Source organism: Melitaea cinxia, chromosome 18, assembly GCF_905220565.1.
Source record: "Melitaea cinxia chromosome 18, ilMelCinx1.1, whole genome shotgun sequence".
In the NCBI taxonomy this organism is placed as follows: Eukaryota; Metazoa; Arthropoda; class Insecta; order Lepidoptera; family Nymphalidae; genus Melitaea; species Melitaea cinxia.
In genome coordinates, this window is record NC_059411.1 from 15,584,705 (window position 1) to 15,728,883 (window position 144,179).

At 35.6% G+C, this 144,179-nt stretch overlaps 4 protein-coding genes across 4 annotated transcripts; 2 read left to right on the forward strand and 2 right to left on the reverse strand.

Moving 5' to 3' along the window:
- Positions 1-45,823: 45,823 nt before the first annotated feature.
- Positions 45,824-69,885, forward strand: LOC123662155. The gene is made up of 4 exons (XM_045597039.1): positions 45,824-45,937; positions 46,910-47,084; positions 68,064-68,297; positions 69,688-69,885. The coding sequence occupies exons 1-4, from the start codon at positions 45,824-45,826 to the stop codon at positions 69,777-69,779; spliced, it is 615 nt and encodes a 204-aa protein (XP_045452995.1). The 3' UTR covers positions 69,780-69,885.
- Positions 69,886-91,888: 22,003 nt separating this feature from the next.
- Positions 91,889-93,377, reverse strand: LOC123662156. Its single transcript, XM_045597040.1, has 3 exons — positions 93,303-93,377; positions 92,415-92,588; positions 91,889-91,975 (listed from the first exon to the last, which is right to left on the reverse strand). The coding sequence occupies exons 1-3, from the start codon at positions 93,369-93,371 to the stop codon at positions 91,889-91,891; spliced, it is 330 nt and encodes a 109-aa protein (XP_045452996.1). The 5' UTR covers positions 93,372-93,377.
- Positions 93,378-106,565: 13,188 nt separating this feature from the next.
- LOC123662157 lies at positions 106,566-107,693 on the reverse strand. Its single transcript, XM_045597041.1, has 3 exons — positions 107,070-107,693; positions 106,915-106,981; positions 106,566-106,723 (listed from the first exon to the last, which is right to left on the reverse strand). The coding sequence occupies exons 1-3, from the start codon at positions 107,613-107,615 to the stop codon at positions 106,566-106,568; spliced, it is 771 nt and encodes a 256-aa protein (XP_045452997.1). The 5' UTR covers positions 107,616-107,693.
- Positions 107,694-123,065: 15,372 nt separating this feature from the next.
- LOC123662158 (phospholipase A1 4-like) lies at positions 123,066-134,905 on the forward strand. The gene is made up of 4 exons (XM_045597042.1): positions 123,066-123,119; positions 124,190-124,309; positions 124,805-124,883; positions 133,860-134,905. Exons 1-4 carry the CDS (start codon positions 123,066-123,068, stop codon positions 134,756-134,758), a joined length of 1,152 nt encoding a protein of 383 aa, XP_045452998.1. The 3' UTR covers positions 134,759-134,905.
- The last annotated feature ends 9,274 nt before the right edge of the window (positions 134,906-144,179 follow it).

Here is a 144,179-nt window from a genome sequence, read left to right on the forward strand (position 1 = left end):
GATCCCCGTGTCCCTCTGACATGTATGAAGGCAATCTAACTCTTTACGAAATCGATCCACACGAGGTGAGAATATTTTCCTAACTAATCATATGTATCTGGATAAATTTTTATAAGAAATTAAACGTAAATTATACAGAATGTAGTAAAGAAATAATGTGGCGCGGCAGGTGAGCGCGATGAGTACGGACGCGGTGGGCAAGCTGAAGGGCGCGTTCCTGTTCCACGTGCGTGGCGACGTCACGGCCGCGGCGCGAGAGCTGGCCGCGCTGTTCCCGCGCGAGCACGAGCACGCGCTGGCGCGCACCGCGCTGCAGCTGGCGCGGGACATGCTGGACGACGCGCCCGCCGGCGACCCGCGGTGAGCTGCGTGCCGCGTGACGCGTGACGCTAGCCGCGTGACGGACGTGTGTGACCCGTGCTCTGCGCAGGTGGAAGCTGCGCGGCGCGTCGCGCGCGGCGCTGGGCAGCTCGAGCGCGCTGCACGGCGAGGCGCAGCTGCGCGACAAGCAGCGCGCCTTCGAGCTGTTCCTGGACTTCCTGCGCGCGCACCGCCTGTGGCGCCGCCTCGCCGCGCCCGTGGGTCTGTCCCCTGTTGCTAACTCTGTTGTTCAAAATAATATACAAACATGGTGAATTAATCAAATATAGGATTCTTAAAAAAAAATTAAGAAGTCATTCATGGTTTCTTATCGATTTAGATTATTATTAAACTCATTTTTTTCGTTCAGGCTTAAGTTAAATATTCGGGAATCGTTCGGTGCTAACGTAATTTATTGGGACTCACCAGATGGTACAGAAGGGCCAAGCGCGATGTGGGAGCTGTGCGCGCTAGCCGAGCAGCTGGCGGCTGCGCGTGCGCTGCAACGTCTGCATCGCGCCGGCGCACCGCTACTGGATGCCGCGCTCCACCAGGTACCGATATCGACATTATCATAAATGTTATCGAGAGCGCGAAGCAAGTTGAGAATTGTTGATGTAAGTTTCAATAGTGTATCGAGAAAAATATGCAATGTTTTTGTCGATCAAAAGAGCCACCTATAATATAAACGATATTTTAAAATTAAATGCCAAAGAAGTTTCACTTCTGGCATGTGTACTTTGTACGCATGCACTTTTAATAGTTTTTCTATAATAAATATTACTTAGCAACCTCACGCTGTGTTCGATGCCGCCGCAGGTGGTGGCGGGCGCGGAGCAGGGCGCGGACGGCTCGGACGGCGAGGAGGAGGAGGTGCTGGAGGCCGTGCGGCGCGGCGCGCTGGGGCCCGCCGACGTGTGCTGGCGCCGCGTGACGCGCGTGGGCCGCGTGCTGCGCGCGCTGGCCGCGCTGCCGCCGCCCGCGCACGACGCGCGCGCCGCCGCGCACCACGCGCTCACCGTGCTCACCACGCTCACCGTACTGCACTCTACCGCACTCGCTCCCCCCCCAGCCCGCCGCGTGACGCGCGTGGGCCGCGTGCTGCGCGCGCTGGCCGCGCTGCCGCCGCCCGCGCACGACGCGCGCGCCGCCGCGCACCACGCGCTCACCGTGCTCACCACGCTCACCGTACTGCACTCTACCGCACTCGCTCCCCCACCAGCCCGCCGCGTGACGCGCGTGGGCCGCGTGCTGCGCGCGCTGGCCGCGCTGCCGCCGCCCGCGCACGACGCGCGCGCCGCCGCGCACCACGCGCTCACCGTGCTCACCACGCTCACCGTACTGCACTCTACCGCACTCGCTCCCCCCCCAGCCCGCCGCGTGACGCGCGTGGGCCGCGTGCTGCGCGCGCTGGCCGCGCTGCCGCCGCCCGCGCACGACGCGCGCGCCGCCGCGCACCACGCGCTCACCGTGCTCACCACGCTCACCGTACTGCACTCTACCGCACTCGCTCCCCCACCAGCCCGCCGCGTGACGCGCGTGGGCCGCGTGCTGCGCGCGCTGGCCGCGCTGCCGCCGCCCGCGCACGACGCGCGCGCCGCCGCGCACCACGCGCTCACCGTGCTCACCACGCTCACCGTACTGCACTCTACCGCACTCGCTCCCCCACCAGCCCGCCGCGTGACGCGCGTGGGCCGCGTGCTGCGCGCGCTGGCCGCGCTGCCGCCGCCCGCGCACGACGCGCGCGCCGCCGCGCACCACGCGCTCACCGTGCTCACCACGCTCACCGTACTGCACTCTACCGCACTCGCTCCCCCACCAGCCCGCCGCGTGACGCGCGTGGGCCGCGTGCTGCGCGCGCTGGCCGCGCTGCCGCCGCCCGCGCACGACGCGCGCGCCGCCGCGCACCACGCGCTCACCGTGCTCACCACGCTCACCGTACTGCACTCTACCGCACTCGCTCCCCCACCAGCCCGCCGCGTGACGCGCGTGGGCCGCGTGCTGCGCGCGCTGGCCGCGCTGCCGCCGCCCGCGCACGACGCGCGCGCCGCCGCGCACCACGCGCTCACCGTGCTCACCACGCTCACCGTACTGCACTCTACCGCACTCGCTCCCCCACCAGCCCGCCGCGTGACGCGCGTGGGCCGCGTGCTGCGCGCGCTGGCCGCGCTGCCGCCGCCCGCGCACGACGCGCGCGCCGCCGCGCACCACGCGCTCACCGTGCTCACCACGCTCACCGTACTGCACTCTACCGCACTCGCTCCCCCACCAGCCCGCCGCGTGACGCGCGTGGGCCGCGTGCTGCGCGCGCTGGCCGCGCTGCCGCCGCCCGCGCACGACGCGCGCGCCGCCGCGCACCACGCGCTCACCGTGCTCACCACGCTCACCGTACTGCACTCTACCGCACTCGCTCCCCCACCAGCCCGCCGCGTGACGCGCGTGGGCCGCGTGCTGCGCGCGCTGGCCGCGCTGCCGCCGCCCGCGCACGACGCGCGCGCCGCCGCGCACCACGCGCTCACCGTGCTCACCACGCTCACCGTACTGCACTCTACCGCACTCGCTCCCCCCCCAGCCCGCCGCGTGACGCGCGTGGGCCGCGTGCTGCGCGCGCTGGCCGCGCTGCCGCCGCCCGCGCACGACGCGCGCGCCGCCGCGCACCACGCGCTCACCGTGCTCACCACGCTCACCGTACTGCACTCTACCGCACTCGCTCCCCCACCAGCCCGCCGCGTGACGCGCGTGGGCCGCGTGCTGCGCGCGCTGGCCGCGCTGCCGCCGCCCGCGCACGACGCGCGCGCCGCCGCGCACCACGCGCTCACCGTGCTCACCACGCTCACCGTACTGCACTCTACCGCACTCGCTCCCCCACCAGCCCGCCGCGTGACGCGCGTGGGCCGCGTGCTGCGCGCGCTGGCCGCGCTGCCGCCGCCCGCGCACGACGCGCGCGCCGCCGCGCACCACGCGCTCACCGTGCTCACCACGCTCACCGTACTGCACTCTACCGCACTCGCTCCCCCACCAGCCCGCCGACGTGTGCTGGCGCCGCGTGACGCGCGTGGGCCGCGTGCTGCGCGTGCTCGCCCTACCCTCGATCCTCTCCAGGAGATCTGGTCACTTTACTCACCAGAGGGACATGACACTGCTTGAAATTAGTTTTATTTAGTTGTGTAGTCTTCTGTAAGATCGAGGTATTTCTCCACTATTACCACTACACATTTTACCTACCCAGCTATTTTATACTCGTCACTTTGAACTGGTTAAAATAAATATAAATTTTACTTAAAATGTAGATATATGCTTTCATACAAAAAGGTGACGTAACAATTTATATTGATTACAAGCAGTAAAGCGTATGCCCGCCCCGCAGACGGCGCTGGGCGAGATGCACGCGTGCCGCGCGCAGTGGCAGGCCAGCGGGCCGCGGCCGGCGCCGGCGCTGGGCGCGCGCTCCACGCTGGCGGCCGCCGCGCACGCGCACTCGCGGGCCGTGTCGTGAGTGCGCACGCTTACCCTCCCACACCGCTAGCTCACATGTACGTGGTCCCGGTGTACAACTAAGAGGAACCGCCGCGCCCGCAGGCAGACGGCGCGCGCGTGCCCGGACGCGCCGCTGCGCGCGCAGCTGCTGGCGGCGGCGGGCGCGCTGGCCGACCTGCTGCTGGCGGAGGCGGCGCCGCTCGCCGACCACCTCTACGACAAGCTGCGCCGCGACATCGTGCAGCCCTACGGTAGCATCAAAATTAAAAACAGCTTTATTCAAATAGGCTTGTAAGGTTATGTCATCGGAGATATGAAACGACTGGATCTATTCTAATCTGATTTATTACTGAACTATCTCAAACATTACACATTATTATATAAGTACTTATTAAGGCACTCTTACGCTACTACTACATATAACATCTATATAACATCTACTTACACACTACAGGCTCCAAGAACACTTTCGATTCGTCATTTTACAAATTAATACTTTAAAAATAAATTATATTTATAGAAGTAAAGCTACCACCGATTCGGAATGTAGATTACACATTACTCCTCATTTATTTCTTCCCTTTATTTTTGTCGCTTGCTTGTTAGTGATGAATAAGACAAGAAATGTAGATCTGTAGCGGAGCAGCCAGCGTGGCAATTTAAATTACAACCCATAAGTCTATTCATTATCTCAAGAGAAGATACTTTTACACCTACTCAACACGTGTACAGAGAATATATGCGATAGCTGGTTTTAAAATCATAGATCTCTTTGTAGAATAATAAAGTTATAATAGGAATTAAGTTGAATAATCTGTATAATATATATAATCTATATTCTATATAATATATATAAACGCGAAAGGTCACTCATCACGAAATCTCCAAAACTATGACACCTAAAAACTTGAAATTTGGCAGGTAGGCTCCTTATAAAACGTAGGCATCCGCTAAGAACGGATTTTATGAGAAACGACCCCTAAGGGGGTAAAACGGGGGTTGGAAGTTTGTATAAAAGTCTTATGTTTTTGAAGTAAGAGACTTGAAATTTAAAATGTATGCTCTATAGATTGTAGGAAGGTGACCAAATAATGTATCTTTAGAAATCAATTTTTTTTTGGAATTAAAACGGGGGATGGTAGGTTGACTCACTCATCACGAAACCTCCGAAACTATAACAGCTACAAACTTGAATTTGGCAGGTAGGTTCCTTATAGGGCTAAGACATCCGCTAAGAACTGATTTTACGAAAATCGACCCGTAAGGGGATAAAGCGGGGTCGGAAGTTCGTATGAATGTCTTATGTTTTTGAAGTAAGAGACTTGAAATTTAAAATATATGCTCTATAGATGGTGCGGAGGTGTCCAAATAATGCATCGTAATCTATATATATATAAAAGAGAAAGTTCACTAACTCACTCATCACGAGAACTCAAAAACCACTGGATGGTCTATCCATCCAGGTTGGACAAAGATAAAATTTGGCAGGGAGGTAGATTATAGTTAGCAGACGTTTGCTAAGAACGGATTTTACGATATTCCACCTCTAAGGGGGTTTAATTGGGGTTGATAGTTTGTATGAAACATATGCAGCCTAAAAATAAAAATACAGATGTTGTGTATACAGAAGTTTTATAAAAATAACTATTTTTTTTTAATTTAGATTTTAACATCCATAGGCTCTTGAGTGCCCATGCCTTTTTTAATTTAAATTTTAATTTTCAAGCGTTGAGCCGTATTATTTTCAACATTGCATTCGAATTACGAACTAAAGCTTATATTCTCTATTTCGATGGTGAGTCCAAAACTGACCGTGAGAGATATATATAATTATATAATAATAATAATTAGAATAATTATTAGAATTAAATTAAATAATTATAACAAGAATAATCATTTACGACTATGGCTTTTTTTTTTTTTTTTTTCTACATGCTCCATTAATTTTATTTTATAACGCACTACATGCTTTATAATCTACATTGCCTGACTTACATTGTTAATTTATCGCATTGTCGACGGCCACTCTCATTTTTCTAAAACAGCGCCCGCCGCCAGTTTCGCGAGCACATCCTCAATAACATTCGCATCCCTATTATGGATCGCCATTTTGAGGCTGTGCTCGAGAATTTGCCTACGGTTAGCCTCCACCGCCCTTCTGACGAAGTGGCCAATTGCGTCGTCCTTGTCGTCGGTGTAATAGACACAGGTGTTAGTGTGTCTAGTCACCGCGACCACCGCATGCGAGACACTATCATGGATTCGAAGCCTCTCCGCCCTCGTCTGGATAACAATGACGTTTTTACTCGTCTGTCCCTGCGCCTCATGAATGGTCAGGATTCTCGACCCCTCCCCAACTCCTATCCTACCTATCAACCTATCAACGCCTTCTTCTCCTCTTGCGTGAAAGTCAGGTACAGGGTCCGGTCCTGTTCTGCTGGTATTCGTAAGTCGGTGAATCGTTCCATGCGCAACGAGTGGATGATCGGGCTCGAGCTGTAGATCCTGTCGAGGAGCGTGAGGTTTTTTCGTTACGGAATTTCTGGATTCGGTCCCCTCGCTCAAGGTCCGCGATAGAAGCTATGCAATAGCTTAAAAATTGTATAATAAAATTTTTGTTTTTTCAGAGCAATACATTGTATAATTTTCCGATTCCAATTTTAAGTAATCAACTAATGTCATATATGTATTTCAGTGGACGAAGGTCAGATTGAGCGCGCCGCGGTGCTAGCGGAGAAGTTCAAGGATTTCGACCTGCTCATAGAGCTGTGCGTGAAGCGGGGAGACATGGAGCGGCTGTACGGGTACATCGACAAGTACAAGGAGGAGGTCTGTGGACTGATAATTTTGATTCATAGTCTATCTATACATATAATAAAATGGTAGGAAAGTTAAAACTGTACATTGAATATTTTTCTAAAAGAATATTTGGGGGGTGATTTACAATTGATACTAGAGCTAAAAATATAGTTTTTAGAATTTTTGTCTTTATGTATGTCTGGGATAAAATCAAAAAGTGCTGCATGGGTTTACTTGAAATTTGGCACGAATATTATTAAGAAGTCGGGTCAACATATAGGCTAAATATTATCACGCTATCACCTACAGGGAATGAGCAGTGAACCTTTATTCTTCAATACATTCTGTACGCAACGTGTAATCTAACGACGCGTATTTGAATGTTGTTATTATGTTAATAACCATGCCATAAGCTAGCTTCACGCTATAAATTAAGACATCCTGTAGTATATTTACCGGTAACGCTCGGCGGCGCAGGGCATCGCGGAGCGCGCGCTGGCGTGGCTGTGGTCGCGCGACGGCGCGGCGCGCGCGCTGCTGCTGCGCGGCGTGTGCGCGCGCTGCGGGCCGCGCGCCGACGCGTGGCTGGCCGCCGCGCCCGCGCGGGCGCCGGCGCGCGCGCTGCGCCTGCTGGCCGCGCGCCCCGCCGCCGCCGCGCCGCTGCTGGCCGACCTGGCCGCCGCCGCGCCGCAGCTGCAGCGCGCCGAGGTCGCTCTTCAATCATCAATCAGTCATTACAGTCCACTGCTGGACATAGGCCTCCACAAGTTTATGCCAAAAATAACGTGAGCTCATGTGTTTTGCCCATAGTCACCACGCTGGGCAGGCGGGTTGGTGACCACACTACTGGCTTTGTCGCACCGAAGACGCTGCTGCCCGTCTTCGGCCCGTGTATTTTAAAGCCAGCAGTTGGATGGTTATCCCGCCACCGATCGGCTTTTCAAGTTCCAAGGTGGTTGTGGAACTTTGTTATCTCTTAGTCGCCTCTTACGACACCCACGGGAAGAGAGGGGGTAAATTCTTTAGTGCCGTAGCCACACAGCTCTATTACTGTTCCTTATTGCTTGGGCCCATATAACCAGGACTGGCTTTTTTTTAATTACATGTTTTTAGATAAAAAAAAGACATGGGTTCATAAGCCCGTGGATGTATATCCTTGTATATAAAAAAAAAACCACGACTGGTTGATATTAATAATAGTATCTTTATTAATGTTTGTTTACAATATAAGTTACACTAAGTCTTCCCAATAAATTATCGTAGATACTTGTTGTAGGAACGACTCGCAACTTCCCAAGTCTTTAACTAAGATTTCATACAAACGGCAATAATATGACACGATTTTATAAAAAACAGAATTTTGTTAGTAATTAAACTGCGCTTTATAAGTGAGTGAATGTGATCAAGAATGTGTTTGTGAGTGCGTGCGTGCTTGTGTGTGTGTGTGTGTGTGTGTGTGAGTGTGTGTGCGTGTGCGTGTGCGTGTGCTCGTGTGCGTATGTGCGCGTATGTGTGTGGTTGATAGGGCCATGGGTTGGAGGTGGGACTTGTTCTTTATTGCTCTTTAAAGAACAAATCATTTATACGAGGGATGTTCGCAAGGGCGAGCTTGTCTCTAGAACAGATCTCTACCAGTCTACCCACAGTGGTGAGAAATGATGTCCGCGGCCTCATAAGCGCATGAGTGATAGAGTAAAAAAAACTGAACAAAAAGTTTTAAAAAACAAACCAGATACTTATTTTATTGATTGAAAATTATTATTTGGTGTTATCGAAAATATTATTTCACATAAAACTTAAAATAATTAAAAAAAATTAGAGTGAGAGAGGAAGGAACCGCTTGTGTGAGAGAAACGGAAGCCAGACGGATACGGCCAGACGGAACCGCCGTAACTCCTACGTAACGAAACGGTGTCAGTCAAGCATACAGCTCACCTAATTGTAAAAAAATATCATAGCTTATAAAAACAATAGGGTCAAAATATTTCCCCCGTCGGGCTGATACAAATTTTGAGCACAAATGTATCGTTCCTCGCCAATAGAAAATATTTTTATAATATATATATATATATATATATAATGTTAAACATTTTTGAATATCATATCAAAAATTGACCGCTCCAGCGGGGTTCGAACCCGCGTCTCCGACTTACCGTGTCGGCGCTCTAGCCAATTAAGCTATGGAACGATGCACCCGCTTGAGCGAAATTTTCGATATGATAATTTTTAATTTCGGTTTAAGCGAACCGTGGCGCCGTCTATAGTGAGCTCTTTACAGAAACCCGTAACTATTCAAAGTTTCATATTACAATGAAAATCTTTGACAGGAGACGACACCGTGCTATTTTTAATATCTAAGATTTTATTTTTGTGTTACCCACATTAGGAATTCTAAACATTTTTGAATATCATATCAAAAATTGACCGCTCCAGCGGGGTTCGAACCCGCGTCTCCGACTTACCGTGTCGGCGCTCTAGCCAATTAAGCTATGGAACGATGCATCCGCTCGAGCGAAATTTTCGATATGATAATTTTTAATTTCGGTTTAAGCGAACCGTGGCGCCGTCTATAGTGAGCTCTTTATAGAAACCCGTAACTATTCAAAGTTTCATATTACAATGAAAATTTTTGACAGGAGACGACACCGTGCTATTTTTAATATCTAAGATTTTATTTTTGTGTTACCCACATTAGGAATTCTAAACATTTTTGAATATCATATCAAAAATTGTGGGTAATGTGGGTAACACAAAAATAAAATCTTAGATATAAATAATGTTTTTAATCTTTCAGACACTAGCGTCGATAGCCAAGCTGTGCCTGCTGTCCAGTGACGACGACGTGCAGATCACCGAGAGCGCGGTGTGGCGCCGCGTAGAGAGCACGCTGGCGCTGGCGGAGCAGCAGCGCGCCCTGCCGCGCGAGCTGCGCCTGCACCACGGCCTGGACGAGCGCAGCCGCCTGCTGGAGCCCGAGGAGCTCGTGCAGGTGTGTAGCGGCGCGAGCTCTGGACACTACAGCACTGGTGGAGAGCACGCTGGCGCTGGCGGAGCAGCAGCGCGCCCTGCCGCGCGAGCTGCGCCTGCACCACGGCCTGGACGAGCGCAGCCGCCTGCTGGAGCCCGAGGAGCTCGTGCAGGTGTGTAGCGGCGCGAGCTCTGGACACTACAGCACTGGTGGAGAGCACGCTGGCGCTGGCGGAGCAGCAGCGCGCCCTGCCGCGCGAGCTGCGCCTGCACCACGGCCTGGACGAGCGCAGCCGCCTGCTGGAGCCCGAGGAGCTGGTGCAGGTGTGTAGCGGCGCGAGCTCTGGACACTACAGCACTGGTGGAGAGCACGCTGGCGCTGGCGGAGCAGCAGCGCGCCCTGCCGCGCGAGCTGCGCCTGCACCACGGCCTGGACGAGCGCAGCCGCCTGCTGGAGCCCGAGGAGCTCGTGCAGGTGTGTAGCGGCGCGAGCTCTGGACACTACAGCACTGGTGGAGAGCACGCTGGCGCTGGCGGAGCAGCAGCGCGCCCTGCCGCGCGAGCTGCGCCTGCACCACGGCCTGGACGAGCGCAGCCGCCTGCTGGAGCCCGAGGAGCTCGTGCAGGTGTGTAGCGGCGCGAGCTCTGGACACTACAGCACTGGTGGAGAGCACGCTGGCGCTGGCGGAGCAGCAGCGCGCCCTGCCGCGCGAGCTGCGCCTGCACCACGGCCTGGACGAGCGCAGCCGCCTGCTGGAGCCCGAGGAGCTCGTGCAGGTGTGTAGCGGCGCGAGCTCTGGACACTACAGCACTGGTGGAGAGCACGCTGGCGCTGGCGGAGCAGCAGCGCGCCCTGCCGCGCGAGCTGCGCCTGCACCACGGCCTGGACGAGCGCAGCCGCCTGCTGGAGCCCGAGGAGCTCGTGCAGGTGTGTAGCGGCGCGAGCTCTGGACACTACAGCACTGGTGGAGAGCACGCTGGCGCTGGCGGAGCAGCAGCGCGCCCTGCCGCGCGAGCTGCGCCTGCACCACGGCCTGGACGAGCGCAGCCGCCTGCTGGAGCCCGAGGAGCTCGTGCAGGTGTGTAGCGGCGCGAGCTCTGGACACTACAGCACTGGTGGAGAGCACGCTGGCGCTGGCGGAGCAGCAGCGCGCCCTGCCGCGCGAGCTGCGCCTGCACCACGGCCTGGACGAGCGCAGCCGCCTGCTGGAGCCCGAGGAGCTCGTGCAGGTGTGTAGCGGCGCGAGCTCTGGACACTACAGCACTGGTGGAGAGCACGCTGGCGCTGGCGGAGCAGCAGCGCGCCCTGCCGCGCGAGCTGCGCCTGCACCACGGCCTGGACGAGCGCAGCCGCCTGCTGGAGCCCGAGGAGCTGGTGCAGGTGTGTAGCGGCGCGAGCTCTGGACACTACAGCACTGGTGGAGAGCACGCTGGCGCTGGCGGAGCAGCAGCGCGCCCTGCCGCGCGAGCTGCGCCTGCACCACGGCCTGGACGAGCGCAGCCGCCTGCTGGAGCCCGAGGAGCTCGTGCAGGTGTGTAGCGGCGCGAGCTCTGGACACTACAGCACTGGTGGAGAGCACGCTGGCGCTGGCGGAGCAGCAGCGCGCCCTGCCGCGCGAGCTGCGCCTGCACCACGGCCTGGACGAGCGCAGCCGCCTGCTGGAGCCCGAGGAGCTCGTGCAGGTGTGTGCGCGTGTACAGGGGCGCGAGCTCTGGCACTGGACATTACCCAGCACTGGTGTCGCCGCGCTACGCGTGCAGCCGCCGCGCCGTCAGTACGTCCCACCGTCAGCGCTCACAGCTCCGTGTTATTTAGAATTATTTCCTCAAAAAAAAAAAAAAAAAACGTGCATTTCGGCCGTCAAACCGACGGTCAGCGTGCGTTCAGCGCGACTTTACAATCAGCTTTACAGTCCAATCCACAATAACATTACACAATTACATCAAATACAACCCAAAGCTCTTGACATAGTGGATATTTTCAGTCATAGATGCTATTCAAATGTATTTTTCTTGTTGCATATTGTCTTGTTTAACTTTATGATTATAAATATAAACAGATATACATAGACGCGAGCAGCGACTCGCTGACGGAGTACGACTTCAAGAAGGCGCTCGACCTCACCGACTTCGTGCAAGATATGGAGCGTAGGGACGAACTGCGACTTAGAGTGAGTGCTCAGAATAATCAATAAATCTTACACATTTCTGATATTTACCTGCGATAACTATTTCAATTTTATTCTCTAGGGGTGATAATTCCCGTTTTGCCTGTTTTTAATAAAAAAATATATTTATAAACAAGCGTATGACCCATCTGATTGTGAGCGGTAGGCGCATGCTCTAGAAACTGCAACTGCGTTGCTGACACTACCCCAGAGTCCCAGACCCTCCCCATTAGTTCTCGACATCTCACTCACCACAGGAACACAACATTACTTGTGAGCGGTATTAATTAGCTGTGATCTTCTTTACGCACGCTTTACTTGGTGAGTAAGCTGGCGAACGCGGAACGAGAGCGTTACGAAAAGTGTGATCGGGTGAGGCGAACGGAAGCTAATAGGGATATATAAGTTAGATGGAGCTAAAGGAGTTTTATTTCAGTCATGTGATCTAAACTCATTTTTTTCGTCACTTTGAGTTGTTCACGTTATAAAAGTAACGTTCTTTGTAGATCTGGTGCGCCTGTATCCGTCGCGATGACTGGCGAGCGGTCAATACGGACGCGGCCGACGAACTGCAGAGCAAGGTGTTCTTCCGACTGATCGACCTCGTTCACGTTATGGGTTAGTGGTGTCTTTAATAACTAAAATCCATAACATGCTTTATAATACGGCCTCAATTTTTGACATATGATGTTGTTTTAGGCGGTGATTTAGAACTTCTCCTACCTCCGCTAGACGACATCCTCACAGCACCCGAACTAGCCGAGCTGGTCTCCGACCCTCGGATCCAGTACATCATCAAGTACGGCTACGAATGCGTCGAAGGCATGCGCAGTGGAGATACATTGGAATCGTCTTAAACATAACGTGATATACAAATGACTGCTATACAAGAAGCACATTTAATGACAGGAAGAACTTGTAACTTTCTTAAACATATACATGGGTATTACTATAAAAATATTCAAATTTACCGTATGTTTTACATCATGAGATTAACCCGTATAACATTGTCAAATTATTTTCAAATTAAATAAAATACTTGTACAGTCGTAAATGGACTAAACAAGAATTAAAAAGTCAATATTGCTTTTTCATTGCTGTGAACAATTTTACTGCTTTAAATTAATAAAATAAAATAAATTATATAACAACTTAGCAACACTAAAAATGTAAAAACAAAATTTTACTACTTGTAACAGTTCTTAAACATACGAAGTTGTGTATAATGTGTTCGCAAACGCAAGAATTAATAACGCATAAATAATTATAATTTTTCCTTTTTTTATTGTACACCAGAAAAAAATAATATTTCAATTACAAATAACAAAAAAAAAAACGAGTGTGCTTTAGACCATCGTCTGAAGTAAATCTTCTTTAGCTTCATCTAACTTATATCTCCCTCTCAACTTCCGTTCTCCTCGCCCGATTACACTATTCGTAACGCTCTCGTCACGCATTCACCAGCTTACTCCAGAAGTCAATTTTTACTTCAAAAAATTAAATTCAATTACAAAGAACAATCTTGTTAGGAATCTGTCATGGCCTTTCTATATATCTCTTGAGTAGAACGACAGAAAGAGCTCTATGTATAGCGTTATTTGTATGGAACTTAACAAGCGAAGCCCGGTGCGGTCGCTAGTATGAAGTAAGTATAAAATTCTCACCATTCGATGAGTTCAGTCAGACTGATTTAGCTGTAAGTTTCTTTAATTATTGTAACTGTGATCATTGTTACGGTTTAATGAATCTTTGTAAGGTTTTATTACAATATACCTTTGAATCAATCACGCTGTTTTATTTGTCATCTAAAAAAAAATATAAGTTAACTAACTAGCTGACCCTGCAAACGTTGTTTTGCCATATATTTTATTTCACTTCTCCACCTCCCCCCCTTCCCCCTTATAACTTAGAGGAATGAAAAGTACATGTTGGCCGATTCTCAGACCTACCCGATATGCACACAAAATTTCATAATATTTTATTAACCGTCTTAACCCCCCCCCTTTATAACTTTGGGGTATGAAAAATAGATGTTCGATTCTCAGACCTACCCGATATGCAAACAAAATTTAATGAGAATCGGTCAAGCCGTTTCGGAAGAGTTTAACTACAAACACCGCGACACGAGAACTTTATATATTAGATTTAAGATTTTTAAAAACGCTTTTTGAACTTGTATGGTGAAATTTCCTTAGAATCGTTGTGATTTGAAACTCGGTGATACGAAAATGCTTCACTATAAAGAAAGAGACAAATGTATAAGAGAGAATGAGATAGAATACATTTGTGGCGACATCTATCGCGCGAAATACGAACGACTACAAAACTACGTAATTAGAGAAAACTGACGAATGCTACATCGCGCTATCAGAGTTTTCAAAGTGATTAAGTATATATACAAGATCCCGACAACAACCGTTGGGGCGTTAGCCCGCCAGACACAACTTCCGTCTGGTGGAGGATCCTCCCTTTTCGATTGCGGGCGAGGAACTTCACACCCCGTTCTTCTCACCCCCAAACTGGTGACCCCGACGTGATATTGAACACGCAACCTTCCATAACTGGTGACCCCGACGTGATTGTGAAGTTCCTCGTCTGCCGTCGCAAAGGGGAACTTCACAACCTATTCCTCATACTTCCAAACATTATTGTTTCAAACGCGTAAAGCAACGTTTTTCTCGGCGCTTACGACCTCTTTAACGAGACAGTGATCATCGTCTATTGAATAAATCGCAACGCCCTACCTTCCTACGACTCAGAAGTATCACTTCTACCTTGTGTGAGCTCCACAGACACATTTTTGGAACGAAGTTCCTTACAGCAGGCTTGACATTTAGCTGGGCGAGCGAACTGAAAAAAATGTGATACTAAAACCGTAAGAAAAATATATAACGGAAGTGACGTAATATCAGTTACACGACTGTATAATATGACGTTTGTAAAACTAAAATATTACTAGTAAACTTTTTTTTAATTATTTGTTAATTTTATACTGTCGACAAAAATAAATAAAGACACATGTTTTTTTTTTATTTCACTTAATAGTTTGAATTATTATTATTATTTTGTTTGATTTATTTTATTTTACGGTATTTGTTATTTTCTAAAATACTAAATTTCCTAAATACTTTTATGTACTTAATTAAAAACCAATCAATAAAATTTAAAAAAAAAACCAAGAACTAGAAAATATATAGGTACAAAATTCAACATTTTTTTTCAAATGTTGTTACTTCTATACTATCCGAAGGAACTTCGTTCCTACCTGGTGTCCCATGACACCACATAATTTTTTTTTTAAATATGTATAAGCTTACAATAATAAATAGTTGAAAAGAAAGCTGCCACTACCTCAGAACGTACATACACTGAAGAAATAAACTTATTTACCAGTTAAGCATAGGAATATTTGATAAGTATTCTCTCACTAGTTTGATGGTGAAAACGAAAAATAATAAACTTGTATCTGTTCGGAACAGTTATTAGGCCGTTTAGCTCGACCTGATTTATCACAAATTGTTGAAACAGGCTATAACTCAAGATATTTTTTTATGTAATCGTCAACAAAAATACTCTTATTTTCATTATATAGCTAGATTGGTAGGTAACCAAGCGTACGGCTCACCTAATAGTAAGCGATTAACGTAGCCTTTTGACGTCTGCAACACCAAAAGCATCGCAAAAGCGTTGCCGACCCCATCCCCAATTCTCCCCAGGAGCTCTGGTCACGTTACTCACCAACAGGAACACAACACTGCTTGAAAACAGTGTTGTTTAGCTATGATCTTCTGAAAGCTCGAGGTGCTACCCCCGTCGGGCTGCTCTATATATTGAGCAGGAAATTTCCTACCATATTCCTATACCTCAGATAAGTTTAATAAACATCATACACAATTAGAATTGATATCTTTATTATAAATTCTATTAAAAATAATAATGATTCGATCTACAATGACGTAATAATAATAAAATGAAAATTAATTTTCATTCGCGCCATTTTCTCGTAGCGCCATCATAATTGTGCGACAGGAAGCGTCAGTAACCGTCAGTTTGTATCAAGACACCGTCTTATACGCATGCGCGGTTTCCGTGTCTTTTGTTTACGTTCATTCGCGCCTTGACGTCGTCGTATTAAAGTGTATCGATTTGTTGAAATTATGATTTAAGTGAGTTTCGTGAATTATTTCTTACCTAAAAATATTGGACATTAAAATACAAGGATCATTTTTGTAACAAGTAAGTTTTTATATTATGTAGTTTTGAATACAATTGACCGTTAAGACATTAATGTCTCTAGTTTATTTAATAATTTAACAGTTATACAATAATTAAAATGAAACGACCATTACTTCAAAAGCAATAAAGTTTAAAAATTATAAATTGCTTACATTAGAAGAAAATAAAGTTAAGCGCGTTAATAGTTATTTAAATTTTAGGGTTTATAGGTAGGTATGTTATTTAATTTTTAATTGAACTTTTATAAAAAAAAAAAATAGATATCTTACAACAGACAACAGAAAATACTGCATAATTTTTATGGTTCCACTTGCTGTAGATATTTTTGTAAAAAGAATTTGTTGCGATTTCAAAGAATTGTTTTTTTTTTCTTTTTTCAAAGAGTTTTAGCCGATAAGGACTACGCCACTCCATAGGAACATCACACATGTTGCAAACAATTAATGAATTAATGAATGAACCAATGTTTACAATCTTTTACAATAGTTTTGCCGGTTCTGAGAGAGGATAAGCCAAAATTGAATTTAAAGAATAATTTCTAGTCGGTGTATTAAGTAGAAATTTATAATAAATTTTTAGTTACATCTGCAGAACCGCAACTACTAAATTCCATTAACACAAAAAGACAGACAAAAATCCCTGCTGAAAATTCCAAATAACAAACGATGATTTGTATGGAAAGTTATTTTTTATTATTTATTGACAACAGGGATTCCAAAATTTTCATACAATTTTTATTTGTTTTATCTGGGATATCTGGATTCCAGAAAGATCTATCTGGATCCCTGTTTCAAACACGCAATAGCTTACAATAACTTTCTATAAAAAACATCGTTTTTTATTTTGAATTTTCAGCAGAGATAGTTATACCTCAAATATTTCTTACGTACAGACATTAGCCGGTTGAAATTTCAATAATATTCATTTAATTGTTTTACAAATAAAAAATAAGAATACCTCATACAATATTTCTACGCTATACTCTACAAACAGTCCGTATAACGGAAACATCTGGAGCAGTCCGATCGGGGAAGTACCTCAACATTACAGAAGAACAGAGCCAAAAAAATGCAGTTTTAAAGTAGTGTCATGTTTTTGACGTGAGTAAGGTAGCTAGAACTTCCTAGGCTGCGCCGTGTTGACAGCGAAGATATGGTCGGCAACATTGCGATGCTCCTGGGCGTTCTTAGGCTACGATAACCGCTTACGTTTACCATTAGCTAGGTCTACCTAATGGAGGAACATCTCGGTCTAAAATTACTTAATATAATAAACAACGAATGACGTCGCACGTGAAATATGAATTTGTTAGTTATAAAACGTAGGTAATTAATATTTTATTGATGCACGCGCTACACGCTCTACTTAACACAGAGGACAAGACTTAAGAGAGAGAACTTAAGCTTATAAATTACTTCATAAACCATTTCAATAAAATTACGTTAAAAACATATTAAAGTTTTAAGTAAATTATTTAAGACTAGGCTTACTGGACGAGCCTTGCGGTTTTATTCACGTTAAATTTGGTCTTACAGCCTATACAGTCCATTGCTGGACATAGGCCTCCACAAGTTTACGTGAAAAATAACGTGAACTCATTTGTTTTGCCCATAGTCACCACGCTGGGCTGTATTTCAAAGCCAGCATTTGGATGGTTATCCCGCCACCGGTCGGCTTTTTAAGTTCCAAGGTGCTAGCGGAACTGTGTTATTCCTTAGTCACCTCTTACGACACCCACGGGAGGAGAGGGAGTGGCTATATTCTTTAGTACCGTAGCCACACAGTACAAACGTACACGTTAAATTTATTATATGCGTATGTAATCGTTACCGGAATTTACCCCTGAAAACTTAATCAGATTTAATATTTTCCATAAATTTTAGAAATAAGTCATAACAGTAGTGTTAAGCATCGCATATTATTTAAGTTGGCGATTCAAATATTGAAGCAATATTTATCTTGTATGGTCGTTATGTCGGCCATATCAATACATTTTTAATTTACTTAATTTAATGTGTAAAAACTTCCAGTGTTTTAGTATTAGGGTTTTAAAGATTTATTCTTGTAACAACATAATTATAGTCGAGTAGTCTTATAATCGCGCTCTGCTGGCATCATTAGATCGGTTTCGGGACCTTTAAAATTGCGGTTCAAAACTAAAGAAGTTATGACGACAACAACTTCAACTAATGTTGCTTTTTGTTATTTAAAACTGCAATGTCATATAATTAGTATTATAATAAGAACGAAATATAAATTAAATGTTAATATTTTAAAAACGCCGAAAAAACAATAGTATTATATTTCTAAAGATTATTTTAAAAAGCAATTTAAGAAGATTATTGTATATTAGTTTAATTTAGTCAGACTTTCAAGGTCGCTGTCACTAGGCATGATTTACGAGTATATCTCGTGCAAAAATATCGAGGAAAAAAATGACCAATCATAAACGTGGCAAATATTCCGTTCTATACACAAATAATAATTTATTGAGGTTTGAATATAAGTGATTAGGTGGTTAAATAATTGTGTTTGCTCGCAAACGAAAAAAAAACCGACTTCATTTACATCGACGAGTAATACAACGTAGATCGACGAAAAAATAGTCAAGTAACGACGCGTTATCAAAGATTACTCAAAAAGTAGTTATCAGATCTCAATAAAATTTATATGTGACCACGTGACAAACATCAGCTTTCGATTAAATTAAAAATTATTAAAATCGGTACACCCAGTAAAAAGTTATTGCGGATTTTCAAGAAGTTCCCTCGATTTCTCTGGGATCCCATCATCAGATCCTGGTTTCCTTATCATGGTACTAAACTAAGGATATCTTCTTACCAACAAAAAAAGAATTATCAAAATCGGTACACCCAGTAAAAAGTTATTGCGGATTTTCAAGAATTTCCATCAATTTCTCTGGGATCCCATCATCAGATCCTGGTTTCCTTATCATGGTACTAAACGTGGAATATCTCCTTTCCAACAAAAAAAGAATTATCAAAATCGATACATCCAGTAGAAAGTTATGCGGTATAATACAACGTAGGTCGACGAAAAAAGCGTCAAGTAAAAACGCATTATTAGATATAGCTCGAAAAGTAGTTGTTAGATCTCAAATAAATTTAAATCGGACCAATTGGCACACACCACCTTTCGATTAAAACAAAATTTGTCGAAATCGCTCCACCCAGTCAAAAGTTCTGATGTAACATACATAAAAAAAAAAAAAAAAAAATACAGTCGAATTGAGAACCTCCTCCTTTTTTGGAAGTCGGTTAAAAAGTAATATTAGCCCGGGCCTTTAGCCGGCAGGAATGTAGGCTATATTGAGTTCGTACGAAAGTTAAACAAAACAAATCGTGCAGATACGAATCGAAATGATAAAAATTCTATTGCTTTCCTTGTAGTCGTGTATACGTTTAATAATTTTATTCATACAATTTTAGGGTAATGAATAATTGTCTTGTTGAATCTTGCAGCGGAAGGGGGACCTTGCGTGTCTTACTTGCCCATCATATCCAGTTTTCATTAACGGTTGCCAGTTGCCAAATTTAAGAGATTTAAGCCGATTTTTACTATTAGGCGTTACAATGGTAGATCATTGACCAAGTTTATTATGCTTGTTCTCGTCAGGTTTTATATCAACTTGCTGAATCATCCTGTCAATTTGTAACTGCAATTTTCTTCTCCTACTAAAGAATGGTGCGAGATGCTAGATATCCTGACGTTTAATTCAATTATATCATAATACCACCATCCTGGTGCCATTGCCACGATGTTTTACAAATAATACAAAAAAAAACTGACTATCCACTGGCATATTATTGAAATAGCATCATCGCGTCCCAATCTAATTGTCTTAACTTGTAATCAATAACGTATAACACTTACCGCCCAAATACAATGAGAATCTTGTTTTAGAGGTCCTGTAACAGATAGGTACAACGCAAAATTAAAGTTTTTTAGCAACTTTAAATCACGTGTATTTTTTTGTTCAAAGTAAATTGAAATTTTCAGAATATTATATTTAAATACAGATATAATCTGATTAAGTTTTTGAAAATTAAGCATCGCGATAGTAATATCTAAACAGGCATCAAGGTTGCAGGGTCTGTTTTGGTTGCTTTTTTGGTTTAGAATTCAACGATAAATACTCGTGACCTCTCAATATAATCCCCTCGTTGTGATATTTCGTGATGTTTTTCCAAGCCACTTCCCCGCTTTCAAGCCTCACCTTATTATTGACAACCCCTAAGGCATGGTAAACATGTTTAGGTATGATGAATACAAACATGACACTATGGGCGAAAATTGAATATCTGGCAAAACAACCAGTAGTTACGACCACCGTATCGTCGTCACCGTTGCAATACAACCAATAAGTATTCAATAATACCCAGTCTCATAAGCCTGTTATAGGAGTCAAATGTCTCTTGCGTAAAGCGACATCTGACTCTCATAACAACTAAGCCGTAGAGATTTGTATATGTTTTGCGGAATCGTAATAAAGTTACGCGTTAAATCCTATTCAAGCGTGGTGACATTGAATCATTACATAAAAAGTTAGTAACATTTGATCGAACAAGAACTTCGATGATTGAGCAATTTTTAATCTGTCATGATAATCCAAAGCACTCTTAGTTGAAAATAAATTCGAATCGAACTCTGGTATAATTATATTTATTTATTTCACCTAGTTTCTTATATCTTTGAGAAACAGGATATCTAAGAGCAAAATAAATTTTTGACTATTTTGGGAATATGTGTAGCTTGTGGTCTTGCAACGCTTGCAACATCAGAAGCGTCGCAAGCGCGTTGCCGACCTTACCCCCCAATCCCCCCTAGAAGCTCTGTTCACCTTACTGAGCTCACCACAGGACCACAATACTGATTGAAAGCAATATTATTTAGCTGTGATCTTCTGTAAAGTCGAGGTACTTCTCCAGTCGGGCTGCTCCAGATATCATAGAGCACATAAAGTCATAAAGATACGTAAAGCTATCAGTTCCGACAACCTGCCAAAATTATTTAGCTAAATTTTGTCGAGTGCCATTCGGTTGCTGTAATACACCTTCTATTACAGAATAATAACTATGAACAAACATAGATCTAACACTTATCAGCTAAACATTAATATTATAAAATCTAACAATATATTTTATGAACCTTGCTGGTTACCTTTGTGGTAAGTCAAAACACCATATACATAATTGGTACGCAGAACAAAATATCCGTCGAAAATCGTGACATTTTAAAATTTGGTGCTGATATATTAGTATATCGACCTGGCAACCCTATTTCCAACGTTATCACCAGCAGATGATAACATGAAACGGTAAACGTTATTGTTACAATAATTTACCTACCAGGGGCTTCTTATTAGTCTAATTTTTAAACCAAGGTTGGGTTAGATAACAAACGATATTTTTTTGCAAAAAAGTATGCATTAAGTCCTAAACAAGAACAAGGGGTCTGAAAAATACACAACAAAAAACAGAAACGTCCAGATTACGACAAAAATCTACACAAGGAAACCTCTTTCTTATTTTACTTTGCCAAAATAATAAAATCTGGGGATGTTTTTGTAATTAAATCGAAGATGGGGTGATGAGGCGTCACCACTGCCAAGCAACTGAGTCCCATTTCATTTTTATTGAGAAAGGGCTCAGCAGGAGATATGTTGCTTAAAATTCGGATCAGTCTGATTGTGGAAGTACCTACCTCAATCGTACAAAAGATAGCAGCTATATAACGATATATATATATATATATATAGTTCTGCTGTCTAGTAGTGTCGTGTCCCAAAGTAGCTCGCGCTTTGGGGGTGGCCCCCAAGGGTAAGTAGCGTCTTTGTAGAGCTCCTAGTATAGCCAACTTTCACAGGCTACGGTATCCGGTTACCAATTACTACGTGGACTATACGCTTGTGTACCACCTTACGAAGGTAGATTAGAAAAGTGTAAGTCATGACCAATGTCACACTAATGAAATTTGTTGTGCGAAAAACCACATCGTTGTGATGCTGTTTATTATATCAACAATGTAAGTTCGAGGTTATATAGAACAGTATAATTTTTTTATTGTAATGGTTATTTCCTTCAGCAATAAAAGCTAGGATTAAGTACATTAATACTCGTAATTGAGAATAATGAACCTTACGTACTCCTAAGTGGTCGTACCTTGCAATTGTCACAGCAAATGTGGAAAATGATTCTATTCAACAAACAATTGTCGTAGAAACTTTTATGGATAAACGTGACTTACTTGACTTAATTTCGTATGTCCCTAGTGTGGCAGAAGGGCACCACGGTGCTCCGCCATCGTGTTCTGTTCTGGGTAATTCGCTATGCCACTGACCACGTCATCCCAATCGCCTTGGATGGAATCATCCGTTTTTCCCGCATGTTATCCGTCATATTAAAATATTCAGAATAAAATTATGTATAATGTTTTATAATGGATAGCCATCAACGAGTGGTATATGATAGAGTTTAAGCGATCGCTTAAACTCTATCTATAGTTCACTATATTATCAGTCTATCAAATTTAATTGCATTCGTTTCAGTTTTTTGGCGTCAAAGAGTAACAAACATCCAATCCACATTTTCGCATTAATAATATTAGTATAAAAGAAAATAGCCCTTCACAATTATCAATTTTATTGAATTATTATTTATTCATAGATTAACCATTGCATAAGAATCAGAATAATATATTTTTAACTCCAAGTAATCATAAACTCTTAAGTAAGTAAGTAAGTTAGTCTTGAAACACAAATGAGGTAAAACACCAACGTTTCACGATATTCTCGTAAAAAAAAAACTTCCGTCAACGATAACAGTTACTGCTGACATTGTGTAATGCAACTGCAAGCTTACAGCGAAATAACAACCTTACTAAAATAACTAACTTCAAGATTTATTGACTGATTGAAATAAAAAATGATTTTTGCCTAAATCAAATTCGTCAGCTAATTTAATACTTTCCATGTTATCGGAAAACTTATTAAAATGGTTACAACCCTTTCAAGACCTTTTAGGGTTAAGCAGGAAATATCTTGATCAATCTGGAGTTACCTTACAAATAAGTGTTTTTATATTTATGTACGCACGTAAAAAGTTATACTCCATTGGCTAGCTAACTTCAAGTTTCTAACTTCTTCTTCGTTGACTAGCTGACTTCAGGGTGTCGGGTTTTTCGTGACGGTGTGCACGCGCATCGTAAAAATTTACCCTCAGAATTTTTCCCTAACGTGCCAAAAGAAGCATAATTTAAAAAATCTCAGCTAAATAATACTGCTTTCAAGCAGTGTTGTGTTACTGTGGTGAGTATCGTAACTGGAGCTCCTGGGGCTGATTGAGGGTAGGTTGTGCTAGGGCGGCAACGTGATTTTGATTCTTCTGGTGTTACAGGCGATTATAAGCTACGGTAATCGCTTACCATCAAGTGAGCTGTACGATTGTTTGCCGGCCTAGTTTTATATATTAAAAAAAAAAGTGTGTCAGCTCCGACGCACGACTGGAGTCTACTCCTTCAGATCGACTGTCTAAATAGGCGCAAAAAGGCTTACTAGTCTAAGAAAAAGATTAACACTATTGGGTTCCGATAGACGGCGTTAGTAGAAAACGTCATAACGTCACCTCCGATAGATGGCGCAACAAAAACATTCATTCGATCAGTAGATTTTACTCGTCATATTTTTTTCATACCGGGGAGGCCTTACATGAAAATCGATTCTTAAGGAGTAAACTCCAAAAAAAAACAAGAACAACAACATAAAACCTCTTTACAAGAACCATTACCTCATAAAGGGACTCTCACAAGTCTCACAGCGATGAGTAATTCCTTCGCGTGACAACAGCTCCGCAGCTGTCGGTGATCGCAATTAGACAATTTTCAATTACCCGCGCGACCCCCACTTGTCTGCGTTTATTTCGAATTCTTTGCAAATTGAGTCCTTTATTTATGTTTCCTTTAAAAGTTTTATTTTTAACTAGATTTGTCGGTATTTCTTTTTAGTTGTATTTTTGAGCAAATTAAAAAAAATCGGGTTTGTAAAAAGTCTTTAAAATTCGAATGACATTTTGATTCGATTGATTTGCATATTATGGTGCATAGAATCGATGGAAGCTATTGTTTTTAATGTTAAGTCTTTAATGCATTTTAAAGAGCTATTGAATATTTTGATGTTTAGAAGTCTGAACCGAAAACTAGTTAATTCAAAATGTGCTAAGAATGTTGCAAATAGATTTATCAATTTTTAACAACGAAGACTATAATTATTATTTAATCGAAAAAAAACCTACAATATAGCACAAAACAACAGTCACAACGCGATTAATTCGAGAAATGACACGCGACATTGCCTCATTAGCACACAATGCGCGGGAAAACTGACGGTGAGGCAACAGGGCTGCATAGGCGCCGACTTACTAAAAAGCCGCTAACTATCGTATTATCAATTTTAACTTAATTTAAATGGTTTAGCTAATAATTTTTTGTCTTTTATTTTTTATTTAAAAAAAAAAAAAAACTCGATATAATTATGAATTGTTTTTCTTTTTTTTTTTGATATTTACATTTGAATTTCATATGAAGATTGTATTTTTTGTTATTGTGCTAAAATGTATACGAAAAACTGAAATAAATAAAAAAATGATCATAATTATAATTCAAGATAGTTTATATTAGAAAAGTGTACAAAAGTTTTTTTATTTACAGTTTCTTGAAAACGATAATTTGGACTTACCGGCTTTTTACTCTAAGAACGACAGTGTACTGCTTTCTCACGGAACCGTGAGTTTTAACACAATGTATGACTACAAGTACCTACATGCTTATCGAAAAACTTCGCGCAATAATGAATTATAATAAGGGTGTTACTTTGTGTTTAAATTAAAATATTATTAAGCCCCTTTGCTTAAAAAAATCCTTTATCTTTTTAAGAGGCATAATGGCTTTCTAATTGAGATATTTGTGGACTACGAAAAAGACTATATTGAAACCTGAGGGTAGGTACAATTTTTGCATTGTCTGGTGTTATTATACTGAGGTACTAAGGAGAGAGTCCAAATCCATGACCACTAAATAAGACCCATCTACCTACGTCACGGTTATCCGTAATATAGGCACCCTTAAAAGGCAGGATGTAATGTTCGCACCTTATTTAATTCTCACACCATAATTTCGCCGTCGATATCGTCATCTTAGCGAAGACTTTGGGAAAACTTAGCCGAACGTTAGGAGACCTAGATGATTCCTAACGATAGTTCGTACTCGGTATGAATGTGGACAAGACGAAAGTTATATTTATTAAAAAAAACTGATGCTTCTTTCAAAGTTATAAAGATTATGTGTACCAATGCCTTACGATTCAATTAGGCCGAAATTACTTCGATAAAGAAAATGATAGGATGATTTAGTTAGGCTGCGTATTTATCTATATATATGTATATATGTATTGGATTCGCCTTTATTTCAAAATTTCAAGCAACCTTTGAAAATTGTATTTTAAAATATTTTTCAAAGTTATAGATATATATTCTATATTTAAGTATGACTCGTATTAAATAATTAATTTATTCAGTTAACTTTTAATTACAATTTTAACCTTAATGCTTGTGTTAAAACACGTCTCAAGACAAATTACATGCATTATAATTGCAATAAAAAACTAATTACAGTATAATTTAATATTCCTACACCTGTTACGTGCAACAATATTGCCTTGGTTATGTAAAATAACAGATATTTTGACATTGAAAATATAAAATCGACCGTTATCAGCGGAAGTAGGTACTCAATCGTTTTAAATCACTAACTGACGAATGTTCTCCTCAGACTACGAATTCGGGCTTTTTATATATTTTTTAATTAAGACGAATGTCGTATAAATAATTTGAGGTTTTACCCTTTTACTAAATAAAGCATTTCAACTGTAAACCTGGTTTTGGACTTTAATCATTATGACATTAAAAAAGTTTTACAACACAAACCAAAAAGGCTTACAAGCACTGATAGACCTTGGTTTATCAGGAATAGTCATATCACGACTACTTAGCTTAGAGATACGAAAAATAGATGTTGGCCGATTCTCAGACCTACCCGATATGCACACAAAATTTCATAAAAATCGGTCCAGCCGTTTCGGACGAGTATTGTAATATAACTAAGATTGTGACACACTAAAGACATCAACAGCAAATTTTTAGCTCGTTGGGAGTTACTTTTATATTAATTACTAGCTGTGCCCGCGACTTCGTCCGCGTGGAATCTATTTAAAAAATATTGTTCGGTAATATTATAATAAAAATAAATAAATTTATAAAATAAAAGTAGCCTACACACACACACACACACACACTTCAGTGTTTCGCAGTAGGCCTCCACAAGTTCACGCCAAAAACGGCTTGAACTCATGTCTTTTGCCCATAGTCACCACGCTAGGCCGGCGGGTTGGTGACCGTAGGGGTGGGTGGCTTTGTCGTGAAAATGCTGCTGCCCGTCTTCGGCCTGTGTATTTCAAAACCAGCAGTTGGCTGGTTATCCCACCATCGTATCAAAGTAGCCTAAGTTACTTCTTATTACACCAGCTATCTTCCAGTGAAGGACCCGTTAAAATCGGTCCAGCCATTTCAAAGATTTGTCGGGACAAACAGACAGACAGACAAACAAATAAACGCTACACACTCAAAGGTCCCCAGTAGGATTTTCTCCTGTGTCGGAGGTCCGGAAACACACACAATACACAAGCACAAACGCCCAGACCACGACAACCATCTATATGGCCAATACAAATATTGTTTTGTTTGTCTGTCGTGAGCGGGATCGAACCCGCGACCGCCAGCGCAACAGTCAGTACTGTGACCGCTGCGCCAACGCAGTGCGCAAACAGACAGGTAAAAATTGTAAAAAATGTTAATTCGGTATAAGTACCGTGTATATGTATGTAGTTATGTATATGTATGTAGTTATGTTATGTATATGTATGTATTATGTATGTATGTTAGTAGTATGTGTGTAGTATATACATCCATATACATTTAGTAAAAAGCGGTTATTTTATTATTACAAACACACTCTAGTTTTATTTATTTATATAGATGAATAGATAACACCTATTAACTATTTATTTCTATATTAAAAATGCTTATCTCAGGTTTAGTTAATTAGTCTTAGTTAACAAAAAATTTAACAAAACCTAAATATAAAATAAACTAATACATTTTTTTTGTTAAACACATAGCCTGATATTTATCTCTTCATTATATAATATACTTAACGTTAATTATTTATAAAAATAACTGGTTATCCGCTTTGGTGTTAAGCTGTAAGTACTTCAAAAAATAAATACTTCGTGTAAAACTTTACAAATAGTAAGGAAATACCTGAAGGGGAAATTGTAAACATTAACATATCTTTCAGTACAACGTTTAATCTCGGATATCACTACATAGTATAAAACAAAGTCGCTTTCTCTGTGCCTATGTCCCCATGTCCCTATGTCCCAAATCCCAATGTGTATCTATATTAACACTTTCATGCGAACAACGTATATGTACGTCATATATTGGTAGATATGATATGGCACAACGTACTATAACGTTCAGCAAAACCCCGATTTATTGAGCACAACGTAATGGTTCGGTGCCTGGCCATACTAATGTTTAAAAGTTTGGTTGCTGTGCCACAACATATCGAATTCTAAAAATTGTAGTGCTACGCCGCACCGATTTAATTTTGCCTTCTTTGATGGCATTCAGTCCTGATACAGTACCTACTTTTTTGGCGCACAACGTCACTATACGTCGTTTCGCCTAAGAAGTTTTATTACTTCACTCGACTTGTGCGCCTCGCGGGGGTAGTGCGTGCGCCGATTCTGTGTTCGCGTAGAATATTGACGTAAAATATATGTAAAATGAGCTAAAAAAGGAATCTTCTTTGAAAATCTTAGAACTTTCGTTATCACGAGGAATCACCCCACAGACCCTTTTGTTGACGATGGAGAATTTGGATCGGATGCTGATTACGACTTGACGATTGACGACGTCTAGGAACGTCAGCGCAATATATTTAAATACTAATATCATCAGCTATTTGCACAACGTCATTAGACGCCGCTCGAATTTATATGAAAAAATGATGTGCAATATCGCATACAGCTACAATATTGACTTGTTCGCGTGAAAGTGTTAAATCAACAATGTATTTAAGGTATTTAATTAGATAAGGATTAATGCTGTATCCGCCAACCCGCATTGGAGCAGCGTGGTGGATTAAGCTCTGATCCTTCTTCTACATGGGGAAAGAGGCCTATGCCAGTTAGAGGCTGTATATATACGGTCGAATTGAGTAACCTTCTCCTTTTTTGAAGACGGTTAAAAATAAAAAATCGAGATGTTTTCCCAGTCGTCACAAAATGTGTTAATGTCAATCTCATTATCCCTTCAAAAGGATTTCCTCATTCCAGACAAATCAGGGAACGGAACCTGCTCGGAATCGCAAATTGACATAACGTCGACTTAATTTCATTAAGATTGCTCTGAAATGTTACGTTTCCAGGAATTACGTTTTTTTTTTATATCACTAGTTCGGCAAACAAGCGTACGGCTCACCTGACGGTAAGCGATTACCGTAGCTTATAGACACCTGCAACACCAGAAGCATCGCAAGCGAGTTGCCGACCCAATCCCCAATCTCCCCCAGGAGCTCTGGTCACCTTACTCACCAACAGGAACACAATACTGTTTGAAAGCAGTATTATTTACTTAACTTACTACTTACTTATTATTTACTTAACGTACTTAACGATTTCGAAATATTGAGGTGAGTGTGACTTTATGTTATTTTATATGATGACTAGTAGACCTGGCAGTCGTTGCCCTAACCAGAATAGTAGCTATCAAATTTGATTGATGAGATACTGACAGCAACGCCATACACCACCCGGTACTAATTGTGTTTTCAAACCACCCGTGAACCAAATTTTTACCAAACCGGTCCAGTTGTTTAGGAGAAGTTAGGTGACAAAGACACGTCCACACTTGATTTGGGGAGTAAGCTGGTGAATGCGTGACGAGAGCGTTACGTAAAGTGTGAGCGGGCGAGGCGAACGAAAGTTGAGAAGGAGATATAAGTTAGTGAAGATAGAGAGAGTTACGTTTTGTAAGTTTTACTTCAGTCGTGTGGTCTAAAGCACACTCGTTTTTTTATATTATGATAAACACTTAACTTACGAACTATAAAATACTAAATACAAAATAGTTTATTAATAATAATAGGTTTTAACAAACAAGTCGCAAGGGCCCCTGTACTGGGTGATGTCCAGTATTACTGGGTACTCCGCCCATCCACCAAGGCTTACAATATTAATCAATATCAGACAAATAATAATCAAATAAAAAAAAGACTATAATCTGGTATTTAGTCTCAATAGTTTAAAAATGATTCTCCCTACAATTACAGACAATTTCTGAACATATTTAAGCACAAAAAATTCATTAAATTTATAATTAGAATACCGTCGAATACAATGTATTGTGACGAAGATATGCTTTGGGTTTTTGATGTATTACAAAAAATATATATTTAGTAAAATAATTATATTCAAATTATGTTCCATATTAATATTGTAGAGTGGGTCACTCGTGCTCGCTGAGCAGCACATGTACGTTTTAATTGAAAGCTTAATGCTTTCTGCAATTTTTACTATCTTAATATTAAGTGAAATTTAAGTTTATCAGACAAATTATATATATATTTTTAATTGAATTGTAAAATATAACGTATTATGTTAATAATGTTGTGATTTTTCTGCTCTGATAACGATTTTTAATGACTCAATTTTGCTACTAATTATACATTTGCTAGTACATTTAACTCGTCAGTAAAAGAGAAATCCATCTAAACATACGCTTTCGAGTTCTCAATAACGTCTAGAGGTCAAGGAAACTTTTAAAAGCAAGTGATACATTTAAAATACTCTATATCGTAAACTTTTAAAAATTTAAAGTTGTAACTTTAAGTTATCGTGCATTGGCCTTGGTGAAAGTCGTTGACCCGAACACCCTTTGATACGACGGTAGGGGCGAGGCAGGTGGAACCCTTTTACGCGAAATCGGGTCAGCCAGCTGTGACATTACGAATCCGATGTTTTTTAAGAAGGTATGTTTAGTGATCCTTACACAATCCAAAATTATTAATGGCACCTTAAGAATGTTGAGTGCACCCAGTTGCTCAGACGTGGTTGTCAGCTTAACTGTCTGTGAAAAAAATTTTTAACATTGGCGACTGTCATATACTGATAATTTGAAAAATTATATTATTATGGCTAGGACGAAGTATAAATATCTTAAATTATTATACTCTCTTTGTTTTCTAGTAACTTACTAGCTGTGCCCGCGACTTCGTCCACGTGGAATTGAACAAAAAAGTTACTGTTCATTTCGCAGATTTATAAAATAAATAAATTTCTAAAATAAAAGTAGCCTATGTTACTCCTTTTTACATCAGCTATCTGCCAGTGAAATTCCCGTCAAAATCGGTCCAGCCGTTTTAGAGATTTGCCGGAACAAACAGACAGACAGACAGACAAACAAAAATAGAATAAAACGTTATTTTGGTATATGTACTGAGTATACATCCATATACATTTAGTAAAAAGCGGTTATTTTAATATTAGAAACAGACACTTCAATTTTATTTATTTGTATTGAAATGAAAAAAAAGGTTTCAGATAAGCATAGCATAAAAATATTATTATCAAGGTTTGGTATTAAGATTATTTCTCGGGAACAAAGAAATTGTATATTCTCTACACTGACCAATCTATATCATAACAACATTTACGTATATCCAACATTATGAAATGTTATTATTAAATTTCATAAAAATCTCTTTAAGAGTCTTTGAGAATTATGATCATGCTAACCATCAATTTTGAAATGCAATATAACAGCAATAATTGTACATCTTTTGCTACATTGCGGAACATGTACGTAAATAACGTTCCAAAACGGTGACTGAGCCATATTTAAGTAATACAAATGCGTAAGTCCATTTGCGTTTGGAAAATTTGGTCCGAATGAATACGCTTCAGCCTGTAATATCCCACTACCGAGCATAGGCCTCTTTCACCATGTAGTAGAAGGATCAGAGCTTAATCCACCACGCTGCTCCAATGCGGGTTGGCGGATATATTCCTTACTATGAGTAACGATCGCTATCAGGTGTACATGATAACAACCGAGACCGACGGCTTAACGTGCTCTCCGAGGCACGGTGGGGAGACCCACAAGGACTGCACAAACAACCAGACCACGGCAAACACCTGTATGGCCAATACAAATGTTTGTCATGTGCGGGGATCGAACCCGCAACCGCCAGCGCAACAGGTACAATCTATGGCTGTGACCTTGCGCAAACGCGGCGTCCGAATGAATAAAATGTAAATAATTAAGCGATTTTTTCTTTGAATTTAATTTTTTGTAGACCAGACCACTGTTCCACTGACCAGCACATTTATATTAAAATTAATTGTGGTATAATTTTGTTCAAGATAGAAATAAACATTTTTATTTAACTTAAGTAGGACACAGGAGGAAATATCCCATTCAAAATCGATAGCAACCCGACTGCGGAAGTACCTAGACCTTACAGAAGATGACAGCTAAATAATACTGCTTTCAAACAGTATTGTGTCTGTCGTGAATAAGGGCCAGAGCGGGGGGTATTTGGGGGTAGGGACGGTAACGCGCTTGCGATGCTTCTGGTGTTACAGGCGTATGTCAGCTACGGTGATCGCTTACCATCGGGTGAGCTATACGATAGTTTGACATCGCAGATCTATAAAAAATATTTTAATAGTTAATCTTATTAGTTACCCTACGACCACCGCCCAGGTCGTTGAACCGTGATTATACAAACTGTGAATGCATATTCAACGTATGATTACATACAAAACGTTTTCGGTTCATTGGTTTCGATTAAATTGGTGAATACGTCCTAATTGCTTTTATAGAACTAGGCGTTTCTCGTTTCATTCGCGTTGAGTTTTGTAATTTAGCGACATTTGTGAAGCTAGCTAATTAAAGGCGGTAACAGTAAAATATGTAATCTTTGTGCGAAGACAAACTGTTCGATTATTAAATATGGATTGAACAGTCATTTTAGAGGCGCAATAATTTCTAAGCACCTGCAGTAAAATATATAATTCTTATCCAGTATACTGTGACAGTGTATGCTTTTACAATTTCGAAGGAGCCGTGGGATTAATAGAGACTTACAGTATTCAATTATTGTTTTATTAAGGATCAATAACGGAAAATAAACCACACGTTTATGTATGTTTATATTTTTATGGTATATATACATATATATGAATTTATTGCTCATGTATATACTAAGCCACGAACGTTACTTTATATTTCCTCTTTTTTTTTTCTTCTTTATCTGAATTTTACTAATACTCGATTTTGCACACCTACAAACCTCTGCTCTTGTACGTCCTAAGGTTGGCTGGTAGAGAATGCTTTTAGTATTAAGAGCCATTTCACAAAAATCGGTAACAATCCGCGAAATTGTAATATTTTGACGTCGTTAATCTCAGTGTTGGATGCAATAATGTAATTTATATTCTTGAAATATAATAGAGCAACCTTTGTTGTAGTCCATATAGTCATCATCAGTCATCCAGTATATATATATAATAACAAATATTCTTTATTGTACACCAAAGAAAAAAAAATACAATATATTAAGATTAGTCTTAGCTTCGTACAACAGGCGGTCTTATCGCTAAAAAGCGATCTCTACTAGGCAACCGAGTTGCGGTGAATATTATGACCAGTGAACGCACCTCTCTTGCCCCTACAGTAATATACGACACATAACTCTTTCTCTTTCTATTCTCACTAACTTATATCTCCCCCTCAACTTCCGTTCGCCTCGCCCGATTATACTTTTCGTAACGCTCTCGTCACCCATTCACCAGCTTCCTCCCTTTACTTAAGGAAATATTTCAATTACTCTAATTATTATTAGAAGTAATTAAAACTAAGTATTGAGAAAACACGAAATCCACTTAACCAAAAATTATTTACAGACGGCAAAAAAACAATAAGAAAGAACACAATAAGAGAGAATAGAACGGAGTTATTTTACTCTAAAGAGAATTTAATAAAAGTCTACATTCCATAAAGTTGCATCCTAAGCATTTTACAGTAACCTAGTTCCTGATAACTGTGTGTCAACTCAAAGTTGTGTACTGAAGTTATCACTTCGTAACGTTCAGAGCAAACATCATACAACTTTGCCGTTCAAATAGCTTATCTTAGCGAAGTATGTTCGCCGCGTCTTGTTTGTAACAACATCTATTTTATAGAACTATACACTTTATTCCTATGTACATAAGCATGATAATACTATATATATATAAATGATAACTTCAAAAGTTAGTTCTTGTTATTTATTTTATTAATGCATTGCCGCTAGTTTGTTTTCTACAAAGGACCATCAATGGCAGATTGTAATGTTAATCTGTTTACATAGAAACATATACATGCTTGTGTTGCTCACATTTATACGTAATATTTAGTTTAAATACTATTCTGTCATCTGAAATTCACGTTAGAGTTCAACATTCTCAAAGTTGTACCTTTAGCTCTTGCTATCTGCTCATCTAACATCTAAGGAGGCAATAACATTATTCAGATTTACAAGCTTTATTTGATTGTCTTATGAGAATAAGATTATAATGGGACTGACGTTACTTTTGTATAAATGGCGGCCTGTAATATCCCACTGCTGGGCATAGACCTCTTTCCACTTGTAGGAGAAGGATCAGAGGTTAATCCACCACGCTGCTCCAGTGCGGGTTGGCGGATATATTCTCTACTATGAGTAACGATCGCTGTCAGGTGTACATGATAACATCTGGGACCAACGGCTTAACGTGCTCTCTGAGGCACGGTGGGGAGACCCACAAGGATTGCACAAACAATCAAACCATGGCAAATAACTGTACGGTTAATACAAAAGTTTATCATGTGCGGGGATCGAACCCGCAACTGCCAGCTCAACAGCCACAAACCAGTGTTACCGTTACTTTTGTATAAAGTCCCTAAATAAAGTAAAAATACAACCATATTAGTTTAATACTAGCTGTACGCCACGATTTGCTTGCATCACTCGTCATCCGAGGAGAATATCTTGAGCCAACCAAATTTTCTCGATCCTTTACTATTGACGTAAGCAAGTCTGTCGTTATTTATTATATTTTTATTACTGTGAATTGTTTAAAAAGGCATTTTATTACACGATTAGCTAATTGAACGAGAATAGCTTACGCACACGCTTCGTTTACTAGTTAAATCATTAACGCATTTAAAACATTTAATGACCGACCTAATAGTTTAATGTTACAGTGGGTAATATTGAATTAGTATTTTATTACACCATAGGGATTTACGCGGCGCAGAGACTTAGGCCGCTAGGATGACCTCGTCCTGCCCTTTACAGTGGTGAGTGTCGTTACATAATATATGTATGTGCGAAATTTTTGAAGAGCAACTTCGTTAGAATCCTTGTGATTTAAACCTCGATGAATCGAAAATGCGTGATAATAAAAAAACAAACACATGAATGTATAGAATAATATAGAATACATTACACAGTATTTTATATTCTCAGTGAAAAAATTCTCTCGTAGGTTACTTTTCAGAAGTTTCACTAACGTGTGTGAGAAGCTCACACACACGTTTTTTTTAATTCTGAAAAAAAGGACTTTTTTTTAAATTTTATTTTTCACTTTATTTTCCTAAGTTTGAAATTATTAAATTTGATTAGTAATCTTTGATAACGTGTATTTACTTGACTGTTTTTTCGTGTACCCACGTTGTATTCTTTGTCGATGTAATTGAAGTCTGTTTTTTTTCGTTTGCGAGTAAACATAATTATTAATAGAAAAAAAAGATGTCGTCACATTCGTCAGGAATGTACGTTGTAATCTAAACAATAATAAAATTATTACTTAAATTTATTTGACCTTGTAAGCTGTCAATAACTAACACGCCCTTATATCGTCTTGTTATGTAAATTTAGGTCAATAGAATTTTACATAAAAGGTGAAATATAAAAGACTTCAAACAGTAGTAGGGTTACCAACATTATTAAATCAAATACATTCTGGTTGTATTTAAGTAAAAATTCTATAATTTTTTTTTTTAAATTAAATTTGTAAAGATTTATTATATTATTAACATTTATCAAATTTCATAGTACTATGATGAGTACTATAGAACTATAGAACAATTGGCACGTTGTTCAAATTCAACCACGTGATAACCAACAAGAACTTGTTTAAAAATGTTTTTCATTTTGTTTAAAGAAACATAAGCGCCACTCGCAGTTGGTATATTTTATGATAAAAATTTGTTTATATTTTCATGTCTCAACAATTTTTTATATAAGTATATTTTTAGAATGTATCAATTTTTATAGCGTTCTATAAAAACCTTATCCTGTCAATAGCACACACAAATAACTACTCCGCCATCTTCTGCCATGTTAGATAGAAAATGACGTCACATAGCTAACCGTGCATTGTGATACAACCAAACATACAAATACAGATATAAAATTAATATATATTTAATCAATTTGGTACTGACGTTCGGAACTTATGTACGTATATATGTACATTTCGGCAATAATTTTCGAGTAATAGATAAGCGTATTAGATGTACCGCCGCTCATATCCTATGTTCCAACAGCTAAAAATGGCGTTCCTAGTATTGCTAGTGTATTCAACATTATAATATGAATGCAACGCAGACGGAAGCTCCGGTGTCGGGTTTCAAAGCGATGGACCGATAGAAAACCAAGCTCATATAAATGTGTTATATGGTTTTGTGTTAAAATTCATAGTAAATTTATTTTAAACGTTTCTATTGATGTGTTGATCTCTAATATGTAAACTAGATTCTCAATTATGTAATTTTTGTTTTTACTACTTTATTTATGTAAAGTACATTATGGATTTGAAGAAGTATAATATGGTAAAAATTTACTGTGTGGCTACGATACTAAAGAATATAGCCACCCCCTCTCTTTCCCGAGGTGACTAAGGGATAACACAGTTCCGCTACCACCTTGGAACTTAAAAAGCCGACCGGTGGCGGGATAACCATCTAACTGCAAAACACAAATCTTTGCAATTTAAAGGTTTGTAAGAGATTCTTCTTGGCAAACGCTTTTAGTCCTATCAATGATGTTCCACTGTACATAAAAAGATATCTATGTCTCAGAATATCTCTTGATATTTATGTAGATGTTTTCTATACTAATATTATAAAGAGGAAAGATTTGATTGTTTCTTTGTTTGCATTGAATAGACTCCGAAACTACTGAACCGATTTGAAAAATACTTTCACTGTTGGGGTGCTACTCTGTCCGCGGGTGACATAGGCTATATTATATTTCAAAAAAAAAATTTGGAGGAAAAAAATTATTTTCAAATTTTGTTAAATACCCGTTCGAAACCGGGGCGGGTGCTAGTTTTTAATAAAATCAGTTTCAATAAAAATATTTCGGTTAAAAATCCAGTACTGGTTGATCGACATCACTTGTTTTAGTTAGTCATCTCAACTGAATAAAACGCTTGCAGTGAAATTACGTATATTGAAAAATATTTATTTATTTATTTATTTATTTATGCATTAAAAAAAAGATAAAAGATGGACGCCGTCCTAAAATGGACGATTCCTTTTTAATCCCATTAATCTTCTTATGAATATAATAATAATTTTTATTAAAAATGTCGATGAATAATTTATGACTAAATTATGTGTTAAATTGTGGACGTTAAACATATGGAGATAGAAAAGTAGATTTACATTCTTTAAGTGCATTTTTGCTACGAGATTTGTCACAACATATTCAATCAGTCAACTGTAGTTGAAAGATAATTGTGTTTGCTTGCAAACGAAAAAAAACCGACTTCAATTACATCGACGAGTAATACAACGTAGATCGTCGAAAAAATAGTCAAGTAACTACGCGTTATCAAAGATTACTCAAAAAGTAGTTATCAGATCTCAATAAAATTTATGTGTTAAATTTATATGACCACATGACAAACATCAGCTTTCGATTAAATTAAAAATTATTAAAATCGGTACACCCAGTAAAAAGTAATTGCGGATTTTCAAGAGTTTCCCTCGATTTCTCTGGGATCCCATCATCAGATCCTGGTTTCCTTATCATGGTACTAAACTAGGGATATCTCCTTTCTAACAAAAAAAGAATTATCAAAATTGGTACATCCAGTAGAAAGTTATGCGGTATAATACAACGTAGGTCGACGAAAAAAGCGTCAAGTAAAAACGCATTATTAGATATAACTCGAAAAGTAGTTGTTAGATCTCAAATAAATTTAAATGAGACCAATTGGCACATACCACCTTTCGATTAAAACAAAATTTGTCGAAATCGGTCTACCCGGTCAAAAGTTCTGATGTAACATACATTAAAAAAAAATACAGTCGAATTGAGAACCTCCTCCTTTTTTGGAAGTCGGTTAAAAATATAAGATGGACGTCGTCCTAAAATGGACGATTCATTTTAAATCCCGTTAATCTTCTTATGAATATAATAATATTTTTATTAAAAATGTCGATGAATAATTTATGACCAAGTTATGGGTTAATTTATAGATGAAAAATATATGGAGATAAAAAAGTAGATTTATATTCTTTAAGTGCATTTTTGCTTCGAGATTTGTCACAACATATTCAATCAGTAAACTGTAGTTGAAGGAAAACTGGAGCCTTGCTTAACAGATGGCTTTCAATTCGAATTTATTTTATTGAAAATATAGGTAACAAGGTCATTGTTAGTATAAATACAAGCATCTTCACGCTATATTTAGCCTTATGGCGCGCATAATTATAATTTTTAAATTATAAATAAAAGTAATAATTAAAAAGTAAAATAATTTATAATAAATTTGTAATATACAATTTTAATATTTATTTTTGATAACATAATATTTTGTATTATAGTTAAGTTGCCTGTTGCGTTTGTTTGTCACGCGTGTTACGTCCACGTCTTGTAGATTCATTTGTAGATACATACGAGTACTTTTTACACTTTTGTACTTTACGAAGCGATTGTCATCAGTTTTGTAGACTAAAAAATATTTTGAAATATGACATTAAGATACATACACATATATAATTATATTATATTCGAAATTCCCACGGAATCGAAACGTCCACTAGTAAAACCGAAGCTCGTAATGAGTCACTTACATTTTTCAAGTGGAGTAGTTGTTAAAACTTTTTTTTTTCAAATAAACAAAATAAAGTCCTTGAAACTAAATGTATAAAATTATTTTAGTTTTCGAACACTCACAATAAACACGTCGTCAATCATACACATTCAATAAAATCAAGTGCGTAAAATAAAACTCTAGAGCGTGTTAAAAGTTTTATCGACTTTTGTAGCTACAACGTAAATCACAACGGCGTCGATTCTTTCAGGTTACGCAAGCACTTCACGATCTAACACTTCACGATCTCAAAATCTATAACGCATTGAGTGTAATATGAATGCTGGAAAGGATACAGTTTCTAAGTAATACGATAAATTGTTAGATTAGTAAAGACACTTTGTTTTGAGATGCAAAATCGTCAAGTTTTAGTTGGACTCCTACAAAATTATTTATTTAATGCCAACTAACGGTGCGTTCACTTTAATTATAGACATTTCCTGAAAATAAATATTTTTTTTTGTCAAATAATTTAAAATTTTGAAGCCTACTACATGAATAAAGTAATTTTGTTTTGGATTAAGTTAAGATCTTCAAACAAAACTTTACTGGGATGAAGGTTTTATTTAGTTAAGTATACTTTATTTCAATTACTTACTACTAAGCGGTAATCGTAACGTGTGGCAAGCTCTTGCAGTCTTAAGGATATCACTGTGCACGAATGGAGTTCGTTTTAAATCTATTAAATAGATTAAAAATTCTCACACACATACTTATATGACGTTTTTTGCTATAACTGAAAACCACCATCAAGCCTTAATTAGTAATTTATCACTTCAGCGTCTTCAGATATTTTGAAGTCACAAAAATATGTTTACATATAAACATACATAGAAATAAATATCAACATCTTTAATATTTTTGAGGATTGAAGTCTTAAATCAAATCAGTGTTTTAACATAAACAATAGTTCATTAGCAATTCAAGTTTTTAAGTTCGAGAAATTCCTACATGTCCCTTCTAACGGTACTGGGTCGTGTCTGTATGTTGTTGGCCCTTTCGCCGACACGTCATACGCTCAGTGACACAGAACGCCCTCACTACTACTAGAACGCAAAAGGGCTCGTGACTCAAATGGTAATAACTTACGTGACAAAGTACAATAGGAAAATTTATCAAGATTGAACTAAATTTCCATCAAAGATATAATTCTTTGAAGTAGGCTTCAATGTACTCATGAAACGTCCTTTACTTACCTAGTAATTGTGAAGCTACCACTAGATTCGCAGTAAGCGTTACCTACTTACAACGCAACTGTCAAGCGTCAGTTATTTTACACGAATTCAATCACTATATATTTTTTCATACATACACACATACATACATATAATCACGCCTCTTTCCCGTAGGGGTAGGCAGAGACCACTTCTTTCCACTTGCTACGATCCTTACATACTTCTTTCGCTTCGTCCACTTTCATTATTCCCTTTATACATGCTCTTCGGTTTAGGGTACTCTTAGCCTTTTTTCAAGACGTCCCTTATTTGGTCTGGAAACGTCCGCCTAGGTCTACTCCTTCCAACCCTTCCATCCACACTCGCCTTATACACTTTTTTCGTCAATCGTTCTTCACTCATTCTCTCGACATGACCAAACCATCTGAGCATACCTTTCTAAATTTTTTCATACCTCGGCCTCATATCATTTTTAGAGAGTATAGGGAGTTTCTTTATCTAGAAAAAAGAAAACAAAAATAGCCAAGCGTTAGTATCAGTTACCAGACATACTTGATAATAATATTGTAACGATATGAATCTCTTGACCTTGGATGTATTTAAAATTTTAAATCTACAGACCATGTAGTAAAAATATTCTATAATTATTAATAATGTTGTTTTAATTTAGTTTCCTTATGTAATATTATTGATATAGATTACAAAAACCGCAACCAACTCAAGGGCTACACGAACATTATACTTCTTGGGAAGGTCATCGTATGCCAATAGATATAAGTGAAGATAATACAGTAGTGCTTATTTTAATCTCATTAGATTTGTTACTAGTTTTGCCCCGCGGTTTAATTCGCGTTAACTTGAGGAACAAACACTAAAATATTTTACAGCCTACAGTCTTCCTCGATAAATTGACTATCAAACATTTATCAATTCGAATCCGTAGATCCTGAGATTGCCGCGTTCATATAAAAAAAAAAAAACGAGTGTGTTTTACACCACACGACTGAAGTAAAACTTACGAAACGTAACTCTCTCTCTTTCTATCTTCACTAACTTATATCTCCCACCCAACTTCCGTTCGCTCGCCCGATCTCACCTTGTGATCTTAAAGTCGTGTGTTACTATAATACAAAAATTAAGTTGTTTACCTTAGGAACAGACGACCGTGTGTGTATGTTAAAAATATTTATGATATAAAATTGCTATTTTTTACTTAAATACGATTATGATTTAGTCTGTAACATCCACTACTGGGCATCGCCCTCTTTCTCCATGTAGGAGAAGTATCGGGCCTTAATCCATCACGCTGCTCTGCTGGTTGGCGGACAATGGTGTTCCATTTGTCACAGACCAACGACACACGATTTCACTATTATTATATTTAATTCTCAGACAGCGCAATTTAAAAGATTTAAGTTAGTAAGTTAGTAAGAATACGTCCGGTATAAAGTTCTAACTTGGCGAGGGACTTCGCATTATCGGCGAGTTAATGCAGCGCGTGTCCGAGTTACTCATCGTGGATTTAATGTTACGATTGTGGCACACCAAGAACTACGATAAACTTCAGATATAGTAGTAATTATTTCGCTAGTTTGGTATTAGGTTCGCTTAAACCGAATATAAAAATCATCATATCAAAAATTTCGATCCAGCGGGTATATCGTTCCATAGCTTAATTGGCTAGAGCGCCGGGTTCGAACCCCGCTGGAGCGGTCAATTTTTGATATGATATTCAAAAATGTTTAGCAATTATTTTTTAAGATGTTTACTTACATTATTTTTAACAATTAAATAATGTTTTTTTTTGTCTCAAACGAAAAAGCCCAAATAATTTACATTGACAAGTATAGCAAAAACACACAGCGCTAACTTAAAAACTACACGTCAGATCTTGTTCAAATTTAAAACACACAAACAACACGGAAAATAAAACATCACCAGCTTAAAAAAAAAAAAACGACAAAATCGGTATAAAAGATGTAAGGTCGAATTGAGAACCTTCTTTTTTTAAGTTGTGTAAAATACGTATCGGGCAAAGAGATATTAAAATTGTCCATATTTTAAAACGACCGTAACATATCATTGAGCTAATAAATAAATTCAACGCAGTGTAACTCTTGCCTTACTGTCGACACTAAATCGCTGCACGGAACGCATTCGCAGAACCTACTAATGTGACGGCATTGCGTGTGATACATAATTTTGTGTTTGTATTCCATGCGCTATACCCCTGTGATGAAGGTGAAATTATTAGCACCTGTTCATATAACTGGATCCATTTAGGTATTGTTTGACTCATTACATCCTTTTATGTTATATCAATTATATTAAGGCTGAAATTGGTCCCGGTACTGCTCGATTTTGAGTACTTTTTTTAAGTTTATTTCGTTCACAAAGTTCAACGATTTAGCCTGTAATGACCCACTGCTGGGCATATGTGTCTTTTGGCGTTATTAGAAATAATTCAAAACGCACTCATCAAATTTCAATCAAATTTTAAAGGAACCCACAACAAGTACCAGATATTGATTATTAATTATGTTAGTTCGTAAAGGAAAAAATCTGACTTCAAATACACACAAATAATACGACGTAGGTAAACGAAAGAATCAAGTAAACGCGTTATTAAAGATTACTCAAAAAGTAGTCACAGATCTCAATGAGATTATGCGACAAGCATCAGCTATAGATCTCGATTAAATTAATTTAGGGACAAGCGACACGCAGCACCTTTTGATAAAAAAAAAATCGATCAATCCAGTAAAAAGTTCTGAGTGAGGTAACATACATAAAATAAAATACAGTCGAATTGAGAACCTCCTACTTTTTTGGAAGTCGGTTAAAAAGAGGTCTTTTCTCAGCGATGTATTGTGAAAATTTGTGCCACGAAAAATATAATAATACAAATTCAATCCATATTATATCAATTCAATCCATATTATATCAATATTCAATAAACTATTAACAACTCAGTAGACAATGCACATCCTAATTTGGCAGGTCTAGATATGAAAATTTTTTGGGCAGGAGCGAGTCATCTATACATATAATAAAATGGTAGAAAAGTCAAAACTGTACATTGAATATTTTTTTGAAAGAATACTTCGGGTGTGATCTACAATCGATACCAAAGCCAAAAATATACTTTTTAGAATTTTTGTCTGTTTGTCTGTATGTATGTCCGGGATAAACTCAAAAAGTACCGCATGGATTTACTTCAAATTTGGCACGAATATTACTAAAAAGTCGGGTCAACATATACCTACCGGGAACGAGCAGTGAACCTTTATTTTCTCAACGCATGTCCGGGATAAACTGAAAAAGTACCGCATGGATTTACTTCAAATTTGGCACGAATATTATTAAGAAGTCGGGTCAACATATAGGCTACATATTATCATGCTATCATCTACCGGGAACGAGCAGTGAACCTTTATTTCCTCAACGCATTCTGTAACAACGTGTAATCTAACGACGCATATTTGAATGTTGTTGTTATTATGTTAATAACCATGCTATATAAGCTAGCTTCACACTATAAAAATCACGCAATATCAGTAACTAAGCCGATAAACATAATTAAATGAATATAAATAAACAAGACAAATTTAAAGCATCACCGTCTACGAGATTTTTCTGTAGATATGAAATGTAAAGAAAAAACGGGTAAATGAATGTTATTTTAAAAGGTATAATCGTGGGTATTTTTGGTGCTGAATAGCGTTCACGCAGACGACGTCTCGGGCAGCAGCTAGTATAAAATAAACTAAAAATTGTGTGTACTTATGTACGCATGTAAGAAGTTAAGCTTCATTTGCTAGTTAACTTCACGTTGCTAACTTCTTTGTCGTTGACTAGCTAACTTCAGAGAGTCAGTTTTTTTCATGACGGTATGCGCGCGCATCGTAAAAATTTACTCTCATAATTTTTCCCTAACGTGCCAAAAGAAGTATAACTTGAAAAAATGCCTAATATATTTGAACATTATTTATTGTTTTTGAACGCTATTTCGAAGAGGATTTTCTATGATTTTTGAATTACAGAATTAAAACAACATTATCCTATAAATGTCGACTACACATTAAATTAGACCATAGCAATGTTTTGCACCTTAAGTAACAGAGCTAGAAGCCAATGTTACCTCATCTGTTATCTCTGGAGCAGTAAGTGATCACTCAATAATAGTTCACGTGATATGAATTCTTTAAAGAGAAATTAGCAAATAACGTTGTTACTCGTACTTTTAAAAGTGTAATTTTGACCGTAACTATTGATAATATTCGGTGTTAAGAACATTGGAAAAGTACTCAAACGAAACGAAAAAAAAAATTAAAGCTCATTAGAACGAAGTTCCTTACGGCAGGCTTGACATTTGGCTGGGAGACCGAACTGAGGAAATTGTGAGACTAAAACCGTAAGAAAAATATATAACGGAAATGACGTAATATCAGTCACACGACTGTATAATATGACGTTTGTAAAACTTAAATATTACTAGTAAACTTTTTTTTAAATTATTTATGTAATTTTATTCTGTCGACAAAAATAAATAAAGACACATGTTTTTTTATTTCACTTAATTGTTTGAATTATTATTATTATTTTGTTTGATTTATTTTACGGTATTTGTTATTTTCTAAAATACTAAATTTCCTAAATACTTTTATGTACTTAATAAAAACCAATCAACAAAATTTAAAAAAAAATCAAGAACTAGAAAATATATATAAAATTCAAATTTTTTTTTTCAAATTGTGTTGCTTCTATCCGATTCTCTTCTATCCGAAGGAGCTTCATTACTACCTGGTGTCCCATGACACCACATAATTTTTTAAATTTATTATCATCTGTCTAAATATTAAAATACGTTCAATTCTGGCTTAAAACGTAATAACTAAATAAGATATAATTGTTTGCTGGCGAACGAAAAAAAAACCGACTTCAATTACATCGACAAGTAATACAACGTAGGTAGACGAAAAAATAGTCAAGTAAATACGCATTATCAAAGATTACTCTAAAAGTTGTAATCAGATCTCGATGACATTTAAATGTGGCCACATGATAAACATCGGCTTTCGATTAAATTAAAAACCATCAAAATCCCAGTAAAAAGTTATGCAGATTTTCGAGGGTTTACCTCGATTTCTCTGGGATTCCATCATCAGATCCTGGTTTCCTTATCATCGTACCACACTTAGGATATCTCCTTTCCAACAAAAAAGAATTATCAAAATCGGTTCATAAACGACGAAGCTATCCTCGAACATTCTTTTTTGAAGTCGATTAAAAAGCAAAATACTCGTATCTTCTTATTTAGGACGAGGAAAGCGTTTACGCAAGAAATAATAGAATGAATTTAGCAAGAAAGAGTAATGTGGATTGCTTGGAGTCCATGTTACTTTAATGTCAGTCAGACAGTTCAGTCTATTGAAGTCTACTGTTGGACATAGGCCTTCCTAAGCTCACGCCAGACATCCCGGTTTTCCGCATACCTCATCCAGCATACACCGGGAATCTTACTATATTGGCAATATAGATATATTTTTTTCAAATTCAGTTGAAATGTTTAGGTCTTGAATGCAGAGCATATTGATAATGATTTTAAGAATCAGTATCGTATGTTGGTTGCAATATCTGGTTTCAAGGTGCACTGGAAATCAGATATCAATACGATGATACATGTGCAATATGTATATGAATGTGTACATGAACTGAACGCTGTACGAACTACAGTAGAATTAACCTGTTGCTTCATAAAGTAGAAGCAATGTAACTTCCTATTCAAAAATTCTATATGATATCACCTTTGAAATTGAAAGTATTAGTCCTTTCAAAGGTTAATTTTATTGAAGGTCAATTGAAATTAATTTTATGAAAATCGGCTCTATCAGATAAATAAAATATTCCGTCGAAAACGGAACCGGTTTTTCGGAAGTCAAATAAAAACCGGCCATAGGTTGATGTATTTTTTCATTAAATTTTTTAACATTATTATGTTAAGTTAATTATTATGTTAGGTTTTGCATCAGAATAAAATTTTGAAACTTAAGTAATTTACGCAAAAAAAACGAGTGTGCTTTAGACCACACGAATGAAGTAAAATTTCTTTAGCTCTATCTAACTTACATATCTCTATCGATTTCCGTTCGCCTTGCCCAATCACACTTTTCGTAACGCTCTCATGAATTCACCAGCTTACTCCTCAAGAAAAATGTGCGTAAAGAAATTTAAATAAAAAAAAAGCAGCTCTTGAACTGACCGTGTATTTCCAGCGTGTCCGAGCGCGCTGAGCTCGGGAGTGAGATGGGATGCGGCGAGGCCGAGCGGTGCGTCTCGTGTGTATCCTGCTGCTCCCCGCGCTCACTTGCCTGTCGACTGCGTCTGCTAGACCCGATGTCATATTCAGAGTGCCAGAAGTTGTGGTAAGGAACTCTATAGTACATTTAAGCACTATATTGAAAATTACTTGTGATCGTCTTCAAATACCTGGGAGACAGAGCTTTTCTTTTAAGGAGAAGGGTAAGTTTTTATATCAATTTAAACACTTTATGTTAGATTATTAAATAATCTTCTAATATATAAAATTCTCGTGTCGCGGTGTTTGTAGTTAAACTTCTCCGAAACGGCTTGACCGATTGTCATGAAATTTTGTGTGTATATCGGGTAGTTCTGAGAATCGAACATCTATTTTTCATACCCCTAAGTTTAAGGGGGGGGGGGGGGTTAGAGGGATAATAAAATATTATGAAATTTTGTGGGCATATCGGGTAGGTCTGAGAATCGGCCAACATCTATTTGTCATTCCCCTAAGTTATAATGGGCGGGGGGGATTAAGAAGGTTAATAAAATATATGGTAAAACAACGTTTGCGGGGTCAGCTAGTAGATATATGTATGTCTCAGTGTTTATTTCAAAACATGCAGATTCTTCGCTTATAACACTAAAAAACCAAAGATAAAATTGGCACATGAAAAAGCGATGGTGCTATTTCATTCATAGTTATGGTCTCTTTATTAGTCATAGTTCGGCGCTTGCGTACTTGAAACAATTTATTTTTAAGTATTGGTCTCATTTCAACCAATTAATTTTATTTAAGTAACAACAGAAAGAAAACTTCGTATGGATAAGGGCACATCAGTACCCAATGGAGCTGGGCCTTTGTATTTGTGCTCTACGTTTCGGGGCCTCGTTTTATTCTTCTGGAGAAAGTTGTGTGTGAGACGAATATTTATTTTTTAAAAGAAATTCTGGCACTTCTAAGAATCTTTGACAGTAAAAGGGGCGTACAGTGCAGTAAAATAAAATGAGCTTGAATATTTTCTAGTGTAGACCCATTAAAATAGAATAGATAAGGTTTACGATATCCGAAAATATATTCCCATTATTCCACATAGGTGCGTCCGATATCCGGGGCAAAGTCGGTCGGAATAGGACCCAGCAATACCAGCCGGGTCAACGACTCGGACCGATGGGGCGAGGTCGAGGTTCAGTACGAGGAGTACTTCGTGGAGCACGAAGTGTCCACCGCCTCGGCCAGGCTGGCAGCTGCGAGGCTGAATCTTGATGACAGTAAGTATTGACTACAGTAAGAATTAGGTACAGGTTAACGATTTTTTTTAAAGTAGAACTTCTTAACGCTCGTTTGACTTGAATATAGTAAATGTGTGACGAGAGCGTTACGAAAATTTGATCTGATGAGGCGAACGGAGCAAGAGAGAGAGGTGCTAGCAGACATTTTCTTTCTCTCTTTGTGTACACAGTGCAGGCCTATTGCTAAAGTAGTTTTACTTCAGTCGTGTGGCTTAAAGCACACCCGTTTTTTTATGTTTGTTCACTAGTTGAATAAAATACGAACATCGTATATCTAACCATCAACAACCATCTTTAACTTAAGGTCTTTTTAGGAAAATTAACTAACATTTCAATTTACTAATCCACAGTGAAGTAGGAAACAATAAAGGAGATAGAGTACTTGTCTATTTTAGACAAACGGCCACTTCGCTCGACCTTGCCACAATTGCTTTAATTCTTTTAATCTACCGTCCTAATTCCACTCAAGCTCATAAATTACGCCGCTCTTTTTCTTGCAACACATCGCGTTTACGAACCCAGTCAGAAGTTTATGCGCCAAAGATTTTTTTTTTTTTTGGTATATTAAGTGAAATCTTTTTTGTGAAAAATGTATGATAAAACCGAAGGGTTTTGTTTGTTTCAAAGCATTAATTGTAATCTTTCATGTAATCTTGATATGGATAATTATAGACTTTTTAATCTATAATAATCATATGTAAATACTAGCTTTTACCCGTGGCTTCGCTCGCGTTGATTTTTTCGTAATAACAAGTATCCAATGCTACTTCTAATACCTCCAAGAATAATGTGTACAAAGTTCCATGATGACCGGTTAAATAGTTTTCGCGTGAAAGCGTAACAAACAAACTTACATTCATATTTATAATAATACTAGCTGTGCCCGCGGCTTCGCCCGCGTTGAAATTAGTGTGTCACAAAGTTTTCCCAGCAAACTTCCAGTGAAACTCTCATCAAAAGTGGCTTTTCTTGGCGTTCCATAAACCTTCCTCTTGCCAATGGTGGAGCCCTCTCTGCAATGGTGAAACCGCATGAAAATCTGTTCAGTAAATTTTGAGCGAATCAATCACATACACTTTTGGAGACTTTGTTTATAATACACTTACTGTTGCCCGCGACTACGTCCTCGTGGTTATGAAGATATGCATTACTATTAAGAAGTTTAACGCAAATTATTTTTTTATTTCAGTCACTTGAAATGCTTATCACACTGAGTAACTTTTTAAAAGGCACAATTTAGTATAATTTAATAGTTATTTTTATAAAATCTCTCTATACACCACATTTTTGGTTTTATTTTCAGGCTGTATATGTTTCATAAAAAATACCAACCCCAATTAAACCCCCTTAGCGATGGAATATCGTAAAATCCGTTCTTAGCGGACGTCTGCTAACTATAATCTACCTCCCTGCCAAACTTTATCTTTGTCCAACCTGGATGGATAGACCATCCAGCGGTTTTTGAATGCTCGTGATGAGTGAGTCAGTAACCTTTCTCTTTTATAGATTACAATGCATTATTTGGACACCTCCTCATCATCTATAGAGCATACATTTTAAATTTCAAGTCTCTTACTTCAAAAACATAGGTCTTTCATACAAACTTCCAACCCCCGTTTTACCCCCTTAGGGGTCGAATTTCGTAAAATCCGTTCTAAGTGGATATCTACGCTCTATAAGGAGCCTTCCTGCCAAATTTTAAGTTTGTAGGTGTTATAGTTTCGGAGATTTCGTGATGAGTGAGTCAACCTACCATCCCCCGTTTTAACCCCAAAAGGGAGTTGGTTTCTAAAGACACATTATTTAGACACCTTCTCATCATCTATAAATCATACATTTTAAATTTCAAGTCTCTTACTTCAAAAACATAGGAATTTCATACAAACTTCCAACCCCCGTTTTACCCCCTTAGGGGTCGAATTTCGTAAAATCCGTTCTAAGCGGATATGTACGCTCTATAAGGAGCCTTCCTGCCAAATTTTAAGTTTGTAGGTGTTATAGTTTCGGAGATTTCGTGATGAGTGAGTCAACCTACCATCCCCCGTTTTAACCCCAAAAGGGAGTTGGTTTCTAAAGACACATTATTTTGACACCTTCTCATCATCTATAAGTCATACATTTTAAATTTCAAGTCTCTTACTTCAAAAACATGGGACTTTCATACAAACTTTCAACCCCGTTTTACCCTCTTAGGAATCAAGTTTCGTAAAATTCATTCTTAGCGAATGTTGACGCCTTATAAGGAGCCTACCTGCCAAATTTCAAGCTTATAGATGTTATAGTTTCGGAAATTTCGTGATGAGTGAGTCAACCTACTATCCCCCGTTTTAATCCCAAAAGGGAGTTAATTTCTAAAGATACATCATTTGGACACCTTTTCACCATCTATAGAGCATACATTTTAAATTTCAAGTCTCTTGCTTCAAAAACATAGGACTTTCATACAAAATTCCAACCCCCGTTTTACCCCCTTAGGGGTCGAATTTCGTAAAATCCGTTCTAAATAGATTAGTAGGGATATCATATATAAAGCCAAAGATTTTGTTTGTTTGAAAGTACCCTAATTATACCAATTATTATGATTATCTTTTCTTTGCTCAACTGGGAAATACTAAAAAAATAATAATTCTCGAATGAATTCTTGCGTAACGTGTAGCTATAACTAATACTCATAAGCCGTACATTGCAAATTTACATAAGATAGTAACAGCAAAGAAATCAAGAAGGAATACCTACTTTAATGAAAAAATATCGATTACAAAAGTTAAATAAAAAACTTTTCAAGTTTGATAGTTCCCTGAAAGGAGTTTTGACGACGACTCTACATAAATGTAGAGCGTTAAGCGGCAGTGAAGTGAGTCAGCCTTATTGTGAGATGTGAGTTTGTATTAATAGCTCTCGAGTTTTAAGTGTATCTGATTGATGACTGTTGTGTGATGACGATGACTTCAATTGTCTTAACGTTAATCGTGTAAACTCCACTCACTCCACTGTATCACAATATTTAATAAATAAATATCCTACTAAATACATACACGGTCGTCTGTTCCTAAAGTAAGCACTTTAATGCTTGTGTGATAGGTAACAGCCGACTGGTATAGCTACATTTTTTTCCGATAAACATACTTATAAATAACACATATATAAATAAATATATATATTATACCCAAACTCGGGGTGGGGATCGAACCCAGCAGAAATCACTACAAACTGCGCCAACGGGCTAGTGAATATTGAATATATGAATCAGTTCAGGGAAGAAAAAATTATAGAATACTAGCTTTTAACCGCAGCTTTGCTCGCATTGGATTCTTTTAAATAAAAGTATCCTATGTTACTTCTAATACCCCAAGAATATGTGTACAAAGTTTCATGATGATCGATTTAGTAGTTTTCGCATGAAAGCGTAACAAACAAACTTACATTCACATTTATAATATTAGTAGGGGTAACCACTTCGATTTAGAGTTAAAATTTCGTATTATTGTACCGTACATTGTATTTTACAGCGATTGCCATTTTATACCACCGATATTTCGGGGACTCGTGACTAGCGTCTGCGACGACTCCAGAATATCTTTTACTAAAACCATTGATAGAGACCGTAAAAGCTATACTATTACTCTACTTTTGATTTGCAGTAAGAAGTATCAATACTTTTGAAATAAAACTTATTTACGTACGCCTGGCTTGGGGAGTAAGCTGGTGAATGCTGACGAGAGCGTTACTAAAAGTGTGATCATACACATTTTCTTTCTCTCATAGCCAGTTACGTTTCGTATATCTAAGATACAGCATTAGCATAGCATTAGCAGATACAGATTTTGTGCAGAAGTTTGACTTCAGTCATGTGATCTAAAGCACAATCATTTTTTTTTTGTAAATTTCGCGTCTAATCTGAACCACTGAAGATCTACATTGTACGATAAACTTGAATGTTGTGTTATTTTAGATGACTCTATCTATTGCGATCCAGTTTTTATTTAGATTCGTTCAGCAGTTTGGCGTGACTACGTAACCAAAGTCCGTTCGCAAGTAACGTTTATCGTTGAGAATGTGCTTAAAGCTATTAATAAGAAACGGTCATTAGCGAGATGCGAAGGCGACCAATGATAACGAGAACTCTACGTAGAGACATTATTGTACAAGTTTGTTTATTAGGAACAACAATTTCACTTACATTTGGTTCCGTATTAAGGTATTTTTAAATGTATTTTACTTCATAACTTTTGACTGTGGAACGATTTCGATGGTTTTTTTTTTAATCGAAAGGTTGTGTCATGTAGTCCCATTTAAATTTATTTGAGATCTAACAACTACTTTTCGAGTTATATCTAATAATGCGTTTTTACTTGACGCTTTTTTCGTCGACCTACGTTGTATAATACCGAATAACTTTTCACTTCAACTTTGAGGCACTACCCCAGTCGAGCAGCTTCATATTTTGTGCAGGAACTCATACCTTACTTCAAAATAAATAGTACGTGTTCTTTACATGAATTGATTACATGTTAATTTTAGCAGTATCACAGAGAATCACGATAAACTTCGCAGTAATTACATTAATACCATGGTATTATTGTCGCCAGCGCCACCCCGCAATCATCTGTCAATCACGTGAGCCATCCGTTAATTAAGCGTGTTAACTGTCGCCGCCAAGGTTGACCGTGGTCGCACAACGCTCATGCAAACACATTTTGAGATAAAATTAATGTCCGCTGTTTGTTTCTTCCGGTCTCATATCATATTACGAGTATATCCTTTGATTCAATTGAAAGAGATTATCTATAATATAAAAATGAGTCGCTGAATGTGTTGCTAAGCGCAAAACTCGAGAACGGTTGGACCGATTTCGCTAATTCTTTTTTTAAAATATTCCTTGAAGTACGAGGATGGTTCTTACGGAGAGAAAAATTCTAAAAAAAAAATTTAAATTTCCTGAAAAAGTCTAAAAACAACACTTTTCTATACTCCCATACAAAAGATTTGTGATAATACTTAAAAGTCAATTTGAACTTTAATACCATACGATAAAGTTTGTGTTAGGCGATACGAAGTTCGCCGGGTCAGCTAGTACGATATAAATTAAAATGTGTCTCGTCACTTAACAGTCTGTGTTTTTCTTCAATTTTATGTGACTAAATATTTGGATAAATACTTTGGTTTTATGTGCTTTTTAACCGACTTTAAAAAAGGAGGAGGCGAGGAAAAAAAACATATATTTATGTATGTTCGCGGAAAACGTCGTCGTTTATGAACCGATTTTGATGATTCTTTTTTTGTTGGAAAGAAGATATCCCAAGGGTGGTACCATGATAAGAAAACCGGGATCTGATAATGGCGTCCCAAGGAAATCTAGGGGGACTTTCGAAAATCGTAGTACCGACTAGAACGTTCGTTAATTCTTTTCGTTTACCTACGTTGTATTACTTGTAGGTGTAATTGAAGTTGTTTTTTTTTTTTTTCGTTTGCTAGCAAATACAATTATGTATAGTTTATATTTGACGCCGCGTTGGCGCAACGGTCACAACCATGGATTGTACCTGTTGCGCTGGCGGTTGCGGGTTCGATCCCCGCACATAACAAACAATTGTATTGGCCATATAGGTGTTTGCCGTGGTCTGGGTGTTTGTGCAGTCCTTGTTGGTCTCCCCACCGTGCCTCGGAGAACACATTAAGCCGTCGGTCCCGGTTGTTATCATATACACCTGATAGCGATCGTTACTCATAGTAGGGAATATATCCGCCAACCCGCATCGGAGCAGCGTGGTGGATTAAGCTCTGATCCTTCTCCTACATGGGGAAAGAGGCCTATGCCCAGTAGTGGGATATTACAGGCTGAAGCGTATTATGTTTGACTAGGATTTTTTTTGATGGTAGGTCTAACAAGCTTTTTGGAGATTCTTATGGAAGGGTTCGTCATCATGCCTAGAAAAGAACATCTTTATCATAGATACCCGATAATAACCGTTAATCTATTATAAGAAAATTATCCATCAACCTGCGGGGTAGGGTAGTGGATTATGTTTTGATCCTGCTCCTGTATGGTCCTCTTAAATTTTCAAGAACGTTTTTGTCCTTCAGTGCAACAGTTGTATAGTAAATTCTAAAGCAAATACGTTTATCAATACATATACTACCTTTGCCATCAACTATATATGTAATTTTCTGTATAGTCTGTTGTTAAGTGCAATAAACAGTAACGGGTCGCTGTCTGTACATGGAAGATATATGACAAAAAATATTATTGGGACCTTTATCAACGTAAATAGCACCCAAAACAATGATTGTTAGAATTTTTGTCTGTTTGCCTGTGCGTTTGTGCACGCTAATCTCAGAAACGGCTTATTCGATTTATATGTGGTTTTTACTAATATATTATGGCAAGCTTAGCTCAACATTTAATGTTACTTTCATGTCAATCAGTTCATAAATAAAAAAGTTATGCCAATTTAAAGAATCGCGTTGAACATGTAAAATCGCTATTCCGCGCGGACGAAGTCGCGAGCACAGCTAGTAAATAATAAGTAAAATTACCTTTTAAAATTTCTTACCACACTTGTCTATTGACACATAATGACAACATTTTACTATATCTATGTTTTATAAGAAGTTACTTTAGTCTTTTTTCTAGAATTTTCTTGGTATTTTTTCCTTGTGACACTGCCAATATTCGTGTACGCTACTAGACTGCTAAACCGTGCCCTAAGCCTTTTGTTATTCGCTAAACTACAATAGCCATCGATATTCTAAAGTCGTCCATCATATTCTCGTAAAGCGTTAGCGTATGTTAGTTAGACCAATTTTGATTTCAGACAGAAAATTAATTCGTTTTTTATTTATTTTTATTCGTAATAATATAAATGAATCATTGGAGCGTGGTGGATTCAGCTCTGACCATTCTCGTATATGGAGGAAGAGAAATAAGCCCAGTAATGGGACGTTACAGGTTGAATATATTAATATGATAATGTAAGTAAATAAACGCCCCTCCCCCTCCCCCCTAATAAATAAACCCCGTTGTCGGGGCTCTGAAACACAACAATCCTAAACGCCCAGACCACGACAGCATCAGTATGTCCCTTTGGAAGGAAGTGTTGTAATTTTTATGTTTCCAATTCAATTGTCTTCAACTTATTAACGATTTATGAATTTTACTGGGAAATTCTAAAATACACCTCTAGAGTACACCTTGAGATGGCGCTGATAGTAATTATTAAAAGAGAGATTGAGTAATTACTATGTATTAAGGTCAATGGCAGTTATTTATTTCTTATGAAATTGTGATAAGTGTTAATTGTGTGTAAGTGTTAATCTACCGTAGAATTAGGTAATTTCATTCGAATTTCTGCAAAGATTTTGTATGATGAGACTAATACGTCCATACATCACGTACGTTCACAGATGAGGCGTTAAAAATACTATACAATAATAAAAATATCAAAATATAAATTTTTAATATCGTTGTTATTTAAAAATAGTTCTTCTACGAGTATACAAATAAATAAAATTGGAGTGTCTGTTTGTAATATTAAATAACCGCTTTTTACTAAATGCATATGGATGTATACACGGTACATATACCAAACTAACATTTTTTTTCCCTTTTTGTGTGTGTGTCTCTTTATTCCAGATAATCTCTGAAACGGATGGACCGATTTCGACGGGACTTTCACTGGCAGATAGCTGATGTAATAAAGAGTACTTAAGCTACTTTTATTTTAGAAATTTATTTATTTAGTAACTCTGCGAACTGAACAATAACTTTTTTATTCAATTCCAAGCGGACGATGTCGCGGGTACAGCTAGTATAAAAATATATTTCATAAAGTGATGTTGGCATGCGTGCGTGGTAGTGTCAATTAATTATATGATAATATATAAAGTAGCTTATCCGAGTTTTCATCAAATCGATTAGTTAGTGTATTTGTTCTCATATGTATGCAGACGGCGCGATATGATTGATTTGAATTTATATAATGTATAACATAATGACATATTCTCCATAACACACTGGAGATAAACTATTGGGTAAGGTTCTAAGCTATATTTTTTTAAATACCTATCAAAATTAATTCCATAAACACTCAGTATTCGTCTTATACTTGGAAACTTCGTTTTTTATATAATTATACAAAATAAATATAAAACTAAAAATGAATTAAGTTATAACAATTAAGTTTAATAATAATTATCCTCCAACCCGCTTTGAAGTAGCGTGGTGGATTAAGTAAGCTCTGATCCTTCTCCTGATCTTGTCCAGCAGTGGGCTATTACAGGCTGCAGCGAATATAATAACAATTAAATATATATGGAGGTATATAAGAATCTACCCTACGTCTCATCCACCGCTAGTGACGAGGGCTTGTGCATATTTTAGTAAGCTGTCTTGTCTCCACTTCTCTTTCACTTGGATATGGTTTATACAACAATATGTATAATATTGTACAATTTCCAAATTATTTTCTTGATAGAAAAAGAATCTTCTTATTTTTGCTTATTATTCTCAGTTTTTGTTGCAGTTCTATTTTTAAACTAACACTCTTCCAATTTACTCGATCTTTTGCGTTATTCGGACTTAGATATCGCACTTCTCTAGCCACCTCTTTCTTATACGTCCGGGAAGTTAAGTTCCTGCGATGCCATGGCCAAGATTCTTAAAAAAATCCCGTACATTACTTTTTAAGTTTTAAATTGCTTGTGTGAAAGTGCACGGCCTCCATTTCCAATCGCATTAGTATCGTTGTGTGCATTCTAAATCAATTGAGGGATAATGAATCATTGAGAATAGCTTTCTTTTGCTATGTATATGGTTAATCGAATCCTTATCCTTTGTACTAGATTGATGCAACAGCTAGTATGAATTTAATTTAAAAATGTTCTCATTAACCGACTTCCAAAAAAGGAGGAGGTTCTCAATTCGACTGTATTTTTTTTTAAATGTATGTTACTTTAGAACTTGACCGGGTAGACCAATTTCGACAAATTTTGTTTTAATCGAAATGTGGTGTGTGCCAATTGGTCCCATTTAAATTTATTTGAGATCTAACATTACTTTTCGAGTTATATCTAATAATGCGTTTTTACTTGACGCTTTTTTCGTCGACCTAAGTTGTATTATACCGCATAACTTTCTACTGGATGTACCGATTTTGATAATTCTATTTTTTTTTTGTTGGAAAGGGGATATCCTTAGTTTGGTACCATGATAAGGAAACCAGGATCTGATGATGGGATCCCAGAGAAATCGAGGGAAACTCTCGAAAATCCGCAATAACTTTTTACTGGGTGTACCGATTTTGATAAGTTTTAATTTAATCGAATGCTGGTGTTTATCATGTGGTCACATATAAATTTTATCGAGATCTGATAACTACTTTTTGCGTAATCTTTGATAACGCGTAGTTGCTTGACTATTTTTTCGTCGATCTACGTTGTATTACTTGTCGATGTAATTGAAGTCGGTTTTTTTTTCGTTTGCGAGCAAACACAATTATTTTGTTTTCATGATTTATAAGTACTTTGATTTGATGAATTATATCAATTTCGTTATTCGAAGCATTTTTTTAATTTTTAATTTTTTTTTATTGGGTTCACAAATTGAATGATACAATATAATAAAAGTGTATGTGTGTAACAATTTGAAAGGTTTAATGTTCATTCTTATTACAGTGAACACAGCATGCATAAATTTTGGTGTTTTAGTATGTTATCTTCTCGTGATTTGATTTTTTGATTAACGTCCAGACTACAACTCATATCTGTATGGCCAATACAAATGTTTGTCATGTGCGGGGATCGATCTCGCGACCGCTAGCGCTACAACCAATGACATGACCGCTGCGCTAACTCGTCATATATATTTTTACATCTACACGTTTATATTAATAAGTGAGGCAAAACTTTGTACCCCTTTTTACAAAAATTGCGCGGACGAAGGAGTATGAAATTTCGCACACGTATATTACGTAGAGATGGAGTGCAGAATGCCAATATTTTTTAAAATTATGATTAAAAATTATTAAATCAATAAAAAAAAAATTACACACACTACCATGTATTTGACACTCCACGCATATAATACAGTAGTCAAATTGAAAAGTTTAAAAAAGGTTCTTTATTTTTATAACTTTTTGGTTTCCTTGAATTTAAATTTTTAATTATGGTCGAATTTCGACCTCTGGGCGACCACTAGCTTTAATTATCATGCATGTTTTTTTTTATTCTGTGTGATAATTAACTCAACATTTACCTCGGCATAGTTCTATTATTTTAGTGTAGAAATGATCAATCAAATGAATTTTTTTATAGTACTTTTTGACACAATTGAGACTTGTTTACCAAACCCCAAACCTATAAAAAAACTGCAATAACGTTAATATCACTGCGATCCATCATTATGATATGACAGTTATAGCAGATTGGCTTGTTATGGCAATAGGTGCATATTCCAAGGACCACAAATTGAGGTTGCAAATTACAAGACTTCATTCAATCAGGGTGTTCAAGGCTGAAGGGCGTGGTGATTTGTCATCGTGAGGCCGTGAAACCGCATGTGTTGTTGGTGACTGACGTCACTGTAGTCAATTAGTTGTGCTATACTTGCTGTTATTTGCAGGTTCCGCCTGATTTCCATTTTCGAGGATTTCTGAAACAAAATCTTTATTTTTTTGGTTTTTTGATTTTCCAGCGTTCTTCGATTTATATCAAGTTTCTTTACACAGAGCTTAGTTATTAAAAAGACTATATGTAAGTATCAAAACTAATCATATAGACAATGTTAGTTAAAACTTTTTTTTTATCATCTCGCTCATCATTATATTACTTTTGTTGGTTTTATAAAAACTTATATGTAAAAAAGTTCTACTTCCCATTACAAAAAAAAAGCCTTTCAAGGTAATTTTCTAAGATTTGTTGATCTGCTAACATTTTATACTTTTTTACGTTTTACCGATTTTACGCACGAGTGGTTCGTGTTTTTATTAGAAATCGAGCAACCTTCGATTTGTCTTTGTCACTTCGATTTTTTTTTTTCAGATATTTTGATATTTTACTGTAGGTATTTTCTGTGTACATTGTTAAATAATTGTATGTACTATTACAGTTACAATCTGATGATTACGTGGATAATAATAACAGCATACAAGTAACGAAAATGATTTTATGATAGTCTTGGAAAGTTTAAAAGTGGTAGAGCCGCATTCGCCAACTCCTATCTTGACTTCTTTTCCATTTAATAGCATTGTCGCCAAATATTTTATATTCGACTAGCGGCCCGTCCCGGCTTCGCACGGGCATTAAACATTACATTTAGATTTGTTAATTTTAACACATTCATAATAATAATAATAATATGACACATTTTCATCCCTTTTTGCGTCGAGCTCCTAAAAAAGAGTAAATAAAAAAAAAAATAAGAATAATTAAATTCAGATATTATTTAATGATTTTTTTGTATTTATGTGTTTTTTAACCGACTTCCAAAAAAGGAGGAGGTTCTCAATTCGACTGTATTTTTTTTTTTTTTTTTTTTTTTTTTATGTATGTTACATCAGAACTTTTGACCAGGTAGACCGATTTCGACAAATTTTGTTTTAATCGAAAGGTGGTGTGTGCCGATTGGTCCCATTTAAATTTATTTGAGATCTAACAACTACTTTTCGAATTATATCTAATAATGCGTTTTTACTTGACGCTTTTTTCGTCGACCTACATTGTATTATACCACATAACTTTCTACTGGTTGTACCGATTTTGATAAATCTTTTTTTGTTGGAAAGGGGATATCCCTAGTTTGGTACCATGATAAGGAAACCAGGATCTGATGATGGGATCCCAGAGAAATCGAGGGAAATTCTCGAAAATCCGCAATAACTTTTTACTGGGTCTATCGATTTTGATAATTTTTACTTTAATCGAAAGCTGATGTTTATCATGTGGTTACATATAAATTTTATCGAGATCTGATAACTACTTTTTGATTAATCTTTGATAACGCGTATTTACTTGACATTGTTTTCGTCACCTTACGTTGTATTATACCTCATAACTTTTTACTGGGTGCACCGATTTTGACGTTTCTTATATAAATTAAAAGCTACTATTCGTCACGTGGTCCCATTCAAATTTAATTGAGATTTGATTAGTAATTTGTGAGTTATATCTAATATTGCGTATTTACTTGACAGTTTTTTCGTCACCCTACGTTGTATTATACGTTATATCTTTTTACTGGGTGCACTGATTTTGATCTTTTTTGTATAAATCAAAAGCTAATACTTGTCATGTCGTCCGTTTTAAATATGATTGAGATATAATGAGCAATTTTTGAGTAATCTTTGATGACACGTATTTACATGACGATGTTAAGACGACTGTGGTCATGTTCAATACTTTGCCACAACGCCATCTATCAAAATGTTATGAAATTACTTCGTTCACTATCGATCAAATTACAATATTCCACTAGAGTAGAGAGTAGCAGTTTATTCGTTATAAATATATTTGAGCTTTTAATTTTTGAGTTATCGCTAATACTGGGTATTTACTTGGCTATTTTACGTCGACCAACGTTATATTAACCTCATTACTATTTTACTGGGTGGACCGATATCGATGATTCTTTTTTTAATCGATAGGTGGTGCTTGTCATGTGGTCCCATTTAAATATAATTGAGATTTGACTCGAACTTTTTGAGCTATATCTGATATGGCGTATTTACTTGACTGTTTTTGGAGTTTTCTCCTTATGAATCGATTTTCATTTAAGGCCCCGGAATGAAAAAATTTAACAGTAAAATCTACTGAACGAATGACCTTGTTAGAGATGGCGTTCAGACGTTTTCTAATAATGCAATTAGGTTCCGATAGATGGCGTTATAGATTCATTTATTTACAATTTGATATAGTAATAATATATTTCTTAGACTAGTAAGCCTTTTTGTGCCTATTTAGACAGTTGATCTGAAGGGGTAAACTCCAGTCGTGCATCGGAGCTGTGTGAAAACATGAACATTACATATTTTTAATAAAAAAGACATAAACCGTAATTCAATATAAATCCGCTTCAACTAAAAAACCCGCCGTAATAAGCGATGTCAGCGCTTCGCGCGAATCGACGACGGGCCTTTTATGAAATTTCTGCCTACAATCGCTAACAAAATGTTAGAAATAACAGTAGAACATTATATAATTCTACAATTTTATAATGTCGCGTTATATGGAATACGAACAAAGTATTACTATTTTTTCGTCGATATACGTTGTATTACTCTTCGATGTAATTGAAGTCGGTTTTTTTTTCGTTTGCGAGCAAACACAATTATTTTTTGTATATTTTTGGGGTTTTTTTCTTTTTTTTGATATATTTTTTTAATTTTTTGTTTTTTTTTTTTCAATTATTGAGGTCATAACCCTAAAAGAAAATACATTTATTTTGTTAGAGCTTCTCTGTAAACAATATTTGATGTTGTTTTATTTTGTGGCAGCAAAATAAATTGATTTTCAGGGGCTCCGACTCGCGATAGACCAACATACAGTTGACCATGAGTAAAACATTTCTTTCGCAGATCGATCCCTACTAATTCGAAGGTTTGGCCTTGGGACTTGTTAATTGTTAATGCGAAAGATGTTTTTACCGGAAATTGAAGCCGTTTAAATGGGATTGGCAGATCAGTTGGGATCATCGGTATCCTCGGTATATGAGCTAGTTGACCACCTGCTGGGCCAGTGATAATAGTTGCTACTATTAAATTGTCCTCTAACTCCTTAATAAGCAGCCTCGTCCCATTACACATGCTCGGAGGGTTTAAATTTCTTAAAAGCATGATTGGGATTCCGATTTTTAACGTCAATTCATGGGGTGGCAGTCCAGAAGGGTTCAACGAATTTAAAAATTCCTGTGGATAATGGACTGCATCTTCAATATTCGTTACAGTGTCGATCGATTTGTATGTTTTTGTTTGGCCGGGGACTTTTTGAACAATCAGATTGTTTATTTCATTGACAGTATCATTCTTAGGTGATACTATAGCCCGAGAACACAGCCAATGGAAGTCTCTTTCGTGCAAATTCTCGATATCAGGGTATACAGAATCTATTAAATTTTCCAAATTATGGAGTATTTGGCCTAGAGACTCATCCAGAAGAATGTCACAATGACCGCTTAAATTTGGAGTTGGAAAAATTCCTTCCCCAAGTTTTAGCAGTTGCTGTGGGAAATCGCTATCAGTGATTCCATGAAGATGAGCTCTCATATTTGTCCTTAATTTTAATGTTTCAATCGTAGTCCATAAGGGAGACGATTTCAAGCATGCCTTGATGATATCTGCTCGCGTGCCTCTGTTAATAACGGGGAGAGTCTGTCGAAAATCTCCAGCAAATACAAAAGTAATCCCGCCCATGACTGCAGAGGAGTTCCTTAGATCCTGTAAGGTTCTGTTCACGGCCTCTATATGTGCTCTATGGCTCATCGTGCATTCGTCCCACATAATCAATGAGGCGTCTTGTAGTAATTTACCAATAGGTCCATTTTTGCGGATGGAACATGTAGATTGTTGTTCAAGATTGACGGATAGTGGAAGTTTAAAAGTAGAATGAGCAGTTTTGCCATCCTTCAAGAGAGTTGCAGCAATTCCTGAGGAAGCAACTGCTATTGCTATCATCCCTGATTGTCTTATCTTAGCAAGTATCAAATTTGCAAGAAACGTCTTTCCCGTTCCACCAGGTGCATCCAAAAAGAAAACTTTTCTTTTGTCATGAATGACGCTATCGACTATAGTTTCAAAAGCATGTCTTTGATCTGGGACTAACTTTGGCAGGTTTTCATTGACAAAAGCGGTCAAATTATTTGTATCATAGCGATGAGTCATAGTCTCTGCTGCATTGCTTTCTGTACGAACTGATGATGGTAATCCGAAATCACTTAGGCTTTTGTCATTTAATTGCAACAGTTTATTTTCTATTTGTATCAAACCTTCGTTATAAATGTCCTCATTGTATGGTAAGGTGATGTCTTGATTTTGCTGTCTGATTCTGTGTCTAATATCTTCACATAAATCGTCTTTGAAAATGTTCCATAATTTTAATGGTTCCGATGGCTGACAAAATAAAAGTATGACCACAAACAATTCTCTCAATTGTAATGGACATTGAGAAAGCGAAGCTTCTCTGAGAGTATTTTCCCAATGGTCATCGTTTTCTAGCAAACCTCTAGCACGGCAAGCAGCTTGATACGTTTCTTTCAGAACTCCGTCAACGGTTTTCAAGTACTGGAATGAAGTTGGACCGCGTACGTGGTGCAGCAACATCCTAAGATAGAAACACTCGGATTGAGAAGGATGGACACCGTAGACTCTACCTAAAGCGGAATCTTTTTTTATGCCTGGATAGCCAACTACATTCTCACCACGCTTCCTTCTGGTGAACTTATTATTGGCCCATGTGTAGTATTGCGGGACTTCGTGGTAAAGAAGTGTTTTTGCGAATTCATCTTCATTACAGAGCTCAAAAAAAGCCAGCAATGTTGTTTTACGTGGATTTTGGGCCACTTGTACAGCCGTTTCTGTGGTAAAATACACCCTTTGGCCATTTTCTAAGTGGACAGCTAACTGCAAAACTGTAGGATGCCGCTCATGGATCGGGAATTCGAATATTCGCCAAGCAGCTTCGGAAGTACTTATGTAACGGCCATTTACGTAGTTTTCCACTTCATCATTTGGGTTTCTGACGCCAAATGTAGCTTGGTCCGATCCTTTATTTATGTATTTACAAATGTATTTGATGGCTTGAACTGAGTGACAGTACTCTACATTTATGTGAGCATTAAACGTCCTGCACAAAAGTGGAGAATATGGGACAATCCAACTATTATCTATAGTGAAATTTCTGCCTCTGATATTTAGCGAAGCGCTCAGTCCTCCATTTGCGGCATCACGACGACGATAAACTGGATATCCGTCCTCTCCAGTCTGAGTTTCGTTGACTAAACGTCGTGGGTATTTTTTTGTGCAAATACCGTTTTTCATACATGGTGCTGATAAGTTATGTTCTCCGCATGGTCCGTGCACCATATTTTTTGTTACGATATCGTACAATATCGGATCGTTTTGTTGGTTGGGCAGTTCCGCAACTATGACGCTATCAATTTCGTCTGGTTGGATTTTTGTTTCTAGCCAAAACAGCAAATGACAGTGTGGTAAACCTCGCTTCTGCCATTCTACACTTGCCATGTAACATTTCACTTTGCCGAATATTTCATTTTTAACGAATAAATTTAAGAATTTCTTCATTTTCAAATGAAACACCCTTGAAATGATGTCATGACGATCGAAAGATCGCTGATCAGGTAGTAGTTCCGCTTTAATTTCAGGCCATTCGGGGTTGCACGTAAATGTGACAAATAAGTCTGGTCTCCCGTAATTTCGGACATAAGTCATCGCGTCTTGGGTTTTTTCATGCAGGTAACGCGGAGAACCTGTAAATGAAGATGGCAAGATTACGCGTTGACCGATATTTGATGGGTCAACATTTCCGTCTTGATTTAAAGCATCTCTGAGATGAATGTATTCTTCAGCCCTTAGTCTCTGTTGGTTACGACATATGTAATTCAATCGTTCCGATATCATTTTTGCCATCATATCGACAATATATTGACTAAATAAGTCCCTGTAATAATGTAATGCATTAAAACAGTTAGCTCTAACCATCAACCTAAATGCATAAAATTGCATGCACGTCACAGTTTTGTTACGCGCTGTACCTTCCTGCGGAATGGTTAAATAATAACCGTCTTCTCCTTTCACGAACATTAAGGGATACTGTAGTGGATCATACGATCGGTGTAACTCAGAGACCCTTTTAAGTTGGCCGTCTCTTCCGTGGAGCACTATATCTCTGGGGCCTTTTTCTTCGTCAACCAAGAGAACGGCTACCTCGTTTACAGCTGGAGCATTGTATCTACCCGGGTGTGCTGTCTGTGGTGGGCGGTCGGAATGAATAATTAATTTTAAATTATCCGAAGAATTGCGTTCTATGTTTTGTTTAAAGCTTCGTATATATACATTGTGGCTATTCAGTGCGGTCTGTAGTTTGTTAATTAAATCTATTTTCAGCGTTGGAGCTATGTTTGACCTCAATGATAGCTGATCTGCGTCTGAAATGAAATATACCTGCAAGTATTGTGGATTTTGGCCTGGTGGTGGTAAAAGGCTACCAATAAGATGATATACCTGTCCCTCTATTTTAAAAGTTGGCATAAAATTACCCTCTCTTATTTCTTTGGCGCCAAACGAAGTCATTTGAAATAGGCTATTGTACTTACGGATGTTGGTTATGAAATGTCTAGATAGCGAATGATTATTTGTCAAAAGATTTTTTATTGGCTGTGGTGGTTCCTGAATACTGGGGAGACTAACTTTTCCAGAAGCACAGCACATGCCATTAGTTTCATCGACCCATTTTTTGGCTGAACACTTAGGGCAGATCTTATTCATGTCGCCGATTTGGACGGAAGACTGTTGAGCATAATCAATCTGTGGATCGTATCTAAAAGCCGATCTTTTACTGTGGGCTAAAACTTGATTGCGACTTCTCGCTCTTGACGTCTGTTGTCGTTCTCTCTGATCTTGAAGGCGTTGGAAACGCTCAGAGCTTGATTCCCTAGTGCGAGATTGAATATTTCTGATATTTTGCTCTTCAAGCCGCTGCAAACGCTGAGTACTTGACTCTCGCGCATGCACATGAGAGGTTCTTAGATTTTGTTCAGTAAGGCGCTGCGAACGCTCAAGACTGGACTCTCGCGCGCGTACCTGAGAGGTTCTCAAATTTTGTTGAGCTAGACGCTGTAAACGCTCAAGACTCGATTCTCGCGCGCGTGCTTGAGAGGTTCTCAAATTTTGATCAGCTAGTCGCTCTGAACGCTCAAGACTGGACTCTCGCGCGCGGACTCGAGAAGTCCTCACATTTTGTTCAGCGAGCCGTTGAGAACGCTGCAAACTGGATTCTCGCGCGCGTATTTGAGTGGTTCTCATATTTTGTTCAGCGAGCCGTTGCGAACGCTCGGTACTCGACTCTCTAGCACGCGATTGTGCCACATATTGTCTATGAATTGAAAGACGATTTTCAGTTTCTGATGAAGATTCTTCATTTCGACGTATTTTTGATGCCCTGGCCTGGGAACTATTTCTAGAAAGTTGAGATCTTGATCTTTTAGGCATTTCAAAATGACAAAAGAAAAAATGCCTTTGAACTAAATTAGCATAACTGTAAGCTATATATGCTACTATATGACAACGTACACAACTACCTACTATTTATTAAAATTAAATTGAAAATCATGAAAAATATTCAAGTAATTTATTAGGTTAATAACTAAGTGAACAATATTTTATATAAATGGGTTTAGTTCTGAAAAGAACTTTTTAAATCGGTTTAGTTACTTACTAAACGAATTATTATCAAGCGTAAATTCCGCACACGTCCATCACGTAGGGAGCCGACCGCGCGAGTAAGCCGCGCGGCAAGTTTATTTCGTGATCTTAACCCCCCTCCCGTACCCCTGCCCGAGTGACGCCTACAACGCATAGCTAGCCGAATACAGTTTATTTTTTAATTTTTTTTTAACTCGTGATATCTTTTGAATGGATTGTCAGAATCGAATAATTCAAAAAGTAATATAAAGATATTGAAGCAGTCTTAAATAATACATCATTTATTTTGATAAGGGTTAATACCAAGGTACAAATAAAGAGCTTTTTGTAGCGGTGGTATTTTAATTTCATTTTTTCAATAAAAAAACGCTTATTGTGACATGACTGTAATAGTTAGAGATATGCTGCCGCTGATTTTTTGTAGATAATGGTGTGTTCTAAAAAAATGTAGTATATCATTTTGTTCTATCATCAATAGTTTTCGCAGCGCACGCGATGTAAGGTAGTTTTTTGATATTTTTTTCACACCTTGGATTACGTTATCGTAATTTTAGTAAGGATGCCTATTTTTTTTGAAAATGAAATATAGCCTATGTCATTCAGAAATGATGTAGCTTTCCAACAGTGAAAGAATTTTTCAAATCTGCCGAGTAGTTTCGGAGCCTATTCAATTCATACAAACAAACAAACAAACAAAAAATCAAACCTTTCCTCTTTATAATATTTGTATGTATAGACAAGCAATTGTCATATAACGTCCAGATACTATCAAAAAGTTACGAAGGTTAGACAATTAGAATTTTTGATTTAACAGAATAAAAATCGTACTCGTAACCCTATCTTCTAGTTTACTCGATAAGGTACTTACTTTGTTTCATAACTCATCGCTTCGAATAGAGCTATATGCAATTTCATTACGAGCATGTGTGCATTTTCACATAGAAATCTAATCAATATGCAATCCTTGCACCCGACATGCGTACGGTTGCATTTCTGCCAAATTAATCAATACCTATCACTGGAATTTTATAGGTAACGTAAATATAAGCTGGTGCTGATTTCTTCAGAAACGAATTTATGATTATGTTCGGCACACTTTAGGAAAATTAGACTACTGTGTAAGACTTTAATAATGACGTACCGGCCCTTAAAGAAATGAAAAGTTTCTTCACCGATTCCTCTTATAGGCGATACATTAACACTTTGCAGATTATGTCTTTAGAATAATAAAAATTTATTCCACCAATATATCTTGATCTTAAAAAGTTATAGTTCTAAACAATGTGTGATACAGAACCCTCAGAAACTGAGGACAGAATCCGTAAACCTTGTTTACATGTTTTTAATATTAATATTTCACGTACTAAATGCAAAAACATTAATAAACACCACTTCTCCTACATGAAGAAAGAAGCCTATGCCCAACAGTGTTACAGGCTGAAACGTATTGTATCGTGAACGAGTCCTAGTAATTTGTCTTTTGTCTCATATATAAATCTCAAAAAACGTAAATAAAACACAAATAACACTAAACGTAGTGATTATTTCAAACAGACATCGTAAACACGAAGTGATTTCAACATAATATTGTCATGTCAAAGCTCTAAATTATATTATAAAACAATTACAGAGATAATATCAAATAAAGTACGTCAATTTTAACGCATAAACGCTACCGAATTGCAAAATTAATTTAGCGTGTGCGACAAGACACAAGGCAGCTATTGTTCGTGACACGTTACACAACGACACACAATTCTTACGTAATTAGAATGCCGAGGTGCAGCCGCCGCGTCCGGGGCTGACGGGAATCCGAAATTAACCGCCTATCCTTATTTTTGATAAATTCTAGTTCAACTTTTACTTTTTTGTGACGCTTTTTATCTTATGAGCTTTGTAAAATAATGTTTAACTTATTATTTATAATTCGTATGAAGCAATGTATTTTACGACTATTTTTTATTTGATGGAAATGTATATTTTGACTATCTCATGATTTATATTTATCAAGCTAAGCAAAACGCTATGTACATTTACGATCATATTTAATTAATATTTAGTAATCAAAAGCTACCCCCTCTCTTCCCGTGGGTGTCGTAAGAGGCGACTAAGGGATAACACAGTTCCACGACCACCTTGGAACTTAAAAAGCCGACCTATGGCGGGATAACCATCCAACTGCAGGCTTTGAAATACACAGGCCGAAGACGGGCAACAGCGTCTTCGTTGCAACAAAGCCAGTCCTGCGGTCACCAACCCGCCTGCCCAGCGTGGTGACTATGGGTAAAACACATGAGTTCACGCCATGTTTGTGGAGGCCTATGTCCAGTAGTGGACTGTGAAAGGCTGCTGTGATGAATCAAAAATGTACTCAAAAATATACTCGTAATTAAATATTACTTCATATTATCTCTGACCTTTTTTTAAATATAGAAAAGCTTAAAGTGCGCGTATTTCTACTGAAATACTTCAAAACTATACCCACAAAGAAGATCCACAGACAGACACACAAACAGAATGACTTTCCCAGTTCCAGAAACTCGAGTAGGGTGCGGGGCATGCTCCCGCCGCGAGCTGGAGTACTGCGAGACGCGCGTGCTGGCCGACCACTGCTGCTGCGAGCGCCACTACCTGCCCGAGCCGTTCCCCTGGCTGCCGCACACGTGCTACGTGGGCCCGCGCCGCTGCCGGCCGCTGGCGCAGGACTGCGTGCGCTACGCCCGCCTCAGGGACTGCTGTTGCTACAAGAAGCTCGCCGAGCGCTGTAAGTTCAACTTTTTGACTATTTATTTCAATGATTTGTTCCATCCTGCCACAAAAACGGCTTGGGCTAGCCTAATAGTCCAAACTGTGTTCTTCATAGTCACCCTGCGCTCTTTTTTTGTAAAATATTAGAAAAATTACCGATTTAACTGTTACCTTTCTTTAAAGGCTGCTTACGACTCAAAGGTCGCAGCTACATATATAATGTTTGCTAAACGTTTATCTTCGTCTTCGGACATCAAAAGCATCAGTTTCTTGGTTGAGAGATTGAAGCGAAAAGTTTCGACTTCTCTAACCAAGAAACTTTCTGAATCGTTAAAAATTAAAATATAGTATGCTTTTGTGGAACAATCGCTCTGGTGTAGTGGGCCGAGTAGTGGCCTAAAACACCGACGGGTTACGGGTTCGATGTCCGCTAAGGATTGGATATTTGCATTTGTGCAAATATTCCTTTCCGGTTTGGATGTCTGTCCTTGGAGTCTCCCCACCGTGCCTCGGAAAGCACGTTAAGCAATCGGTCCTAGTTTTTATCGTAAATATCTGATAGCGATCGTTTTTAATAGTAGGGAATATATCCGCCAATTCGCAGTGGAGTAGCGTGGTGGATTAAGTTCCAATTCTTGTCCTACATGGAGAAAAAGCCCTGTGCCTAACAGGGGCCGTTACAGATTGAATGGGAATGTTTTTTTGGGTTCCAATTAATTCATAGATCAATAATGTACGAGAATATTTATAGGACCTTAATTGTATATTACTTGAAGAAAAAACTTTGTACGACAATTGTGCGTATGGATCAGTGTGAAATTTCGCACACTTATAGTTTATATAGAGATGGAATGCAGAATGCTAATATTTTTTATAAATTATGCATAAAAATATATTAAATCAATAAAATAAAAAATATTACACACATTACCATGAATTCGACACACGCGCATATATACTTTTTTGTTTATTATTGTAGAAGTCTTTGATAACAGAGCCCTAATAATGTTCAAACGTATAATTTGAATTAATGATGGTCAAACTGCGACCACTGCGTGACCAGTATGTAGTGTTTTTTTATGTCAATAGATCGGCAAACAAGCGTACGGCTCACCTGATGGTAAGCGATTACCGTAGCTTATAGACACCTGCAACACTAGAAGCATCGCAAGCTCGCTGCCGACCCAATCCCCAATCCCCCAGGAGCTCTGGTCACCTTACTCACCAATAGGAACACAATACTGCTTGAAAACAGTATTATTTAGCTGTGATCTTCTGTAAGGTCGAGGTACTACCCCAGTCGGGCTGCTCCATATTTTGAGCAGGAAATTCCTGCTGTGCCCTACCTCAGTTATAAAATAATAATGTGACAATAAAAAATAAAGCACAAAAATGTCCGTTTCCAGGGAAGGGCATACTGTCAAAGTCATCACGGCTAAGTGTGGGCGGGGTGTCGTTGCTGCTGCTGGCCGCACTTGTGCTGGCGGCGCGCCCCTGACCCCACCCCCCCGCCCCCCGCCCGTCGCGCTTTGAGCGCTGCTCGGGGATAAACGACACCTGTGCGTTAACACACCTACTACAGATTCATCACTCATCATCACTTCTGCCAGGTGGGTTCTTTCAAGGTGGTAGTGGAACTGTATTATCCCCTTGTCGCCTCTAACGACACCCACGGGAAGAGAGGGGGTGGCTATATTCTTACTGCCGTAACCACATAGAATGTGAGCTACTACACATTATATGAGCTAATTTAAATATTTTTGATGGCACGTTGCTAGAACGACTGCCTTTGTTTATATTTATATATATAAAAATTTAGTGTCACGATGTATGTTAGCGATAAACTCCGAAACTACTAAACCAATTTTTATCCAATTTTGTAAGTATCTGTAATTTGGTCCAACTTGGGAGATAGGGTAGTTTTCATCTCAATTGAACCCGATAGGTGGCGCTTCTATCGGTATGTAAGCAATCAAATTTCGTAGCTGTTTTCCGGGCAGGACAACGTCTGCCGGGTCCGCTAGTATATATTATATATTACTAGCTGACCCCGCAAACGTTTCTTTGCCATATATGTTCTTAACCCGCATAATCCCCCCCCCTTATAACTTAGGGGTATGAAAAATAGATGTTGGCCGATTCTCAGACCTACCCGATATGCCCACAAAATTTTATTAAAATCGGTCGAGCCCTTTCGGAGGAGTTCAATGTTTAACACCATGACACGAGAATTTTATATATTAGATAATTGTGTATAAATATTATACTGTGCGTTTTAAGAACTTTACTAAACGCAACGCAAAGCAAAAAATTTAGAAGCGCAAGTCTCTACATTTCTCGTTCAGTAAAATTTATAAGTGTCAGGACTTAGCCATTTATGGTTTCTATCGCGAGCGAACGAGCGAAAACGATCATGTTTATATAAAAAAGCTTAAAACTGCGCTTTTTAAGGAGTTTAGTATAGAAACGCGATGCACTAAATTTCCCATTTTTTATTATTGTCCAGGAAAAAATTTTGGTCTAATATTTCTCAATACCAGTGCGAAACAGTATTATATTGTCTCCTATAAAGCACCAAATCAAAATATTACTCTGTAGTTAATCTCATGGCGTGTAACGACCTTGATGAAAAAGTAATGGTATTCTTAATCCTAATATTTGATAGACAATATGTACGATTTTATTTTTGTGTTACCCACACATTAGGAATTCTAAACATTTTTGAATATCATATCAAAAATTGACCACTCCAGCGGGATTCGAACCCGCGTCTCCGACTGAGTTACGGGTCTCTGTAAAGAACTCACTATAGACGGCGCCAAATTTCGCTTAAACCGAAAATAAAAATCATCATATCAGAAATTTCGCTCTAGCGGGTACATCGTTCCATAGCTTAATTGGCTAGAGCGCCGACACGGTCAGTCGGAGACGCGGGTTCGATCCCCGCTGGAGCGGTCAATTTTTGATATGATATTCAAAAATGTTTAGGATTTGATAGACAAGTAAAGTTATAAATAGACTATGATTAACTTGTGATCTGTAATTTTTTAATACAAAAAAAAAAAATCAAGTAGCGACAAATCAATAAAAATATGCTTCTAGATAGTCATTAGAAAAATGTAAAATTAAGAGATGCTTATATTTTTACTAAGAGTAAAGTACTAATTGTGAGATATATATAATAAAGTAATTGCGAGTAGAGCTAAAAGTAATGATTTGGTTGCACTGTACTAATGTCTAACTGGCAGCTGTCCTGTGACCTAATGTATTGTGCCAGTAACTGCTTTGGATAACGGCTTAAATAAAAATATAGTAAAAATAAATTAAGAAAGTGATCATTCAAGTATTGCGTAATTAGGATTTAGGAAATTTTTAATCCTCTCCTACCGAGCGAAAGTTAGCGAAAGTCAGCAAAACTCTACCCCCTTCCCCCTATGCTTACGTAAACAGGTAAAAAAATTTTAATCTATCCTTTTTTCTTATATCACTAACTCGGCAAACAAGCGTACGGCTCACCTGATGGTAAGCGATTACCGTAGCTTATAGACACCTGCAACACCAGAAGCATCGCAAGCGCGTTGCCGACCCAATCCCGAATCCCCCCAGGAGCTCTGGTCACCTTACTTACCAACAGAAGCACAATGCTGCTTGAAAACAGTGTTATTTAGCTGTGATCTTCTGTAAGATCGAGGCACTAGCCCAGTCGGGCTGCTCCATATTTTGAGCAGGAAATTCCTGCTGTGCCCTACCTCAGTTGAATTCAGATTCACAATTCAGGTGTATTCAGAAATAATATGTAAACATTGCTGACGTACCCACAATCTAGACCCTCCCCCATGTCATCAAAAATTAGCACAACAAAGACTTCCCCCACCCTTTTTGGTGTTTACGCAATACTTGAATGACCCCTAAATTACTTCTATTAGGGGTAAATCTAACGGGTTGATGATATTAATATGAATGATTATAACGATATCTGACCGATAAAATATAATTTGGTTTTTCAGTTTCGCCATCAAATTTAATTATATTTGACATATTATATGTACGCAACCTGTTTAACCAAAAAATGTGATTATTGCTTCTATTAAATATCCTGTTGATAAAGCCTCTGGTAAATCTACCAGCACGGCGTAAATCTGCTACGAGTAGGTAAAATTTATATTCAATTGGTGAAATAGACCCTGGAGCTGTAAAAATATTTATCGATCGAATCGGATCGAACGCATAAGTATTACAATATTTTGCAATGAACCAATTTTACTACAAACAAATGAAACTTTGCTATTATATTTATATCATCGAGTTGTGTAGCGCTATCTAGAGCTATTGTAAGCGATATATCGTCACGTACTATTGATTTTTTCGAACCGACCAATGATTTTTATTAAGCTAGTACATTTGTAAGCAAATTGTTGATTTTATTTATTGTTACTTTAACGACGCCAAAGGTGTGTTAGTTTTAAGTTACCAATGTGAATTGACCTTCATACAATGAAGTTTGTATTTTATGACACATTTTTACATTTACGACCGAAATACCTGATCAGTATTGATGTAAATCTTGTATATATTGAATATAACTATATTGTACAAAAACTATATTTTTACATTATATACTTAGTGATACTTGAAATATCAATTAATAAAAAAAAAAAAACATTTCGCAATATAAACAAAAATATCTTTTTAAAATGGAGTAAAATAATGATATTGTTAAATCGATATATTTGTGTATAAAAAAAAAATCAAGATTATATTCAATGTTCGAAAGTGTAAATGTGTAATTTGACAAAATATAAGAGTTACCACACAATATCTTTTGTATTTATTTTAAAATTCCCATGAAGTTTATAATAAAAAATAAATAAGTCATTTAACAAAAAAAAATATTGTTCAGTTCGTAGAGATATAAAATTAATAAATTTCTAAAATAAAAGTAGCCTATGTTACTCCTTACTACATCAGCTATCTGCCAGTGAAAGCCCCATCAAAATCGGTCCAGCCGTTTCAGAGATTAGCCGGAACAAACAGACAGACAAAAATTTAAAAAAAGGTTATTTAGGTATATGTACCGTGTACATCCATATGCATTTAGTAAAAAGCGGTTATTTTAATATTACAAACAGAAACTCCAATTTTATTTATTTGTATAGATAATTAATATCCATAAAATATTTTTTTTTTTTTTTATAATTCTCACTTAATTATGGCTTTGACTGATTTATTGTTAGTATATATGAGAACTTTGTCGCCATAAAATTATTAATTTAATTGCTTCAGTCACGAAACTACTAAACTCTATCGACAAATAAATTTCATTTCTAATATACCACCATGCGGACTGTCGACCCTGACGTGTGGTCGAAAAATGTTAAAAAACCAGTTTTGAACTTAACCAGACCTATGAAGTTTGGTCTGAATGAAGTTTCAAATATTGAAGTACGGTTGAGGAGGAGTTTTCATGAGGCAATGGTGGAGTTCTTGAGGAACTGTTCCGTCGAAGGTCTTGGATTTGTTCTCGATAGAAAGAATTCGAATATAATAAGGTAATATTTGAAATATAATGCTGCATAATATAATACAAGGTGCAAAAAAAAAACTATTAATTTTTATTAATTTCTTTTTTGTTTTCAATGTTTTCAATTAAATAATTATGATATCATATTATTTTAAAGAAATATTTAACTAATTATTAATTATTATAACAGGAGATTTGATCTTTGATCGTAAACATATTCTTTTTAAGCCGTAAGTTTAAACAACAACAAAATAGTTTAAAATCTAACTTAATCACTATGGTCTATAATATATAGGTTTTTCTACATGGCTTTGCTTCTGATAACAATGACATGTGGATTAATTTTGATCACATGGAATATCCACTCGTCGTACTATCGTCCTCGACTGATGGTTAGTCTACAGTTAGATCAAAACCCCGTGCAAGATATTGACTTCCCCGCTGTCGCTATTTGCAGCCACAACGTCATTAGTCGATCCGCTTTACATGACTATGCGAAACATTTGTAAGTTTCTCTAAATATATCTCTTTTCGTTACATACATAAGCGTAATAGTTTCTATATTATGGGAGATATATAAATATACTATATAGTTTGTTAATAATTTAGATCGAAATTTATATCATTATTAAAGTAAAAAATTTTGACATACGCCTGAAAAATTTATTAAAGCAATGACTATTTTTATACAGTTAAAACTTGTGCTATGAAAATAAATTAGGCGCTCAAGCTAAAAGGCTACTTATTTTATTTTTAAAATACTTGTTATATTATTTAAAAAAAAATAGTATTGTTTGAGTTTAGGTAATATATGACCAGTAAGAAAACGAATTTTGTTTGCGAAATTGTATCACAGTAATGAATGTAGGTTACATAATTAGATTGTTGGATTTATTCTAGGTATTCCTTAGATAAAAACAACATTTTTACTCTAGAAGAAATCAAGGAGAACCTACTAGCGTTCGGTGCGCTGCAGACGCCAAGCGACGTACCGTACAACTATCATTTCACGAAATATCTTGAAGAAGTCGCTCACGAGACAAATGTGACTAATATTATGTATAAGGTGAATGTCTGTCTATATAAATAAATAATCCACAAAACCCCAGTAGTATCCCCATTTTACATTTTATATAACTTCTAGTTGTCTCCAAAATGTGAACTCATGTTGGAGCGATGCAGTTGGCGAGCGCAGCGGTTCAAATGTCTGCATCTCTTTGCTACAAGACTATCTAACACCGGTTTTTGTTGCATTTTCAACTCTAGATACAGGTAACTTTTATAAATATGAATAATCCCTATTCCTCCATATATATCCTATATATATATATATATATATATATATATATATATATATATATATATATATATATATATATATATATATATATATATATATATATTATACTCTCCTATTCTGCCATTAAATAGTTTTCAATCTTCAAAACTTTAGATTTGCTGGTATATGCTCACCACACAATTCCTATTGGACTGAATATTATTCACCCACTCACTTACTTCAGCCTATCGCAGTCCACTGCTGGACGTAGGTCTCCACAAGTTCTCATGTGTGTTGTCCATAGTTACCACGCTGGGCAGGCGGGTTGGTGACCGCAGGACTGGCTTTGTCGCACCGAAGACGCTGCTGTCCGTCTTCGACCTGTGTACTGCAGTTGGATGGTTATCCCGCCATCGGTCGGATTTTTAAGTTTAAAGGTGGTAATGGAACTGTATTATCCCTTAGTCGCCTCTTACGACACCCATGGGAAGAGAGGGGGTGGCTATATTCTTCACTGCCGTAACCACACAGCAAGAATGTTATTAATAGGGCTTATTTCTCTTTATAACTAAAGTAACCTGAACTGCAAAAACTATAATCCCGTAGCTGAGAAGAAGGAATGGATATTAATCTATAACGCTCTCTATTTTCATTAACTTTTAATTTTGTATCTCTCAATATTCAAACTCTAAAATTTAGTTATTAACCGAGAAATCAAACTATTCAGCCTTATAACAATGACTTTCACTCCTTCACAGCAGAATAGATATTAATAATCCACCTCGTAGAGTCAATGTGGTGGGCAACGACGCCGGTCTGTCGGTTGTCGTGAGAGAGAACCCTGACGACTTCGCTCATGTCAGACGTATTGGCGATGGAGTTGAGGTTTTGTATTTATTTCTTGTTATGATTCAATTCTATGACTTTGGTGATAGAAAAAAACAACACTAAATATACTCTTCCAGAATTTTTAGTATTTTATTTTTCTCAATACGAGGATATTTTAACTGTTTTACATTACATTACAGCATTAACAAATATCTTTCAAAGTTTATGGTATTGGCATTTCATTTACTGTTAACATCTCGTCAAACGTTTAGTAAACAGGTATAATATTAAAATATGAAATTAAACCATCAACTGTAAGAGTTATTAAAAAAAGAAATACAATATTTTCTGAAATTTGACTATTTTTCTATTTCTAGGTGTTACTGTTCGACGGATACCAGTTTCCCCTGATAAAAACCGGTATTACTCGGTCTTATACAGCCAGCCGAAATTCCTTAGTGACGTTAAAATTAAGCGCACATATACAAGATGCTGCTAGAACTCTACTAGGCTACAAAGATGAATGGGTAAGGATAAGATTTTTACGTATCAGGCTGGCAAACAAGAATACGGATCGTCTGATAGTAAGCGCCTATCGTAGCTAAAGCTTCTGCAACACCAGGAGACTGCAATAGTGACCGAGCTCAGTATCATTTGGCTGCGACCTTGTGAGGTTGTTGCAATTCTTGAGGATACGTTCCCCGTCGGACTATTCCAGATTTACATATAGCTATCTATTATATACAGCTTACATATAGATATTTCTAGCTATGTCGTCAATAAAGTTCATTAGCAGTACACTAGCACCGAGAGTTACGCTCTTGCTGCTTTACGCACAACGGAAACATTACTCGATTCCCATAGATTCCATAGATTTTCCAGCAAGATATTTTCAACAGCTGCCTAAATCTACAAAGGTACTGAAGGAAATGATACTTATAATAATTATAGCAATAGTATACTAGCAGCACCGATAGTAAGGCCCGAGGGTCAGATATGGACAGCAGTACTGCTGAGACAGCCCGCACTGTGAGAGGGGTTCTCATCTTCAACATGTCCACCGGCGACCTCGGCCTCAACCCCAACAGCAGCACTGAATCAAAGTTAGGCCTTTAAACTAGTGGGAACCCACCCTGTGTGAGAAAGATGATGAATGTGAGAAAGAAAAAGTATGCATGGAAGTACGAGAGGCATGAAAGCGAGAACTGGTATGAAAGAGTTTTTTTTTTTTTTTTTTTTTTAATATATAGACTAGCGCTTGACTGCGATCTCACCTGAAGGCAAGTGAAGATGTAGCCTAAGGTGGTGCACGCTTGCCTAGAAGATGCTTATTCACTCTTGATTTAAAGATACCCAAGTTATAGTTCGTTGGAAAAACGGAAGCCGGAAGGGCATTCCAAATTTTTAGTAGTTAGAGTAGCTAGCAAATACAGTCTCCGATCACACATGTTGGAGGTCTAGAATTTAAAAAAAAAACAGCAGCACTGAGCCCCTGCCCGCCAGCTGGGCTGCTCCGTGCGGCGCGGCGCCCGCTCGGAGCCCCCGCTGTGGTCGCGCTGCGTGGCGGCGTGCCGCGCGCGCGCCGCGCTGGCGCTGTGCGGCTGCGCGCCGCACGCGCTGCAGGCGCTGCGCCGCCAGCCGCCGCGCGCCTGCTCGCTGCGGCACGTGCCTTGCCTGCACAAGCACAAGGGTACTGGTGCGCTTGCTGTGTGTAGTTCTAACGCGCTGTGGGCGCTGGATTGTGAGCTGCCACGGATGTTCTCATACATTTTTATACTGCACACGTAGTGCACTGTAAGCTCGATGCGTGTAGCTAATCCACAGCCACTAACCAGCCTTAATCGCGAGGATTTCAGTTTTTATGGCATTGAAAACCAAGCCATGGGCCTCCGCATACGACCTCACAAATCCCTATCAATTTCCTTAACCCCCCCTTTGCGCAGAAGCATGTCGCCAATGTAACTCAAGTTATTGACGCGTTGCCTATTAATATAACATTCCACATGAACGCTGCTGAGCCTCTTATTCAGCTCAATAATTCGTTAAGATTAAAAGGGTGGGGGAACTAAGTCCACTTTGCCTCACACCACACATAAGGGTATACTCATCCAACAAGGCTCCCGCCCACCTAAACTGATTTTTATGTCTATACCAAAGTTTAAACAGTTTGGTATATTCAGCTCTCATACCTATCAGTTTCTTCCATAGGAGCTCATAATTTATCAGATCAAAGGCCTTGAAGAAGTCCAGAAAGTCCGCATATAATTGAGTTTTCCTCTTAGTGTCTCTTTAACTGACATCATGCTTAAGACGAAAAATAGCAGTTTCTGTAGAAACATAGGACCTAAACCCGAATTGAACATTGTGAAGTTTTTCATACTACGAGTTAACCGCTAAGCATACTGTCAAGTATTTTTGGAGCTGTAGTTGCTCATACTCTCGCAGCATACGAGGCAGATACGTTCTTATTTGTATTTTACGAAAAAAAATCCTGATAAGTCAGATGCTATGACATCCATTTTTATTTGTTCTTGTCTTGTCTTTTGTCTTGACAGCAATTTCATTTTTTCTTAAAATATTTCCTATTTCTAACATTTCTACATAAATTTTTTCAGCACGCGGCTTTCCTTCTTCCACTTAAATTTGAAATCTAAGTCGTGCAAGTCTGTGTTATAGCTTCTGGGATTGACATTTGTTGCGATACATCGCTGAGGCAGAATCAGATATAACGCTCATTACAGTGTCACATATTTTGTCAATACTGGACTTATGCTCGGGATTATTACAATACCTATCACACAAATTTATCGTTTCTTCCGGAAAGTTAATTTATCTAAGTCTTGAATTACAAATCTCACTATATTTTTAAATTTAAGAAACATGCCTTTCCCCCTATATTACTCTAGTCCGGTCGTCGTTGTGTCCACTATTAGTTAACATTAGTATAAGTTTTACATTAAATAATAAAAGTATAGTAATTGCTGAAGTATGCTGTGTGGTAACGGCAATGAAGAATATAGCCACCCCCTCTCTCCCCGTGGGTGTCGTAAGAGGCGACTAAGGGATAACACAGTTCCACTACTACCTTGGAACTTAAAAAGCCTAGCGATGGCGGGATAACCATCCAACTGCTGGCTTTGAAATACACAGGCTGAAGACGGGCAGCAGCTTCTTCGCTGTTTGCCTGCCCTGCGGTCACCAACCCGCTGGCCCAGCGTGGTGACTATGGGCAAAACACATGAGTTCACGTCATTTTTGGCGTGAACTTGTGGAGGATGAAATGATGAATTGCTGAAGTATGTTGTTGCTGTAAGTATTGATCGTGTCCAGAAAAGTTCGCGTTCCTGTACCCGGGAGACCGCGTGCACGAGAGCCTGAGCGAAGAGCAGCAGGACTCGGTGTCGTGCCCGCACTGCCGCGCCAGCTGCGCGCGGCGGCTCTACTCCGCGAGCGTCGTGGCCGCGCCGCTCTCGCGGGACTTGTTCCTCAATGCGTTCTTGTAAGGTTTTAGGTTTTTTTAAACACCAACGGAATGTACATAAACAACACTTACATAAAAAAATAATGAATAGTTAAAAGTACCTCCCCAATTATAGGCGAATACGACTACATATTAGGAACAAACGAAAAAAAAACCGACTTCAATTACATCGAAGAGTAGAATAATACAACGTAGATCGACGAAAAAATAGTAATACTTTGTTCGTATTCCATATAACGCGACATTATAAAATTGTAGAATTATATAATGTTCTACTGTTATTTCTAACATTTTGTTAGCGATTGTAGGCAGAAATTTCATAAAAGGCCCGTCGTCGATTCGCGCGAAGCGCTGACATCGCTTATTACGGCGGGTTTTTTAGTTGAAGCGGATTTATATTGAATTACGGTTTATGTCTTTTTTATTAAAAATATGTAATGTTCATGTTTTCACACAGCTCCGATGCACGACTGGAGTTTACCCCTTCAGATCAACTGTCTAAATAGGCACAAAAAGGCTTACTAGTCTAAGAAATATATTATTACTATATCAAATTGTAAATAAATGAATGCAATAACGCCATCTATCGGAACCTAATTGCGTTATTAGAAAACGTCTGAACGCCATCTCTAACAAGGTCATTCGTTCAGTAGATTTTACTGTTCAATTTTTTCATTCCGGGGCCTTAAATGAAAATCGATTCTTAAGGAGAAAACTCCAAAAACAGTCAAGTAAATACGCCATATCAGATATAGCTCAAAAAGTTCGAGTCAAATCTCAATTATATTTAAATGGGACCACATGACAAGCACCACCTATCGATTAAAAAAAGAATCATCGATATCGGTCCACCCAGTAAAATAGTAATGAGGTTAATATAACGTTAGTCGACGTAAAATAGCCAAGTAAATACCCAGTATTAGCGATAACTCAAAAATTAAAAGCTCAAATATATTTATAACGAATAAACGGCTACTCTCTACTCTAGTGGAATATTGTAATTTGATCGATAGTGAACGAAGTAATTTCATTACATTTTGATAGATGGCGTTGTGGCAAAGTATTGAACATGACCACAGTCGTCTTAACATCGTCATGTAAATAGGGTCATTGCGCCTGTTCGCGTCCATCGCCCAATTCGCGTCCATTTTACGGATCTCACTTTGAAAAGTCTCGAAATTAAGAATACTAAGACACCAATAAGTCGAAAAGTAATTACCGGCAATACCTCAATGTATAAGAGGCACGCACGCATAGACAAAAGTTCCGGGCGTCCAAGCAATCCTGGGTAAAAAAAAATAATAATTGAGGGCTGTTCAACAAGAGAGCGCGAAGGCACGGAATAATGAGAAGAAAATAGTGGGCAGCGGTTCGTTTGAAGGTAAGTCTTTTATTGTTTTATGTCTATTTTGGATACATAGCTGTTTCTAGGCGTTGGTTATGATAAAAGGAATAATAATAATTATGAATTTGCTTATTTTTTTATAGTTAAAAGTTAAAATAAGGTGGACGCGAACTACTACACCGAATTTATAAAACTTCCACTTTGCGTCCGCAATGGACGCAAACTATACCTAAAGGGATTAATAATAAAACTAAATCGCGTCCATTTCTTAAATTAATTTTTTAAGTTTAACACATAAAACTAATAACTACAAGTTTAATACCTATTCTACTTTGAATGCAATATTTTTTTTTCTGTTTAAGATGAGTTCTTTGCAGATAAGAAAGAAGAAGGAAAAAAGAACATACACAGAGGAAGATTTAAGGGAAGTTTTGCATGACATTCAAGAGAAGAAGAAATCGGTAAGACAAGCACCTATGCAAAAAATATGGTATTCCGATATTGGACAAAATCAGTGGGTGCAGACCAAGAGGGTACAAAACTTATCTACACAAATAAAATTGGAGTGTCTGTTTGTAATATTAAAGTAACAGCTTTTTACTAAATGCATATTGATTTATACACGGTACATATACCAAAATAACATTTTTTAGAATTTTTGTCTGTCTGTCTGTCTGTTTGCTCCGGCTAATCACTGAAACGACTGGACTGATTTTGACGGAACTTTCACTGGGAGATAGCTAATGTAATAAGGAGTAACTTAGGCTACTTTTATTTTAGAAATTTATTTATTTTGTAATTCTACGAACAGAACAATATTTGTTTTTTAATTCCACGCGGATGAAGTCGCGAGCACAGCTAGTATCAAATAAAACCAAGTAACGAAGAAGAAAACATAACGGTATTATTAATATTTAATGCGAATAGAGATATGTGTCCACCTCGTATTTTGTTTCCATAATTATTATTAATCAAGGCTGATCTTTGTGGTACTGTGTGCTCACGGCATCAAAGAATATAGCCACCCCCTCTCTTCCCATGAGTGTCCTAAGAGGCGACTAAGGGATAACACAGTTCCACTACTACCTCGGAACTTAAAAAGCCGACCGAGGGCGGGATAACCATCCAACTGCTGGCTTTGAAATACACAAGCCGAAGACGGGCAGCAGCATCTTCGGTACGACAATGCCAGCCCTGCGGTCACCAACCCGTCTGCCCAGGAGTACATCTTCAGAGTACCCGTCTGCCCAGCGTCGTGACTACCGGCAAAACACAGGAGTGAACTTGTCGAGGCCTATGTCCAGTAGTGGACTGCGAAAGGCTGCTGTGATTGTAATTGCAGGGTGATCTTTAGCTTGCTTACATTCCTTTAAAATTCACAGAACAAATAATTGTTGAATTTTAAAGGTAGAATTACTATTTACTTACTACATAGGTACCTAACTTGTTTTTAAATTTTAAGTTCTATCAATGTTTAGAAGAATAAATAGGTGTTTTATTTTCTTTATAGTGATTTATTAATGTTAATATGTTGATTTTGAAATAACTATAATTCTTCAATAAATAAATTATTAAAATCCAATCTCTCTTTACATTATCATAAAAATATCACCTCTTTATTCCTTTTCTAAGCGAGTGGACGCGAAGTGGTCCAGCGGGTGGACGCAAATTGGATTTTATGGACGCAAACTGGGTAAATCACCTAATTCTAATGTTTGTCTTTAAATAAAATAATAACAAGATGTTTCGAACAAAACTGAAAATTAATTTTTAAATAGACTATATAATGAACACAGTAAATAAATTTTTCATAGAAATTAGTGCGGTGAAATTTTTATTTTCTTCTTCAAACTTGCCAACTGCACTAAGTGGACGCGAACAGGCGCAATGACCCTACGTGTCATCAAAGATTACTCAAAAATTGCTCATTATATCTCAATCATATTTAAAACGGACGACATGACAAGTATTTGCTTTTGATTTATACAAAAAAGATCAAAAACAGTGCACTCAGTAAAAAGATATAACGTATAATACAACGTAGGGTGACGAAAAAACCGTCAACTAAATACGCAATATTAGATATAACTCACAAATTACTAATCAAATCTCAATTAAATTTGAATGGGACCACGTGACGAATAGTAGCTTTTAATTTATATAAAAAACGTCAAAATCGGTGCACCAAGTAAAAAGTTATGAGGTATAATACAACGTAAGGTGACGAAAATAATGTCAAGTAAATACGCGTTATCAAAGATTAATCAAAAAGTGGTTATCAGATCTCGATAAAATTTATATGTGACCACATGATAAACATCAGCTTTCGATTAAAGTAAAAATTATCAAAATCGATACACCCAGTAAAAAGTTATTGCGGATTTTCAAGAGTTTCTCTCGATTTCTCTGGGATCCCATCATCAGATCCTGGTTTCCTTATCATGGTACCAAACTAGGGATATCCCCTTTCCAATAAAAAAAGAATTATCAAAATCGGTACACCCAGTAGAAAGTTATGTGGTATAATACAACGTAGGTCGACGAAAAAAGCGTCAAGTAAAAACGCATTATTAGATATAATTCGAAAAGTAGTTGTTAGATCTCAAATAAATTTAAATGGGACCAATCGGCACACACCACCTTTCGATTAAAACAAAATTTGTCGAAATCGGTCTACCTGGTCAAAAGTTCTGATGTAACATACATAAAAAAAAAAAAAAAAAAAAAAAAAAAAAAATACAGTCGAATTGAGAACCTCCTCCTTTTTTGGAAGTCGGTTAAAAAACGACTTAAAACTAAATAAAAAGAAAGGAGATTGATTAATATTAAGATTGAAAGAACAAAAAGGAAAAAAAAAGTATGTCTCAGCTTCGACGCATGACCGGAGTTTACTCTTACAGATCGACTGTCTAAATAGGCACAAACTACTACTAGTCTAAGAAAAAGATTTATACCATATCAAATGTAAGTAAATTAAATAGCGCCATCTATCGGAACTCTATTGGTTTCCGATAGATGGCGTCCATCTGATGACAATAGATGGCGTTAACAAAAACGTAACGAGGACATTCGTTAAGTAGATTTTATTCCTCATATTTTTTTCATACCGGGGGTCTTACATGAAAAAAAAATGCATAAATCATATGAATTAATTTTTATACTTTATTGCACTCAAAAATACACACATAGAAACATAAAATAATAGTAAGGTTTATGGCAAAGGTGGACTTATCTCTGAAAGAGATTTCTTCCAGTCAACCCATGGTCATGAGTAAGTGTTTCATATAACGAGGCAAATAGTGCAAGAAGTATTCATTAAAAAGAAAAAGAAAAAAAAAACACCAAAGAAAAAAAATGTCAGTTATTAAACCGACATAATTATATTCAGAGACAAGTGACTTAAATTTCTATGTCACTGTGCATTATATCTAAATCATAAAACCTGTAGAACTGATTGTATAATTTAGGCATTCTGGACAAAAGAGAACTATTATTATTATTAAGTTTTTATTTACATGTTAACAGTAAAGGACTGGATGTAACGAATAGAACGGTAATTACGATCTCGTTCGGTAAGGAGAACCAGCATCTCTACCTGGTGGAGCCCGGCTTGCGTTGGTACGAGATTGTTGGTAGGTATTTGGTCTGACTGAATTTTTAATATATTATAAAACTCCTTCATTAATTAAAAAAAAAAATAAGTTATAGTAAAAGTTATTTTTTTATTTTTCATTTTTCGGTACAGATATAAAATATTTGTATTGCAAAAAATATGTGAAACATATTTAAGTAAATAATATTTATTATTAAAATTAATTTTATAATATTGATTTCCATGAAAATTTCCTAGTATTTTGAATAAATATTGTATTTCATCTATGTTAACGAATTCTATAAAAAATATTTTTGAAACATTACAGCTGTTATTAGCAGTCAGTGCGTGTTCGTGGTGGGGATAACAGCGATCAGTGTTCTGGAGTTCATCTACCACTTGACGTTTAGGTGGTACCACCACTACACGATACAAAGGCGGCGAGACAGAATATTGAAAAATTTGAAAAAACCCCAACTCCTTGATGTTTTTGTATAAAGACGTAATAAATAATTGTAATTTTTATTTAATAAATAGCTATTTACAGTGTTAATCTATGAGCTTCACGTAAGTCCCTACCATTTGACGTTCAGGTGGTACCGCCACTATATGATACACAGTCGACGAAATAGACACTCAGGTTAGACACCTCCCGACTGCTCATAAAGGAGTGCAAAGCTCCATTCATCCTGTTTCCTGCATTCACCCTTCTTTCAATATCACTCTCACACTTTCCACCTCTTGTAAACTTTGAACCCAGATACACAAACTCATTCACCTGTTCAATTTGTTCATCTCCAATCACGATATTGCAGTCTGTCACTGCCTCATCTCTTTCAAACACCATCACTTTCGTCTTCTTTACATTCATCTTCATTCCCTTTCTTACAAAAGCTGTTCTCATATCAGTTACCATCTCCTGCAACTCCTCGGGCGAAGACGCAAGTAATACTTGATCATCAGCATAGAGAAGACATTTGACGAGTAAATCATTCATTCTCAACCCATTTTCATTCTCTTTTAAATCTGTCAAACAATTGTCCATGAACAGATTAAACAGCCACGGTGACGCTACACATCCCTGTCTAAAACCTTTGTCGATATTAAACCATTCAGTGTATGCCCCATTTATCCTCACACAATCACTAGAATCTCTATAAAGAGATTGCAATGCTCGTATGAGGACACTGCTCACACCATTCACGGACAATGCTGACCACAATTCATTTCTCACCACTCTGTCACAGGCCTTGTCTAAATCTACGAACGCGCAATAGACTTTTCACCGCAAAGAAAAGACCTGATCCGCACATCCCATTCCCTTTCTAAATCCCGCTTTTACATCCCATACTTTATCGTCTGTTTCATTCACAATCCTCTCAATCAACACTTCTGCTTACAATTTACCGACGACGCTGAGGAGGCTTATACCGCGGTAATTCCTGCAGTCCTGCCGTGATCCTTTTCCCTTGTACAATGGAACGATTACGGCTTTGCACCAGTCTCCCGGTACTTGCCCATTTCGCCAGCACAAATTGAAAAGGCGGTACAGCTGGCTAGCCACTATGCCATGTCCAGCCTGCAGCATTTCGACGGTAATCCTGTCATACCCTGATACATTTGTTGATGTCCAAACTTTATTATTTATTCAATACTTTTGAAAATGTGCGTTTTATTTTAAAAGTGCAGCAGAACCTAATTTTGAATATGAAGTCTAGATATGTAATCGAATTCTATTTTAAATCAATGTTATACACAATGCAGACAAGTAATATCTTTTGTTATTTTTATTTAATAAACGTTTTTGAAGTAAAACTTCTTCACGCACTCTTCACTTGGAGAGTAAGCTGGTAAAAGCGTGACGAGAGCGTTACAAAAAGTGTGATCGGGAAAGGCAAATGGGAGATATAAGTTAGCAAAGATAGAAAGTTTTACTTCACTCGTGTGGTCTAATAATAATAATAATAATAATTTTAATTTAGACAAAGTCCATATAATCAAACAGATCACAATTAATGAAGAAACAGAGAAAAAAAAAACAAAAGTAAACATAGGAAAATAATAAAACATAGGATATTTATATCAAAATACACACACATATACAATATTCATAACCGATTAAATAAAATTCATCACACAAGCACACTAGTTTTTTTTTTAAATTTCAGCTGCATGTAATTCTCGGATAAATTAATAAAACATGAGTAAACAAACATAAAAGAGGCGAACCCACAATAGCATAAATAATTGGAAAATCGTGATTAAATCCATAGCTTTAAATAGCTGCAAGAGATGCCAATAATAAATGGTTATATCAAATACAAATAACAAGGTCAGCAACCTTGACACGTACCTTTACTAAAATTCAAACTGTATTGATTTTTAGAAATGTTTTAAATAGATTGAAGTTAAAACAGTCGAAAAAGAAAATTTAAATTTTATAAACATAATTTTAGTAGGCTTTATGTGTAGTTTAATGATTAATTTAATTTGCTCATGATGTGGTCGATATTCGACCTTAAATAATTTAAATTATAAGTTTAAACATTAAACAAAAGAGTATATGCGTGTGTGTCAAACACATGGTGGTGAGTGTAATGTTTTTTTTATTGATTTAATGTATTTTTTATGCATAATTAAAAGAAATAGCATTCTGCACTCCTGTATATAAACTATAAATGTGCGAAATTTCATACTTCTCCATCGTCGCAATTTTTGTAAACGGGTGTACAAAGTTTTTGCTTCACGTATTAATATATAGATAATAATAATAAATAATAAATTCTGATTAAACCCATAGCTTTTTCATGGTTTTGTATGTTTATCTTATTTTTCTATATGTGTATGTATATATGTTTTTATGTATATAAAATTCTTATTATATTTATCTACTTTTCCATAATCTCGCACTTTGTTACTTATGATCTCCTTTTACCTGGGGTTGTCTGGAAGAGATTGCTTAAAGCAATAAGACCGCCTTTGCATGCTGTCATTGTAACTACTTTTTGTTTAATTTTATTTCTGTACTGTTGTTTTTTTTATTTTTTTTTTACTACGTAAAAGTGTTTGATTATATATATGCAAGAAGTAATAAATAAATAAATTACATAAATAAATAAATTCTTTATTGGACTAAATACTTTAGAATGTCATAATCATAGATTGTAGCTTGTATAGCGCTGGTTCGACTGCATCCAAGATGTTGCTACTACGACATCTTTAAGGAAATCATCATAATTAAGAACAAAGGCAATAATTAAGTGTAAAGATCATCAAATGTTAATTGTAACAACACTTGAGTCTTTGAAAAGTTGCATTTCTAAAGAGAAAGGAGAGTAGGAGAGAGAACTAAAGATGGAGAAAAGAAGAAATTTATTATTAGTAAACGAAAATAAAATGCACTTAACAAGAGCTCAAATTTATCCTAAATTATGTTTAGTTAAGTTGAATGAAACATTATTTCTTTTAGGTCACGCTTCCGTTCTAATTTCCTCTGTCAAATGTTGTTTATTTTTCTTACTGCAAAGTTTTAACGTGTCTGTCATTATGCGGATATTCGCTAATAATAAAGATCCTAAAACATGTTTTCCGGTTGCCCGTCTGCTCGTACTATTAATACAAATTTGCATATATTCATATTCATAATTATTATTAATATTTCTGAATTATCCACCAATGACTCTAGTGAAGATGACGCTCGAAGGCTTTTCCGGACACGATGACTTTGTTCAACTACCTACACAGGTCAAGGTGATACAGACAATTATACTTGGATTGTTCGATAATAATCAATCATGTACAATGAACCGACATATTGTGTAATTACTATTAATAGGTCACTTGCAGCCTTTATTGTTCGTATAAATTTTCGTTAACACGCTTATTACATTATTATTTTATAATATTGATAATAATCTGTCTATCTAACCGACTTTCAGAAAGGAGAACGCTATCGGTTCGACTGTGTTTTTTATGTGTGTTAGGAACCTCAGAACTTTTTACTAGGTGGACCGATTTCGATGACTCTTTTTAATCGAAAGGTTGGTTTGTGGAAAGGAAAATTGTCACGTGGTCTCAAGGAAATTTAATCGAGATCTAACAAATATTTTCTTGTCTATTTTTTTTTACCTACGTTGTATTCTTCTTTCTCTCTAAATTTTGAGCAGGTTATTTCAAGAGGACTTTGTTTATTTCAATAGTAAAATTGTAGCTATAAGCATTGATCTGGGTAAATCAGCGGCAGGCATCTAGTCAATATTCAATATCAACCTTACCATTTGGATCATTGTTGACTTAACCTTTATTAGGTTCTTCTGAAATACTCGTTCGCATTCATCTTTGTTCATAATTCATTATTTGTACCTCCAGAGGTCACGTATCTATGAAGGTAAATTAGATTTAAAAATGACCTATGACAAAAGAACCAAATAATTTATACTAGCTGAAGCGGCGAACATACCGTCCATAATTTTTTGAAGTAAACTTTTTTAGAATCCTGATTTGAAACTCGATGAAACGAAAATGAGTTACGATAAAGTAACAAACACAAATATATAGGATTAAGTCGGCGTGAGAATGAGAAAGAATACATTACTCGCCATTTTATATTCTTGGTGAAAAATATATCTTGTCGGCTACTATTTTCATATACTTTGTTAATGCTATATATGTTACTATATTTAGTTTTTAAATGTAAATCTAACGTCCTGTGCTGGCAGCATTTGTAAAGGTGCGGACTGAAAAGCAGCTATAAGCTGAGTCTACGATCTTTTCACGAGCATTTTTTCTAAAATCTCGGTAAATTTAGACTTTAAGAAATCTTTTGGTTTTTTATGCTTGGTGAATAAACGTCTTTATTATCATTTTGCCTGGAAGAGATAGTTCATTAGCGATAAGGCCGCCTTTAGTACTTATCTCCTGTTTTTATTTTTGTAATTTTGCTCACTCTTGGTGTACAATAAAGAATTTTTATTGTTATTATTATTATTACTTTACATAAGTTTCACTTCTATCGTGTGTTAATTGCACATATTTTTTTTTTTTTTGAGAATAAATTGATTTGTAAGATTTCGTTTTTATAAATCTTGTCCTGATAATAACGAACATAATGTTTTTGGAGTTAATTCCTTGACAATCGATTTTCATATAAGGCCCCGGTATGAAAAAAAAATGAGGAGTAAAATCTATTGAACGAACGACCTCTTTACGTATTTGTTATTTGATTTGTTATTTTACCATTTGATTTATTTTTTCTTAGAATAGTAAGTGCTTTAGACCACATGACTGAAGTAAAACTTCCTTACCTCCTAAAGTAATATGCGAAACGTAACTGTCTATCTCTTTCTTCACTAACTTATGTCTCCCTCTCAACTTCCGTTCGCCTCGCCCGATCACACTTTTCGTAACGCTCTCGTCACGCATTCACCAGCTTACTCCCCGAGTCAAGCGTGCGTAAAGAAGTTTTACTCACACACTACACATCGAATTAAAGCAACATATTGATAGATTATACATTATTTGAAAATTCGTTAGCGCTGCGGTCACTGCAACTGAATGTTGACCTAACAGTTCGCGGTTTCGTCTAAACTAAAAACAAATACGTAATTTAAGTTTTACTAATATAAAGCGATACATAACAAATTGAATTTATAAATATTTTTCAGTTACTTCGGACAAGAATTAGTCTAGCTATTCAAGGGTGGAACGCTGCCAGTATCTTCGGAACCTTGTATAAAGGGAGTTCTTTTAATAATATATTTTAATTATTATATTATTACATATTTTAATTTTTTTTATGGTTATTTTGTTTTTTATTAATTCTTTTTTTTTATCAAAAGATTAGTTTTGTAATTTAATGTTATTTATCAAAGAATAAAACTTAATCAAATGGAAAATAATATCTTATTAAAACGTGCATTTATTGTTATTATTTTGTTTTTAAAAATATGGAATCTATTGCTTATCATATCAATTGTTATATCAATTAAGTAATTAGAACGGAATATGCGCGGAATATTTTTTTTTTTTCTTTATCGTGCATGCAACTCTCATGACAATGTGTTTGGTGACATTGACATGTTTAATGTTAACATAAATAAATTTAAATCTATCACGACGAATGTCATTTCTCGATGATATATAGATATTTTAATTTTAATTGTAATCTTAATATCTGCTATTGTTAGAATTCTGTCACTTTTTTTGTTGTCATTTTTTTTTTGTTTTCAATCATATTTTATTGGCATTTTAATTTTGTATACGAAAATATATATCTAAATTTAGACCCTTAGAGTTGAAATTTGTATGCCTTTTTTTATTAATGTACTAATTGCTATTATTTGTGCTATTATTATGTGAAAACTTAACTGGTAAATGTATTTCACTTCAATTTTATTTTTAATGTATATCAAACTGTATGTCTTCCTAATAAACATAAATAAATAAATAAATAAATAAATTCTGCTACTGTTACATAGAACGGAGAAGATATGAAGAAGATTGTGTTGTAATTTTTGATAATATGATAAAAATATTGCATTATTTCAGTTCAAATGTATGATTAATTGATTTCAAAAAGTCAAGAAATTTTGTCACGAATGTCGTCAAAATTGATTGATTTGAGCTTACAACCTCTTTGTACTAGTAAATATTATAATTTGAAATACTATACAAGAGTTGAGGAGTGTGAATGTATCCAAGTATCGTATCGTAGTAATTGTATACACCACACACTTATAAAAATTACGAAGTAAATTAATAAATAAATATCCTAAACAAACACACGGTCGTCTGTTCCTAACTTAGGCAACTTAATGTTTGTGTAATAATGTAATAGTAATAGTAATAGTAATGTGTTACAGACGACTAATATACTTACATTTTTATTTTTATAAATACACACATAAATAATGTATTTGTAACACCCCGCAAATGACAAACATTTGTATTGGCCATACATATGTATGTTTGCAGTGATCTGGGAGTTTATGTCACACGTTAAGCCGTTCGGTTGTTATCATATGTACCTGATTACGATCATCCCGCCAGTATATATAGTAGTAAATATATCCGCCAACTCGCATTGGAGCAGCGTGGTGGATTAAGCTCTGATCCATCTCCTACACGGGGAAAGAGGCCTATGTCCAGAAGTGGGATATAACAGCTTTTTATTATATCCAAGCTTAAAAGGCATCAAACCTACAAAACTCAGACTAGAAAGCAAACTTGAAACTGTGCCAATGGGCTAGTCAACGTTGTATGTAACTAATATCAAAGAAAAAACCATAGAAATTAAACAGACAATACTTTATTATCTACTATATAATAAGAAAGTCGCTATAAACCTCCACATCTTTAAGAACCATTAATTATAATAAAATTCTATTAATTTTAACAAAACCGGTATCACGAATAGTAAATTGTTTTTGAAGATCTTGAAAAAATAGTTTTATACCAAAAGCTTAAGATATTTCATCAAGCCATACGTCGTTACATTTCTAATCATAATATTATAATGGTGTTTAAATGAAAAATTCTCTATATATTACAAAAATAATTACATCTAATTCTTATCATCTATATCGTAGGGGATCTCCGTTTTTGAACCTCCATTCTCAGGACCTGCTCCGTTTATCAGAGCTGGTATCACCTGAAGTAAATAAAAAGATTTAAAAGTTAATATTATATTAAATTCAGTGTACAGCTGTGAAATGAAACATCACGAGGTAAAGTGCATATTTTGGAAGATTTTGTTGGAGGATAGCTCTTATACTATAAGTCATAGTACCTATTACGTTTTAAAGCCTGTTCTATAGAAGCTTTCTATCAATCAGTAAACTAATTTAATTATTTAAATAATCCAATACGTTCAGATCTCAATATTAGTCCGATTAATACAAATATTAGTGTTTATTGTATTGTTTTTGTCGCCTTAAAGATAATATCCTTTCCGTAATAAACAAAAAAAAAAGATATATTATAAGACACTAGCTGTGAAACAAATTCTTCCATTTCATAGTAATAATATAGTTGGATAATATCAAATCAACGTCACTGTAGCTTAAAACCAACATACCCTATCCAAGTACCTGTTCGCCAAGCATGACGAGCACCTGTGCCACCTTACGGATGGCTTCCAGGTCTTGTGGAGTTGGTATTGGAAGCCGAGGATCCTTGGACTCTTGCAAGCGGGACGCGTGCGCCGCCATCCTGGAGCTCAGCTCTGCCGTCAGGGGCGGATGATCCGATTGGATTAGTGATAGCTAAAGATGATTAATGTAAAAACTTGGTAAATAGAGACGAACAACTGCTTAGAAAATAAAATATGATTTCCGGTATAAAGTAATACTGTAAGGTTATTGGCGAATCAAAAGAGCGACGATAATGACCGCTATTTGAATCGTGTAAACATAAAAACACAAATATGTTCAAATACATTTATATTTTAATACGTTTTTATCAAACAGAAGAAATAATATTAACTTTTTGTCTGAGCTTCTGGTTATTGGGTCATCATTACAGCCTATACAGTCCACTGCTGGACATAGGCCTCCACAACTTTACGCCAAAAATGACGTGAACTCATGTGTTTTGCTCATAGTCACCACGCTGGGCAGGCGGGTTGGTGACCGCAGGGCTGGCTTTGTCGCACCGAAGACGCTGCTGCCCGTCTTCGGCCTGTGTATTTCAAAGCCAGCAGTTGGATGGTTATCCCGCCACCACATTCCAAGGTGGTAGCGGAACTGTCTTATCCCTTAGTCGCCTCTTACGACACCCACGGGAAGAGATACTATATTCTTTAGTACCATAGCCGCACAGTACAGGTTTGGGTATATTTTTAATAAACTTACGATTTATTATTGATCTTGGACCAGTTATCATCCGAATGTTTATTCTATTAGTGTACCAATAAATTATATTTTTTTAAGTAAAGAAATTGAAAAAAAATTAAATATATAATTAAGATATAGTCTTACAGGACTCGTCGAGACTTCAGCTAACACGAAGAGAAGTGCGACCAGACACCGTACGAGAGTTGTGCACATTTTGAAAACGACTGCAATCGCTGCGCTTATTTACAAGCACGGGATTACTTGAATCGCAAAATAACATAACGACATACATATTACTTCATTCAGAAAGAAAAATGTCCGTATGTTTCACTAATTCAATAAATTATTAATAAAGTTATTTGCTTTCGTTTTTTTTTGATTTTTTATATTTTACTTGTTTAGTCTGTTTGTTCAACATCTCATCAAAACAGGCATATATACCTACTCTACAAATTTATTTTATTTACAGTGGTACAGATTAAGTGATTAATTCGGAATAAGAGTCATTTTAGTTTGATCTTAACGGATTAGAGAGAATATTTTTTATTTTATAGTTCTAGAATGTTACGTTCGTTGTGTGACGACTTATAACAAATTTTGAATTTAGTTTAAACTGGAAGTGATCCAAGTTCGTAAATATTTATATTTCTCTTGCATATCAAATACCGCATGATATTTAAATAAGTACAAAACGCCAAATTTGTTACTAACTTACCGTAACATTAAGACATTACGAATTATAGCTATGAGTTCTCTCCTGGCGTATTAAAAAAAAAAAAAAAAAAAAAACTATTATTAAAATTCCAAAAAAAGTATAGGCTTTATTTTTTTTTTTTGTTTTATTTTGTTGATGACCGTAGTTTTACTGTCCGTGACAACGTCACTGAACGGTGAGTGCCGAGGTCTGTTATTCGATTATGGGGACATTTTATGAATATTCTTTGAACTGTACAAGTATATATCTAAGTTAACTTTAGTCTAATTTGAAAAAAGGTTACAAACATCTATTCTTAGTCTAGTTAGGCTAGATCGTAGACCACATGTTACCTTATCAAGTATACATCAACTTCGTTACATTACTTTTACCAAAATTTTAATTTCAAAATGTTGAAATCGTAAAAAAATACATATTGAAATGAAATATTGTATTTGATTTAAAAAAATCAACGTGTTTAGAATTGCAAATATACGGGTAAATACGTATGCCTAATAACAAAATGATCGTCAAATCAAGTTGTTTATCTCGATAGCCCCTAATGAGGGAATCAGACTCAGCGTGACCTTAGTTATGAAGTATTGTGATCAATTTGTGACCATGGTAAGATATGTGAGTTACATTGAATTTTTGCTTCATCATTTATTTGTTGTATGATTGAACAAAATTTATACCTAAAGGTAAAAGTGCACTTTTTCGAGCTGGCGAAGCTATAACGAAACGATGTATATGAACAACTATGTAACAAATTATTTCAGAAGTTGTCGTTGTTAAATTTCATCAAATTATTATAAAATTTTAAAAATAATGTTTAACAAATCTACATGTTTAGGCGAAATTATGACAAGCTTAACCAGCCTCATTGCGAATATTGTAATTAGTAGGTAGGGGATTGTACTCAAATCGCTATCTTAACCAAAGAGGCCTATATCCAACAGTGTTGTGTACTTGATGTATTGTACATGCAACATGTTACTAATTTTGTACTAAAACACAGTTTATATATTATTTTCAAAAGAGTAACTGCGGAGTTTCTAACCTATTCTTCTCTGCTGAATCTTCGTTCCGAATCGGTGGTAGCTTCGTTTTTAAAAATAATAATCACTTTTAAAATATTTATTTTTAAAATGACGATTCGAAAGTGCTTTTGAAGTCTAATTGAATAAATTTGTTTGATTTGCATTTTGACTTTGATTGTAGAGAAATTGTTAGCGTGAACTCGGAAATGAACTTGGCCGCGATTCACGTTAAATAATAAATATAGCGAACAACTAAATTGAGAGTCGAATCGTTTGACCTCGGCTTCGTGATCCAAGGCACTGTCTATACACCAAGAAATGCCTGTATTAGTTACTAAGTTATAGTCGCCATTTTGGCCCGCAATTTATCTTTGCAAAATTTCTTTTTTCCCAGACTTTGTGTAGAAATAATCTACCGAAAAATTGGCCGGGCGAAATTCCTGTGTTAATACTATTTTTGAAATTATTTTTAGTGCCAGTTAAAGGTTCAACAAATGCAAATGATTAACTAAGTTAATTTTAATTTTATCATTTGTCACTATTTTTTTTATTTATTTATTACTTTCTTGAATAAATATAGTCAAAACACTTTTAAATAGTAAAAAAAAAGGAAAAAACAGCAGTACAAAAATAAAATTATATATATATTGATATACAAAAATATAATAAATTAAGGTTTAGTCGACACGAAAATGATAAGTCGTTGCTCGTCAGCTGATTTTCAGTATCTTTATTCATATGGCTAATTGTATTGTGCAAATTAAGTTAGGCTGTCGGTCCCGGTTGTTGTTATATACACCTGATAGCGTTCGTTACTCATTGTAGGGAATATATAGGCAAACCAGCAGTGGAGCAACGTGGTGGATTAAGCTCCAATTCTTCTCTTACATGGAAAAAGCGTGTATGAGGGAATGCGTGTATTTGTTAGTAGTTATAAAGGGTAGATTTAATTATGTATATAAAGTATAAATTTATCATACATTAATGTAAACATTTATTGATCGTTTTACGATTATATCAAGACAAAGAAGTTATTAAGCGCTAATGGGAAGATGTAATAAAATAATTTTGTATGTCACCTTGTATATTAATCAATATGTTTTTTAAGTTCAACCTCTTTACACGCGCGTTGCTTTAGTAGGTGGTTGACAATTTAAACTGTTAACAGCTTTAGAACTAAACATACAACCTTGTACCAGCATTTTAATATTAATGATATTGATTGAAAATAATATTTATATAGTTTTCTGCCGACATACTATGTTTTTTTTTATGTTGTGTTGTGTTATGTTGTTTATATTAACACGCTTAGGTATTCAAGGCTTAGTCATTAAAATAATTAGTAATTTAAGCTTCGAAAATCTTACGAAAAGTACGTTTGACTCATTACATCATCACATCAGCCTTTCGCAGTCCACTACTGGAAATAGGCCTCCACAAGTTCGCGCCAAAAATGGCGTGAACTCATGTGTTTTGCCCATAGTCACCACGCTGGGCAGGCGGGTTGGTGACCGCAGGGCTGGCTTTGTCGCACCGAAGATGCTGCTGCCCGTCTTCGGCCTGTGTATTTCAAAGCCGGCAGTTAGATGGTTATCCCGCCACCGGTCGCCTTTTTTAAGTTCCAAGATCGTAGTTGAACTGTGTTGTCCCTTAGTCGCCTCTTACGGCACCCACGGGAAGAGAGGGAGTGGCTATATTCTAACTACCGTAACCATACACCAATGAACACAAATAAATACATTAATTAAAATATCCATTTGCAACAAATATTGTGTGAAATATTTCTTAAAACGTGCAGTGCTTGCCTCAGTTTTTTTTTATACTTTTATATATAATAGGGTTGTTTAACAATATTTGCGTACACCCTTATCATTTTTATAGCTTCCCTGTAACTTTGATTGTCAGGAAGATTTCACTGTTTTAGCGATAAGGCCATCTCTTTTGCACTTCTTGGTTTCGTTGCTATGTAAATATATTTTAAAGTACAATAAAAATTATATAAATAGATATGTGTGTAGGTCCTCGTTTCCAAGATTTAAAACCAGTTCAAAATCTTTGTCTATTATTAACAAAGAAATTGAAAAAATAATAAACTTAGCTTATGCTAAACTTATATAGGTATACCATCATGTACGAGGCCTCTCTCCATTTGAACGAGCTGCGTACACGATGATGAGTTGTGTTCCCGTATTCCTGACTTTGGGGCTTCCTTCGCTAATCGTGTTGTCAAACCTTGTATTGTAGTTATATCATTAAAAAGATAAGGTTTCATTGTATCAACATGACTGTGATGGAAAAATAAACTCATTTTTAAACTTTTTAACACTTTTTTTTACTTTTTTAAAATAAATAACGAAGTACAAAAGTTGTACAAATGTTAATAACAATTTGAAGCTCCTTTAAAAGTGTCACAGCTTGTTTCATTATCATATGATAAGCCATTTAAACGTAAGGTAACGTACATTACTAGACTTATATTTGTAGCTTCGTGCTTCCTGTAATATAACAAAAAAATTTTTTTTTCATAATTCTATTATAGAGATGATTACAACACATCTAGATAGTTTTGAAATCATAACCAGGTAACACCAAACAGAAACCTACAGAGCTACAGTGCATTCCGATCGTGAAGATGGCGGGCGATGTCTGATTGTGAGATAACCGCGGATGCTGCGGCCGCACGTCACGACTTCGTGGAGATAAAAGCACGATTGTAATTGGTATGAAAATAATGTCACTTGCAAATAAGATTCTTTGATAAATTGTTTACAATCGACTAGTTTTAGGTCGTGGTTCTCCTCTTCTGTAATTTATTGTAGCTTGACATGGTCATAACAAGACTTCTACAACTAATCTACGCCTTCCCGTCCTTGTAGATATTTTCTTGATTTTTACGTTTTTATTTTTGTTCCTTGCTCAAACCGCCAATCCACACTAGAGCAGCGTGGCGGATTAAGATACTTCTCCTACATGGGGAAAGAGGCCTACCCCAGCCCAGCAGTGGGATGTTACAGGCTGAAGCGATCTTGCTCAAAATCTGGAGTATTCCAACTTGGGAAGTATTAACCTTACAGAAGATCACAGTAAAACAACGTGCACTCAAATAATGATGTAATCTGTGGTAAGCAAAATTTCCAGAGTGATAATGATGCACTGCGATATGTTTGGAGAGATATTTCTTGTGGCTCCGTCAATTTTGAGCTTTAGTATATAATTTAGGAATAAAATAGTTAGAAACTATAAAAATAAAGGAAATAGGTTTCTTGTGGCTTGGTTGCAATTTAGGAGTCAAATAGTTAGAAACCGTAAATATAAAAATAAAGGGAATATTCAAAAGCTTAAATTTCCATATTATGAATATATTCGCGTGAATAATGACACAGGCCAGTTCCCTTTTGAACAAAGCAATCGTTTATAAGATCTCAGAGTATTATTATTTTTAAACAATAACAATGTATCTCTCGATTGAAGCGTGCGAGGTCTGCAAATAATAACGAAACAGTATGCGTGTCTGTCTGTTACGATATAACACAAACGTTAGTACGATCACGATTCAGCCTGTAACATCACACTGCTGGGCATAGCCGTCTTTCTCCGTTTAGGACAGGGGTTCCCAAACTTATTTTGTCTACTGCCCACTAAGAGAATAAATTATTTTATAGTGCCCTCTTTGAGCGATCTTTTAATGAATATTAGTTGATGTTCTCAAGTTGTAGTCGAGAGTCCTTATAGATTAAATAACAAATTGCCCCCCAAGCCTCTACACAACGCTACCATTTTTTTCCTAGGTCTCTTACAGCCCCTTATGTACTGCAGCGCGCACAAAGGGGCGTTATCGCCCACTTTGGAAAACACTGGTTTAGGAGAAGGATCGGAGCTTATAGTTATAAAAATTTGTAAATAACTGAAATAATTTTTAGCATAATTCTAGTTTGAAACGTATAACAAAAAATAGCCTTGTAGTACATTTTTTTCAATTTCGATTGAACTTCTAAATTAAATTGTAATTACTGTATATGCTTTAAAAAGCATAGCTTATAATAAGTGTTGAATGTATATTTAATTTTATTAGTTTATAGAATGAAACACAGATGGCGTTGTTCGTAAATACATCGCGCTACCGAGGTTTCGTGTAGATTTAGTTAAGTCAAATATTGAATATATATTCGGTACTTATTAATGTTGTTAAATTGTTATACTTGTCTCTGTGTTGTCATCTATCAGTCATTGAAGACTATTTCCTCACATTAACACGAGTTGTCTTATTGAGACGCCAGAGAAAGCTGAACGTTCCCAGGGTGAACTAGCGTTGTTGCTATATTTATTATAGTTTTGTACAATAAGCAAAGACAAAAAGATTTACAAACGAATTCTATATGAGAGAAGTCGCGGGTTGAAGCTATTTCTTCAACATTATATTATTTAGGACCTCATTTTGAATTTAAAATAAAATGTTAAAGCTTAATCGTGGGAGGTGTTTTATGATCATATGGTTTGTGGCGATAGAGGCTGAGAATTCCACTGTCTCGTCTACTTCCTTATAAAAATAATCAACAATTCATTTTGGACATAAAGTCTGAGATTAAGTATAATTTATCAGCATTTAATAGATTGGATTTTAGTGCCGTATATCTGTCACTTCCTGTACGATTGTACTTGATCAATAGTCTGACATTCATGTTCTTCAGTGTCATCAATGTCTGACTCCGAAATTGGCAGTCAATAACTTTAATTTTTTATACAACTAGATCGGCGAACAAGCGTACGTCTCACCTGATGGTAAGCGATTACCATAGCTTAGAGACGTCTGCAACACCAGAAGCATCGTAGGCACGTTGTTGACCCTATCGCCAATCCCTCCCAGGAGCTCTGGTCACCTTACTCACCACAGAAACACAACACTGCTTGAAAGCAGTATTATTTAGGTGAGGTCTTCTGTAAGGTCGAGGTACTTCCCAAGTCGGGCTGCTCCATATTTTGAGCAGGAAATTTCCTACTGTACCCTTCCCTTAATTTAATAAAATATATAAGCGATAAAATGTGCCTGAATGATGCTGGATTTCGCACTAGATAAGTCTAAATTTAAAATAATTGACGTTTTTCAAAGCAGTAACGTTTGAGTTTCGCCGAATCTTATCAGAGATTATCAGGAGAATGTTTTAACTAGAAATAAAATTTATTTGTCATTTAACACGGTATAAAGTTTATCAAATAAATGTGAATACCTTGTTATATGACAGCGTTGTTGATGATTAAAAGGCGCTTTTGAAGACTACTATTACTATTATTAATGAGTCTAAAATACTGTCGGCTCCAGAAACGAAAACAATTGCGATGTTTTTCGTAGTGTGAGTTTGTACTTTTGTTGTGTGTGTGCTTTCGGACTCTCGACATAAGTTTTGTCTTTCGCATTGGGACATTTCCCATTACGCTTCTTTTCCCATGTAGGAAAAAGTATGTATTGATTACATAATACGAAATGTCATTTAAATTAATCGTCCACTAAGGTTTGATGTATACTTAAAAAGTTTGCCAACATCCTTCTATGCCTTCTAACTTTGTTTTCATGTAATCTTGTGACATACTATATTTTGGTCATTCTATTAAAACGGTTGCGTAGTTTTTGTACTAGTATACCAGTCAGTTTGAGAAATCGTTAGTGTCGAAGGACGAAGAGCGATCGGCAGACCAGACAAGCGATGGATGGATTGTGTGAATGAAGATATGAGAAAGAAAGGAGGAAAGGAAAAGGAAGTGAATAATAGAGGGGAATGGAAGAGGAAAACATGTTGTGCCGACCCTAGATAAGTGGGATAAGGGCAGGAAGAACATGACCAGTCAGTTTAAGCAAATTAGATACAAGGAATAACAAGGACAGGATTATCATTTTTCAATCGAGTTTTAATGATCGATCATTGTACAGTTTACACCGGTCGCCGATACAGTGTCTAATCTTAGTCTAGTTTAGTCAGTTTCACTTCAGCCTACACTGTAAAAATTTTTTGTAAAATTATCATTTTTTTACTCAACATGAGATGGCTAAATTACTAATCAGTGTGTATGAATTCAAATTATAACACATTTTGAGTAATTTTCCAAGACATATGAGAAAATTTGCTAAGATGCGCTTTAATTTTACAATCTTAGATTATAAATCTTACTTGTATTGTAATTTCACGGAACAGTTTATTAAATTTAATAACAAACTTTGAAGATTTACCAAAATTTTTAGTAATTTGAGATACTATATTTTTTTGTAAAATTACCAAATATTTTATAATTCGAATTACTGTGAAGTGTTTAGAAATTTACATTTTGTTATTATTTTTACAATTTGAACTGTAAAATTACACAATACATTGTAAAATTACTAAAAAATACTATTTGTCTGTTGCCATGTATAATTTTACTAAACAGGTTATCAATTTTCGATACCAAGCTCCTTAAATTTACTAACATTGTTTGTGTTTTGAATTACTAATTTTGTTGTAAATTTACAAAACAATATTGTAATTTAAACTACAATCAAAGTATTGAAAATTCAAAAAATTTTTTTGGTATTTTTACTATTCTTATTGTAAAATTACACAATGTATTGTAAAATTACTAAAAAATACTACTTGTCTGTAGCCATGTGTAATTTTACTAAACAGGTTATCAATTTTCGATACCAAGCACCTTAAATTTACGAACATTGTGCGTATTTTAATTTAATCTGTAGTCTAGTAAGATTGTGAAACAATAGTTAAATTCGAATTCTAATGAATTCATTGGAAATCCAATAATCTTCTCATTAATTTTATTATTTTGACTGTAAAATTATACAGTGTTTTGTATAATTAACAGTATAATAGGGTAACTACTTTTTTAGATGAACCAAAATTGTTAGTATTTCGGTTTACCATAGTTTCTTGAAAGATTACAAAAAAAAATGTTTATTTACATATTATTGAAATTATTAAAAATTTATCAATATTTTTATATCATATTTATATGTTAAATTTTGATTTGAAAATTATATATAGTAAAGTTATGATTAATAAAGCATTTTTAACTTCCCTCTAAAAAAATTTAAATTTTTTTTAAAAATCGGGAAGTTATTGGTTTTACCCCGTTTTTCGAAAGTCGAGTTTTCATCATATCTCGACGTTTAAAGGCCCTAGAAAGCTTCCCTGACTATTTTTACGAGGGTGTCTGTATGTCTGTGTGGATGTGTGTGTGTACGCATGTAAACCTCTTATAACTTTTGAACGGCTTGACCGATCGAAACGAGACTCGTGGCATTCGAAAGGGTTCCACTCAACTTAGACTTCCTGAAAATTTGAAGTGAATCGATTCGGTAGATTTTGAGAAATTTAAAAAAAAACCGCGAAAAAATTTTTTCGAAAATGATGTTTTTTTAGAATAACTTTTTGGCTATTGCACCGATCAATTCCATAACCTAATCAGCTCTTAAGCTCAAAAAACGACGTCGAATGCCGTTTTGCAAATCAAAATCGGTTCATTCGTTCGTGAGATATCGAAAACCAAAAAAATCGAAAAAATTAAAAAACAAGCGTTTCTTAGAATAACTTAGTAACTTTACGTCTCATCGGTTTCGCTCTCATTGTAACATTTTTACGCCTCAAAAAACTGCGTCGATTGCCGTCTTGAACATCGAAATCAAACCACGCGTTTTGCAGTTATGGCATTTCAAAAATTCCAAAAAAAACGTTTTTTCAAGATAACTTTGAAATTTTGAGACTTATCGATTTTGTTCTCTTCACAACATTTTTAGTACTCGAGAAACTGCGTCGAATAGCATTCAGAAAGTTAAAATCGGTCAATTGATGCGTAAGATATCGTTGTTGCAAAAGTTCTAAAAAAAATTTTTGAGCTCGAAGAGCTCAAAAATCATTAATGTTGAAGTGTTGATGAGCTCGCAGAGCTCAACAAAGCACTCCTGAACTTACTTCGGCGCGCTTCGAGTGTAGATAGCGGGAAGTTGCAAGGATGGCCTTCAGGGTCATCCTCTTTTCGAATTTTTTTTTTAACAAGTTATAAAGTTAGAAAATGTTGGTGAATTAGCTGGTTAGAAAATGAATTATCGAATACTTAATTTTTTTCCATTCAATCTTAATATATGTATTTAATTTTTTTCTTGCAGTTAAAAGTAATGATTTTTTTTCTCAGTTAAAGTTCTAATATAAGGAGAATAATTATGTATAAACTATCATTTAAAATATTAAATATTCCCTGACGGTTTTATGGGCTAAAAGTTCTTAGTATGCATAAAAAAAAATCATCGGTAAAATCATTTGATCTGTTATTTCTTTCTTAAACACTCACTTTTTTCATTTAACTAAAAAAATATGTAATCCATGATTTTTTTATGTTTACAAATAATTTTAATTATTTCGAATAAATCAGTTAAATTATTAAACTCAACATGATCGTGGAAATATTATTATTTTTTTGTACGAATTCAAGTCTCAAGCAAGGTTTTTATTGAAACCGTGATCATTGATGTTCAATATAAGTCGGTAGCATGAGTTGCACTTTTTTGCCTAGCGTCAGGGAAAGCCAGGTTCGAATCCTAATCAAAAGCAAAGATTTTTTTTATTTTATTTTATTTCGAATTATTACGTAAAATTTTTATTAAATTGATGATTTTAATTTTCTGTAAATTTTTATTTTATTTATAAATTATTTTATGTTTTAAACTGAAAAATTGTGTATGTGTATACTATAGAGTAAATAATCATTTAATCTACTAAGAAACATAAACTCGTTTAATCGGTCTTGAAAAATGCTCTTGATTTGAGTGTCGTTATTGTTAGTATATAGAAATTTGACACTACACCGTCTTCCTCGAAAAAAAAATAAATTTAAGTGTTTGTAAGTATACGAAGGTTACACCAGATAGTTTATCAATCTTCAACGTAACCAGCGTCTATAGTATTAAACTTTATAGATTTAATAATAGTCATATGAACAATATAACATAGAAATAATACATATATAAATATATAGATACAAATATTATATTACACCCAGACTCAGGCGGGAATCGAACCCGCAACCCGCAGGACAGAAAGCAAGGCCACTACAAACTGCGCCAACGGGTTAGTCATAATATATGTATTTTGAATACCTAAATGAAATAAACAAAAACTTATTCAATAATTGTATTATAAAAAATTCAAAGCTTTATGAAGAAATATTGTGTTATTTATTGTGTACTGTACACAAAAATATGACACGGTACATGAATAACACAATATTTCCCGTATAAAATAATTAATCCAGTATTAAATACAGTATTAGATAATAATTATTACATTTAGAAACTGATTCGCTAGATTTATATTGTTCCATTACTATTATTTATAACTATATCGTTCAGCTTATTTTTGTCATTTTGGCGTAAATTGTTTATGATACTTTGTAAAGTATCATTATTATTTTATACTGCTATTAGTATTACTATTTTATTTCCTCAATAAATGGTTTTATTAACGTAAACAATATGTAATAATTTTTATTTATATTTTAATTTTAAATTAATCAATTAAGTCCTATATTTTTAACGTTTAAATTATTTAAATTAACGACTTCCAGGATATTAGGAAGTATCAAAAATAAAATAACAGCAACAATAATAAGTTGGTAAAATAACATCAGATGTCTCTAGTTTTAAAAATCTCAATTGAAATCAATTGTACAGTACAATAAGAAAGCTACATAGTAAATTTACTAAACATTTTTATGATCAATTATTGATTAAAATTACAAAATTGTATAGTAAAATTACTAATCAAATTTTCTGTAACTGCTTGGCAAATTTCCAAAAATATTTTGTAATTTTATCAAACCCAATTCAAATGAATTGGTTGGTGTAGTTACGAAACTGCGTAGTAAATTTACTAAACATTTTTATGATCAATTATTGAATAAAATTACAAAACTGTATAGTAAAATTACTAATCAAATTTTCTGTAACCGCTTGGTAAATCTCCAAAAATATTTTGCAATTTTATCAAACTCAATTCAAGTGAATTAAGTAGTATAGTTACAAAACAGCATAGTAAATTTACTAAGCATTTTCATGATACATTCTTGAGTAAAATTACAAAACTGTATGATAAAATTACTATTTAAATCTTCTGGAACTGCTTGGTAAATTTCCAAAAACATTTTGTAATTTTCTCAAATTGAGTTGAAGCATTCTGTTTAGTAAATTTACTAAATTGTTTTGCGTTAAAACTTCCCACACATTTTTAGTAAGTTTACCAAAGAAATTTTTAACAGTGTATCGCAGTCCACTGCTGCACATAGGCCTCCCCAAGTTCGCGCTAAACATTTCAGTTTTCCATTAATAACAAAATAAAAATAATCCATAAATTAGCAATTATCATTCAGCCACCGCCAACAATCTTACATTGATCGTCAGTCCAGCGGGCCCGATGGCGTCACACACTGCGTTTGGCAACAGGCTGTTTCCACTCTACACTGTTAAAAATTTCTTTGGTAAACTTACTAAAAATGTGTGGGAAGTTTTAACGCAAAACAATTTAGTAAATTTACTAAACAGAATGCTTCAACTCAATTTGAGAAAATTACAAAATGTTTTTGGAAATTTACCAAGCAGTTCCAGAAGATTTAAATAGTAATTTTATCATACAGTTTTGTAATTTTACTCAAGAATGTATCATGAAAATGCTTAGTAAATTTACTATGCTGTTTTGTAACTATACTACTTAATTCACTTGAATTGAGTTTGATAAAATTGCAAAATATTTTTGGAGATTTACCAAGCGGTTACAGAAAATTTGATTAGTAATTTTACTATACAGTTTTGTAATTTTATTCAATAATTGATCATAAAAATGTTTAGTAAATTTACTACGCAGTTTCGTAACTACACCAACCAATTCATTTGAATTGGGTTTGATAAAATTACAAAATATTTTTGGAAATTTGCCAAGCAGTTACAGAAAATTTGATTAGTAATTTTACTATACAATTTTGTAATTTTAATCAATAATTGATCATAAAAATGTTTAGTAAATTTACTATGCTGTTTTGTAACTATACTACTTAATTAACTTGAATTGAGTTTGATAAAATTACAAAATATTTTCGGAAATTTACCAAGCAGTTACAGAAAATTTGATTGGTAATTTTACTATACAGTTTTGTAATTTTAATCAATAATTGATCATAAAAATGTTTAGTAAATTTACTATGTAGCTTTCTTATTGTACTGTACAATTGATTTCAATTGAGATTTTTAAAACTAGAGACATCTGATGTTATTTTACCAACTTATTATTGTTGCTGTTATTTTATTTTTGATACTTCCTAATATCCTGGAAGTCGTTAATTTAAATAATTTAAACGTTAAAAATATAGGACTTAATTGATTAATTTAAAATTAAAATATAAATAAAAATTATTACATATTGTTTACGTTAATAAAACCATTTATTGAGGAAATAAAATAGTAATACTAATAGCAGCATAAAATAATATTGATACTTTACAAAGTATCATAAACAATTTTCGCCAAAATGACAAAAATAAGCTGAACGATATAGTTATAAATAATAGTAATGGAACAATATAAACTAAACTAATTTTAGAATAAAGTTATCCTATATCATCTAATTAAAAAGTAACAAGTTATGGATACTAGTCATCGGATTCATCAGCAAGGTAGGAATCAATATCTTTAGTCAGTTTGAAGACTTTAGGATGGATTTTCGTTGCTTTTCTCTTACCACCTCTCTTTGTACCCTTGGGAGGACAAATTTGTAAGAAAAATTGTTGTAAAATTTTATTTAAAAACTCTTTTTAATTTATTCAAGCTATTAGTATTAAAGGAATATAATTATTCAATTATTCAACTACAGATAATTAATAATAGTTCCGTAAAAGAGTAGTATGCAAACAATTTGAACATTAGTCAAATTAATTTTGTTTTTGTAAAAAAAAAAAACTAATTTCATGAATTTAATACAAATATACAAAATCTCTATACCTCTGATTATTAATACAGGATTGACAACAGGAACGTGCTTAAGTAATTCCGCATCTTCAATAGATTCCTACAAATACAAATTAATAGAATTAAATTTCGTATTATTACTAAATTAATATCTGTGATTAAGAATAATGAAAATATTTACAACTTACATCAATTATATTGTAGAGAAATGTCAAATTTTCTTTCATGAATTTCACGATTAATTCAAACACAACCGTGTTATATGGTTCGTCGTTTTTTTTTTGTTCACTATATTTTGTTGCGAGTTTTAGTCTATCACGAACGAATTTTCGTTCACCGTCAACCGCATTTTTTTTGCTCTTATCTTTTACTTCTCGAGCAACTTCTAGATTTTTGGCCCAGCGGTTGATGGGTTTTGATAGCTTTTCCAATGATGTTTTCCATACCACATTTGTATCTTTGCCTAATAATTCATCAGCGTGCTGCACTATGAATTTATAGTGGTAGAAGAATGGCCACTGTTGAAAAATTGTTGAAAGATCTTTTCCAATGTGTATTTCCTTTCTTTGCAAAAAATAACATTTTTGCATTAGAGTTAATATTTCATCAGTAATGTGCTCATCCAGTGTATCATATTTATCTATTAATTCTGATTTTTGTTTACACATTAACTCTAATTCCTCAGAGGACGGTGAAACTGGTAGATAAGCTACACAGCCATATTCATCCTGCATCTTTGGCTTTTCGACAAGCTCATCATTATCATCTAACGAATCAGATGTTTTACTTCTATCTCCAGCTTGAATTTTTATTTGATAACGTACTGCGCTGTATACGGTTTGTTGTAGTGATTGAATCTCATCATCAATACTGCCTATTGTTGTTTTAAAACTTTCGTGATATTTTATTAATCATAACTTTACTATATATAATTTTCAAATCAAAATTTTACATATAAATATGATATAAAAATATTGATAAATTTTTAATAATTTCAATAATATGTAAATAAACATTTTTTTTTGTAATCTTTCAAGAAACTATGGTAAACCGAAATACTAACAATTTTGGTTCATCTAAAAAAGTAGTTACCCTACACTGTTAAAAATTTCTTTGGTAAACTTACTAAAAATGTGTGGGAAGTTTTAACGCAAAACAATTTAGTAAATTTACTAAACAGAATGCTTCAACTCAATTTGAGAAAATTACAAAATGTTTTTGGAAATTTACCAAGCAGTTCCAGAAGATTTAAATAGTAATTTTATCATACAGTTTTGTAATTTTACTCAAGAATGTATCATGAAAATGCTTAGTAAATTTACTATGCTGTTTTGTAACTATACTACTTAATTCACTTGAATTGAGTTTGATAAAATTGCAAAATATTTTTGGAAATTTGCCAAGCAGTTACAGAAAATTTGATTAGTAATTTTACTATACAATTTTGTAATTTTAATCAATAATTGATCATAAAAATGTTTAGTAAATTTACTACGCAGTTTCGTAACTATACCAACCAATTCATTTGAATTGGGTTTGATAAAATTACAAAATATTTTCGGAAATTTACCAAGCAGTTACAGAAAATTTGATTGGTAATTTTACTATACAGTTTTGTAATTTTAATCAATAATTGATCATAAAAATGTTTAGTAAATTTACTATGTAGCTTTCTTATTGTACTGTACAATTGATTTCAATTGAGATTTTTAAAACTAGAGACATCTGATGTTATTTTACCAACTTATTATTGTTGCTGTTATTTTATTTTTGATACTTCCTAATATCCTGGAAGTCGTTAATTTAAATAATTTAAACGTTAAAAATATAGGACTTAATTGATTAATTTAAAATTAAAATATAAATAAAAATTATTACATATTGTTTACGTTAATAAAACCATTTGTTCCGAATTACAGCGACTCGAGTAATTCGTTTCGTCAGTTGCGTCAATAGTTTCGATTAATAATTTATTTATTTTTTAAGTTACCTACATTGTTTTGTCACTAAATCACTCAGTCAAAGATAACATTAGCTCGCACAATAATTATTGTAAAAATTGTAATAAACCAGTATAAAAAGAAATTTTTGGGTTTTAATTAAGCCCCAGGGTGTCGTTGAAGACATTTATTGGTGGCCCATGAGGGGAACTAATATTAAAGGAGAAATTTAAGAAAACAAAATTCGCCATCGTGTTCGAGAAAGGTCACGTCGAGGTGTCGATTTAAAACCAGCCCGATACGAGAACCAGAGCCGAGGGTAAAGAAATATAATAAATCTGGCAAGTAAAACGAAAGGGACAGTGCAGACAATAAAGCTCACGCCTAATTTCGAAGCCAGGAACAGCAGATAAGTGCCATCCTTTGTTCCGTAATCATCCTGTTACAACTTATACAAAATTGCCTCTAAAGCAAATTAATAATTTTTGTAATAATAATTAAGTAACGAAACAAGAAATTCGTAAAACAATTTCAGTTTTTAAAACTATTTTATTAATATAAGTTCTTAAATTTTAGTACATAATTTTTTGTTACCTACCCACATCGGAATAAATAATTTTTATAACAAAGAAAGTAAATGTTAATTTTGGTGTTTTATAACCATTAATATTATTTCCTTTGAAACTAAATACTATTTCCGCATTAATATTAAAAAAAAAAAAAAACTATATATCGCTTATTTTTGAAGAATATACCTAACAGTTTCAATAATACATTTACGCATTGAATAATTGATTAAATTATTTGTGCTATATTCTAATTCTGTAATTTATTGATGTTGGTTATTATTTAAGAGTAAGAGTAGTAAATAAATAATAATATTAAACACTAAATTATAATTATATTATTTTTATTTAGAAGCACATTAAAATATTTTTCTAAGATAATTATAAAAAAATTAGGTATAACAAATTGAAATTATCGGTATCCCAGGTTATTTAAAATTGTTTGCCGAACATTCCAGTGACGGGTGGCCGCAGCTGCGAAGGTTTGAGGCCGGGCTGCGTCATCAGCTGCGTAACCTGCACCTAAATCCTGATTGCACTCCGAGCTGAACAGCGCGCGTGAGCATTGAAAAACGTTTTTGGTTATTTGCAAATTTATATTTATATTATAAAGTAATAATCATCGGTTGGCAAAATGACTGAAAAGGGGTCATCGTTATCTAATTCTTGTTTGAGGGAATTAATAGTAAAACGTAGTTCTATAAAGGGACAAATCACTAAATTTAAGAATTATTTAGCTCAATTTAAAGAAAAGGAGGTAGTGTCAAATATTGAACTAGTTGAATTAAATTTAAAATTAACAAAATTCGAGTCGTTGTCCGTCAAATTTGATAATTTACAAAGCGAAATTGAAGTTATAAATTCGGAAAGCATTGATGTTGAAGTGGATGAACGCGATAATATTGAACATGATATTATCTCTTGTATTGCAATGGCTAAAACAATAATAGATGATCACAGTGTTGATCACAAGGATCAATCTCAATGCTTACACGATCACAGCGAGTTAGGTATAAGGTTACCGCAAATACAAATAGAAAAATTCGGCGGCCAATATTTCCGCTGGCTTCAGTTCCATGACACTTATGAAAGCTTAATTCATAACAACAATCGCATCACGCCGATACAGAAATTTCACTATCTCTCATCTTATTTGGAGGGTGATGCTGCTAGGCTAATTTCAAATCTTGAAGTCTCATCTGCTAATTATTCCAAAGCTTGGAGCCTTATTTGTGAGCGTTACAACAATAAACGGGCGCTGATTAATCATCATTTGAAATCTTTATTTTCCATACAGCCAATTATGCGTGAATCTGATAGGTCGCTTCGTTTTTTGGTGGATCAGGTAAATAAAGATTTGCGTGCTCTAACAAGTCTGGATCAACCGACAGATAAATGGGATATATTATTAATTTACATGCTGTCATCAAAATTAGATAGTCAAACGTTAATTAAGTGGGAAGAATATAGAAATGGTTTGGATGATATTCCAACACTAGAGTTATTTAATAAGTTTTTGAACGATCGAGCTGATGTTTTAGAATCTTTATATCGTAATAAAAATGATAATTCTATGAATAAAGGATTACCTAGTACCTCTAGTAGTGTCGTACCAAACCATAATAGTTCTAATAAAGGTATTATGAATAAAAACAAATATAATAATAAATATAATCAGAATATAAATTACACAAAAACGTTTGCTGTTACAAATCAAAGGCCACACAGGTATTATTGTGTTATTTGTAATGATGATCATAAAATATATGATTGTCCTGTTTTTAAATCAAAAAATATACAAGAAAGATTAAACGAAGTATCAAAATATAAATTATGCGTAAATTGTCTAAGGCAGGGGCATCCCGTCAGTGATTGCCGAATGAAACCTTGTCATTGTAATAAAAAACATAACAGCTTACTTCACAATCCAGAAAAGGAAGTTAAGTGTAATGCAGTCACTAATGATGCTGAATTTTCCATGTGTTTTTTTAATAGATTTTACGGTCAAGCATTGTTACCAACTACGCTTATAGAAGTATCTAATCCGATTACTAACAAAGCGACAAGAGTTCGTGCTCTTTTGGACTGTGGAAGCCAGTCTTCATTTATTACTCGCTCTTTGATCAAAAAATTATCTTTGAATACTAATACCATAGATGCTGTAAGGGTCGTTGGCATAGGCAATAATGCTTTAAACAATGTCGTCGAAATTTGTACTGTGAAGCTGAGTTCTGTAAACAGTTCATATAATTTAAAATTAACATGTATGGTACTAGATAAAATAATGGGAGATATTTCTAAGTGTTGTATGAATTTAAAAAATCTGAACTTACCTCATAACTTACCTTTAGCCGATCCACAATTTTACGATCCAGGATCCATCGACCTATTAATTGGTTCTGATATGTTTTGGGACATTATAGGTAATAAAACTAGATATATTGGTGACGCTAAAATAAAGTTGAGAAGTTCAAAATTTGGCTGGATAGTTTGTGGTTCATTCCCTTTATGTCATAATAATAATAAAATTCCTAAATCTGCACAGTGTAACCTTGTTTTGACTAAATTATCACCCAATGATATAGATGAAATGATTCTACCTAAATTCTGGGAAATCGAAGACCTCCCTAAACGGCCTTTACTCAGTTGGAGTGAAGAAGCTTGCGAGAAGCATTTTGTAGAAAATACATATCGACTTAAGTCGGGTAGGTTTTGTGTTAAGCTACCATTACTTGACACTCCTGACTGTCTAGGTGATACCTACAAAACTGCTAAATTTAGGCTGATGAAATTGGAAAAGAGATTTAGAAGAAATCCTTCATTAAAATTGGAATACACTAACTTCATTAACGAGTATGCTGAACTAGGTCATCTTACGGAATCAAAAGTTACTAAACCCTATAGTTCCTATTTTTTGTGTCATCATCCTGTGTTAAAACAAAATAGTGAGTCAACGCGGCTTAGAGTTGTATTTGATGGTTCGGCTTCATCGTCTTCTGGGTATTCTTTAAATGATATTTTAATGGTAGGGCCAAATATGCAAGATAATTTTTTTTCTATTTTAATTAGAAGCCGTCAGTATAAATACCTTTTATGTGGCGATATTGAAAAAATGTATAGGCAAGTGGATATACATGACGACGACCGTGATTTGCAATTAATACTATGGAGAGAAAATGAAAACGAACCTATACGAACATTGAGGTTAAATACTGTCACGTATGGTACGTCCAGTGCAAGCTTCCTAAGTACTCGTTGTCTTTGGCAATTGGGAGAGGAACAGGAAGATGTACTAATTAAAACAATAATTCAACGAGATTTCTACGTTGATGACATCATCACCGGTTCTGATGATGAACTTCAATTGCGTTATATTAAATCTTCTGTAACAAAGGCGTTAAGACACGGTTGTTTTAATCTCAGAAAATTTAAATCTAATCTACCTGGTATATTTGAAAATGATCTTGAAAATTCACAGGATAGTCTTATTATTAGTGAGTCGTCTAGTACTTTAGGGTTAGGATGGAATCCATTAAATGATACCTTGCACTTTCCATTTGAAAATATTTCAATAAATGATAATATAACTAAGAGATCAATTCTTTCCAATTCATTTAAAATCTTTGATCCACTCGGACTCTTAAGCCCATGCATCATTCAACCAAAATTAATATTACAACGGTTGTGGAAAAATAAAGTACCTTGGGATGAACTTGCGCCTATCGATATCCAAAGAGATTGGCAAAGGTTTGTTCAAAATTTACGGCATTTAAAGGACTTCAAATTACAAAGATTAGTTCTTATTAATTCTCCCGAAATCATTGAACTACATTCATTCAGTGACGCTTCAGAATCAGCCTATGGAGCTTGTATTTATATGCGATCAATAAATGTCGATGGAAAAATATTTGTACGTTTGCTATGTTCCAAATTAAGGGTAGCTCCACTAAGGTCCATGACAATTCCTCGTCTAGAGTTGTGTGCTGCACTTTTAGCTGCTCGATTGACGGCAAGTGTTTTAGAGTCATTGCGTTACAAACCTTCGTCTATATATCATTGGTGTGATTCGAGCGTGGTGATTAGTTGGATTAACAGTGATATTAGCAAACTAAAAACTTTTGTAGCTAATCGTGTTGGCGAAATACTTGAAAATACGAAAGCAGTATCATGGCGTTATGTCAATACGAAATCCAACCCCGCTGATTTAACCTCACGAGGGGTTGATGCTGGTCAACTATTGAAAATGAATTTATGGTGGTCTGGCCCAGATTTTTTATCTAAAAATGAAGCTGAATGGCCAAAGTTAAATAATAAAAATATTGCCATTTTTGATTTACCAGAAATTAAAGCGAATCTTTTAATTTTAACAACCTTGGATATAGACTTCGAAAGATTTTCAAAATTAGATAAAATTGTAAGATCGTTTGCTTATGTCAATAGGTTTATTAGTAATTTGAGAAATAAAAATGTTAAAAATAAAAATATTTTATCTTTGGATGAATTAAATAAATCTTTTAGGCTTCTTTGTATTGTGGCTCAACAACAATCATTTCCTATAGAATATGACTTGCTGGTAAAGGGAAAAGATCTCAGTTCCAAGTCTAAATTACTTTCTTTTTCGCCATTTTTAGATGAGGACAAGGTAATAAGAGTTGGCGGGCGACTGGTTACTCATTCGAAAAGAAACATCCAATTTTGTTGCATTCTGCGCACCATTTAACTAAGTTATATTTTGAAAGAGAACATCTCAAAAATATGCACGCTGGCCCTCAATTATTATTGGCTAGTGTAAGAGAATCTGTATGGGCTATAGGCGGTAGGCAGTTAGCTAGGCGTACTGTCAATAAATGTATAGTCTGCAGGCGTTTTCGTGGTAGCACGCTCAATCCTAAAATGGGAATATTACCAGCGCAAAGAGTAAATCCTGATTTTCCCTTTTTGTCGGTTGGTATTGACTTTGCGGGTCCATTTTACATAGTTAACCGGAAAGGGCGTGGCAGTCGACTGCTTAAATGTTATATGTGCCTTTTTATTTGCTTAAGATATAAATGTATTCATCTAGAAGCTGTTAGCGACTTGTCAAAGGATGCGTTCATTATGACACTGAAAAGATTTATTAGTCGTCGTGGTAGGCCAGCGGAAATATTCTGCGATAACGGACGTAACTTTGTTGCCGCAGCTAAAGAGTTAACTGATTTCTTAAAACATAACGAGGATTCTTTTAGTCATTTTGCCAATCAGGAAAAAATTAAATTTCATTTTACGCCAGCATACGCTCCTCACTTCGGAGGCATTTGGGAGGCCGGTGTAAAGTCTGCCAAGTTTCATTTAAGACGTGTAATAGGGAATTGTCACTTAACGTTCGAAGAAATATTAACGTTATTCGCTCAAGTAGAGGCAATTTTGAATAGTCGTCCTCTTTACCCTTTGTCATCCTCTCCTGATGATTTCCTATCTTTGACTCCTGGCCACTTTTTAATTGGAAGAGCCTTAAACGCATTACCGTCAAAATCCCTAGACAGTTTTAAGGAAACAAATTTGCGAAGGTACGAAAGACTTGAAAAAATACGTCAACACTTTTGGAACAGATGGCAGAAGGAGTATGTGGCTGAATTACAGCAAAGAACTAAATGGAAAACCAATTTTGGCAAACTGAAGATCGGAGATTTAGTTCTTCTCCAAGAGGATCACGTACCTCCACTAAACTGGCGACTTGGACGAGTTAAAAGATTGTTTCCAGGTCCAGATAATATCTCACGTGTTGCTGATGTCGATACGATAAGAGGATGTGTACGACGTCCATTAGTTCGTCTCTGCCCCATTCTACCGGACGAGGAGCTCCATGGTTGAAAGATACCTTTCAACGAGGCGGGAGGATGTTCCGAATTACAGCGACTCGAGTAATTCGTTTCGTCAGTTGCGTCAATAGTTTCGATTAATAATTTATTTATTTTTTAAGTTACCTACATTGTTTTGTCACTAAATCACTCAGTCAAAGATAACATTAGCTCGCACAATAATTATTGTAAAAATTGTAATAAACCAGTATAAAAAGAAATTTTTGGGTTTTAATTAAGCCCCAGGGTGTCGTTGAAGACACCATTTATTGAGGAAATAAAATAGTAATACTAATAGCAGCATAAAATAACATTGATACTTTACAAAGTATCATAAACAATTTACGCCAAAATGATGAAAACTCGACTTTCGAAAAACGGGGTAAAACCAATAACTTCCCGATTTTTAAAAAATTTTTTAATTTTTTTAGAGGGAAGTTAAAAATGCTTTATTAATCATAACTTTACTATATATATAATTTTCAAATCAAAATTTTACATATAAATATGATATAAAAAATATTGATAAATTTTTAATAATTTCAATAATATGTAAATAAACATTTTTTTTTGTAATCTTTCAAGAAACTATGGTAAACCGAAATACTAACAATTTTGGTTCATCTAAAAAAGTAGTTACCCTATTATACTGTTAATTATACAAAACACTGTATAATTTTACAGTCAAAATAATAAAATTAATGAGAAGATTATTGAATTTCCAATGAATTCATTAGAATTCGAATTTAACTATTGTTTCACAATCTTACTAGACCACAGATTAAATTAAAATACGCACAATGTTTGTAAATTTACGAAGCTTGGAAACGAAAGTCGACAGCGTGTTTAGTAAAATTAAACAAGGCTAAAGAAAAATAGTATTTTTTAGTAATTTTACAATACATTGTGTAATTTTACAATAAGAATAGTAAAAATACCAAAAAAATTTTTTGAATTTTCAATAATTCCATTGTAGTTTCAATTACAATATTGTTTTGTAAATTTACAACAAAAGTAGGAATTCAAAACACAAATAATGTTCGTAAATTTAAGGTGCTTGGTATCGAAAATTGATAACCTGTTTAGTAAAATTACACATGGCTACAGACAAGTAGTATTTTTTAGTAATTTTACAATACATTGTGTAATTTTACAATAAGAATAGTAAAAATACCAAAAAATTTTTTTGAATTTTCAATACTTTGATTGTAGTTTAAATTACAATATTGTTTTGTAAATTTACAACAAAATTAGTAATTCAAAACACAAACAATGTTAGTAAATTTAAGGAGCTTGGTATCGAAAATTGATAACCTGTTTAGTAAAATTATACATGGCAACAGACAAATAGTATTTTTTAGTAATTTTACAATGTATTGTGTAATTTTACAGTTCAAATTGTAAAAATAATAACAAAATTTGTAAATTTCTAAACACTTCACAGTAATTCGAATTATAAAATATTTGGTAATTTTACAAAAAAATATAGTATCTCAAATTACTAAAAATTTTGGTAAATCTTCAAAGTTTGTTATTAAAATTTAATAAACTGTTCCGTGAAATTACAATACAAGTAAGATTTATACTCTAAGATTGTAAAATTAAAGCGCATCTTAGCAAATTTTCTCATATGTCTTGGAAAATTACTCAAAATGTGTTATAATTTGAATTCATACACACTGATTAGTAATTTAGCCATCTCATGTTGAGTAAAAAAATGATAATTTTACAAAAAATTTTTACAGTGTATTATACTGTTAATTATACAAAACACTGTATAATTTTACAGTCAAAATAATAAAATTAATGAGAAGATTATTGAATTTCCAATGAATTCATTAGAATTCGAATTTAACTATTGTTTCACAATCTTACTAGACCACAGATTAAATTAAAATACGCACAATGTTTGTAAATTTACGAAGCTTGGAAACGAAATTCGACAGCGTGTTTAGTAAAATTAAACAAGGCTAAAGAAAAATAGTATTTTTTAGTAATTTTACAATACATTGTGTAATTTTACAATAAGAATAGTAAAAATACCAAAAATTTTTTTTGAATTTTCAATAATTCCATTGTAGTTTCAATTACAATATTGTTTTGTAAATTTACAACAAAAGTAGGAATTCAAAACACAAATAATGTTCGTAAATTTAAGGTGCTTGGTATCGAAAATTGATAACCTGTTTAGTAAAATTACACATGGCTACAGACAAGTAGTATTTTTTAGTAATTTTACAATACATTGTGTAATTTTACAATAAGAATAGTAAAAATACCAAAAAAATTTTTTGAATTTTCAATACTTTGATTGTAGTTTAAATTACAATATTGTTTTGTAAATTTACAACAAAATTAGTAATTCAAAACACAAACAATGTTAGTAAATTTAAGGAGCTTGGTATCGAAAATTGATAACCTGTTTAGTAAAATTATACATGGCAACAGACAAATAGTATTTTTTAGTAATTTTACAATGTATTGTGTAATTTTACAGTTCAAATTGTAAAAATAATAACAAAATTTGTAAATTTCTAAACACTTCACAGTAATTCGAATTATAAAATATTTGGTAATTTTACAAAAAAATATAGTATCTCAAATTACTAAAAATTTTGGTAAATCTTCAAAGTTTGTTATTAAAATTTAATAAACTGTTCCGTGAAATTACAATACAAGTAAGATTTATACTCTAAGATTGTAAAATTAAAGCGCATCTTAGCAAATTTTCTCATATGTCTTGGAAAATTACTCAAAATGTGTTATAATTTGAATTCATACACACTGATTAGTAATTTAGCCATCTCATGTTGAGTAAAAAAATGATAATTTTACAAAAATTTTTTACAGTGTAGGACACGTCTACTTCAGCAGCCATCGGTCCTGCGACACAGATGACCAGCCCACTGCCATTTTAACTTGCTAATTCTGAGGGCTATCCTGGTTACTTTCACTCTCTTGCGGATAGTCACATTTCTTTGAGAGCGATCCCAAGCATAGCCCGTTCCATTGCACGTCGAGCGATTTTAAACTTGTGGACTAGTCCCCTCGTCAGTGTCTACCAGATAAACCGTAACCATTGCTTTTACACAGGTTTTAAGTAGACAAATCGGACTGATAAAGGAAATCGTGAGTTTTCAAATGACACTCTCGTTATTTTTTCATCTCTCTGTATTTTTGTATATTTTATCGCACATTCGTGGAAAGTTATAAATAAAATAAACAAGTAATAAAATAACTTATAAAAGCATATGAATTCTAATTATTATATTTTCATTTTTATTATTAAATTAGTAAATTAGTAGTTTTAAAATAATTTTTAACAAAAACAAAAACCGACTTCAAAAAGGAAACTAAAAAGTGAAAAATAAATTTACTTAGTACAAAGTAATTCGTATTTTGATTTAGTTAATCAGAAATGATTAAATAAATATTTTATAATTTTGAAGTCGGTGCCAAGTAAAACAATAACTACTCTAGTATCTACTCGTAAGTTGTATTCAGTTTTCTTTCATAATTTGTTTCATTGACTATTAGGTTGAATACTGTTATTATTCTGTTATTGTTTTGACATATCTAATAATATTTTTTGTACTTGTTTGTTGTGTGTGTGTTGTTTGTATTTGTTATTGTAGCCAGGTTGTTGTAGTATTTACTTGGCACCAACTTCAAAATTATAAAACATTTATTTAATCATTTCTGATTAACTAAATCAAAATACGAATTACTTTGTACTAAGTAAATTTATTTTTCACTTTTTAGTTTCCTTTTTGAAGTCGGTTTTTGTTTTTGTTAAAAATTATTTTATTTTACAATTTTTAGTGATGGGTAGACCTAACAAGGATGCTTTTTCTCTTATGTCGGGGGTTCGGAAACATACACAATACACAAGCACAAACACCCAGATCATGACAAACATCTATATGGCCAATACAAATATCTGTCGTGCGCGGGGATTGAACCCACTAACGCCAGCGCAACAGCCGGTGCTATGACCGCTGTGCTAACGCGTCGACATACTATGAGTAAAGTTCGCTATCAGGTGTACGTAATAACAACCGGGACTGACAGCCTAGCGTGTAGCGAGGCTAGGTTGGGAGAACCACAAGGATTAACAACTAGACTGAAAATAAATATTTTTATAAACATAAATATCCACTCCAAGCGGGAATAGAACCCGCGACCGTCGGTGTTTAGGCGCCACCGACACGGCATATGCACCATTATATCAAAGCGGTCGTCAAACAGCAAAAAGTACAAGTGCTGTAAATTGTTGAAAAATTCCCTCGAGTGTTTATGGGCTCCATCATCAAACCTGGTCCTGCGACACAGATGATCACACAGCAGGTAATTGCTATAAATCGTTGAAAAGTTCCCTCGACTATCTTTCGTCTCCATCATCAGACTTTAATGGCACTTGTAACTCATACAGGTGCAAAGTTCTCATCAATAGAAACGAATTAAGTTCAAACAGCAGGTAATTGCTATAAATCGTTGAAAAGTTCCCTCGACTATCTTTCGTCTCCATCATCAGACTTTAATGGCACTTGTAACTCATATAGGTGCAAAGTTCTAATCAATAGAAACGAATTAAGTTCAAACAGCAAGTAATTGCTATAAATCGTTGAAAAGTACCCTCGACCATCTTTCGTCTCCATCATCAGACTTAAATGGCACTTGTAACTCATATAGGTGCAAAGTTCTAATCAGTAGAAACGAATTAAGTTCAAACAGCAGGTAATTTCTGTAAGTCGTTGAAGAGTACCCTCGACTATCTTTCGTCTCCATCATCAGACTGAAATGGCACTTATAACTCATATATATGCAAAGTTCTCATCAACAGAAACGAATTAAGTTCAAACAGCAGGTAATTGCTATAAATCGTTAAAGAGTTCCCTCGACTAACTTTTGTCTCCATCATCAGACTGTAATGGCACTTATAACTCATACGGGTGCAAAGTTCTCATCAATAGAAACGAATTAAGTTCAAAAAGAAGGTAATTGCTATAAATTGTTGAAGAGTTCCCTCGACTATCTTTCTTCTCCATCATCAGATCGACTCCGGACCTTTATTAAATAGTAGTGCTTTATAGTGTTTAATGAAAACATGATTAAAATTTACTAGTCACCTTTACGATTTTTGAAAGTTTCCCTCGATTTCTCTGGGATCCCATCACCAGATCCTAGTTTCCTTATCATGGTACCAAACTATGAATATCTACTTTCCAACAAAAAAAGAATTATCAAAATCGGTTCATAAACGAAGAAGTTATCTCCGAACATACATAAAAAAATATATATATATACGGTCGAATTGAGTAACCTCCTCCTTTTTTTGAAGTCGGTTAAAAATACAAAAAAAATTAATAAGTTTCTTTACATTTTTGAATATCATATCAAAAATTGACCGCTCCAGCGGGATCCAGGGGGAAGTTTCTTTACATATCAAATAGACCGCGTCGTCAGTAACGAAGCGTGTGTGTCTTAGTGAAAGCTGCATGTGTCTTTGAAGTCAATTATTTGATGTATCACATATATATATGACGAGCCTAATTGACCGGCGTTGATTTACCTGCGTTTATGATTCTTGCTCCGCGAACTAATGCTTATTCATTGGAATAAGTTTTATGAATAATTTTTAGTAATCAATAATTGAGGAATTGTCGTTCAAATAAAATAAATAAATAAAATAAAATAAAATAAAAAAGCCTTTTATTTCTTGCGAATTTTTGACAAAAGTACCAAAAAAAGAATACATCTAACATAATTCAATGTATACATTTAACAGAAAAATATCTTTTTCCATCTAAGAACTTAAGTAATTTTGTTATTACACTTGGTTTCACAAAAACTTAACTTTAAACTAAACTTTAACTCTTTCCTATTTTATACAATTAGAAATAACATTCATAAAAGCCATATCACAACGCTTTTTAGCCCATAACCTGCCTTGCTGAATATAAATACAATAATTGTGTTTGCAAGCAAACGGAAAAAAAACCGACTTCAATTATATCGACAAGTAATACAACGTAGGTAGACGAAAAAATAGCCAAGTAAATACGCATTATCAAAGATTACTCCTAAAGTTGTAATCAGATCTCGATGAAATTTAAATGTGGCCACATGATAAACATCAGCTTTCGATTAAATTAAAAATCATTAAAATCGGTACACCCAGTAAAAAGTTATGCGTATTTTCGAGAGTTTCCCTCGATTTCTCTGGGATCCCATCATCAGATCCCGGTTTCCTTATTATGGTACCACACAAGGGATATCCCCTTTCCAACAAAAAAAGAATTATCAAAATCGGTTCATAAACGACGAAGTTATCCCCGAACATACATAAAAAGATATATACAAATATATACGGTCGAATTGAGTAACCTCCTCCTTTTTTGAGGATGGTTAAAAAACAAACTTTAAAAAACGTAAAATATAATCATTACAACATAATAATAATATAAATATAGTCATGTTCGTCGCATATTATCCCATAAGGTCGCATAAATTACGATTAACATAAAGCTTAGATTAACGATATCCTATACGATAATGTGTAATATTTTAATATAACGACGGACAATTTTAATGCTTATTTATACGTGAATAAATCAAAATTTATGAAAATAATTGATACTTGCTCGTATTCAATTTCCGAGGTCGATCACGAAATAGCGGCTTGATTTTATTAAAATAAATATATTTATACGAAATAATATTAACAATAGAGAAACCGGAACCTATTATAATCCTATACATATTTACAATTCACAGCAAATATTTACTAGTTCCGGTATAAATCACGTCCGCGTGGAATGGCACCAGAATGCTGGCAGCATTCCCCCGTTAAATCGCTATGCAGACTCTCTGGGCAAAATTGCACCAGCTATCTTGTCACCAGTGGGAGCTATAAGACGAGGCGTTAAATCTTTTAGCAATTTTTTTTCGCAATGGTCCAAGTGTTTCGACAGCAAACGGCACAAACATGTAATTTGGAATTAGTGACGAATATTTGTGCCGTTTAGTCGTTTCAGCTCTCTCCGCCGCGGCTCCCGTTCTTAACGCTGTTTCCCTGACATGACACATTATACCCTACCCTAGTTAATTATATAGCCCTACCGTAGTTAAATAAAGTTAAGTTAAAAAGTATTTGTAATTGTCTCTAAGTTAAGTTACTTTAGATTTAAACGCTTGAAGCGTACGATAAAGTGCAAATAAGTAAGTAAATAGAAAGGTACGTTGATTTTTGGTTTTATGAGTGTGTGTGTAGCACCGTTATATACCACGGTAGGAATGTTGGATGTGGATAAGCACCGGCGCATGTAACGGTTAACTAATGACTCCTTACTTTTCAGGATAACAGACGAGCGATATTTGTAATTCTTCAAAAAAAAAAAAACTTCAATTTCCACCGAGAAGTACACTACATTATTAGAAATAGCTTAAAAACTGTTCCTCAAATCTCGGTCAAAGTTCAATTTGAGCATACGACAAGCTTTTGAATAAAAAAAAAATTACCAATATCGGTCCACCAAGGAGAACTTAACGAGGTAACAAATTAAAAAGAATACTGTTTGCTCGTAAACGAAAAAAAGCCGACTTCAATTACATCAACAAGTAATACAAGTTTACGCAAACTTGGCAAGTAAATACGCGGTATCAAAGATTACTCAAAAAGTAGTAATCAGAGACCCAGTAAAGAGTTCTGAGACATTAAACAAAATAAGTCGAATTTAGAACATCCTTCTTTTTGGAAGTCGGTTAAAAATACAGTTAAATCCAGAAAAGAAGAATTTTGAGGATGGTTAAAAACGGATCTACAGAAATGTATTTTTTAAATGGTTGTTAAAACGGTGTCATTGTATAAATATTTTTCTTGGTATTTAGCAAAGGTGTGTCGATATTTAAATGTATTGGTTATTCATAAATTAGTAGGTTACTACAAATCCTCACAACCAGAATATTTCTTTTTTGTTATGATTGGCACAGTTAGCAGTGATCCTGCTTATTGCTCTAGAATCGCGGGTTTGTTTATTTTCGTCTAGCTGAAATATATATTTATTTATATAAGTATGTCATTTGTTATTTGTGTATGTATTTAACTGAGGTTAGGATACAACAGGAAATATCTTACTTACCCGAAGATCACAGCTTAATAATACTGCTTTCAAGAAGTGTTGTGTTCCTGTGGAGAGTAAGGTGACCAGAGCTCCTGGGGGGATTGGGGTTTGGGTCGGCAACGCGCTTGCGATGCTTCTGGTGTTGCAGGTGTCTATAAGCTGCGGTAATCGCTTACCATCAGGTGAGCCGTACGCTTGTTTGCCGACCTAGCTTAAAAAAAAAATGTAAATATTAACTTAGTATTATTTAAGTGTAAATTTATAAATATTTTAGTGGGCTACTAAAACGCTAATTTATCATTATTATTGTTGACGTCTCGTTGACGCAACGGTCACAGCCATGGATAGTACCTGCTGCGCTGGCGATTGCGGTTCGATCCCAGCACATGACAAACATTCGTATTACCCATACAGGTGTTTGCCATGGTTTGGGTGTTTGTGCACTCCTCGTGGGTCACCCCACCGTGCCTCGGAGAGCACGTTAAGTCGTCGGTCCCGGTTGTTATCATGTACACCTGATAGCGATCGTTACTCATAGTAAAGAATATATCCGCCAACCCGCATTGGAGCAGCGTTGTAGATTAAGCTCTGATCCTTCTCCTACATGGGGAAAGAGGCCCAAGCCCAGTAGTGGGATATTACAGGCTCAAGCAGCATTGTTGAACTAAGACCTCTCATTTAAAATTAATTATAAATATAACTTCTATGTAATAATTAAATATATTTTCTAGTTTCATTCTAATATATACACGATGTTAGTTCTTTACACCTTCAACAATAAACAACGTTTTATAACTTAAATATTAAAAAAGATCTTATAATCATAAGCAATTAATCCTTAGAATCAAGCTCAGTCAATACTATCTCGAATTCCATCGATAGTAACGGTAGCTATTGAGGTTATTGGTCCACATTTGATACTCAAGATCAAGGCAATACGTTTAGTAGATTGCGGTTCCGTGGTGACGCGACCACTGACTGCCTGTGGCACCACACGCAACACTACGTGCCATACGGACGGTAGCTTCGCTTAATGCGGTATTTAATATTACGTGTTTGAAATAAAAGTGAAATAAAATATGAAGTGAATTTTCGAGATTCATATTTTGAAATAAATTTAAATGCAAATTTAAGTGAATTATTGAGATTAATATTTCGAATTTCAATTTGAAGATTATTCAAATAATTAAATATTAAATGAAATTATTTTACTGTGTATACGAATTGAAGTGAATTATTAATATATTTATTTTATTTTATCTAGATATAAACGACATAAATATATAAATACTAAAGGAAAATTAATTAGTGGTGAAATTATGAACATTAAATTAATTTAAGTATGTATTAATTTGAACAATTACTGTGTAGTTTTATTAAAACAGTGATTTTTTTATTTTACTATAAATGAATATTATGAGTGATGAACGAAATAGTGATGAGGGTGATATCTGCAGCCGTTCTGCTGTCAGGGGTGTCGGCGATCGTGTGTCAATAATGGGCTGGATCAGCTGATCCGGGCTGCGTCAGCTACATGTAGGTGATTTTGGTATTTCTAATGCCATTTTTAATTACTTTTTTTAATGTGAAATTATAATATTGTAATTATATTCTATTTTGAAATGAATAATTCTATTACGAAGTTATTAAAATGTAAAGAAAGTTATTACTATTTTTATTTGACAAAGACAGTAACTGGTGAGTTTTTTGTCGACTCTTGTCGTCAGAATCTCTATTCTAATTTAGTGGCAGCTTTACAAGAATAATTCATTTATTAAATAGAAATATAATTTTAATTTGTAAAATGACCAAAAGCGAATTTGAAGCCTACTTGAATAGAGAGATTTTGATTTCATTGATTTATGATTTGATTATTTTTTATAGATTTACTAGCTGACCCCGCAAACGTTGTTTTGCTATATATTTTTTAACCCCGTTTATCTCCCCCCCTATAACTTAGGGGTATAAAAAATAGACGTTGTTCGATGCTCAGACCTATCCGATATGCGTACAAAATTTCATGAGATTCGGACAAGCAGTTTCGGAGGAGTTTAACTACAAACATCTCGACACGAGAATTTCATATACCTATTAGATCAATTTTAATTTGATATATTGTTTTCTAATATTTACGCGAATTTCACTAATTATAATGAAACAACTTTTATTTTTATTTCATCGCGGTTTATTAGGTTTTTAACATGCCCGACGTTTCGGATACTTTACAGCAACCGTGGTCACGGGAGGACCTTAGTTTGATAGCTTTTAATGGAACGAAACTACTGTCACAGATGCACGAAATAAATTCATCTGTTTTTTATTATGTTCGAAACACGACTTTTTTACTATTAATTTAATTTACCTTTCAAACTAACTTTTAAAAATCTACAAGAGATCTTAAAGGCTTCAAATATTGAAGACACAGAAAAAATATATAATAATACTTATGTACTAACATAAATAATACATGCAATAATTAGTGTTTATACATAATAACGGCTCGTACGGAACACTTGCACAATAGCTTGCACTTGGCCGGTTCTGATACGTAGCGAGACGAACAGCAAGGCTGTGTACGAGCAGTGCTTGTAACACGTGGATCTCTATCGGAGGTCGCGAGTTCAAAGTCGAGAGAACATTAAGTTGTATTCGTATACAATGTGTGTTGTGGGACTTATGTAATAACAGTGTGGGTAAAGATTCTTATCTTTTGTGTTTTGTTTGAGCTTTCAAGAGCTATATAATATTGAATTTTGTTGAAATTGTAGTTTTTTTTTATTATTTAATTATTTTTGATGTTTCATAGAATTGTTTTAATTTTATTCTATTTGTAACCGACTTCAAAAAAGGAGGAGGTTACTCAATTCGACCGTATATATATTTATATATGTTCGGGGATAACTTCGTCGCTTATGAACCGATTTTGATAATTCTTTTTTTGTCGGAAAAGAGATATCCCAAGTGTGATATCATGATAAGGAAACCAGGATCTGATGATGGGATCCCGGAGAAATCGAGGGAAACCCTCGAAAATCGCAGTGACGGCTATTGCGTTTGTTAATTTTTTTCGTCTACTTACATTGTAATACATCTCGCTTGTAATTGAAGCCGGTTTTTTTCGTTTGCGAGCAAACACAACTATTATTGTATAGTGTTATACAATGGATTTGTGTTTAATTATTTTATATCATTATTTCAATACATTTTAATTTATTTTTTGTATAAAATATCTCAAGAAATCTTACGAGAAGGTATATCAACGAACGAAACGGTTTATAAATCTGATTTAATAGACAATTCATTTTTATTTAACATCTCGGTAAGTATGAAGAACAAACGATTCAAAACATCAATTATTTCTTTAACTTCCTGATGTCATAACACTAGGATACAATCTTATTTACCTATATAAATAAATTACCATTGTTGTTGTTATGTGCTGTTGTTTACCTAATTGAGGAAATAAAAAACTTTGTCACGCATTAAAATATAATTATCTCTTACATATTAATACAATTAAATAGTAAAATTTATGTATGTATGATCATTGAAAGCTAATTTAAAAAGTTTTGTTCTAAAATAACTTCAAATTAACATGGATGCGTTTGCTTGCAAACGATAAAAAACCGACTTCATTAACCAGTAATACACCATAAGTAGACCAAAAAATTATTTAAATAAATCATCAAAATCATCAAAGACATTAGCTTTCGATTAAAATAAGAATCATAAAACCTGTAAATCCGGATGAAAAGTTATACGGTATAATGCAACATAGGTCGATGAAAAAATAGTCAAGTAAATACGCATTATTAGATATTACTCGAAAAGTCCTTCTCAGATCTCAGTTAACTATAAATGAACTACACACCACCTATACATTTAAAAAAAAATCAGCGAAATCGGTCCACCCAGTCATAAGTACTGATACATAAAAAAATACAGTCGTTCGTTTGTGTTTTGGTATCGTGTAAATATCTTACGAAAACTTAGTTACTTTGCACTTGAAAGAACACAGCTATTTTGAAATCATAGACAGACACTTCAATTTTATTTATATGTATAGATGAATGTATATTTAGAAGCTTAAATCTGTAGGCTTAATGCTGTATGGCCATTTTTAGTCATCTATCTATCTCTGATTATCTAGTAAGCAAATTCAAATGAAGATAGAGAATCGAAACTGGCCGTTAATCGATTTTAATAATTCGTAGATGCCATTTATCTTAGCAGTGCGTGTGGGCGGTCAGGTTTATGTTTTTTTAACATTTATGATAATGAGCAGACGAACTTTAAATTCTAGAAATGTTAAAAATATAACATTATTGCCGTGGTCTGGGCGTTTGTGCTTATTGTATACGTTTCCGTAACCCCGACACAGGTGAAAATCCTACTAGGATATATTGAGTTTGAACCATCAATCATCATCACTTCAGCCTAATACAGCCACATACCACGAGCCAAAAATGGCGTGAACTCATGTGTTTGCCCATAGTCACCACGCTGGGCAGGCGGGTTGGTGACCGCAGGGAGTGTAGACCGTTATTTTTTATTTACGTAATTGTTCTTAATTAAAACTCTTATATTAAAAACATAAAAAAATCCATACCATATGCGTTATTGTTTTTAAGGGTAGGAGATATCCTACTCAAACTCTGGAGCAGCCCGACTGGGGAAGTACCTCGACCTTACAGAAGATCACAGATAAATAATAGTGCTGTCAAGCAGTGCTGTGTTCCTGTGGTGAGTAAGGTTGGCAGAGCTGAAGCTGCCTCAAGTTGGGTTATAGTAGAACAAGCAATTTGCGATACTTCCGGTGTTGCAGGCGTCTATAGGCTACGGTAAGCACTTACCATCAGATGGACCGTAGGCTTGGTTGCCGGCTTAGTCGTATAAAAAAACAAAAACCGTACAATGATGGCACAGTAGCAGTACTGTGGTGTTGTAAGGTTCACTACAGATTACTTGTTTTTGCGTCACCCGCGCCCGCACGCCATAACACGAACATAACATTCGTTTTAATATTCTGTGAGAATTCTTCACTTCTGAGCCGAAGAGAAGCTGAAAGCTGAAGCTGAGATCAGAAGATTCCAGGTTCGAATCCTGGCAGGGTCGCCATGTAGGGAAGTTGTTATGTAATTAAACACATCTTACTTGTTCCAAGGATGATTCATTACTGCTCTCTCTATAATAATGATTACAGTTATTTATAAAAGATACGTAGCGTAGGATTATAACTACTACACTTCACCATGTCTAAGCTGTTTTCAAGTGTTGTTACGGATTGTCTCGCCACAAGACTCGACGAATTTCAACCATCGGAACACGCTGGGATTCAAAATGGCTGAAGCTCCGTAGACCACATCCATACTGCGAACAATACCACAGTGTCAATCGATCACGGTTCAGCCTGTAATATCCCACTGCTGGGAATAGGCATCTTTCTCCAAGTAGAAGAAGGATTGAAGTTTAGTCCACCACGCTGCTTCATTACGGATTGGCGGATATATTCCCTACTATATGTTTTATAACAGTCGTTATCACTTAACGTACTCTTCGAGGCAAGGTGGGGAGACCCACAAGGATAGACATCCTAACCAAAAAGAAATATTTGTACAAAAACAATAGCCATCCCGAGCGGGAATTGAACCGTTAGGGTTTAGGCGCCTACACGCACCACTATACTAGAACGGTGGAGTCTGTGTGTTATGTAGATTGATAAATGTATTATTATAATATGAAAAAGTCGAGTGGTTAAGATATAAAAAAGGGAGTGGGTGTTTGTGCAGTCCTTGTGGGTCTCCCCACCGTGCCTTGGAGAGCACGTTAAGCCGTCGGTCCCGGTTGTTATCATGTACACCTGATAGCGATCGTTACTCATAGTAGGGAATATATCCGCCAACCTGCATTGAAGCAGCGCGGTGGATTAAGCTCTGATCCTTCTCCTACATGGGGAAAGAGGCCTATGCCCAGTAGTGGGATATTACAGGCTGAAGCAAAAAAGTCGATGCGTGCTTAGTATGTACAAAAAAAAACTTATTACCAGTTGTTCCAGCGGTTTTCCAATTCCGTGGGTATGTCGGGATCAAAATAGCCTATTTGTAATGCTAGATCCAGCTATATGTTTTCAAGTTTCATGACAGACAGTTCAGTAGCCTAAAAGAGTAACACATACCCATCCTTGCAAAATATTTCATAAGTATATAATATACTTAGGTAGGATTTGAGCCAAGTAGAAGCTCTATGTACTCTTGATTCACAACACGAACATAATATCTATGTGTCTACACGTACTAATCCATCTATAGTAATTTTTTCAACATCCGTGACGTGACTGTACATATTGATGGTACTTGAAGAGTATATAAAATTAATCGGTATATTATTGCTGTTGTTTCTCGAGAACTATTCGACGAATTTGTCATTTTAAATCCGACCACGATAACATTTAAATATTATTCTCGAGGTACCTACAACTTAACTTCGTCACAGTAATAATAATCACTTTAAATTAAAATCTTATATACAACTCTTTATAACATTGTTTGTTCTTAAAGGAAAAAACATCAGCTTCAGTTAATATCGACAAGTACTGTACATTTACATATATTAAATTACTTGTATGATCTCGTTTTAAATTTAAGTTGGATCCAGTATGAAAGATATTATGTGATAACATAACATAACATAACAATACACTTTATTGTACACAAAACAGAAATAATACATATTAGATTGATTTTAACAGAGTATCATAAGTTACAAAGGGCGGCCTTATCGTTGAAAGGCGATTTCTTCCAGGCAACCTAGGGGCAGAGGAGATGGTATTGTGTCAAACGTTTGAATATATTTACTTAAACACATATACATATAGGTACATAAATACACACATAAACACATATATACAAATATATAATTTTATATATTTGTATGTATGTGTTTTATATAGTGATATATATAAATAATTGTGTTTGCAGGCAAACTAAGAAAAACCGACTTCAATTATATCGACAAGTAATACAACGTAGGTAAACGAAAAAATAGTCAAGTAAATACGCATTATCAAAGATTACTCCAAAAGTTGTAATCAGATATCGATGAAATTTAAATATGACCACATGATAAACATTTCTGGCTTTCGATTAAATTAAAAATCATCAAAATCGGTGCACCCACTAAAAAGTTATGCGGATTTTCGAGAGTTTCCCTCGATTTCTCTGGGATCCCATCATCAGATCCTAGTTTCCTTATCATGGTACCAAACTAGGGATATCTCCTTTCCAACAAAAAAAGAATTATCGAAATCGGTCCATCAACGACGGAGTTATCCCCGAACATACATAAAAAAAACATATACGGTTGAATTGAGTAACCTCCTCCTTTTTTTGAAGTCGGTTAAAAATACCTGATCCTTTTTTTTGAAGTCGTTTGAAAATATTGATATACCGACGTCCTTAGTAAAACTTTAAATTAGCCCAGGAATGAGGAGCTGTGACAACTACGCCCGCCTCTTTGTCAGAAAGCTAACGTGTAAAATAAAAATAAAATTACATCTTTATAAAAATATAGTATTAAATCTTATTTTATATATATTAACTAATATATAATCTATAATCTTTAAATAATAATAAATACTAGCGACTCGCCCCGGCTTCGCACGGTTGCTTAAAGTAAAACTATCAGTGTTCCTCTACTATATTATGAATGTATTATACATATAAATTTTCTCCTGGAATCACTCTATTTACAAAAGAAAACCGCATCGAAATCCTTTTCGTACAAAGCGGGAAGCGACTTGTTTTATACTATGTAATGATTAATAAGCCTGAAGACTTCGTTTGTTTGAACACGTAAATGTCAGGATCTGCTAGTTCGAATTCAAAATTCTTTTAGCATTGAATAGTCCATTTACCGAGGCGTAGCAGGGATGTCAAAGATACGGCCCGCGATCGCAATGCGTCATAGAAAGAAGAATCATGACTTCAATCGATCCCTCTACGGAAGTTTTAAAATGCGCTCACTACATATTTTTTTAATTTGATTCTGGCCCGCCTACACTTTCTGAATTTAATATATTATGGCCCTTTGCAAAATTTAGTTTGACACACCTGCTATAGAGTAGCTGTATATAATATTTTAGCACATTTTTTTTTCTAAAATAAACACGGGTAAAACTGCAGGGCAAAGCTAGTATAGATATAAAAGATAAATAAGTATCGCCAGTAGATTTATGTTTTTGTGTTAAGTTTTAAAAATGCATGAATATTTCATTAGCTATGTTCAGTTTAAATACTGCATCACCGTGACTGGAGTCAATTTACATTCGATGCTTTGATAATGATTATAAAACACGCTTATATCAGAGTTACACAAGCATGAAATGGTTTAGTTATGTATTAGCAGCGCTGAAAATATTTACGTGCGTATGACTTTAAAGTTAGTAGATTTTGAGGTTATTAGATAAAAACTGAGCCTACTTCGTTCGCGGATACAATACGACACGACTATCATTCTCTCTTTCAAGGGACCCGTACTGAATAAATATGAAAATAATGTATCCTAGCTTGTAGTATGATCTCACGTAGGGTTGCCAGATTCAAGCGTGATATTTCCGGGACAATTCAAGGATAACGAATTCGGTCGGTTGAAAAATATACATAATTGCTATATATACTTGACAATATTTTTAGTAAATCGCTATAAAACTAGTAGTATTCGAAATCCGGGACAATCAACTATAATTCCTGGACACGGGACAAGACACGTAATTCCGGGGCAATCCCGGATTTTCCGGGCATCTGGCAACCCTAATCTCACGTAAAGTTTTATTACGTTTCAATAAATCCATTAATTACTTTCCTCGTGATGCTTGGTCAAGATAAAGACAGACATACAGACGAAAATTTAAAATTCGTTATTTGCTTTTGAAGCCACGTCACGGAATAACGTTCAAACACGTTTTTTATACGGAGGTTAGCAATATAACATTTACAGGCTATTTAGTTCAATTCATAATTGGAACGAAGTTTTACAGTACATTTGAGTAGGAATGGCGTACTATTTGTTTTTTTACTCGTATCTAGTGTTTTATTACATAAAACATAAAAGAAAACATCGAATAAAAAGCTAAAAGTTTTATCACTGCGCGGTAGTTTCCGCGCCATATACCCTCGCCCTGCCACTATAAAAATACCTATCTTCCACAGTTTTATAACTTCAAGACATTAAAGTATTTCATTTATCTCCCATTACTAGCTGATACTCCTTACTCGACTGTTCTGTAATGTCGACTATGTCAACAAAATATTATTACTGTAGTTATTACCTGAATATAGACCGGTAACTCCAGGTCGGTATTTCCATTCGAGTATTTTGAAGCGGAATAGTTCGTTATGTTTGATTACGCTGAATAACATTTGCGTTAGAAAGTATATCAAGGAAGGTGATTAGTGATGAGACTGCTTTTTTTTGGATTATAATAATGTTATTTTTATTCGTGTTATTTCGAATATGTAATAACGTACGTGCTAAATAAATCTAATATAATATAAAATTCTTGTGTCGCGGTGTTTGTAGTTAAACTCCTCCGAAACGGTTTGAACGATTCTCATGAAATTTGTGTGCATATCGGTAGGTCTGAGAATCGAACAACATCTATTTTTCATACCCCTAAGTTATAGAGGGGGGGGTTGAGAAGGTTAATAATATATATGGCAAAACAACGTTTGCGGGGTCAGCTAGTAAATATATAAAATTCTCGTGTCATGGTGTTAAACATTGAACTCCTCCGAAACGGCTCGACCGATTTTAATAAAATTTTGTGGGCATATCTGGTAGGAAGATTGTGTGGTACCAAATATTATACTATGGGTCATTGTATAAGAACATTAATCAACCGCAGTGGAGCAGCGTAGTAGATTAAGCTGCCATCGTGCCCCTACGTGGAGAAAGAGGCCTGTTTTAGACGGAATCGTGATACGTCCTCCACAGAACTTTCTTTTTTTTGCCCTGAAAGAGACGAGAGAGTCCTCCCGTGACCATGGTTTCCGTTTCTTTTTATTCTTTTCTTTTTGAGGGACTTTTGTCTACACAGACATGCCAGCCCCACCATACCCTAATTCCCACTATATCTAAGAAATGGAGACAGAATCATTGATGATGTAAGATCATATCAACTAACAAATTTGCTGCATCACACAAAGGTTATGGTAACACAGATAAAAATGAACCAATATCACCATGGTTTCCGTAAAGTATCCGAAACATCGGACCTTTAAAAAACTTAGTAATCCGCGATAAAATCCGTAAAAGTTGTTTCATTATATTGCAAGAGACGGTTTTGAGCTAAATCAGGTTCTAAAGCGTTAGTAAATTGTGTCACTAGTAAATTCGTATTCGTCGTCAATAATAATCCGCAATAGCCGTCGAATCTTGTCATTAAACATAGTTAAAGATAAGGTTTGAATTATAACCTAACTCAATCAATCTCATATTGTTTTTGTTTGTTTACAGGTGATGCCTTGCCTCTGGAGATGCTATTCAACTGGCCTTCCATTCCCGATTTAGAGATAATGGAGTACTCGCGAGAGGGCAAGAGAACTTACAAATTGAGTAAGGCTCACGTTATTCTCCGCTACAGAATGCCTCAAACTCTCATCTTCTACATCCCAGGCTGGTGGAATACGCCAACTGACGAGTCTTCACAAACTCTGGCGAAAGCGCTCTTAAATAAGAACTCTTTATTCTTAATCCTGGACACGCGAGTGGTTTTCTGTCGAGGATATATTTCATCTGCTTCACGTATTAAAGGCGTCTCCCAAAAGGTTTACAAATTCTTAAAAAACCTCTACAACGATAGATACCCGCTGTCATCCGTGCACTTAATTGGCTTTAGTTTAGGTGCCCATGTTTCTGGAATGGTCGGAAAGTTCGTGCAGAATCGTCTAAACCGGAAAATAGGGAAGATAACCGCCCTTGATCCAGCCAGACCATGTTTCACCCAAACCTCAAAATATAGACTTGACAAGCGAGATGCGAAGTTCGTTCATGTGATACACACCAGTGCTGGAGTGTTGGGACTGGAGCAGCCTATTGGTCATACTGATGTTTACGTGAATGGTGTGTCAGCTCCTCAACCTGAGTGTAGAGAAAAAGCGGTTAGTTTGGAATGTGACCACGCTCAGGCTTGGAGGCTCTTCTCCGCCTCTGTGATGAATGAGCGAGCGCTGGTTGGGAGAAAATGCAAGAGTTGGAATGAACTGAGCAGCGATCGATGTAGTGGAAACGATACTTTAGTAGGATATGGATGTAACGTAGATTTGCGTGGCATGTTCTTGTACAAGTCGCAGGAAATAAGTCGGAGGATAAATGTGTTCAATCCTTTTGATATAAAAACTTGGTGGACTAGCTAACAGGAGTTATATTTAGTGAATAAAAATAAATAAACTGTTTACTTTTTAGTAATTATTTAAGTTCTTAACTCTCTTTTTTAGTGATACCAGCTTAAGTTTTTCAAAGAATTTTTAGATAAAAATAAGAATTAAAAGTATTTTATATCATCATTAATTTTTATTATATAATAGTATTATTGTTGTATTGTGTCGAATTGTCAAATAGAAACAGCAGTGTAGGCACAATATAAGTTTACTACTGAACTTAACGTTTTTGTGCATAGCTTAGGAAGGGTAGCAAGTATATGTGGTTTGAATTAAAACTTCTCGCTTGTATCCAATCTGTTAAAAAATTACAAAGGAAAGAGTTACCGTTGCAATGTACTAGAAAGGTTTCCTCGACATGTATTTTTAAAATTAATCGATCGATTAACGGTTGAATCGTGACTTTTATAGCTGTGAGATTGTTATTTATACGTAGGTCACGTTCGTACAAAAATGTGCTAATTTGCAATCATATAACGTTTTTGTCTTTATTCAGTCACTAGACGATTCGCGTGATTACACGTGAATTTATATAAGTTTTCGAATCGATTTTCATATAAGGCCCCGGTATAAAAAAAATGTGAGGAGTAAAATATATTGAACGAATGACCTCTTTACGTTGTTGTTAACGCCATCTATCGATATGGCGTTACGACGTTTTCTAATAACACGACTTGACCGATAGATAGCGTTATTTAATACATTTATTTACCATGTTACAAGTTATTAATCTTTTTCTTATAGACTAGTTAGCCTTTTTGTGCCTATTTTGAGAGTCGATCTGAAGGAGCAAACTTCAGTCCTGTTTCGGAGCTGACACACACACACTTTTTTCTTTTAATATTCTTTTAGTAGTCTCATAATGAAAATTGTATTGAACGTTTCTCAGTGGGATCAAATTCTGCACGGAAACTTAAATCTCAAGGTCAAAATGATGGAACAATTATGATATTTGCTAAACGTAGCGATCGCAGCTAATATATTACTCCGTCCATGGAATGACTTATCCAGCTCTTTTGTTTTGTGATTTCATCACTGACAAGGCATTGTTAATCAAAACTACTCATTAAATTGTATTTATAAATTTTTGGACTAGAACTGTGAAAGTAAAAGAACCTTTTAGAGTTTTTAGAAACATTGTGCCACATATAACGTTTGATGACCTACTGGGTGCATATAATTAAAATGTAATGATGATCTTGTTGGAGGCTGGATGGGGATTTAGGATGCTTGGCGCGAACTCGGGGGGTCTTTGTGCAGCTGTGGACTGCGATAGACTGCAGTGAGAGAGAGAGATTTTGTTGTTATCATACCAAGTTTTAAGATATGCAGTTGTAGGTAGGTATTTTATTTTCAACCTTTAAAATTAAAAAAAATTGCCGAAACCTTAATTTCTCCTCTCTCCAATGTAATGGTAAAACAGACAAAATATAAACAAAAAAAAAATACTTACTGTCACTGTAACCTGTTGTATTTTTGCCATGACAACTGTTAAATCTTAATTATTATAACTTAATTTAAATAATATTAATTGTACTTTAGTTTCAACTGTGATACAAAATATGGTTTGTGAATATTTACGAATTGTGTATAAGTTCTCATCATGTTTCATTTGAAAATAGAAATAAAAAATTTGACTGTAAATAATTTTTTTTATTTCAAATCTTTAGTTAATTATTATTTTGTTACACTTTTTATTCTTTGCTATATAAATTTGTCCGATTCACATAAAAATGCTCCGTTTACAATAAATTCACATTTATAAATAATAATAATAATAATAGTAAGATACAAAGTAGTATAATTAGAGGAAGATGTACAAAGGCGGTCTTATCGCTAAAAGGGCGATTTCTTCCTTATTTATATAAATATATTTTATAAATAATCTTATTATGTTATAAAAAATAACCAATTTGTTTAAGAGTTCTTTTGCCATCACTTACAAAATAAAGAAATAATCCGTGATTCCTAAAAATGATTACCTCTTTATTTAGTTCTCGTCGTATCTACTAGATGGCGTTGAAAAAACTAACTACAATTATTTTAAGGTGATACTTACGATATTGTTGTTAAAAAGTTTCAATTTATGTCTTCGTAAATTCTTTGTAAAGTAATAAAAAACCATACAGTTACTGTATGGTTTTTTATTACTCGGTGCGACAAAGACAGTCCTCCGGTCGCTAACCCGCCTGCCCGCGTGGTGACTATGGGCAACACGCCCATGTATGCCTATGAAGGATTAGTAGAAGAGAGAGTCAAAATAATTTGCTGCAGTTATGGATGATGTCTTTTTAATAATGAAGAACCGTCTCGAACAAAACAATATAAAATATAAAAAAATTAAAAATTTACAAACGCATACAAAATTACAAGATTGAGTATTGCTTCTCAAAACTGATAGGCGCTCCAACACTTATGTCCAGCGGTGGACTGCGATAGGCTGAAGTGACAGTATAAATAAATAAAAATAAAAAGAGCCTTTATTCAGACTTGGTTTACACATTAACTCTTAAATAATAAACAGTAATAGTTCAAATTTAATTTTTACCTATTATCTTTAAAATGCCAAAGCTATCATTTTAAAGTCCAATGGTTAATATTTATTGTCAGCTACTATAGTTCGATATTTATTAAGCTAGTCGACATTTATTGATGCTACGTTACTCCTATGAGCCGTAACGTGAGTTTTATCCGTTTTTTTCTTCTAGAATTATTGTCATCATTGTATCAATTGGAGTAATTTGCTCTCCAGCGGAGTTGGTTTTTAAAGTATACGCACTCACATTTACAAAAATAATCGTATACCTTTCCAAAAGCCAGTTAACATTAAATTTATTATAACTGGGCTCCTGTTACAAGAAGATGAATTACATTTTCGTGAATATTATTTCGGCAACAACAGATGCTATACTTCGTCCTTATTACCTGTGTCATAGAGACGAGAATGTATGATATTGTTGGTGGCTTATGTACTGAATAAGTTTAAATACAGCGTGTAAAGGACAGGACGGCAGATTAATGGTGCGAGATCATAGGCGGAGTCCCGCCGACCAGAGGTGAGCGGCCAGAGTAACAGCGGGAACAAAACTAATAAAAACAGGTTAAAGAATTTTTTTATTAGGTAGCCTTAGATGTGTCTATAAATAGTAGTATGTTATAGCCAGCTCTAAAATTCATTATATGTTAAGAATAAGAGTACAGCACAGCTTAAATAGTTGAAATTTTTATGTTTTAAGAAATAATATATAAATATCATCATCATCATCACTTCAGCCTATTGCACTGCTGGACATAGGCCTCCACAAGTTCGCGCCAAAAATGGCGTGAACTCATGTCTATAATAAATAAATAAATAAATAATAGAACGCATAACAAAAGTTACTAAGAAATTAGAAAATCCAGTATTAGAATTTCATTCATAAACATACCTTACTTTAAACTGAACAATATGACTTTACAGCTTAAAAATTACAAAGGTTATTTGCTGTAATGAGATCATAAAAAATTCTAATTGAAACGAATTGGTGTCATTTACTATCTTCTGTATAGTAAACAAACGACTTTACATGTGACTATAGGTACACGAAAATACTTTTTTGAAATCACATTATTTCTGGTTGTCTGTTATTTAAGGTTGCCTGGAAGAAATCGCTTACCTAGCGATAAGACCGCCTTTGTGCATAATATTGTTTTGCAAATTTTATTTTTAAAGGTGTATGTTACGTTAGCCTGTAATATGCACAATAAAGTATATTTCTTCTTCTTCTTCTTCTTATTTCTAAAATGATTTAACAAGGCACAAGAATCGCAGTAAAAAATAATACCCATTCCTTTTGTACATATTTTCCCTTATATATGTCTATGTTACATGTATCGTTTCTGGTTCAACAAAAAAAAAAAAAATTAAATTTGCATTGTATTTCATTGTCTTGTACGCATTCCGCTGTAACTTAGACCACCAAATGAAGCGTCAGCGAACGCCCGCTAGGTACATTCGAGCATTTCGCCGGATTACGGGCACGTCCACCGTTTCCTGTGGCATTGTAGCTGACTGCGATCAGTTCGATCATAAATCTTACCCTCCTCACCGTTTGCTTTAAATTACAAATAATATAAATTCACTGAAGCGAAACTATCCATTGAACTAAACAGTAAAGATGTTACGGTAAGCAGTGAAATATTTGGATTATTTTGACCAAATCTATGTTCGAATTTATTAATAATTTATTATTACAATTACAATGTTCTGCACTACATCATAATATGACAAAAAAGGTTTTATAACTAAATTCACGAGTCATTAAGGTGAACATGGCATACAAGTTTTTTTTTTTTAATTCAGAAAACCAACAGCTTTACAAATCACGTACCTTACAGAAATGTATATGAATATGCTATATAGTATTTCCAACAACAGGTTTCCCTTAAATTAACAAATAACACTGTAATAATTAAATTTTCAATGCTAAAGTTAAATAACAAAATAATAAACTAAGAAATTCATGATGCTATCAACATAAACATCAAATCATATCTCATCTCTCATAATCTCTCATCAATCACATATATATATATACATACTAGCTGTGCCCGCGGCTTCGCCCGCGTTGAAATCAGTGTGTCACAAAGTTTTCCCGGCAAACTTCCAGTAAAACTCTCATCAAAATCAGCTTAGCCGTTCCGTAAACCTCCCTCTTGAAGCCCTCTCTCCATTGGTGAAAGAAACCGCATGAAAATCCATTCAGTAGATTTTGAGGGAATCGATCACATACTTTTGGGAACTTTGTTTTATAATACACTAACTGTTGCCCGCGACCACGTCCGCGTGGTTATGAAGATACGCATTAATATTAAGATGTTTAACGCAAATTATTGTTTTATTTCTTAAGTTGTGAATTGTAGATATGTATAATGTTTAATGTCCTGTAATAAATGTATTCGTGTTTTTTTTTTATTTCAGTCACTTGAAATGCTTATCACTCTGAGTAACTTTTTCAAACGCACAATTTAGTATAATTTAATAGTTATACCCCCTTAGCGGTGGAATATCACAAAATCCGTTCTTAGCGGACGTCTACTAATTATAATCTACCTCCCTGCCAAATTTCATCTTTGTCCATCTTGGATGGATGGACCATCCAGCGGTTTTTGAGTTCTCGTGATGAGTGAGTGACCTTTCCCTTTTATATATATAAATTACGATGTATTATTTGGACACCTTCTCACTATCTATAAAGCACACATTTTAAATTTCAAGTCTCTTACTTCAAAAACATAGGACTTTCATACAAACTTCCAACCCCCGTTTTATCCCCTTAGGGGTCGAGTTTCGTAAAATCCGTTCTTAGCGGATGTCTACGGAATAAGGAACATGCCTGCCAAATTTCATGTTGGTAGCTAAGGTAGGCGATTGGGGATAACGTCGGCAACGTGCTTGCGATACTTCTGGCGTAGCAAGCGTCTATAATCGCTAATCGCTTACCATCAGGTGAGCCGTACGTTTGTATTGAGCCGTATGCTTGTTTGCCGACTAGTTGTATATAAAAAAAGATGGTGAATACGTGACGAGAGCGTTACAAAAAGTGTGATTGGGCGAGCCAAACGGAAGTTAAGAGGGATATATAAGTTAGATGGAGCTAAAGAAGGTTTACATCAGTCGTGTGATCTAACGCACACTCGTTTTTGAAGTGAAACTTTTTTAGGCGCATGAGGGTAAAATTTTTACGAATGAAACGTGCAACGTTTTGATGAAACGGCAACGTTTTTGTCGTTGTTTTTGCTAGGTAGAGTCATCTACCTACCAAACTATAGAAACTACAAAGTTTTTACATTAATATCGATAGTACATTGCAAACTAACTAGATGGCGCTGGAATAGAAATCTAAATCTTTAGATTTGTAGAAATATAAACGAGACTTAAAAAATAGTTTGGCAAAGAAGTTTCACTTCTGATATGTGTACTTTGTACGCACGCACGTTTTTTTTTTAAATACTGTATCAGCTTACACAAATTTCACTGCCAAGCATATTAAGGTAATGATCAGATCTCACCCTGGTAAGTAGCGGGTACAAGTCTCAAATTTTCCTCTGAACATGCATATTTTCCCTAACTCGAGGAAAAAATAATTTTAATCAAATCGGCTTAACCACGTGTCACTCCCGGACACTTTGCCGCGAAAAACTTTTTGACGCTTTAAGCTTTGTCTCTTTGACAGTTCATTTCATCATCGCTAGACAAAGGCCTTTGTCGGGAGCACAGAAATATGCAAAGCTTCAACGCGGACACCATGATAAACATGACCTATATTTCTCGTGAGCGGGTAGCAACAATGCAGTTAAGCGGTATAGTTATTTTAATATTTTACTGCACACAACATAGAGACACAAAATTGTGAAAAAAATATAACGAATGAGCAATGCTGTCCTTATTTCCAGCAATACTAATACAGTTGGTACACACAAAATTCTTCTGAAATAAAAGTATTCTATGTGATCCCATAGGATAACACTATTTACTAACTAAACTGTAATCAGACCTACAGTGGGCTACCAATTTTACTTTACCAAGAGTAGCGGTCGATATCAAACGCCTATATCGTATATTAACATCTAAGAGGCTGAAGAAAGCTGTCAAGGTTTACTTGTGTTCTGAAACCTACTACGCAGAACCATGCTTTTGACTTGCTTCCTAGTACAAATAAAGTAACTACAGGTACAAAAGGCATAACTACTTATCATAGGTAATATAAATATTCCCTCCTACCGTCCAGTGGATTTTACTACAAGCGAAATTGTTAGTTAAGTAACGAGATTATTTTTGACTCATTTGAAATGACTAATATACAAGTTTTCTAATTATTTTGACGACTTATAAGTAAAGACAAAAAGTAAAAATAGAGAATTAAAAAAAAGTTTTGTGGTTGTTTATGGAGTTTTTGTTAATTTTATAGCATATTTTTATTCAAGTTTTGTTTGGTATACAGATTTAGCACGCTATAGCAATAGATAACTTATCAAATGAAGTTCATTAATTTTGAATACTCATTGACTAAAAATATATAAGAACTATTTCAATCGCTATTCAATGCAACGTACAGCTATTTTTAGATAGCCTTTTATAGCATACAGTGAATACGTCGAAAGATAACATTGCTATTTTAAACTCAAAGGCGTATAACATTTTTTTTTTTACTTTTTTTTTTAATTAATAAGAGCCATCAACACAATTACATGTAAGAGATTTCGACGAGTTAAATGCTTAGGTGTCGGCGATATGCCAGATTTTTCTCGCTTAGAGTCCATTACAGTGAACAGTACTTCCTTACAACTTTCCAACAGAACCAGCAGGAAGAATAGTTGGAAAATTATTTTTGTGTTGGATATCTTTTTTAATGAGGTTATAGGATATTTTTTTCTTCAAGTTATAGCGTTTGAAATACTGAGGAAAGGTGTAGGATACTTTTTTCTTCAAGTTAATATGTGTAAAAGCGCTCGACACAGCTAGTAATGTGCACAATAAACATAAGTTAATAAGGATTAAGCTCTGATCCTTCTCCTACATGGGGAAAGAGGCCTATGCCCAGTAGTGGGATATTACAGGCTGAAGCGAGCAAATAAGTATGGAAATAATGGTTTGTGTATAATATACAGTAGAACACTACCGAATGGAAACAGAAACAGTGATAATTAAGTAAATTTATACGTAATACTTAAAAAAAATTAGGAAGTATGATATAATCAATATCGAAACCAAATTTTACACTTTAGCTCAATTTTCAGTTTTGTAGCCGCGCATCACGCCAAGTCCATCCCACGAGTGTTCTAAGTACTGACTTACTTATACTTTTTATCCCGGAACTATGTAACTTTCCTTGAAACTTTTCTTTGAGAGAGCTAGTGTGAATCAAGCTACAACTCACTCGTACAAAATGCCAGAAAACTAACATACGTTTTTTTTAAATTATAATTAGTATACCTACAAAGAACTTGTAACATATTCGGACAATCCTCTCGTCTACGTTGCGTTGAAAGGTGTTCTAATTACCGTTATTATAGAAGCATATCTTCGTAAATCATGTTGATAATTACAGATGACCGCGACAGGCTGTGGTTTATATTAATTAGTGTTATAAATTAGGTGCGTGAGCGTGTTGCGGTCCGAAACGGAGGGTACGACAAAATAATAGGTTAAATGATACCAATAGAGAAACGATACAACGATTTTGTACTGTTTTAAACTATAATTTTAACAATATTTTCATTGATGTTGGTCAAAGTACGGTATGTCTGCTCAAAGTCTGGAGTGGGGAAAAGGGGAAGTACCACAAATTTGTAAAGTAGAAGAATACAGATAAATAATACTGTTCTCAAGAAGTTCTATTCCTGTTGGTGATTGAGGTGATCAGAGCTTCTGGGAGAGGGGGGTGGCAATTGGGGATAGGGTTGGTAACGCACTTGCGATACTTTTGGCATGTAGCAGACGTCTATAAGCTACGGTAATCGCTTACCATCAGGTGAGCCGTACGCTTGTTTGCCTATCTAGTTATATATGAAAAAACCAGAGCCTCCATATACAATAGGTATATATGAATTTTAACATCGCAAAATACATAAAACATTAAACATTTAACCGGAACAATCATCAAAAGCTATAGATTTAACTATTCCATTTTTTTTCAATTATGACTAATTGCATACACCCAGACCACCAGCATCGTCTATACAAATGTTTATCATGTGTGGACATTGAAATTGCAACCATTATAGTGTATTTGAATTCAGAAAATAGTATTTTGTATATCTACTAGTAAGTAACAAGGAAATGGGTTCAAGGTTCGTAATAATTAAGGTATTATAAGGAACGTAAATATCCTTTTTTGTTATGTAATAAATTCGGCTTGAACGTAGCTATATTTTATGGGTCGAAATATTTAAGTTAACTTAGCAGTATAAAAGTTACTTTACTTGGAGAATATCGCGTTCTTATTAGGTTTTAAGTGACAAAATCGTGTGATTTAGCATTAGGAACAAGGCTGTATACTTAGTTAAAAAAAATACAAATATGTAAATCTTCCCTTTTGTAAAAATTCCTCAGTTATATTATTATCGATGACGGAGTTCCAGTCCAGTTTTAGATTATGTAAATTTATACCCATAGCTCATACATAGCTGTATCTCAAATCCCCTTAAACGCCTGTTGTGCGACAAAGCGTCATTACTTTTATTATTCGTCCATATACTAGAATCTCTCTACGACATCGCGCGCTGTATTTGCTTTACATTATACGTATTGATGATGATAAATGTACTCCATTCCCAGTATTTCCATACACAAGAAACCTTTTTATGGCACATAAATAGACTACTATTGGAAAAACAGCGCGGGGCCGCATGCATA

Bases quoted from the DNA above. Each gene is read 5' to 3' on its own strand.
- LOC123662155 (XM_045597039.1), top strand. From the start codon at position 45,824: ATGCGGCGAGGCCGAGCGGTGCGTCTCGTGTGTATCCTGCTGCTCCCC. The intron at 45,938-46,909 runs GTAAGGAACTCT...TATTCCACATAG, and splicing joins TCAGAGTGCCAGAAGTTGTG to GTGCGTCCGATATCCGGGGC. The intron at 68,298-69,687 runs GTAAGTTCAACT...GTCCGTTTCCAG, and splicing joins CAAGAAGCTCGCCGAGCGCT to GGAAGGGCATACTGTCAAAG.
- LOC123662156 (XM_045597040.1), bottom strand. From the start codon at position 93,371: ATGTGCACAACTCTCGTACGGTGTCTGGTCGCACTTCTCTTCGTGTTA. The intron at 92,589-93,302 runs GTAAGACTATAT...AATCATCTTTAG, and splicing joins CTGAAGTCTCGACGAGTCCT to CTATCACTAATCCAATCGGA. The intron at 91,976-92,414 runs GTACTTGGATAG...TATTTACTTCAG, and splicing joins TCGTCATGCTTGGCGAACAG to GTGATACCAGCTCTGATAAA.
- LOC123662157 (XM_045597041.1), bottom strand. From the start codon at position 107,615: ATGCAGGATGAATATGGCTGTGTAGCTTATCTACCAGTTTCACCGTCC. The intron at 106,982-107,069 runs GTAAGTTGTAAA...TTGTATTTGTAG, and splicing joins TTCTCTACAATATAATTGAT to GAATCTATTGAAGATGCGGA. The intron at 106,724-106,914 runs GTATAGAGATTT...TAAATTAAAAAG, and splicing joins TCCTGTATTAATAATCAGAG to AGTTTTTAAATAAAATTTTA.
- LOC123662158 (XM_045597042.1), top strand. From the start codon at position 123,066: ATGGTTGTTAAAACGGTGTCATTGTATAAATATTTTTCTTGGTATTTA. The intron at 124,310-124,804 runs GTGACGCGACCA...TGATATCTGCAG, and splicing joins TAGTAGATTGCGGTTCCGTG to CCGTTCTGCTGTCAGGGGTG. The intron at 124,884-133,859 runs GTAGGTGATTTT...GTTTGTTTACAG, and splicing joins CCGGGCTGCGTCAGCTACAT to GTGATGCCTTGCCTCTGGAG.